The sequence below is a fragment of the Tasmannia lanceolata genome, unplaced genomic scaffold, assembly GCF_043159265.1.
Source record: "Tasmannia lanceolata isolate RefF3 unplaced genomic scaffold, GAP_Taslan_0.1 ptg000008l, whole genome shotgun sequence".
Classification (NCBI taxonomy): domain Eukaryota; kingdom Viridiplantae; phylum Streptophyta; class Magnoliopsida; order Canellales; family Winteraceae; genus Tasmannia; species Tasmannia lanceolata.
The window spans coordinates 18,574,643-18,691,659 of NW_027518685.1; the positions used below are offsets into that span (position 1 = coordinate 18,574,643).

The window sequence follows — 117,017 nt, forward strand, 5'->3', positions numbered from 1 at the left end:
ACCAAGATTAGTTAGAGGTTATGATGATATTAAAAATGTACATACTATTTTATTTCATTTAAAAAAAAATCTGCTGGAAATTTCTATCTTCTTTATTAGAGCACGCTGAGAGTATAAATCTATGGATAAAATGGTTAAGGACACGCTACTGAAATTGTACATAATGAAGATTTTAATAAGGATCCCACAACTGGGGAATAAAAAAATGATAATTAAAGTCAAATAATAATGATTAAAAGTAGGAACATTATCTTAAGAATGATCTTAAAAGATTGAGTTAGTCTCACTAAGTGAAGGGAAAAATAAAAGGATGAGATGAAAGCAGACTAAGTTTATGAAATAATTGTAGTAACAATATTAACATAATGCAATTAATATATTCATGTAATTGTTCTTTCATTTACATAGGTACATCCAAAACTACTTCCAACTATATTTCTCAACAATGACATATCAAGCAAAATATAAGACCAGATGCCTTTTTGATAGACTCCTTGAAGAGAGAATTGATTAATCTTATTTTCATGTTTCAATAGAACATATGCACAAACAAAACAAAAGAGAAAGATTAAAATAGAGTAAATGAACCAAGAATGTTCTAATAAGATAGAATCTTTATTTAGCAAAACAATATCGACTGAAATCTTATGCATTTATAACACCACATCAACATCAGACTTGAAGACCTGAACATGCTTCTCTTATCCAAGACAGAATAATCAATATTCCAAGTGTTCCAACATTACTATTTCACAAGTTTCAACAAGTAGTAATCCAGACGCACATAAATTTACACACACCTACTCACACACACACAAATCACAGATTATTTAGCCATAAATAGAGACTATAGCAATTTGCAGCCGCAACCATAGACATTATACATAAACTCCTGGTTCTTTCATTTCACACAATTCCATCTGGATTCATGAGGACAAATAAGGCTATATGATACACACATCAAATTTTTAAGTTACCATTGAAAAGAGACAGGGCAAGATTGAGCATTTATCATGATATGGCTGAGTTATTATCAAGGGGATGGTTGCCAAAACAAGAACATAAGGGCTGCTATTACGAAAGATAACATTGTCCATTCCAATTCACCACAAGAGCAACTTATCCAAGGATTGAGATCTCAGTAGGGAACAACAACAATACAACATTATTTCCTATTCTCAACACAGAGAATAATATAAACAAGGTATAATTAGGAAAGATATCAAACGAAATGAATCAAATTGAACAAAAAAAAAATAAAAATAAAAAATAAAAAAATAAGAACGTCCAAAGGCATATTACTACTTAATAATGCCATAATCAAATGTAATTTGATCTTATCAGAACATAGGTAACAAAAACTCTAGATTAAAAATAATGTTGCAAACAGGTTCAGGACGCAAACAGATTTTACCAGCAAATATTCTTAAACGCAAAATTCAAATCATTTTGCTACTCAGAATTTCAAAAGAAAATAAACATTCTTGAATATTCAATTAGGTTAAAATCATTTCATAAAACTAATTATCTTTAAAATGATTGATCCTTTACAATGATTATAAATTCATCTACACTATCTCTAAACATCTGATAATAAATGATCTGTTAAATAAGACTTTGGATGAAATAATCAAAGCAAATGAAGAGATTGATCGGAGAAGTATTTAAGATAAACCAGAGAATCTAGAAGTATTCCAAAGCTTCAATTAAAATACCTGAGAGGAAGAAATCGATTTCCTTTTATTCTTCCTCTTCTTCTTCAACAAGGTTAAACTGAGGATCGTTGAGAAGAAGGAGATTGTCTTGAGTTCACCAAGGCTCAAACGGAGCTTGTCGGAGAAGAAGAGTTGCCGGAACGGAAAAGATCAATCGGAGAAGATGAAGCTTGGATCGGCCGGTGGGAATGATCTCGCCGGAGCAGATTCTGGTAGGCTTTCACCGGAGAAGATGATCGGAGACGGCGAGAAAAAGAATTCGCCTCGATTCTCTTTTGCAGATCTGAGCTTCTGGATGAACAGATCTACGATCTTTAGAATCTGAGATCTCTAAAGTAAAAAGGATCGGAAAATCTTGTTGATGAAGGAATGAGACCGTAGAATGATCAGAGATGAGGTAGTGCGGTAGCTAGCAAGTGATGAAGTGAAGAAGGAATGAAGAATATGATCGGAGGTTACAGATCTAGCCAGAGCACCGGTGGATTGGCCGGAGATCTGCCGGAGAAGACGATCGGGAAAAAGATGGTTAGGGTAAAACGAGATCTGAAGGATCCGCGATCTGTGATCTATGATCTGGTAGAGAAAATGATGGAGGTTGAAAGAGATGGATGACTTCTGGCAAGGATTCGCCGGAGAAGAATAGGTTGATCGGAGAAGATCGGAAGAAAAGGGTTTGGGTTTCTCTCGCTAATCTCTCTCTCTGCGATTTTTTTTTCTTTTTTTTTTTAAAACAAAGCTTAAGTTGGTATTTAAAGGCAATTTGGGGTGATGATATCGGCACTCCCATTTGATAAGCGCACACATGCGCGATCCTGACTAGCTAAATCACCCTCCCCACGCTTGATAACTGCACTAACTCCACTTGTCTTTTTCAAATTTTTTCGTCGGATCTTTTTGGAATTTTGCAGGGATTTTTCTGGGGTCTTAAGGCTTCTAAAAATGTATTCATGGGCACTTAGGATCTTTGGATGACTAGAATTTTCTTTCAAATACATGGATTTTGGGGTAAAATGAAAAACCTAGTGGGCCACCCCCTCATTTGCACTACACACACTATTTCGGTCCATTTACTGGGCAAACGAGCTCCGATCTCAATGAAATTTTGCAAGGGGGTAGAAGAGACCCTCATCCAGCCTAGGGTGAAGTTTGGGACCCTAATGCTGAGATTCAGATGGATTTGGCACGAGCCGGGAAGGTTTAGGGCATAGTCAAAATGGGGTGTCTACAGCCACCACCACCACTCCTTCGTCTTCTCCGGCTAGCTCCTCGGAGCTCTGGCCATTAACCCCTTTCCTCCATTTTTGCCCACTGCCACTCTCCAAAACCCATTCCCAATATTTCCGACCCCCATTTGCAAGCACCGCAGATTTTGGGCGAAATTTCGTGGCGTTTTCACGGATCTCGGGAGGTGCAGAAGCGACCCCCGCTCGGCTCTTGATCCCTACAATCAGGTAACATATCTCCCTTCTATTCATTCCATGTGATTGCTAATTGTCTTGCTTGGTTGTGTGTTTTCCATCTAATGCCTTGATCCTCTGTTCTTCCTGCTTGATTGCTTCATGGGTGCTAATCTTTGCTAGTGGTGATATTTTTCTTACCCCAGCATAGTCCCTACTTTATCAAAATTTTCATGATGCTCGTTCAGTCTGTCGAATTTTGAGGCTAGGCGCAATTGTCTTCCTTGGCTAGGTAGTTCTGAGTATGTGAAATGATTGTATGTTCACTCCGTTCATGTAAAATTCGAGCCCGTGTGCACCATTTCCTTGGCTCTGTGAACTTGAAGATGGGATGGGGAAAGATCTAAATATGGTGTACTGATATCAATTTCCAAAGATGATTATAGGGGCTGATGTATGCACTCTGCCATTTTAATGAAGGTGTTCCTACCATGACTATTGTTTACTCTCTTCAATCATTTCGAAAACCTCTACCCTATTTAAAAAATGTTTAAATTAAAGTGTATGAGGAGAAAGGGAGAGGCAAATAGAGTGGCCAGATCTTGTTGATTTACATGCTGTTCCATTTCCTTTGCTTTGTGAAAACCATCTTAGTGGTTCTCTATGTGGTTTTGGAATGTTAAATGAAAGATTCCATGTCAGTAGCTCACTGCTTGTCCCCTCACTTAATTCTTTTCAATGTAGAGGAAATGGATGAGCATGGTTGATTACCCTTGCAGATTCATTGTGTGATAGGTACTCTTGCTTGTCATTCTATAAACCGTGTTCTGTAAACCATTTTTTTTTTTTAGACTCAGGATTGGAATTGAGTAATTTGAAATGGTATTGACATTAGGTTTTGAATATATGAAAAGATAGTAGCGCCTTTATAAGGATGCTAGAGTGTGGATGTCGGCCTTTATTTGTTGATACTGGCAGTATTCGATTTCGATGTTTGCACGAAGTTGTCTTGTCTCTTCGGCCTATGATCCTAGTGTGATCATCGAAATGGGGTAATACTCATATCATTATCTCCTAATTTGCATCCTCTTGTCATTCGTGTTTTCGTTAGAGTTCAGGATTTTCATACGTATATGATCTTTCCATCGATTTTTGAGAACTTCCTCTTAGGTCGGGGCGATGATAGGGATACTTGGAGCCCACCTTTGTGTATAGGAGACTTGCTCAGTCTCGTTAGAGCCCTTAATAGTGAGTCTTTGACTTATTTACTGCTCTCATTTTGGTAATGATTTTAGAGAGTCTATGACTCATTTGTACTCCTTCTCTAGTGTTATTAGTTAAGAGTTTTTCCACTAGAGACTAACTCAGTCTTATTAGAGCTTACCTGCTTGGGATTTTAGATCGTTTTCACTGTTCTTGGAACACATGTTTGCTTATTGTGGATCGTCTCTTTGAGACATTTGTTGCTTGTTCGGGGTTTCCCCTTTTGCTTTAGGGCTTTGCCCTAGTTTATGGTTATGTTTGTTGGTTTCCTGTAAGAGTGAAAGCATTTAAAGGCCCAAAAATATTGAAGAATTTTAAAATACAAAAACATTAGAAATTTGATACTAAAAAATATTTGAAAACTTTAAAAATATCAAAAACACTTGAAAAACATTAAAACCCTTAAATCATTTGGAGTGTTAGGTTTTAGTTAGGAGAGTTCGATTTCGAATTACATTGGCTTGATCCTCTTCCACGAGGTACGTAGTGCAGCTTGGGATCTTCATCCCAAGTCCAGCCAAACTTTGTAAATAAATGTGTAGACACCCCATTTTGACCGTGCCCTGCAGCTCCATGTTTTGTGCTTAGCCTTTTCAAATCGGTGCGTTAGGACCCCAAATTACACCTTAGGCTAGCTTAGGGTCCCACCAGGGTCCCTGTGAAATTTCGTCAAGATCTGAGCTGATTCGCCTAGTGAACAAGCCTCGATAGTGTCGCGGTGCAAGTTCAGAGGGGCGGAGGTGAAATATATCATTTTCCGTATACAAGAGGGCATTCTTGGAAATTCCTATTGCTTCCTCTACAAGCAATGAGTGAGGGCCATTAGATCAAATTAGAGGGTTAGGATCATGTAGAGAAAGGGGAATCTTTGCCCCTATTTTCTACTTGCCTCTCCCTTTATTGTGCAAAAAGTTGCCAGAAGTTACACTAGAAGGGGCTGTCCAGGGGAGAAGTAGAGGGGTCAAATACATTATTTTTCGCTTGGGTTTGTCTTACCCGAGGCCCCCCTTTTTGGCTGTGCAAAGAGTAGTAGTGAATACACTATAGGGCTGTCCAAGGAGGAAGGGGGGGGTCTGCATATACCATTTCCCATTTTCCTTTAAAACCCAAACGAATTAGGGTTTTTAGAGGAGGAGACTCATTTTCTGGATTACACAGAGAGAGAGAGAGAGAGAGAGAGAGAGAGAGAGAGAGAGAGAGAGAGGGAGAGAGAGCATCGCCTCCACCTCCGGCAAGCCAGCCACCAGCCAGCCCAATACCTCCACCATTTCCACCATTTCTAACCTCTAACCCATCTCAAACCCCATTCTCCTTCCATCTCCACCACCACCGCTACCCTCCACCACTACCACAGCCACCTCCAAAACCCATTTTCCTCCATCCCCATCATCTCCTCCCATCGGCCTTTTCTTTTTTTTTTAGCAAAAGGGTTTGCAGAGAGAGGGATAACAGAGAGAGAGAGGGATAGCAGAGAAGGGGAAGAAGAAGAAGAGAAGCTTCTTCTCCGACCACCTCCTACCGGAATCCGGCAACCCCCATCCCTCTACCTCCATCTAAACCACCAGTATCAATCTACAAACCCACCTCAACCACCCATACCAGCCACCACCATCTACTCTAACCGAGCCACTACCCCTGCCCGTTTCTAACCCAAAACCCACATCATCCACCTCCATTACCCACCGAAGCTCTCACCCAACCCCATTTTCTCCGACCCATCTTCGCCTCCACCACCAGCCATTTTCTACACCTATATTCCCAAACCCCATCAAACCCAAATCAACCACCATCTACCCCACCTTCTTCTATTTCCCACCTCCATCACTTCCGACCACCCAAAATCCCACCACCACCAACCACCTTCTCTATCTCAACCTTCTTCATCACCATTAGCCTTTCCATTTTTTCTGTTTTCAAGAATCAAACCCATTTTCTTCATCTCCAATCGTCTCCCACCTACTCCGGCCACTCCCTCTGCAAATCACCGCCACCTCCACCCACCGCTATTAACTCCGACTGTGCCCGGTCAACCTCCAAGACCTCTCCACCATTTCTGCTACCCCATCGCCAGAGAAAAAAGGAGAGCAGAGGAGAGGATTTACAGGAGGAGGGTTTGTGAGAAAGAGACAGAGTGAGACAAAGAGAGAGAAGGGTTTACCAGATCCGTCAGATCTCCGGTCCAGCTCCACCTTCTCCGGCAAAATTGTGCCGGAATCCGGCCTCCTTCCTCTTCCATCTCACCACCTCTACCTCCATTTCTTCCAACCCATGTTATCCTAAGACCTATTGAAACCCATTTCATTTCTCCACTTCCCACCGACCATCCCCTCAACCTCTCATCCATCTCTTCTCCATCTCCCACCAAACCTCCCGCCATTTCCATTCCAAAACCCCATTTCCACCATTATCCTCGCAGCCCATCTTCACCGTCAACAATCCCACACGAGCTACACCACCTCCATGATTTTCAGATTTCAACATACACCAAACCCACCTCATTTCTACCCCTAAATCCAGCCGGAATCCGACATCCTCCCCTAAAGCCACTACTACCTTCGATCATTTCTACCTCAAACATCACCAGAGGTATGTCACTCATAACCTAGCAATATTTAGGTGGCACCTCTTCCATTTATTTTTTTGTGTGCTTCTTATTTTTATTCTCAGGAAATGCATGCTTAGATAGACGACTCCTGATGATTGTTCCCATTTCACATGATTTTTGCCCAAAACTCTTCGAGGTTAATAATAAATGGCATAAGAGACCAAGTGTTCGCACTCGGGTGAATTGGGGGCGCTCTTCAGACCTTCTTCTTTCGTCATCAGGCACGGACCTTTTGTATCTCTGGTTATCCATTGCAAACAGAGCATTTGTTTTGGTTCCATGGCGCATCCATGGATGGCGACTCTGAGTTATTTCTAGATATATCTTGGTTTCGAGCCCTGGCTCCGGATCAGGATGTATCTCTTTCCTTTTATATCGCCACTCATGCTATGCTGTGAGGGTGGCAACAGTTTCGAGAGTTCCTTGGTAGAGCTCTCCACCACGTTGTGGATGATCCAGAGGGTGTTAGAGACCCGTTCCCTCACTGTCCTCGGATCGGGGTCCACAAAATGCTTTAACCCTTTTTCTTCAAAACCTTGTTTTCAACAAGATCTTCCTCTAGAGTTAGGATTTGTCCTAGATAGAGAGTTTTAGAGTTACGAAGTTTGTCTTTGATTTGTTGTGTGCTTGTTTGTGTTTGTTTTAGAGTTAGAGGTTTGTCCTAGAGTTATAGGAGCGCTCCGTCCGGTCAGTTGGCGATCCACATCGCCGACTGATGACTAGAATAAGATGCGTTAGTGATCCCATTGTTTTCCTTAGGAAACACGGCCTAGTTACACATAGGTTGTAGGAACCACCTGCATTAGCTTAAGGCTAACTTGCATTTATTTAGGGCATATAGGGTGTCCTAAAATCTACAATTCACTGAAATCTAAATGATCGTTCAAGAAGCTTTAAGAACTAGTCCAGTCTTTTAGGTCGAGTATAGGATAGAGGTTTAGGTGTCTTAGGCATCCTAGCTTAGAATAGGCGCGAAGAACTACGTTGCTCTGATTCTCGTGGAGGCAGGGATACGTAGGCTTCCTTGGATGAACATCAGACCATCCGAGGACTCGGGCTAAATCGTTTAGAGTCTTAGGATTTGTTGTATTATTGTATATTTTGTTTTGTTTTCTTACTTTCTTGTACAGACCCTATACCTTTAGTTGTAGCATGCATGTGTTTGCACATCAGAACTTAGACACCCATTAGGAGGCATGTCACTCATAACCTAGCTATGCCTAGGTGACACATCTTTCATTTTATTTTGTATGTGCTTATTATTTCATCCCCGAGTCATGTATGATTAGGTAGACGTTCACTTGGGGATATTTCGTTCCCATTTCATATGATTTTCGCCCGAAACTCTTTGAGGTTAATAATAAATGGCATAAGAGACCAAGTGCTTGCACTCGGACGAATTGGGGGTGCTCTTCGGACCTTCCCAATTCGTAATCAGGCACGAGCTCATATATATTTCTGGTTATCCATTGCACAGAGGATTTAATTTTGTGGTTCCATGGCCTATCCATGGATGGCGACTCTCAGTTTATTTCAGGTACGTCTAGGTTTGGGGATTTATCCTTGGATCAGGAGGTATCTAGTTTGTATCGCCACTCGTGCTTTGCTATGAGGGTGGCAACCGTTTCGAGAGTTCCTTGGTAGAACTCTCCTTCACACGTGGATGATCCTAGAGGCCGTTGGGGGCTCGTCCCTCACCTCGTCCTCGGATCGGGGTCCACATAGAGGACTCGAGGAGCCGAAGTGAAGGAGCTGAACCCAGCACAAGAGCAAACGAGGTCAGAAGACCAACCCGGAGTCGTTACACCGGACAGGCCCTTCGACACTCAAGTCAGTATGAGCAGGAGTGCAGAGCCAGTTTTTAAGAGTTGTAGTTCAGAAGTTATTCTCTCCCTTTGCTTTGAGCCTTAAAAGGCCTTTTATAGAGGGAGACCTAGGGTGGTTGGATTACCTACCCCAGGACAGGTGTCGACCTTTTAAGGGTTCAGGATTACCTACTCTTAGGTAATTACCAGACTGCCCCTGGGCCGACGCTGGACTCGTGGTGGACCATCCTGGGGCTACGTGTCGACAGCTAATTAGCTGCTGTTTTTCGTACCCCATCATCAACTAAGGCAATAGACAATAAATAAAAATTGGGTGACAAGCTGCGATTTACACATCACGGTAAGAAAATAACAAAAATCCGAACATTTTGCTTTCGTACGGTGACATGAGTAGATGGGTTCATGAAATGGTCAACTTCACCATTAGGGTCCATCCTCATTATCTTATATATGGGTAAAGAGAATTACGTTACGACTTTTAGTGTGTCTGTGTCACTAAAGATTTAATAATCGACGATTTACATCCTAATAGACATTAAAAAAAAACACGTTTAGGTTGTCCTCAAATTCATGATTTTATGTCATTAAGCGGCACCCTTTTAAAACATTAAGGGGAGAGGATAGCAAGAAGATCTTGAATCTCATTCCAGAGGGGCTGCTAGATGTGATGCTGCCGGCCTCCCCAACATCAGACCTTCCAACAAGATATGCAGAAGAATCCTCTAGGATTTGTGCTCCCTGTAAGTTTCTATGCTTTATCGCCCCTCCCACCCTAGCCCAATTTTGGTTATTTGGTTGCTAGCATTTTCTTCTTGTAATCATCCAGGCTAGTTGGCTCTGCCTCCTTTGTCTTGACTGTCTCTTTTTATATATTCTTGGCGGTCCGCCCCGGGGCTGTTCAATTTCCGGGTTAATAAAAAAAACAAAAAAGTAAAGTTTTAATGATTAATCTTTATGATGAAAGGGTCATCAATGACATAGGATCATCCAATCATAGTTGGCCAAGAGATAATTGGCTTTACTGTGGTGGTCCAGCAGATTAACAGAGTTAATTAACCAAAAATTAAAAATAAAAATGACACGCCATATATTTTTCAAATTGCAAATTAATTTGAAGAACAACAAAAAAGGCGAAATATTTAAAAATAAATACTTTTTTAATTTAACCCAGTTCCTCCAAGCAACCTAATAACACAAATTTCAAAATCACTAATTTTATTTATAATTTATTTTTTTTGAGTTTTTTAATATTTAGAATTAGAATGGTATTGCACCCCTCTCAGCATTTCTAGCCCTTCTATAAAAATTTTCCTTTCTTAGAAATGATTTTATTTTCATGAAACTGAAAAGAAAAGATGGAAATGTAGCCATATTTAATAAAAGACAGCTAAGTGGTGTGGAAATGCTGAGGGATGTAGAAATATTATTTCCCTAATTACAATTGTATATAATTGATATTCTTACCGCCTAAAGAAGTCGAAAATATTTCGGAATAAATGGTCTAAATCCGGCAGAAAGGATTGTTTCAACTTCCATAAATTTCATTATAATTTAGGCAGGAGAGGGATTGTTTCAACTCAAATAACATTAACTTATACAGAAATGTGCCCAAAGACTGTCTCTCTCCTTTGCTGGCCAAATACTAGGATAAAAAATTGATGTTGAGCGTAGTAGTTAACGAATCACGCTTCCTTAAACCATAAACTAACTTGGTATTAACATGACCATTTCCATGAAATCTCATCACCATCAACTCTCTCTCAGCTATATATATGAACCCTCGTTCTGCTTCTTCAGCACCCTCAAAACACTTGAATTTCATCTTCTCCTTTAGATTCATAGACCGGAGATGGCTGCCCCAATCCTTGTATTTGTACTCCTTTCCTTGGTTTCTTCTCTTGCCTTTGCGTTTGATCCTAGTCCTCTACAGGACTTTTGTGTTGCTGACAATGCATCACCTGGTACGCATGCGCTCTCTTACTTCCATATTTACCTTTTATAAATATGTTTATATATAGCTCATAGCCTCATATTCACATATCTCGCCGACAATATGTCGCATGGTATTTATCCAAGCTCTTTCCTACATTCAATTTAGAGTACTCCTATGGAGACCGAGAGTGGAACCAAGAGTGTAACCTAACAAATCCTCACGTGCCATGGGAGGGTACTTTCGCCATTTTCACGGAAAAAAACCAATAATCAAGGGAAAGATTTCTAATGTGTTAAGAGGCTTATTTGTAGGGTTCCACTCTTGGTCCCCAAATCGGTTACTATATCATTATTCTTCAATTTATGTTTCATAAGTAGGGGTGCAACTCCGGCCAGGCTGGATGGGGTAGAGGCTAACCCTAGCCCGACCAAAGGTGGCGTTGCCTCAACCAGAACCAGACCTAACCCAAGCATCGGGTCAAGGAGGGTCAACCCTAACCCAATCTCTCAAGTCTAACCCAACCCGTTTAACTCATCTTTTCCAAATTGGGTTGGGTTGAGTTCGGGTCGGCCCAGGGCAAATTCATAAACAAAACGGCAGACAAAAATAGAAGATAACATAGCCCTAGGATTTCAAATATCACCATATAAAATTAGAGGACACGGCTGGGTTTGTGTCAGCCCCTATTTCCCAATCAGGTTGAGTCGGCTTGGGTTCGAGTCAAACATAAAAACAATACAAAGAGCCAAAGAAAACATAACGCTAAGATTTTGAAAATTTAAAAATTAGAGGATGAGGATGGGTTTGGGTCAGGTTGGGTTGGGTTGCCCAAGACCTCAACCCTAACCCAACGCAAAATCAAATCGTGTTGGCTTTTCCCAACCCTAATCGAAACCAACAAGAGCCGAAATTGGGTCGAATCCATATCGGGTTTGTTTTGAGACCAGTCCAAGTTGCCCCATTTTCATAAGTAACTTTATATTTTATGATCACCTGTTTGTTCTAACTTGGAACTTTTGCTTGGATGTTCTTCTGTCTACATTTTTTTCTTTGCAGTGTTTGTTAATGGCGAGGTTTGCAAGGACCCAAAGCTCGTTCAAGCAGGAGATTTCTTCTTTTCAGGTCTTGACATACCTAGCAACACAACAAACCAACTTGCGTCCAATGCGAACCTAGTGACCGTTGCCCAAATCGCAGGTCTCAACACTCTCGGAATCTCCATAGTTCGCATAGACTATGCTCTAAATGGGCTCATCCCTCCCCACACACACCCAAGGGCCACTGAGATCTTGGTAGTGATAGAAGGCACCCTCTACGTGGGTTTCGTCACCTCCAACCCTGAAAATCGCCTCATTTCCAAGGTTCTTAACAAGGGTGATGTGTTTGTGTCCCCCATAGGCCTCATTCACTTCCAATTCAACGTTGGCCAGACAAATGCCATTGCCATCGCCGGCCTAAGCAGTCAAAATCCAGGTCTTATACCCATAGCAAATTCCGTCTTTGGATCAACACCACCAATCTCCGACGATGTTCTCACCAAGGCCTTCCAACTGGGCAAGAACGTTGTTGATTCTTTGAAGTCCAAGTTCTCCCCCGCCAACTAGGAAAGCTATTATAGTCAACATGTATTTTATTTGCCATGATGTTTATTCAATTTTTTCTAAATATGTACTTTATTTGCCATGATGTGTATTTAAATTTTTCTAAATAAAGCAGGCTAAATGTTGGTATTACTTAAGGAAAATGTACACAGCAGAACCATCTTTTAGTGACTGAAATAACTCATCTTGTCTTTTATTATTTAAAGAGTTGTCAAAGGTTATTACAGTTCCCCAAAGGCTCTCACAACTCACAAGCCAATTAAAAGAGAAAAGACAAGCTGAATTTGTGCATTTATAAAAACATGGTACTGCGAATATTGTAGCCTTTCTTAATGGTAAAATTCAAGGAGCTCCTTCCTAACAGACACTCAATGGGACCTGCTCATGTGACCCCTAATGCGATCGGATCCCATGGTTGGACCGGCAATATCAGTCCAGCCAAATGCGATGATGATAATATATACCTTGATAAGATAATTCTAGGTCCTTGATACGTGAAGCTTCTTCAAGGGTTGGGCAAACAAAGTTGAACCATTGGTTTTGCTTTCATTCTTTATCCTATGAATGGGATGTTTGAGCAGCATTGGACCAAGACCACTCGTGTTTTGTCATGATGTTCTACAAGTCCAGAGGTCTTGATTGCTCAAACATCTCCCCATGTGTAGAATCTGTTAGAGGAATTAGGTCAAGCAAGAGGTTGCTTGAAGCATTACACCCAAGGTATCTAGTTTGGAATACCAAGTTTGTTGCCTCCAGCCCCTATATATAAAGACACACTAGGGTTTGAATAGGTTAATGGGCTCTAGCCCAAATAGGCCCACTACACCGGTCCATTATCTTATTGGGCTTATATTAGAACATAATAAGGTTATATTATATACCCAACAATATCCTCCTATGTTCTACATATAGCACAATCCAATAGATAGATAGTGTGATGTCCAAATAAAATATTGAATCATCCACATCACCATATCATAAAAGATCTGTACTCCAGCTGAAAACACGAATACTTTTATGATTAACCAAGAGTTTTAGATATAATCTAAACTCAACCAAAAAATAGTTTCACATATAAGTGAATCCCCACTGATCTTAGAGGAATTAACTCATGGGGTATGATTCTCATCGAGATCCAAAATAAAGTTTCACAAACAAGTGAACTCTATACATACTGAAATGAAAGCATAGTCTTTATAACTTTACAAGATTTACTCATCAAGTAAGTCATCCTCATTGAAGTCCAAATCAAGACAAGCTCCTCATTTTTCGCCAATCCCTGTGAATTATCAAATATGGATTTCATAAAAATGAATCCAACCAATATTATAAATATGAAAGTATCTAGTTCTACCTAAAGAAGAACTTAGTACAATTCCATAATTCACGAGAGTATCTAGTTCTACCTGAAGAAGAACTTAGTACAATTCTAAAATGGCTGAAAAAGTATCAGTATCACTCTCACCATAAGCATCATTGTCAAGTTTCAATAAAGAACAAGACTTAAATAGCTTCTTTTGCAAAGAACCATTACTAATTGTCAAGTTTCAATAAAGAACATGACCAAATAGTTTCTTTTGCAAAGAACCATTTCATGTTTCTCTTTAGAATGTTATAGTCATTTTATCCATATTTGAGTTAAGATGTATCATCAAGTTTGGAATGTACAACATTTCCCAAAAAAGGACATGTCATCAAATGTGGAATGACATACAACAACTGTAAACATCATCGAAACATATCAAGTGCCTATCTTGGCCAAAAGGGAGATTTGAAAATTCAAAATAACATGAATGTAGGTTAAGTCATGTCTATACAGACTTTAACCCCATCTCCCCCACAGTTTTGAATATTCGATCTTTGTTCAGTCCCTTTGCGAGAGCATCAGCCATATTATCCTTCGATCTCACATCAATCAAAGTGATAATCCCGTGTTCAATGAGATAATTCAGTATGGCATGTTTCAGCCTAAGATGTCTCATCTTACCATTAAAGAGTGAGTTCTTCACAATCGTAATTGTAGCTTGATTATCACAGAACACACTTAAGAAATTAATCCTTAACCGAGTTAGTGGAATGTACATAACCATAATCAGAATCTTATCTCCTCTGCTTTCATTTGCAACTGAAGCTAGAGCATAAAGTTCCAATTCGACTTCCACACAACATCAGTAGATTTGCTGTCCCCTGATTCTGATTCCCATGATTCATCAGAATATTCTTCCACAATAAGTGGATGGCCACCATAGTTTTGAGCATACTCTTGAGTACACGAAAGGTATCTCATCAGCCTCATAAGGGCATCTCTATGCTCATAGCAAGGATTGCTAGTAAAATGACTCAGCATGCCAATTATAAAGGCTATGTCTAGCCTAGTGCAACACAAATCATACATGAAACTACCAATCAGTTTAGAATAATCTAACTGACTCACACTGTCTCTTCCATAGAGATCAGCTTCTTGGTATAATCAAAATGGTGTCTTAATCAGTTTGCACTCACTGCATCCTCAAAAGGAAAGTAGTTTTTCATATAATGGGCTAGGCCAAGGGTGATTCCTTGCTTTTTAAAAACTTACTTTCATACCAAAAATTATGTTAACAACACCCAGGTCTTTCCATGTCGAAGTCTTTACCCAAGGGTAGTTTCACATTACTCATCACAGAGAGAGATTGGAAATAAGAATCAACATCTACATACAAGCAAATAATCATGACCTTATTCGACACAAAACGATAGTAAAGGCATTTATCCGAGTAATTTGTCAGAAACCCAAAGCTCTTTACTACTTTGTCAAATTTCTAATGTCACAATTTAGGTGCTTGATTAAGACCATAACAAACTTTGTATAATCACATACAAATATCTACTTACAGCCCATAGTCTTAGCCCTTTTTTTGCAAATCGACTAGCTGCCAAGTTAGATTTTCTAACAGAGAGCCCATTTCGTCATGAATGGCTTCTGCCCACAACAAAAAGTTCCTAGATCTCATCGCTTCCTTATAGGATGATGGATCATTCTCTAAATGATAGGTCACAAAGTCCTCACCAAAATTTTGGGTACTCTATCTCTTGTAGAAACTCTTACAGGAACTGATTCAGAAATCAGATTGGAACAAGTGTCAGAAGTAACTGGTTCAGACTCAACCGGCAATTCTGTAACCATCTCTATATCGCCTGGTATGGTCAAACCCTGATCTCTGAGAAATTATTCTCAAAGAAAACTGCATCTCGAGATTCTATAACCATATTGGTTGATAGATCCAAAAACCGAGCAGCAACACTTCTTCTATCTTCTGCACCTCCTAAATAAACACAAATGTTTGTTCTAGTTCCCACTTTAGGTCTCTTAGGGTCTGGTATCCTTACATAAGCAATACAACCCCAAGTCTTAAGAGTGTCATATCTACAAGGATGCTTATGCCATAACTCATACGGAGTGGAGGAGCATTTTGAGTTTGGCACTTTATTCAGGATGTGATTTGCAGTTAAAACTGCTTCTCCCCAATAGCTAGTAGACATGCCAGCTGTCAATAACATAGTTTAACATTTCAGTTAACGTCATGTTCTTACGTTAAGCTATGCCATTAGATTGAGGCGAGTAAGAAACAGTAGTTTCAAGGATTACGCCCTGAGAGGCACAGAATTCCTTGAACGATGGAATAATCCAAATCGATTTGGGGAAGAAGTAACCCTTGCCCCAAAAAAAAACTTATGATAAGTTTTATTTTCACTGATTTATTCCAACGATGGAATAATCCCACTTCAGAGACGAATTAAAATTTTGGTTCGGTGGAGGAAAGTCGTATAAGAAAAACCAAAAAAGTGGGAGATGATCCAAAGAGGCAGACGTCCTCTTTATAATGCTTCAAGATTGTTAGAGGAATTAGATCAAGCAAGAGGTTGCTTGAAGCATTACACCCAAGGTATCTAGTTTGGAATACCAAGTTTGTTGCCTCCAGCCCCTATATATAGAGACACACTAGGGTTTTAATAGGTTAATGGGCTCTAGCCCAAATAGGCCCACTACACTGGTCAATTATCTTATTGGGCTTATATTAGAACATAATAAGGTTATATTATATACCCAACAGAATCTACAGCCACGGTTGATCTGATGGCTAGCTCTATGCACGTAGTAGTGGGTTATTGTTGAAGTATAAATGATTAAATAACACCTCTTATAAATATGATAATATGCAATAAATTGGTCATGAGATTTGCAAGTAATATATAAAAAAAATTTGATGAATTACTCAACAAATTTGCCTTCAGTTTGGAATATTCGGCTTTGATTTGGAAAAGGGGGTTGATAAGTTTGCCCCATTTCACCGGTTGGTTGTGGCTTCACAACCGGTCCAACGTTCACTCACTCACTCACTCACTCATTGCAAGTCTTCGAACACAGTAGGCCCGGCCCCTCTACTTATTCTCAAACCACTACTCACTCTCTTCTCTATTTGTGGTAGGGCACAGCAATGAAAGGTTTAGATCTTTGAAAAAGGCAGACACCATAAAAAAGTGTATTTTTAAAATAATCACTCTACCCACGTGGTTCGAAGATCCAAACCGTTCATTTTTCGGGCCTGATGTAAATCGGCCTCGCCCATAAAATCATCTCCATATATAGGATATATGATCCAAACCCTCCAATTAGCCTCTACAGATTGGAGAGTTAGGATCATCATATGGAGATATTTTTGGGAAAATGCCTATTTACATTGTGGCCCGTCAAGTGAATGGTTTGGATATTGGAATAATGTGGGCCACAATGAATTTTCTAATAAATTTATGTTATATGGTGTGTATAACTGTATGTAGGTACGATTTTTTTTTTTAAAATACAGCGGGAACACATTGTTGAAGGATCATCTCCTTTGGATAATCCTAACTCTTCGATCTATAGAGATTTCGATATGTATAGTTTATCTATAGATTAGAGGGTTAGGATCATCCAATGAAGATGTTTTTGTGGCACAATCTAGTAACGTTGGGCCTAACAACTGAATGATTTGGATCTTCAAAAAAAGGTGGGCTTCATTGTATTTTTCAAAATATATGCTCACCTATGAAGAGACTCAATATACACTGGGGCCACTATGATATATCAGCTGTGTGCATACACAAATATAACGCGTATTTTCTAGAAAATTCATTGTGGTCACTTTGTTCGAAGATCCAAAGTGATCACTTGTTGAACCTCAATGTAAGTAGGTTGTGCCCCAAAAATCATCTCCATAGGATGATCCTAATCATCCATCTAAAATGAAGACACCATATATAAATTTCTATGGAACGAAGAGTTAATAGGGAGATAATTTTTGGGGCAAGGCCTATTACATTGGGTCCCAACAAATGAAAGTTTTGTATTTTCGAACAAAGTGAGGCCCAAGTGATTTTTTTTTAAATAATACACTTCTTATTGTGTCCAGCTTCTTCAAAGACCTTCAAAGACCTAAACAGTTCATTTACTGAGGGTTCATGTTCAAAGAGGAAAGACAGAGAGAGTGTGTGTAATACGTATGGGTGGGGTCTAATGGAGAGAGAGAGAGAGAGAACCTTGCGGGGGGGGGGGGGGGGGGGGGGGCGCACAACAGGGGGGAATTTATCCTTGAAGGAGGTGAATTTATCATCCTCTTTTTGAAATTTGACAAAGAAGCAGGTATCTCATATTGGGATGATCCGAGATTTAATATGGTGTAAGCCCTTATAGCCCCGCATTTTTCAAAAAGTATTGTATAGGACCACACTGTAGGATGATCCAAACCGTCCATGTGATGGAACACAAAGTAAATAGGCTGTGCCCCAAAAATATTGGGAAAACTACCAGTGTTTGTATCTAGGGGGTTGCCGTCAAGACGAAGTTGAATTAATCTCTTGCAATTTCTCAAATGTTTCAAGATGGGACCAACGAAGTGGTTGTTATCTGCAGTGAAGTATTTTAGAGTTGCACTTCTACATATCTGTTCTGGTAAATAGCCAGAGAGGCTGTTGTTACTTAAATTGAGGAGGATTTTTTGAACATTTATCTCGCCCAATTAACTTAAAATGTAAGATAATGAGCATTATAACTGCACTCTGAGCTAGACTTGTCTGAAAATCTTAAGAATTTGATTGAGCTAGACTTTCAAGAAGAGGACCTTCTAGATCATTATATGGGTAATCTTAAGAATTTGATTGAGCTAGACTTGTCTGAAAATCTTCTAACAGGTTCCATTTCATCCTCTCTTGGAAACTGACCAAAATTTCCAACTTAAGTGTTCACAAAAATCGAATTTCGGGTTCTATCCCTCATGAAATAGGGAATCTACAAACACTGGTTAAGCTAGACATGTCGGCGAACCTTCTAACAGGTTCCATCCCGCCCTCTCTAGGGAACACGAAGCTTACCAACTTGTCTCTCTATGAGAATAACATTTCTGGAAGTATTCCCCAAGAGATTGGAAGTCTGGAGAATTTGCTTGTGCTAAAATTGGAGACTAACAATCTTTATGGTTCAATCACTCTTTGGGTAATTTGAGTAAACTTACACATCTACGCCTATGTGAAAATCAATTCTTTGGTCCAGTGCCTCAGGAAATTTCGAATCTAACACAATTGCTCCTCCTCAATTTAAGTAACAACAGCCTCTCTGGCTATTTACCAGAACAGATATGTAGAAGTGCAACTCTAAAATACTTCACTGCAGATAACAACCACTTCGTTGGTCCCATCTTGAAACATTTGAGAAATTGCAGGAGATTAATTCAACTTCGTCTTGACGGCAACCCCCTAGATAAAAACTTATCTACAAGAATCCCCTAAACTTTTCTTGATTACCAATAGTAATGTCTTATGCCATAAATAGCCTTTAATTTTTTCCTTTACCCATTTTACCCTTTCTTATATCACCTTAGTTATAAATAGTGTACTAATTTCTAAAATCCCTCTCCATCAACAAAGACAACATTAAAATGAAAATCACTCTTTTTCTACCCTATACGATTCTCAGCTTTTTTTTTGGCAACTCTATCTCACTCTCTTTTAATTGAAAAATCATTTTCATATGATGATCCTAGCCCTCCAATTTATAGAGAAACTACATATTATGGAAACCTCTATAGATAAGGAGGATTGGGATCATCCTATGGAAGCAAATAGACGATTTGGATCATCTATGGTGTAAGCCGTACAATTATCCGATTTAGTGTTACTTTAGTAATGGAGAGAGAGAGAGAGAGATTTCAAACGATTAAAGCTATTTGATAGATGGAGAGATTTTAGGGATTTGTAAGGATAATATAAGAAAGGGTGAAATGGGTAAAAGACAAAATTTGAGCTATTTATGGCCCTATTGCTAATTAAGAAAATTTTGGGATGATTCTTCTAGATACGATCATGGTTTAAAATTTCAGTTTCGGTAACCGTTTCGGACCCCACCGAAAACCAAAATTTCGGTCCGAAATTTGGTAATTTGGTTCGAAATTCAGGGCCGAAATTTCTGCCGAAATTTTGTAACACTTTTTAAAAAATAAAAAAATAATGGCATTTAATTGAAATTTCGGACCGAAATTCGGTAAATGGCGAAAAATGAAATTCGGTAAATTTCGGTTTCGGTGGAAATTTAAAACCATGGATACGATTTTATTAAGAAAATTTTCATAGGATGATCCTAGCCCTCCGATCTATAGTGGTTTCCATAATATGCAGTTTCTCTATAGATCGGAGGGTTGGTAACATCCTATAGAAATGATTCTTTGGCCACAACCTATTTACGTCATGGTCCGTACAATACTTTCTGACAAATAAGGGACTACAAGGGCTTACTAAATACTCGGGAAGATCCAACTATATATGAAAGGATTTTGTCAAATTTTGGGAGTGTCCAAAAGTGATTTTGAAGATCCACTGATTTAGCAAGAAATATGGGAGAGGGATTCATGTCATTCAATTTCTTTCTTAACTTGATTGACGTCTATTTCTCCTTAACACATACACTCTCTATATATGTGTTCCCTTTCTATGCTTCTGCCTTACACCATAATCACTAGACCCCAATATTCTTCCTTAGATTGTTAGAATGGAGATGGCTACTCCCCTCATTGTACTTGTACTCCTCCTTTCCTCGGCTGTGTCTCTAACCTTTGCCTCTGATGCCGATTCTCTACAGGACTTTTGTGTGGCTGACAAAAATTCTGCTGCTACCAACCTTTGCACCATAATCACATGTTTACCTTAAACTCAATTTCATTGCTTGGGTGATCTCTCTCTATGCTTTTCCTTTGCATTGTTCATCAATGGCAAGGTTTGCAAGGACCCAAAACTCGCGACAGCTGATGATTTCTTCTTCGCAGGACTCGACAAACCGGGCAACACATCGAACCCAATTGGGTCCAGCGGTACCCCCGTCAATGTGGACCAGATACCAGGTCTCAACACTCTTGGCGTCTCCATGGTTCGCTTAGACTTTGCACCCAATGGTCTCATCGATCCCCACACGCATCCTCGGGCCACTGAGATGGTTGTAGCTCTGGAGGGCACCCTCCTTGTTGGTTTTGTGACCTCCACCCCTGAGAATCGCTTGATATCCAAGGTCCTTAATAAGGGGGACGTGTTTGTGTTCCCTATTGGCCTTATTCACTTCCTATGGAATACTGGCAAGACGAATGCGGTCGCCTTTGGCGCTTTCAACAGCCAGAACCCAGGTATCATAGTCATAGCAAATTCCATCTTTGGATCGACACCGCCCATCTCCGATGATGTTCTCTCAAAGGCCTTCCAACTTGATAAGAAAGTAATCGATTATCTCCAGGGCCAGTTCGGACCCAAAAACTAGACAACTGCCTGCAGGGAACCCGTACATTAGATACTATGATGTATATGTCAATAAGCATACTTTTGAGTGTAACACCGTGCAACCGATCACCTTTAATCTTGTTATTCATGAAGTCCTTATGTAGGTTCTATCATTTACCACATGTTTCCACTTTTCACTCTGCCAGGCACTTTTTCTGGCTTTGACTTGCTGAAATCAACCATTAGATGCGCCCTTGAAGCTGATTCTTGCGCACCCTTCATTCTATCATTCCTCTTAAAATTATCACAACTTAATAAATTTTGTTGATGTAACAAGTTAGGATTAGGGAGAATACAGGCAACTTCATAGGTAGTTTTGCGATCACAATTATCCTGCCAAGTAAAAATGAAGACTAGTTCAAGCGAAAGAACTTTATAAAATTGTAGGATGACTAATTGATGCAGTCGCATACAACGGAAGTGCGAAAAATAAATCACAAGAATTAGAAATCGTAGCCCTATGATAGCAAAATAGAGAGAAAAGGAAGAAAACTCCAAGAACGGACGTGTCTCTTCAATTTATTAATTTCATAATCATATCAAAAGTCCCCTCACATATTTCATCCACACTTTTTTTAAGATTAGGAGGGATTCTAGAAAAGAAATCTCATGCAAGTAAAATAGAAACTAATCATCACTACGATTTGGACTGCGTCACTAATTAATTATCGTCATTGACCTGGTGGTGCTCAAGATAATGTCAATGCTCTAGGCCTTAATTACAGTATTAATATGTTAAATACATTATTTACTGAAATCTATAGGGATGAAAATAGTGGCATGAAATCATTCTTTTCTAGAAGGAAAGCACTATGGCTGCTTATTTTCGTCATTTTGCTACAAGCAAAGTCGCCAGGACATTGTTATAATATTTAATTTCGTTTTGCTCACTTGTCGCGATTTTGTATATCTTTTTTGGGGAAAACGGGTTCTTATGTTCCAAGCAGCTATTTTTATAAAAAGACAAAGGTGTTAAAACTTTAGTCATAAATACAATAGAGAGGGGTGTACCTAGGAATAAAAGGGGGCAAATATATCACTTCCCAAGTAATAATATATATTATGTAACTTTTTGATGTCATTGGTGTGGATGTGGCTTTTGATTATCCGCATTCAACGACCAAAAATATCTTTTATCCAATATTAATATTATCAGATAGGCATTGACTTAAAGGATCCAAACCTAATGGTGATAGTCAAATGCTGAATTTGAGAGTGGGCTTGTTTTTCCAATGGGTAACCTATAATTGGATTTTAGTTCTACTTGTAGATTCGCTTTTGTTCAAGGGAGAAATTATATGGTGGCCGCCCTTTACATGTAAAGGGCGGAGAGAAAATATCAACCCCCTTGGTTACCTTGATTTTTTATCAAGGGGAAAGTAAAAAAAGGGGGTTTGACCTGAATCAAAATCAAGGGGGAGAGCTTTTCTCTCTCTGCCCTTCGTGTATGACGGTCGGCCACCATATAAATTCTCTGTTCAAGGAGAATTTATGAATATCTTTAGCAGCCTGTTTCACTGCTCAATTCTACTATAAGATATCTCTTTTTGGAGATGAATGCAAATTTAAATTTCCTACCAATTAGATGAAGTAGTTTCCCCTTAAATTTAAAGTAAACTTCTTTGAAAACTTTAATTATAGAAATAAAGATTCAATCCTTAGTTATAATCCAATGGTGATCTTTGATATCCTGACAAAAGTTACATTTCGCAAGGGATATTAGGATCCAACGAGCTTTTACTTTAAGAATTTGATGCAGTCCAAAAATCCAGATGCTATTCGTTGCATAGCAGTGGATGCAAGATTGATAAAATAAAGAATAAAAAGGGATCATTCGATCACCGTCGTAGGGAATAAAATACTTCGATCGCCATCATAGGGGATGTGATTTACTTTAATCCTGTCGAAGTCGAATTTCTCAGAGTGAAACTAGAAAATACTCCTGCAGGTGCTAATCCAAGCCACCAAACGTTTTCAAAAGAACTCAAAAGCCTAAAGGCAAATTTCTTTCAATAATCAAAATCCCTTACAATGGTTACATAACATATATTTATAATAAAAGAAATCCTAAAAACGAACTTAATACCCAAGCAACTAATCATAGCCGTCCATCTAAATAACATATATAAAACCTAAAACTTTTCACGCCAATGAACCGAACTATTCTTGGTGATTTCCGTCCGCATCAGAATTCCTCTAAGAACAAGCCTGAATATACCTCAAACAGAATAGCACACGTGAGACATTGATCCACGCATGTGTGCATATATCCATGAATTCTGATAAACATGCAATACATAGAGCATAACTAAAAACCAACAATCTCATAAATAAATCTAGTAACTACAATAAATAGGAGTCCACTACAGAAACTAATCAACTGTCAAACCTGGACTGCCTTGAATAAAGTAAACAAGAATAATTGAAGTCCGTTCTGTCCTTTAATAAACCACTGGCATGAATTCTAGAATCCGTCCTTCTGACTCCTTGAACCGCGAGATAAATGATCTCCTATTGTTCGCAACCTATAAATATATAATACAGAATGAGTTAACGCCCAGTGGTAGACAATTCTCATATAATAGATAAATCATGCATGAATAAATAAATGTCCTTGCCATTTGAAGAAAATCTCATACATATAAGCAGTTAATCTCAACAATATCATGAATTACTGAATAACGGGCAAATGTAACTAGCATACCATAACTAATGTACTGTATCAAGAAGAAATTCTTTGATTGGGAGTTAGAGTCGGCATCTCGTTTTCAGGAGCTTATTGAGAAGTGCTATATCAAGAGGAGTGGTGTGGATAAAAGAATATGGATCGCGGATTCTTCTGGTGTCTTTTCTGTCAAATCTTTCTATATCAGTCTTGTGCCCTGCAGTGTATCCCCAGATTATGCCAAGGTTTGGAAATTTCACTGTCCGTCTTGAGTTTGTATCTTTGGATGGGCGGTATGTCATGATCGGATTCAAACGATTAACTTTCTAAGAAAACGTGGTATGATGCTTATTGACCACTGCCCTCTATGCCTTGAGAATGGAGAATCTATGGATCATTTATTCATGCACTGCTTGCTCATTCAGACGCCAAATTTGGAGTCTTCTATTCTTGAGGTTTGGTATTTCTTAGGTTCTTTCATTATCTATTCCGGACTTGCTACTCCAATGGAGTTTTGTGCCTTGGCGAAGGAATGGAAAAATCTTGTGGAATATTTGTTTGCTTGCTACATTGTGGGTTATTTGGAAATAGAGGAATTCCAGAATTTTTGAGGGGATTGCTAAATCTCTGCATTGGCTTTATATGAGAGTTATTGCCCTTGCTGTATCTTGGGTGAGATGTCATCCATCGTTCCGCTTTGTATCAGCATTTGTCTTATGGGAGGGTTGGAGGGAAGTTTGCTTTAGCAGTGAGAGGAGGAATCAAATTGTGCAGAGGTGGGAGCTTGTTCTGGTAATCCCGGCCCGGCCGGGGTTGGCAGCTTATGTCGCAATGACCGTTGTGATGTTGAGTGGGCTTACTCTGGGCCTATTGGGTCATGTGATGCTTCGGAGGTTAAAATTCAGAGGTTGTTTTTTTATGGTATTAAAGGATTAAATGGTGAGATGTTGGATAAAACTATTGTGGAGAGTGATTCTTTAAATGTGACTCGGTGGCTCATGGGTGGGGTGTCTCCGCCCTGGAGATTTTCCTCTATATTTGACGAAATTGATGATCTTATCTCGGGATCGTCAATTGTTTTTAAGCATGTGCGGAGATCGGCCAATGGGGAGGCAAATTCGTTGGCTAGGCACGGGGTTAGGTGTTCGGCTCTTGAATGGTTTGATTATCTTCCCCTGTGAGTTGTAATTTTCTTTTCCTTTTCTTTTATGCTCCTTGTTTCCTTGGGTGTGGTCCATCTTGGGCCCCCTGTCTCTCTCTCTTTTATATAATATATTTGCCATTTCAAAAAAAAAAAAAAAAAAACTAATGTACTGTAACGGGTGTACTGTAACCGGCATATTGTAACGAGTATACTGTATCTAGTATATTGTATCTGGTGTATTGTAACTGGTACACTGTATCTGGTTCACTGCCACAATGGAACTAGCAAGCAAGTCCTACACTGTCAAGGTACATCCCCCACTAAACCTGCAGCAAACCAAGTCCCCACTAAACTTGTGGGAGACCAAATCCCCACTAAACCTGTGGGAGATCATGTCCTCATTAAACCTGTGAACGACCACATCCTCACTAACTATTGAGAGATCTCATCCCGCTAAACTTGTGGAAGATAACTAGTAGCTAACCCACGAGAGATCTCATCCTCACAATACTTGCGAGAGACTAAATAATTATGGCTCGTGCCAAGACATATTGTAGACTAGTGAAAGTTTCATACACACTGTGACGTCCACCTGGATACAAACTTGTCTCATAGGGACTTAATTGTTTATAATAAACTTATACATGCACTGTGTCCCACTGTATATCTCTGACTACTCCAACTCAATACTGGCATAAATTGTGCATAAATGTGATTCTACAATCAGAATCTATTAAGAAGCATTGATGGACCATGCTACGTGTCATGATTAATTGTTCGAGTACATTAAAATCTGTGTAGAAGCCCCAAACACTAGTGTCTTATCAATTATACATTATCTAATGCACATCCTTGCATAAAATCATCAATCGATCAAGTGAAACGACCAGTAATTGTAATGCAACACATAATTTTTACATCAAGTACCACCTTAGCACATGTGTAACTTGCATGAAAATTATCTATCAGATGAAGTAACTGATATTAGAAACAATCTCCTCACCTTGGTAGGACAATATTCGTTCCATTTACCTTATCGCTAATCATGTCTTTCATACACATCAAACACGCGGAGATTTACTTTCATTTTGTTCATGAATGGGTTATGCGATGTATACTTGATGTTTGTTGCATAGAGCCTTCCCCGTTTTGTGTGCCTTCATATCGTTTCACCTGCTAGATAATACTGAGATCTAAATGATTTTTCTTGAATTGAACATGTAATTAAATTTATCATAATTTAATGGGATTTGCTACCGTCCATCTCAGAAGGCATTTCACGGATGGGATTGATTTTGTCTTGATTCATGATGCACTTTTCATCAGATTTTGTCTTCATTCATGATGTGGGTGCCCTGATATGCAACAGGCCATCTGCAAAATGCCTTCTACGATGGACACTAGCAAATCCCTAATTTAATCAGCTTTGTTGATTTAACACGTTAAGATTAGGAAGAATATAGGCAACTTCGCAGGGTAGTTTTCCAGGTCACAACTACCACGTCAAGTAAAAGAGCCGACTAGTTCGAGCTAAAGAAATTAATTATAAAAAGCAAGATGACTAATTAGTTACCATTATTGACCTGGTGGTCCTCAAGATAATGCTGATTAACTACGACTCTAATCAAGATGACTAATTAAATATCATTTTTGTCCTGGTTGTCCACAAGATAATCTATCCACTCTACACCTTAAATACATCATTAATCTGTTAAATACATTATTTACTGAAATCCATATGGATGCAAACAAAGTAGGTTTTGCTCACTTGCTGGTACTGTGCCCCCTATTGTGGTATGGCATTACTACAATCCGGTCTCTCTCACAAGTCACAACATCAACGGTTGGGGGGCCCAACAATTAATTTGTTTCAATCTTTGAGCAAGGTAGGCCCCACCCATGGTTTTCAAAATGAACTGTATGGCCCACACCATAGGATGATACAAACTGTTCATTTCATGGGTGGCATCGTAAATAGCTTGTATCCCATAAAGTCATTTCCATAAGATAATCCTAGCCCTCCAATCTAAAGAGAAACTACATATTATGGAAACCTCTATAGATCGGAGGGTTGTGATCATCTTATGGAAATGATTTTTTGGGCCACAACCTATTTACATTGTGGCTCATCAAGTGGACGGCTTGGATTATCCTATGGTGTGGACAGTACACTTCATTTTGAAAAATATGGGCGGGGCGGACAATTGGGCCTAGTGTTACTGGACTCTGACTCCTAACCCTTGGATATATAGATATGATAAACTATGCCATATAGAAATCTCTATAGATTGAAGAGTTAGGACCATCGAATGGAGATGAGTTAAATATTTGAACAAGGTGGAACCCACTCTATTTTTAAACGTATATATTCCAATATAGAGATGATTTTTAGGGAAATGCCTTTTTTACTGGGCCCATCAAAGTATATTTCAAAATGGACTGTACGACCCACACCATAGGATGATCCTAACCATCCCTTTGATGGGCCACAACGTAAATAGTTTGTGCCCCAAAATCATTTCCACTGAATGATCGGAACCCTCCAATCTATAGAGGTTTCCATAATTTGCAGTTTCTCTTTAGATCGAAGGATAGGATCATCCTATGGAAATGATATTTTGGGGCACAGCCTATTTTATCCGTCTAACAGCCCTTGCTGGTGTCATATGCGTTATGACAATTTCTTAATTACTGGACTTCAGCTGAATTTTATTAAAACGACAAACGTACCCCTGTTTTGCTACACTGGCAAAAAAAGAGGGCTACATTTGAGATAAATTACGCAACTAAATTTAATGGATGAGGTCATTTTGGTATACCTAGTCTCGTGATGTTGTACAAGATCAGCGATGATGACTGTCCCTTATCCCTTCTATCATATTCGCTTCTACAGATGGCGGTGTAAGATTTTCTAACTCTATTTAGTCGGATAATATGTGTTATGCCTTTAAGCTAGGAGAGATCCTCACGTTACCATTTACTTTGGTAAAACCAAATATTCACAAAGAGGGCTGCAATCTAAGGACTTAATTACATGTAATTTAGGCAATGACTCCGTCTTTTCATTGCACCCAAAGTCTAGAGATAGAGAATAGTTGGTGGGTGTAGTTGTTACTTGTTAGAGACTGAGAGTTGCTTAAAATATTAAAATGACTAGGTATTAACATGACCATTTCAATGAACTCCTCTCTACCTCTCTCCCTCTCTCCTATATATATGCACCCTTTCTATGCTTCTACCATCAAAACACTTGAATTTCATCCTCACCTCCTCTAGATTCAGAGAACAGAGATGGCTTCACCTATCCTTGTATTTGTACTCCTTTCCTTGGCATCTTTTACCTTTGCCTCCGATCCCAGTCCTCTACAGGACTTCTGTGTTGCTGACAATATGTCACCTGGTATGCATTTACTTCCTTATTTCCAAATTTACCTTTTATAAGTAAGTTAATAGTAAATAACCACATATGTTTGTGCTTGCTTTGCTGATTTTGTGTGTAAATTTCTCCATGGCAGTGTTCGTTAATGGCAAGGTTTGCAAGGACCCAATGCTCGCTCAGGCCTCCGATTTCTTCAAGGCAGGGCTTGACATGCCAGGAAACACAGAAAACCGAGTTGGGTCCAATGTGACCCAAGTGAATGTGGCCCAAATACCAGGTCTCAACACTCTTGGCATCTCCATGGCTCGCATTGACTTCGCACCCTATGGACTAAACCCTCCCCACACGCACCCGAGGGCCACTGAGATGATTGTAGTCCAGGAGGGCACCCTTTACGTTGGGTTCGTCACCTCCAACCTTGCAAATGGACAAAATCGGCTCATATCAAAGGTCCTAAATAAGGGTGATGTGTTTGTGTTTCCCATAGGCCTCATTCACTTCCAATTCAACGTGGGTAAGACAAATGCGGTCGCCATTGCTGCTCTGAGCAGCCAGAACCCAGGTGTCATAACCATAGCCAATGCTGTCTTTGGCTCCAACCCCTCCATTTCAGATGATGTTCTAGCAAAGGCATTTCAAGTGGACAGGAGTTTAGTTGATCATCTCCAGGCTCTGTTCAAGATGAACAACTAGATAACTCACGAAAGTCAGACAAAATTAATTTATCAACTATATTGGTTGTTTCTATTTAAATAAACAAACTACAAGTTTGTATTTTGTATTCCCTATACAATTAATTACAATAAAGGAGAAAATAATTTAGTACTCTCTCTCTCTCTCTCTCTCTCTCTCTCTCTCTCTCTCTCTCTCTCTCTCTCTCTCACGACCAATTACACTAAAACCGTAAGTTGTTGGAGTAATTGGTTCTTTCACATGGTATGAGTCTACCATAGCAAAGGTCCTGAGTTCAAAACTCCTTGATATTAAGGAGTAATTGGTTCTTTCACATGGTATGGGTCTACCATAGCAAAGGTCTCGAGTTCAAAACTCCTTGATATTAAAAATCCACATGTAATGGCCAACCCAAAAGAGGGGCCATATGTGCCACATGTATGCTAACCCTAAAAGAAGGGGCCACACTTGAGGGGGAGTGAAGTATAAAAGATCAAAGGAAAACACTTTGAAAACAGAATCCCGTCTAGAAAATAAAGGCAACAGTGGAAATCACTGTTAATTTGTGTTTACTTACCAACTTCTTCAGAAGCTTAAGCTATTGGAGAAAGGCGTTATTTATCTTTTATACTTTAACCGAAAGGCGTTATTTATCTTTTATACTGTAACACTCCCCCGCAAGTGTGGCTCACTTGGCAAACACATGACATATGTGGTCCCACTTTGGGCCGACCATCGCATGTGGATTTTTGCTATCCGGGAGATTTGAACTCGAGAACTTTAGCTCTGATACCATGTTAACTTACCAACTTCTCCAGAAGCTTAAGCTGTTGGACAAAGGCATTATTTATCTTTTATACTTTAACAATTTGGTCATTCCCACTGTATTAATTGTGTTTCATCAGGATTCGAGCTCTCTTTATTGCCTTTTTTGTGAACGTGGCACCAATAATTGATCCCGGATTTCTTTTTAACAAAACAGATTCCCGTTTTGCTAGTAGTGCTCAAGATCAAATAACGCCTTTTGCAATAGCTTAAACTTTTGGAGTAGTTGACTCTCTCTCTCAACGGTAAGCTAACCCAGGGTTATATCAGATTAGATTTTGCGTATCCTGACCCAAGTGAAGGCCAACCCAACCTAAGTAAAATTGAGTTAAACTTGTCAGGTTTGGGTTGGGCTAGTTACACCACTAGATAAGGACGCCTTCATATTGTGTCGGCTTTCTAGATAGTGCTAATTAAGATAAAAATAGAATTTTATTTTCTCCATGTCCTAGCAAGAGCACGACTTTATGGAATCGGTCTCTTGTGGCCACTATTTGGGTTCTTTGGAAAGAGAAATGCTGGTGAAGTGGGTTTTGCAGTAGAAGTAATTGTAGCAAGTGGTTGCAGAAGCTTCAAACAAAGATGATCAACTAGTTGAATAAAGGTCTGAAATTATGTCACTAAGTCAATCCCTGGAAAGCAAACTAAAAGCTTCCTAGAATTTATGAGTATTCTTTCACTTTCATTAGTCAAGAAGCCTAATTGGATTATGAGAAGAATGTACTCAATGCTGAACAACTCAGAGCTTGTAGCTGGAATCCTCAAAAGAAATCACAACCACATTCATAAGCAGGATGCTTCATATTCCTTAGAAGCCCTCTGTTACTCAAAATTTTCAAAGAAAAATTCATAAAATGGCATATCTCAACGGTCAATTCTCAGCATTAGTTTCATCCAGAAATCGGCACAACATGATATCAATCTCCAAGCTCAATGATGAACTAATCAAATTTCAAATTCAACGAACACATTTCAAGTTTCTGTTGATTTGAGTTTTTCTCAGACCCATGAAACCTCTTGATGATTTTTTGTAATTTGATCTGAAGTTCCCCATGCAGCACAAAATAATGCCATGAATTAAAGCTTCTCGATCATGAAACTCTTACCAGTTAAAGCTGAAAGGAATCTTGGTAGAAACTTCAAAACCTTAGAAATCACACGGCTGAAAACAAACAAGGAAGAAGCAGAACTTAGATTCCAGCTCAAACGCTCCTTTTCTTGGACGAACTCGAGAGAAAATTTCTCCGAATTCGAGTTTCCCTCCAAGGGCAAGAGTGATAGAACCCCAAATTTCAAAACAAAAGACAATCTAGAGTTCTCCCTGGAAAATGAATCGAAATGGGCTTTTATAGCCACTTGCAAATGAAAATTTATTTTTAGAAAATCCCCACGACGATAGCCCAATTGCCCCTTTTAAGCCACTAAGCTGTCTTATTCTCCAATACAATGCAAAGTAGTTTGCCAAACTAGCCATGGCCCACACGCTAGAGATGAGAAGGAAAATGATGCCAAGCCTTGCATCAAATGCACACTTTCAAGAATGCGGTCAAAAGTACTGTCTCTTCTTTCTTTGAGATCAAATCCTTAGTCGTTTCTTGGGCTGAAGTTCTCTGTTCTTTCAATCTATTTTCGACCTCAGACATCAATTGGTGTCGGAAGGATATACGCCATTTGAAGGGTCCGTGAGGAGATCGTTGCGCAACTCACCTGACTTAGCGTGGTTGGAGGTTAGTTTTAACGGTTCTAACTTAGGAAACCAGGAGCCCTCAGGCATAGGAGGCATTCTTGGAGATGAGAATGGCCTTACTAGATGGGCCTTCTCCAGTTTGATTAGAATCAAAGATTCAAATAAGGTGGAAGTGAGGGCAATTTTACTGGAGATAAGACTTTTGGTGAGAAGAGAGGTGGATAATCTCTTAGTCGAGGGTGATTAATGTTATCTGGTGGTTAAATGGTAGTTCTCCTCATCCATGGGGATTTTTAGAGTTCTTTGATAAGATCTTGGACCGGATGGAGAGTTACTTGGTTTGTTTCCAAGATATCAAGAGGTCGGCAAATGAAGAGGCTGATCGTTTAGCTCAAACATGAGTGTCCAGATCGACGATAGAAGTCTTTGATATTCTCCCTCATTGAGAAGGGCTAGTGTCCTTGTATCATTATTTTATTGGTCTTGTTTCTATGTTCCCATGACTACATCAGTTGTGGTTTGTTTTTATCAATAAAATTTAACTATTTAAAAAAAAGATTAAAATATTTTTCTTTTACTGACCATGTCTTTAACATTATTAGGGATTTGCTAGGGACCATCGCAGAAGGCATTTTGCGGACGGACTCTAGCATTAGAGAGCAGCCACATAGGCTCAGATTTTGTCTTTTTCATTTAATTCATACGCGTGGTTGCGTTCTCAAGCAACAGCCTGTCCGCGAAATGCCTTCTGTGATGGTCCCTAGCAAATCCCAAATTATCATAATTTAATTAGTTTTGTTGATGTGACACTTTAGTATTAGGGATAACATAGGCAACTTCGCAAGATAGTTTTCCAGGTCACATCGACAACGTCAAGTAAACAATGCGACTAGTTCGAGCAAAAGAACATTATAAAATAAGAAGATGACTAATTAGTTATCATTATTGACCTGGTGGTCCTAAGACAATATTGATACAGTCTACTAATTAAATTACGGCTTAAATATATCATTGATCTGTTAAATGCATTATTTACTGAAATCCATTCTCATATCAGATGTCGGAAAACACAAAACACAAAGTCCCATTATTTTCGTCATTTTGCTACAAGCAAAGTAGGGGAAAACGGGTTCAAGTCTTCATATGCATTACAACAATTACTTAATGGCCGCACTTGAGCTCCATTTTCAATAAAAAGACAAATGTACCCCCATTTTTGTTCACGTTGCAATAAAAAGGATGGCTGTTTTGGGATAAATAGCGGGGAATGATATTATCCCCCATCCGACAGATAAAATCCCCCCCATCCCCCCGTTTAACATCCCCACCCCCCCGTTTAACGTTATTCGTTAAGTTCTAAAGGCAATGAAAAACGTTGAAGATGGTGAATTTATCCTCAAGAAGTGAACCAATCTCACAGAAACCTTAAAGGGGGGATTTTATCCATTTAAAGTGGGGGATATCATTTCCCTAAATTGGGCACTTAAGGCAATTAATCTAATGGATGAGGTAATTTTGGTACTACTAGCGTCGTGACGATCTACAAGACCAGCGATGATGACCGCCCACTTAGCCCTCATCTGTGAGAGATTTTCAACATCTATTGTGAGAGATTTTCAACATCTATTTAGGCCCTGTTCGTTTAAGATTATGTTAAATAATTGCCGGTCCAAAACCAATTACTGGCTCAAAATTAAATGCAATTTTGAGCCCAATAATTGGTTTTAGAGTCACAATCAGCTGCAATAATCTTAAACGAACAGCTTGCCTGACATTTGAAAGTTAACAGATAATGTTAAAGCGGGGGATTTTATCTGTGAAAGGGGGGTGGGGCAGGAATATCATTTCCCTATTTTTTTTACTTCTTTTTCAAAACTTAATCGACGAAGTTCTATTTGCTCAATGAGTAACTCCCCTAGCACAGCCTGAGGTAGCATTCCCTAACCCCAACCCGACCTAATCCGAGCCTCATATCGGGGAGGGTCAGCTCTAACCCAACCCATCTCTAAACCTCTCGATTCTAACCGAACCCGTCTAATTCATCTTTTCCAAACTGGGTCGGGTTGAGTCGGCTTGGCTTCGGGTCAAACATAGAAGCAATACAAAGAACCCAAGAAAACATAACCCTGAGATTTTGAAATTTTAAAATTAGAGGACGAGGATGGGTTCGGGTCAGGTTGGGTTGCCCAAGACCTCAACCCTAACCCAATGCAAAATGAAATTGTGTTGGCTTTTCCCAACCCTAATTGAAACCAACCAGAGCCGAAATTTGGTCGAACCCATATCGTGCTTGTGTTGAGACGGGTCCAAGTTGCCCCATATTCATAAGTAACTTTATATTTTATGATCACCCGTTTGTTCTAATTTGGTACTTTTGCTTGGATGTTCTTCTGTCTACATTTTTTTCTTTGCAGTGTTTGTTAATGGCAAGGTTTGCAAGGACCCAAAGCTCGCTCAAGCAGGAGATTTCTTCTTTTCATCAGGTCTTGACATGCCTAGCAACACAACAAACCAACTTGGGTCCAATGCGAACCTAGTGACCGTTGCCCAAATAGCAGGTCTCAACACTCTCGGAATCTCCATAGTTCGCATAGACTATGCTCTAAATGGGCTCATCCCTCCCCACACACACCCATGGACCAGTGAGATCTTGGTAGTCATAGAGGGCACCCTCTACGCTGGTTTCGTCACCTCCGACCCTGAAAATCGCCTCATTTCCAAGGTCCTTAACAAGGGTGATGTGTTTGTGTCCCCCATAGGCCTCATTCACTTCCAATTCAACGTTGGCCAGACAAATGCCATTGCCATCGCCGGCCTAAGCAGTCAGAACCCCGGTATTGTACCCATAGCAAATTCCGTCTTCGGATCAACACCGCCAATCTCCAATGATGTTCTCGCCAAGGCCTTCCAACTGGGCAAGAACGTTGTTGATTCTTTAAAGTCCAAGTTCTCCACCAGCAGCTAGGAAAGCTATTATAGGCAAGTTCATTGTTTGTATTACTCAAGGAAAATGTCAACAGCACAAGGAAGTTCATTGTTTGTATTTAAAATTTTCTAAATAAGCAAGTTCATTGTTTGTATTACTCAAGGAAAATGTTAACAGCACAACTATGTTTTAATAACTGCACTAACTCATCTTGTCTTTTATTATTTAAAGAGCTGTCAAAGGTTATTACAGTTCCTCAAAGGCTCTCACAAGCCAATTAAAAGTGCAAAGATAAGCTGAGCTTGTGCATATATTAAAACATGGCAGTGCGAATATCGTAGCCATTCTTAATGGTAAAATTCAAGGAGCTCCTTCCTGAGTCCTGACAGACACTCGATGGGACCCGCTCATGAGACTACTAATGCGATTAGATCCCATGTGTGGACCCCATGGTTGGACCGGCAACATCAGTCCAGCCAAATGCCATGTGGATAATACCTTGATAAGATAATTCTAGGTCCTTGATCCATCAAGCTTCTTTAAGGGGATAATTCTAGGTCCTTGATCCATCAAGCTTCTTTAAGGGTTCGGCAAACAAAGTTGAACCATTGGTTTTGCTTTCATACTTTGTCTTATGAATGAATGGGATGTTTGAGCGGCATTGGACCAAGACCACTCGTGTTGTCTCATGACGTTCTACAAGTTCAGAGCTCTTGATTGCTCAAACATCTTCCCATGTGTAGAATCTATAGCCACGGTTGATCTAACTGCTCTATGCACCTAGTGGTTATTGTTGAAGTATATATGGTTAAATAGCACCTCTTCTATATATAATAATATGCAATAAATTGGTCATGAGATTTACAAGTAATACATAAAAAATTGGTGAATTACTCAACAAATTTGCATTCAATTTGGAATATTCGGCTTTGATTTGGAAAAGCCCACAACCGGTACAACACTCATTGGCAGTCTTCGAGCAAGGTAGCCGCCCCCCACGAAGAATTTTGGAGATTCTCACTAATCTTGGATGATTTACAATAGAGCTCAAGGTGTGCTTATATTGAGCACATACATGATAAACATAGAAAGAGATTAGAATAATGATGGAATATTCTAATCTAATATACTTACTAATTAAATCTAGCTCCCTATTCTAGTGGATTGCCTCATTAACCAACTTGCCTAATCTCCCACAAGAAGATCTAACGGTGAGATCTACATCTAATCCAACGGTGGATCTGACATATTCTAACACCCCACCCCCTCTCTTCTATTTATTAAAGCACTACTCCCTCTCTTCTCTATTTGTGGTAGGGCACAGCAATGAATGGTTTAAGTCTTTAAAAAAGGCGGACACCATAAAAAGTGTATTTTTAAAAAGAAATCACTTCAGCCGACCTGGTTCGAAGATCCTAACTGTTCATTTTTTGGGCCCCGATGTAAATCGGCCTTGCCCATAAAATCATCTCCATATATAGGATGATCCAAAACCTCCAATCAGCCTCTACAGATTGGAGAGTTAGGATCATCATATGGAGATATTCATATGATATTTTTGGGAAAAAGCCTATTTACTTTGTGCATGGCTCGTCAAGTGAACGGTTTGGATATTTGAATAACATGGTCCACAATGAATTTTCTAATAAATTTACGTTATATGGTGTCTGTATGTAGGTGTGAATATTTTTTATTAAAAATGCATTGGGGACACATTGTTCAACGATCTAAACCATTCAGTTGTTAGGCCCAAACGTAAAAACATCGTACTAAGAAAATCATGTCCTTTGGATAATCCTAACTCTTCGATCTATAGACATTTCTTTATGTATAGTTTATTATCTATAGATTAGAGGGTTAGGATCATCCAATGAAGATGATTTTTGTGGCACAATCTAGTAACATTGGGCCCAACAACTGAATGGTTTGGATCTTCAAAAAAAGTGGGTTTTATTGTATTTTTCAAAATATATGCTCACCTATGAACAGACTCAATATACACCAGTACCACTATGATATGGCGGCGATGTGAATGCATCAATGTAACGCGTATTTTCTAGAAAATTCATTGTCGACACTTTGTTCGAAGATCCAAAGTGATCACTTGTTGAGCCTCAATGTAAATAGGTTGTGCCCAAAAAGCATCTCCATAGGATGATCCTAATCATCAATCTAAAATGAAGAAACCATATATAAATCTCTATGGATCGAAAAGTTAGTAATTTAGTATCATCCTAGGGAGATAATTTTTGGGCAAGGCCTATTTACATTGGGTCCCAACAAATGGACGTTTGGTATTTTCGATCAAAGTGAGACCCAAGTTTTTTTTTTTAAATAATACACTTTTTTACTGTGTCCAACTTCTTCAAAGACCTAAACAATTCATTTACTAAAGGTTCGTGTTCAAAGAGAGAAGACAGAGAGTGTAATAAGTATGGGTGGGGCTTACCTTGTTCAACGATCTAAAGAATTTACTTTTCATGGAGTGAGAGGCCAAACCAGCCACCAGGTGGCGAATTTATCCTTGAAGGAGGTGAATTTACCATCTTCCTTTTGAAAAATTAGTAATAAATTGAAAAAGGCATGCATTTTTAAAAATTATTTGGGCTTTTTTAATGTTTAAAATGGCGCTTCAAAAAATTTGGAATTGTTTGAAGAATAAATATGTGTAGACTTTTTTGGGAAGACCCAATAATACAAGGAAATTTGACAAATATGCAGAAATCTCATATTGGGAAGATCCCAGATTTTATATGGTGTAAGCCCTTAAAGACCCGTATTTTCAAAAAGTATTGTACAGACCACATCAAAGGATTATCCAAACCGTTCATGTGATGGAACACAATGTAAATAGGTTGTGCCCTAAAACTCATTTCCATAGGATGATCCTAGCCCTCCGATCTATAGTGGTTTCCATAATATGAAGTTTCTCTATAGATCGGAGGGTTGGGAACATCCTATAGATATGAGTTTTTGGGCACAACCTATTTAGGTTGCGGCCCATCACATGGACAGTTTGGATCATCCTATAGTGTGGTCCCTATAGTACTTTCTGAAAAATAAGGGACTATAAGGGCTTACACCATATAAAAACTCGGGAAGATCCAACTATATATAAAAAGGATTGTGTCAATTATAGAAGTGTCCAAAAGTGATTTTTGAAGATCCACTGATTTAGCAAGAAATATGGGAGAGGGATTCACGTCATTCAATTTCTTTCTTAACTTGATTGACGTCAATTTCTCCTTAACACATACACCCATTCTCTCTCTATATGTGTTCCCTTTCTATGCCTCTTCCTTCACCATAATCACTAAAGCCCAATACTCTTCTTTAGATTGTTAGAATGGAGATTGTTGTTCCCCTCATTGTACTTGTACTTCTTTCCTCGGTTGCTTCTCTAACCTTTGCCTCTGATCCTGATTCTCTACAGGACTTTTGTGTGGCTGACAAGAATTCTACTGGTACCAACCTTTGCACCATAATCACATGTTTGCCTTGAACTCAATTTGATTGCTTGGGTGATCTTTCTCTATGTTTTTGCTTTACAGTGTTCGTCAATGGCAAGGTTTGCAAGGACCCAAAGCTCGCTACAGCCGACGATTTCTTCTTCGCAGGGCTCGATAAACCAGGCAACACATCAAACCCAATTGGGTCCAGTGGTACCCCCGTCAATGTGGACCAGATACCAGGTCTCAACACTCTTGGCGTCTCCATGGTTCGCTTAGACTTTGCACCCAATGGTCTCATCACACCCCACACGCATCCTCGGGCCACTGAGATGGTTGTAGTTCTGGAGGGCACCCTCCTCGTTGGTTTTGTGACCTCCACCCCTGAGAATCGCTTGATATCCAAGGTCCTTAATAAGGGGGACGTGTTTGTGTTCCCTATTGGCCTTATTCACTTCCTATGGAATACTGGCAAGACAAATGCCGTCGCCTTTGGCGCTTTCAACAGTCAGAACCCAGGTATCATCGTCATAGCAAATTCCATCTTTGGATCGACACCGTCCATCTCCGATGATGTTCTCTCAAAGGCCTTCGAACTTGATAAGAAAGTAATCGATTATCTCCAGGGCCAGTTCGGACCCAAAAACTAGACAACTGCCTGCAGGGAACCCGTACATTTACCTTTAAGCTTGTTATTCATGAAGTCCTTGTGCATGGGCTCTCTCTCTCTCTCTCTCTCTCTCTCTCTCTCTCTCCCCCTCTTCACGTTTTTTTTCATTGTCATTGGTTTTCTTTCCAAGAAATTTTTTTACTGGAAAACCCTTTGCATGGAGAGTTTTTAATGGAATGTTTTCTATGGTTGATCTGTTTACACCCTTGTTTAGATGACTTTTTATATGGTGGCCGACCTTCCACCAACAAGGGCAGAGAGAGAAAAAACACTCCCCCCTGATTTTTGATCCAGGTCAAACCCCTTTTTTTTACTTTTACCTTGATCAAAAATCAACGTGGTTGATATTTTCTCTCTCCGCCCTTTACATATCAAGGGCGGCCACCATATAATTTCTCTGTTTAGATATAGTAGGGTGTGCCATTCAGCAAAACACATGCATATGATGGGACCTACCATTTTGCACTCATGAGTCGGCCTACCATCTCCACCCAAATCCGGGCGTAGGGGGGGCCCATCTATTTACACCATGTTTCGATAGGGCAGGTAAGGATAAATCAACTCCACTCGAACTCATGCAGCATGTAGGTTCTACCATTTACCACATGTTTCTAGGGGTGCAACTTGGGTCGGGTCAACCCGAACCCGACCGGTTCAACCCGATTGTTTGTGCGGGTTGGGTTCAACTTTTCCGGGTTGGGTTCGGGTTTGGGTTGGGAATTGTCAACCCAACCGAGTTGGGGTATCAGGCAACCCGACCCGACCCATAACCCGATTAATATAGTAATATGTATTGATATTTCACGTTTTTTATGAGTTTTGCCGTTTTGGGGGTTTCTTGAATGTTGCTGAGTTGGAAACCACAATCTATAATTGATTCATTAATTCATTTTGTATTGCATATTCAGATTTGATAATTGTATTATGTAAAAAAAGAAAGAGATAATACAAGTATATATAGACTTTGAAAATGAATGATGTATGGTGCCAGTAGAGTGGAACAATGATAGGTTGATTTGCTTTTCTAGGTAACAGGCATCTGCTCAGCGGGTCAACCCAACCCAACCCAAACCGACTTAGGTAATCGGGTTGGGTTGGGTTAACCAAACCGGGTTAAGAGTCGGGTTGGTTAGGGTTGGGAGGTTGAGGTTTCCGGGTTGGGTCGGGTTGGCATCAACCCGACCCAACCGGACCCGAGTTGCACCCCTACATGTTTCCACTTTTCACTCCGCCATGCACTTTTTTCGGCTTTGACTTTGCTGAAATCAACCAAGAGAGGCGCCCTTGAAGCTGATTCTTGCAAGGGCACCCTTCATTCTATCATTCCTCTTAAAATTATCGTAACTTAATAAATTTTGTTGATGTAACAAATTAGGTTTAGGGAGAATACAGGCACCTTCACAGGTAGTTTTTCCAGTCACAATTATCCGGTCAAGTAAAAATGCCGACTAGTTCTAGTGAAAGAACTTTATAAATTAGGAGGATGACTAATTGATGCAGTCGCATACAAGAAGCATGAAAATAAATCACAAGAATTAGAAATCGTAGTCCTACGATAGTAAAATAAAGAGAAAAAGAAGAAAACTCTAAGAACGGACATTTCTCTTCAATTCATTAATTTCATAATCAAATCAAAAGTCCGCTTATTTCATGCACCCGTTTTAAAGATTAGGAGGGATTCTAGAAAAGGAATCTCATGCAAAAAAAAAGAAGGAAACGTCTAAATTGATACTACACAACCTACATAAAATGTAAACTCAATCCTAAATGATCTTAATTAGCTATGCATAGACTAGGCATGTGCCTTATTTGGCCATTCATGAAAATAGAAATGAAAGTCCCCTAATTGGCATGCATGAATATGGAAATAAATCTATCTTAAATGATATGTAGGAAAATAGAAACAAATCAGCTCTACAATTTGAGCTGCATCACTAATTAATTATCATTATTGACCTACTAGTCCTCAAGATAATGTCAATAGTCCCCCTAATCGACATGCATGAAGATGGAAATAAATCTATCTATCCTGAATGACATGCAGGAAAATAGAAACAAATCAGCACTATGATTTGGGCCGCATCACTAATTAACTATCATTATTGACCTGGTGGTCCTGAAGATAATGTCAATAGTCTACAACTATGGGCCTTATTTACATTCTTAATTTGTTAAATGCATTATTTACTGAAATTCATAGGGATGAAAATAGTGGCACGGAATCATTTTTTTCTAGAAGGGAAGCACGAAGGTTGCTTATTTTCATCATTTTGCTACAAGCAAAGTCGCCAGGAGATTATTATAATATTTAATTTCGTTTTGCTCACTTGTAGCGAATTAATGACTGCCCACTTAGCCCTTATCGGTGCAAGATTTTCAACATCTATTTAGTCTTATTGTGTGTTATGCTTTTATGCTTAAGAGATATCCTAAAGTTGGTATTTTCTTTGGTAAAAAAAAAATGTTCATTAAGTGGGCTGAATTATTTACTGCAATGTTTCAACGCAAATAAACGTGTATTTCTTCAAGGACTCCGTCTTTTCATTGCACCCGAAGTCTAGATAGAAAATAGTTGATGGGTCCGTGAAGTTGTTAGAGAATTAGAGTTGCTTAAGCAATTAAATTGACTTGGTATTAAGACGACCATTTCAATAAACTCCTATCGCTCTCTTTCTATCCTATGTATATATATGCACCATTCTATGATTCATTACCACCATCAAAACACTAGAACTTCATCTACTCCACCTTTAATCAGATTGTGAGAACGGAGATGGCTGCTCCCATCCTTGTATTTGTGCTCCTTTCCTTGGCATCTTCTCTTACCTTTGCATCTGATCCCAGTCCTCTACAGGACTTTTGTGTTGCCGACAATAAGTCACCTGGTACTCATGCTCTCTCACTTTAAATTTAAATTTTCATAATTAGCTTTGTAGTTCATAATATCATATGTTTACACCAACTCTATACTTATTGATTCGATGATCTTTTGTCTAAATTTCTCCATGGCAGTGTTGGTTAATGGCAAGGTTTGCAAAGACCCAAAGCTCGTTAAAGCCAACGATTTCTTCAAGAAAGGGCTCAACAAGGCTGGCAACACTAATAACCGAGTTGGGTCCAATGTGACCCAAGTGAACGTGGCCCAGATACCAGGTCTCAACACTCTAGGCATCTCCATGGCTCGCATAGACTTTGCTCCCTATGGACTCAACCCTCCCCACACGCACCCAAGGGCCACTGAGATGATTGTTGTTCAGGAGGGCACACTTTATGTTGGTTTCGTCACCTCCAACCTTGCAAATGGTGAAAATCGCCTCATATCAAAGGTCCTCAATAAGGGTGATGTGTTTGTGTTTCCCATAGGCCTCATTCACTTCCAATTCAATGTGGGCAAGACAAATGCGGTCGCCATTGCCGCTCTGAGCAGCCAGAACCCAGGTGTCATAACCATAGCCAATGCCGTCTTTGGCTCCAACCCCTCCATTTCAGACGATGTCCTAGCAAAGGCCTTTCAAGTGGACAAGAGTCTAGTTGATCATCTCCAGGCTCTGTTCAAGATGAACAACTAGATATGTATAACTCACGAAAGTCAGACATACTTCATTTATTTACTATATTTGTTGTTTCTATTTAAATAAACAAACTACATGTTTGTATTTTGTATTCCCTATACAATTAATTACAATAAAGGAGAAAATGATTTGGTATACACTTTGATCGTTATACTCTCTCTCTCTCTCTCTCTCTCTCTCTCTCTCTCTCTCTCACACACACACACACACACACACACAAACGTGGCTATAAAACCAAAGAGACCCTTAAACAAACGACCAAAAAGGCCCCCAATCCTAAGGCGTGGCGGGTGCCACACACCCAGAAGGGAGAACTTTGAAAGCATGCAAGGCCTTTCTAGTCAAATATCTCATATAACCTGAATAACTCACGATAGGTATGTTAAAGTATAAAAGATAAATAACACATTTTTCCAGCAGCTTAAGCTTTTGGAGAAGCTGGTAAGCTATCATGGTATCAAAGCCAAAGGTCTCGAGTTGAAACCTCCCGGATAGCAAAAAATCCACATGCGATGGTCGGCCCAAAGTGGGACCACATGTGCCACGTGTTTGCCAAGTTAGCCACACCTGTGGGGGAGTGTTAAAGTATAAAAGATAAATAACACCTTTCTCCAGCAGCTTAAGTTTTGGAGAAGTTGGTAAGTTATCAAGGTAGACTTACTATCTAATATATATGGTGTCTCTATTTAATAAACATCCTATAATTAACTTGTTTGCATTCCCTATCCCGTTTCTTCCTCGAGCCACCCCTTTGTGTGAAAACAGTAGTCATAAATAGTAATACACTAGAATGGGGTGTCCCCTGGAAGAAAAGGGGACGAATATAGCACTTCCCTAGTAATATTATTTATTATGTACCGTTTTGTCATTGATGTGGAAGTGGCTTTTGATATCACTTCCCTAGAAATGATATATTCTCCCCTTCTTCCTCGGGCCACACCCTTGTGTGAAAACTTTAGTCATAAGTACACTAGAGAGGGGTGTACCCAGGAATAAAAGGGGGCAAATATATCACTTCCCTAGTAATATTATATCTTATTATTTACCTTTTTGTCATTGGTGTGGATGTGGCTTTTGATTATCCGCATTCAACAACCAAAAATATCTTTTATCCAATATTAATATTATCAGATAGGCATTGACTTAAATGATCCAAACTAAATGGTGATAGTCAAATGCTGAATTGGAGAGTATTGGTGTGTGTGTTTTTCCAATGGGTAACATATGCCAAAGTAGATTTGCTCTTGTTCAAGGAGAATTTACGAATATCTTTAGCAGCGTGTTTCACCACTCAATTATAATGTTAGATATCCCTTTTTGGAGTGATGAATGCAAATTTAAATTTCCTACAAATTAGATGAAGTAGTTTACCTTTAATTTTATGGTAAATTTCTTTCAAAAGTTTTATCATAAAGAAAGAGAGATTCAATCCTTAGGTGTAATCCAATGGTGATCTTTGATATCCTGGCAAAAGTTACCCTTCGCAAGAGTCATTAGGATCCAACAGACTTTTAGTTTTAAGAATTCCTCTGAGAACAAGCTTGAATATACCTCAAAGAGAATAGCACAAGCGAGACATCGATCCGCGCATGTGTGCATATATCATTGAATGCATCCTCTGTCATGCCCCGAACCAAGAATTTATTCCAAGCACAAGACAGCGCCACACATCCACATATGCCAGGCATTCTGATAAAGATGCAATATACAGAGCATAACTAAAAATCAACAATCTCATAAATAAATCTGGTAACTATAATAAATAGGAGTCCACTACAATACTTGCTAGAGACTTAATAACTGTGGCTTGTACCAAGACATATAGTAGACTGGTGAAAGTTTCACACACACTGTGACGTCCATCTGGATCCAAACTTGTCTCATAGAGACTTAATTGTTTATAATAAACTTGGACATACTCGGTGTCCCACTGTATATCTCTGACTATTCCAACTCAATACTGGCATAATTGTGCATAAATGTGATTCTACAATCAGAAGCTATTAAGAAGCATTGATAGACCATCCTATGTGTCATGATTAATTGTGCGAGTACATTAGAATCTGTGTATAAACCCAACACACTAGTGTCTTATCAATTTTACATTATCTAATGCACATCCTTGCATAAAATCATCAATCAGGTGAAACAACCGGTAACTGTAGTGCAACACACAATTTTTACATCAAGTGTTACCTTAACACATGTGTAACTTGCATGAAAATAATCTATCAGATGAAGTAACTGATAATAGAAATAATCTCCTCACCTTGGTGTGACAATATTCGTTCCATTTACCTAATCGCTAATCATGTCTTCCATACACACACCAAACACATGGAGATTGACTATCATTTTCTTCGTGAATAGGTGGTTATGCGATGTCTACTTGATGTTTGTTGCACAGCGAACTCTGTTAAGGTAGCAAAATCCTCACTAAACCGCTTAGTTCGAAGGCATTTTTTTATTTTTTTTTTGAACAAAATCGCCGAGCAGCCTTCCCGGTTTCATGTGTCTTCATTTCGTTTCACCATCTAGATTATACTAAGATCTAAATGATTTTTCTTGAATTGAACATGTTATTAAATTTATCATAATTTAATTTGTTTTGTTGATTTAACACGTTTAGATTAGGAAGAATATCGGCAACTTCGCAGGGTAGTTTTCCAGGTCATAACTACCGTGTCAAGTAAAAGAGGCGACTGGGTCGAGCGAAAGAAATTAATTATAAAAAGCAAGATGACTAATTAGTTATCATTATTGACCTGGTGGTACTCAAGATAATGTTGATAAACTACGACTCTAATCAAGATGACGAATTAATTATCATTTTTGACCTAGTTGTCCACAAGATAATCTATCCACTCTACACCTTAAATACATCATCAATCTGTTAAATTAAATACATTATTTACTGAAATCCATATGAACGCAAACAATGAAACGGATTTTTTATTTCTAGAAGGAAATCACAAAGTTCGTTTATTTTAATCAAGGAAAACCTACAAGCAAAGTAGGTTTTCCTCACTTGCTGCTACTCTGTCCCCCCTCTACCACTTGTGGTATGGCATTATGGAAACCTCTATAGATTGGAGGGTGTTTGAAAAAATAAAACGTTACTTAATTGTCGCAACTTTATATCTTATCTTGTAAGGGAAAACGGTTCCCGTCTTCATAGCCTCGAATCCGGGCTAGTCCCCGAATCGATCTCGGATCAGGGTCCACACATAGCATCTATGTTTACTAGAATATCATAATTTAAGATGGGGGACTAGTGATAAATCGACCCCCATATAGCTTAAATCGACCCCCTATGTCTTTTTCTCTCTCCTCTAATTTGGTATACAATTTAAAATATAATTTAAAATATGGGGAGTGACAAACGTACCCCTATTTTGCGACACTGGCAACAAAAGGAGGGCAGCATTTTAGATAAATCACGCAATTAATTTAATGGATGAGGTCATTTTGGTATACCTAGTCTCGTGATGTTGTACAAGATCAGCGACGATGACTGTCCCTTATCCCTTCTATCATATTCGCTTCTATAGATGGCTGTGTAAGATTTTCTAACTCTATTTAGTCGGATAAAATGTGTTATGCCTTTAAGCTAGGAGAGATCCTCACGTTACCATTTACTTTGGTAAAACCAAATATTCACAAAGAGGGCTGCAATCTAAGGACTTAATTACATGTAATTTAGGCAATGACTCCGTCTTTTCATTGCACCCAAAGTCTAGAGATAGAAAATAGTTGGTGGGTGTAGTTGTTACTTGTTAGAGACTGAGAGTTGCTTAAAATATTAAAATGACTAGGTATTAACATGACCATTTCAATGAACTCCTCCCCTTTATCTACATCCCTCTCTCCTATATATATGCACCCTTTCTATGTTTCTACCATCAAGACACTTGAATTTCATCCTCACCACCTTTAGATTGAAAGAACAGAGATGGCTGCTCCCATTCTTGTATTTGTACTCCTTTCCTTGGCATCTTCTCTTACCTTTGCCTCTGATCCCAGTCCTCTACAGGACTTTTGTGTTGCTGACAATGCATCACCTGGTACGAATGCTCTCTCTTACTTCCAAATTTATCTTCTATAAGAAAGTTTATAGTTATTAACCACATATGTTTGTGCTTGCTTTGCTGATTTTATGTGTGTAAATTTCTCCTTGGCAGTGCTCGTTAATGGCAAGGTTTGCAAGGACCCAATGCTCGCTCAAGCCACTGATTTCTTCAAGGCGGGGCTCAACATGCCCGGCAACACAGAAAACCGAGTTGGGTCCAATGTGACCCAAGTGAACGTGGCCCAGATACCAGGTCTCAACACTCTTGGCATCTCCATGGCTCGCATAGACTTTGCACCTTATGGGCTAAACCCTCCCCACACACACCCGAGGGCAACTGAGATGATTGTAGTACAGGAGGGCACCCTCTACGTTGGGTTCGTCACCTCCAACCTTGCAAATGGACAAAATCGGCTCATATCAAAGGTCCTAAATAAGGGTGATGTGTTTGTGTTTCCCATAGGCCTCATTCACTTCCAATTCAACGTGGGTAAGACAAATGCAGTCGCCATTGCTGCTCTGAGCAGCCAGAACCCAGGTGTCATAACCATAGCCAATGCCGTCTTTGGCTCCAACCCCTCCATTTCAGATGATGTTCTCGCAAAGGCCTTTCAAGTGGACAAGAGTTTAGTTGATCATCTCCAGGCTCTGTTCAAGATGAACAACTAGGTAACTCACGAAAGTCGGACATAATTAATTTATCAACTATATTTGTTGTTTCTATTTAAATAAACAAACTACAAGTTTGTATTTTGTATTCCCTATACAATTAATTACAATAATGAAGAAAATAATTTAGTCTTCTCTCTCTCTCTCTCTCTCTCTCTCTCTCTCTCTCTCTCTCTCTCTCTCTCTCACTGAAACGATCAATTACACTAAAACCTTAAATTGTTGGAGTAATTGGTTCTTTCACATGATATCAGTCTATCATAGCAAAGGTCCTGAGTTCAAAACTCCTTGATATTAAAAATCCACATGTAGCCAACCCAAGAGAGGCCATATGTGCCACATGTATGCTAACCCTAAAAGAAGGGGTCACACTTGAGGGGGAGTGTAGTATAAAAGATCAAAGGAAAACACTTTGAAAACAGAATCCCGCTGCCCGTCTTGAAAATAAAGTCAACAGTAGAAATCACCGTTGATTTGTGTTAACTTACCAACTTCTCCAGAAGCTTAAGCTGTTGGAGAAAGGCGTTATTTATCTTTTATACTTTAACACTCCCCCACACATGTAGCTCACTTGGCAAACACGTGGCATATGTGGTCCCACTTTGGGCCGACCATCACATGTGGATTTTTGCTATCCAGAAGGTTTGAACTCGAGACCTTCGGCTATGATAACATGTTAACTTACCAACTTCTCCAGAAGCTTAAGCTGTTGGAGAAAGGCGTTATTTATCTTTCATACTTTAACAATTTGGTCATTCCCACTGTATTAATTATGTTTCATCGGGATTTGAGCTCTCTTTATTGCCTTTTTTGTGAACATGGCACCAATAATTGATCCCGGATATTTTTTAACAAACAGATTCCCGTTTTGCTAGCAGTGCTCAAGATCAAATGACTCCTTTTGCAATAGCTTAAACTTTTGGAGTAGTTGACTCTCTCTCTCTCTCTCTCTCTCTCTCTCTCTCTCTCTCTCTCAACGATAACCTAACCCAGGGTTATATCAGGTTAGATTTTGTGTATCCTGACCCAAGAGAAGGCCAACCCAACCTGAGCAGAAATTGAGTTAAACTTGTCAGGTTTGGGTTGGGCAAGTTGCACCCCTAAATAAGGACGATATCGTCTCGGCTATCTAGATGGTGCTAATTAAGATAAAAATAGAATTTTATTTTCTCCATGTCCTAGCAAGGCAGACTTTATGGAATCTGTCTCTTCTGACCACTATTTGGGTTCTTTGGGAAGAGAAATGCTAGTGCAGTGTGTTTTGCATTAGAAGTAATTGTGGCAAGTGGTTGCGGAAGCTTCAAACGAAGATGATCAACTAGTTGAATAAAGGACTGAAATTATGTCACTAAGTCAATCCCTGGAAAGCAAACTAAAAGCTTCCTAGAATTTATGAGTATTCTTTCACTTTCATTAATCAAGAAGCCTAATTGGATTATGAGAAGAATGTACTCAATGCTGAACTTAGAGCTTGTAAATGGAATCCTCAAAAGAAATCACAATAATATTCATAAGCTGGCTGCTTCATATTCCTTAGAAGCAATCTCCAAAAAAACGAACAAAGATTATTGGAACGGTCAATTACACATATATTTGACACACAACTTTGTTCCGAAGTTTCTTTAATCAACAAGATAAGAAAATACGTACTCTGGATCTGGATAACAACAGTGTAGAAGTGCACAATTTCTTCACTAGTGTGCAGTATTTTCTTCTCTTTTTCAGCTGAACAGATCTTTAAGAATCAAAGGGTTTAGATCAGGGGAGCTAGACCAATTGATCAAGGAAATTGACTCAAAACATCATATCTATGAAACCTCTTTATGAATTTTCGGAATTTGATCTGAAATTCCCCTTGCAGTACCAAATAATGCCATGAATTAAAGCTTCTCGATCATGAAGCTCTTACCAGTTAAAGATGAAAGGACTCTTGATAAAAACTTCAAAACCTAAGAAATCACACTGCTGAAAACAAACAAGGAAAAAGCATAACTTAGATTCCAGCTCAAACGCTCCTTTTCTTGGACGAGCTTGAGAGAAAATTTCTCCGAATTTGGGTTTCATAGCAAACAAGATCTGTTGTTTCCACCATTTGTATTTAAACCAGTAAGTCGTTCAATTTTGGAAAAATCTGGAACGATGTTGAGAATTCTGTTCACAACAGGGGTGCGAAAAACCGAAGTTGGATTGGAATTCTCACCAGAGATGGGACCAACAGAACTTGGGTTTAGATTTTCAGAAGCCATATGATCAAATATGAAATAGATTCTTAAGTCTGTTGGAATTTTAAGGGGTCTGATCTATGACTTAGTTGAACCCAAAAATAAACAAGTCGAAGCCAAAAACTCTTATTTGAAGCGAAATCTCTTTTCTGTGAGAAATTAGAAATTGAAATAAAACTGTACTTATTTGTTTTGGAGAAAACCTTTCTGAAATCGGATTGAAAGAGAAAGGGCTGAGTCATACCACGGTCACTCTCCTTAAGAATCGTATCCACCCCCTACCGGTGAAACCGGGATTCGCGAACAGACGCTCCAAAATAAAACAACCAAATATAGCTCCAGTCCACGTGCACTTTTATTTTGCCTTTGAAATTTAGAATTCGTGTGTAAAGATGTATGATCCAAACGGTGTTGTTCTCTGCTTTTTATAGATGAGGAAGTGACCGTTGAACGCTTCTCTCCCAATTGTCACAAATATGACTGTTGGATATGAAACGGTCTTGTTGGTAGAGTGTTAAAAATTGATGGATATATATCTACTGGCTCTAGAACGGAAGCGGCCAGACTCTGCGTAGAAATCCGAATTAACGTGCCCCTTCCGAAACGGCTTTGGCTAGGATTCCCTGGGCAAAAAGGCAAATGGCAGAAGGTAATCTATGAAAGAATCCCACACTACTGTAGTTGTTGTCTCAAATTTGGCCACTTACAACCTAATTGTAAGCTCCAACCCCCTAAAAGCCAAGACCCATATGCTAAGCCTTCCCCCCCCCCCCCCCAACTGAGGGGTTGGCAGCTGTTGTGCCCCCAGAAAAATCCCTTCATCCAGACTTGAATAGAGCCACCAAATCCTGGGTGGAATTGGCTTTTCATAAACAAACTCCAGGAGTGGATGCTGCCCCACCTGACCCAATCAACCTTGAAGATGTTCACCCACTATCAGTAGGATCTCCGACCGAAGTAGGCGCCCTCGAACTTGTATCAGTAGGAACTCCAAACCTTATCTTCCCTGCTGAATCACCTAGTATGCAACCAGATACTCAGGTAGCCCTTGACCCAGTCATTACCCAAAATCTGCCACATCTCCAACTGTCAATAACCCAATTGACGCCCTCGGCCTTACCACCTCCCTCCCCCCTCTCTATCCCTCTGTTCTCCCCCCATGGTCTATCCCTCGTTGTGGACTTAACCTGCCCGCCCCTGCTAGAACCCATTACTCCCCCACTACCATCCTCTCCTCATTCAACTGAGCCTCCCCACCATTTACCTCTCTCAGGAAATCTACCAAGCGGCTTCCCCACCCCACATCCCCTGATGGCCTTGCCCTCATCGGAGCCCGCCCCTCTAGCCATCGAAAGGTCAGCTCATTGTGATTCATCACCTGTAGACTTTCACCCTTCCTCTATCACTACTCCCTCTAACCTCTCAATAAGTGAGGATTTTTTTGAGGCTAGAACCTCAGAACTCTCAGAGCTGGTTAGATTAGACAACTCTCGATTAGCCAATCTGACTGGCAGAGACCTTTCTAACCCTCCTCCTTCAGCTCCCTCTCCACTCCATGGCCCCTCTCCACTCCATGGCCCCTCAGCACCTTCCCCAATATCCCCCTCACCTCACCTCCTTACTCTTTCGCCATCCTCCTCACCCCCTTGCCATACTCCTACCCAATGCACAATCCCACCAATCATCTTCTACCTGATCAACCCCCAGCCCAAGAACTCTCTTTCCAACACCCAAATGATCCCATTCTCCAAAAACTCTCACCCCAGCTCCCGATTAAACCCAGCTCCCAACCAAAGAAAAAAGGGAAGCAATATATCTGGGAGGACCCGAAAAATTGTCCCATGATTAACGGTCTTATCTGGAATATTAGGGGGGCCAAAAATAGGCCTTCCAGGAGAAGGCTGAAAGCTTTATCCAAGCTTCACAAGCTCAATTTCATTGTTCTTTTAGAGCCATTCTTAAACGAACTAGATGTTCATAAAGTTGCAGAGCTACTACACTTCACCAACTATATGACAAACCTCAACGAATCATCCAAAATTTGGATTCTATGGGATGGCTCCCTCTCAATGAGTCGGGTTTCTTCTAATAACCAAGCGCTGTCAGTAGAGATTGCTCACTTGCAATCTGGTTCAGATGCCTTTATGACCCTTATTTATGCTAGTTGTTCCATCATAGAAAGGAGAGATCTATGGAGTTACCTCTGGGACTGCAGCCAATCCTTTTCTAAAGCTTGGGCTGTCGGGGGGGACTTCAATGCCCTGTTATCTCCTGATGAGAAATTAGGAGGAAGGCCTCCAGATCCCGCTTCATGCCGAGAGATCCAATCAGCCATAGATGGCGCAGGCCCCTTTGATGCTGGGTTCATTGGTAGCAAATTCACCAGGAATGGCATCAGTAGGAATGGCCAGAGATCTTGGACCAGATTAGACAGGGTTCTCACAAACTCTCAGTGTCTAAGCTCAATCCCCTCCACCTCCATCACCCATCTCTCCCGCACCTGCTCAGATCATTGTCCCCTCCTTTTAAACATCCATCCCACCTTAACCCCCCAAATAAAACCATTCGAATTCCAAGCTATGTGGTCAAAACACCCCCAATTTCAATCCATTGTGAAGTCTGCCTGGTCTATTGAAGCCACTGGTAATCCTCTTGAGATCCTTTCTGCGAAACTAAAAAACACAAAAAATGTCCTGAAAACCTGGAATAGAAGATATATGGTAATGTTTTCCAAAATGTCAGATCCAATGAAGACATGGTTCTCAAAGCCGAGTTGGACCACCAAACTAACCCAAATGCCACCACATCGGAAAGTCTATCAGAAGCCATAGGCAGGTTGAATGAAACCATTCTCCATGAGGAAATTTTCCTTAGACAGAAAACCAAGGAAAAGTGGTTAAAAGAAGGAGACGGAAACAATAAATACTTCCATGCTGCAATGCACCATCAAAGGAACTTGGGAGGGGTCACCAAAATAAGACACAACGGGAACTGGATCACAGACAAGGGCATGATCAAAGACTTGGCTTCCACCTACTTTGAAAAAGCATTAGCTGAGGAGGGGAAAAGGACTCACCACGGCCTTCTAAATCTCATCCCTAAGTTGATTTCTCCTGCAGACAATCAGATGCTTCTAGCAGTCCCATCAGAGGAGGAAATCAAAGAAGCCATATTCAGCAGCCCACTGGAAAGCTCCCATGGGCCAGATGGGTTCGGAGGTATCTTCTACTCTTCTTGTTGGGACTTGATCAAATCTGACCACCTTCTAGCTGCAACTGCTTTCTTCGAAGGTGGTAACTTTTCCAGGTACTACTCTTCCACATTCCTAGCTTTGATTCCCAAAAATGAAAACCCTCTCACATTCTCTGACTTCAGACCCATCAGCCTGTGCAATTTCTGCTACTAAATCTTTTCGAAGGTCATGGTCTCTAGGCTTGCAAAGGTCTTGCCAAAAATTATCTCCCAAGAGCAAGGCGCTTTCGTTAAAGACAGGTCCATCTCCGACAATATTGCCATCGCCCAAGAGATGATTGTCGGTCTCAACAAGAAGGTCAGAGGAGGCAATGTGATCCTCAAAATAGACATGGCAAAAGCGTTCGACAGATTAAACTGGCAATTCTTACTGTATGTGCTCGAAAGGTTTGGCTTCTCTTGGAATGGAGGAATTTGATCATGCAATGCACCCATAGAAGCTGGTTTTCAATAGTTTTAAACGGACAGCCTCACGGGTTCTTTCAATCCTCTCGTGGCCTCTGTCAAGGAGACCCCCTCTCCCCCTGCCTCTTCATTCTAGTGGAAGAAGTTCTAAGCAGAGCCCTGGCCGCCCTATTAAGAGAAGGTGGAGCATCCTACTTCCTTAGAATGAGAAGATATATCCCCATCACCCATTGTCTCTTCGCTAACGACACGATTATCTTTTCGAACGGGAGCAAATCTAGCCTAAAGTGTATCATGTCCTTTCTTTCATCATATGAGCTGATTTCGGGGCAAAAAATCAATAAATCAAAGAGCTGCTTTGCAGTTTCAGCGAAGACCTCTCTAAGCAGGAAGAGGATCATAGCCAATTCTACTAGTTTTTTCCAACAAAACCCCTCCCAACACCTACCTTGGTGTCCCACTTTATGCCGGCCGGATGAAAACTTGCTTCTTCGATGATCTAATTAGAAAAATTAGATCCAAAATTGAAGGATGGAAGGGTAAGTTACTCTCTCAAGCTGGCAGACTTGTTCTCATCAACCATGTTCTATCCAATTCTCCTATCTTCCTCATGTCTGCCATCACTCCTCCTAAAGCTATCCAGCATAAAATCGACAGAATTATGTCAGACTTCAGGTGGGGCAGTGGTGACCACGGGCCTAAAACTCACTGGGTCTCCTGGCACCGCATTTCTAAGCCTAAAGCTAAGGGCGGCTTGGCCACCAAGTCCATGGCAGATCTATGTTTAGCATTCAGACTCAAGGCTCTTCATCATCTCCATGCCAATCCCTCCCTTTGGAGCTCTTTAATGCGATCCATCTACTGCAGCAACCATCACCTAAACCTTATAAAACCTGCCCAGGGTTGCTCTAAAATGTGGAGGGAAATTCTTTCTGTCAAAGAAAATTGGATTGCTAATGCCAGGTGGGTGGTTGGACAACGTTCCATCGCTTTCTGGACTGACCTCTGGATTGGCAGCGCCCCTTTACATACCTTTGCTCTTCACAAAGAATCCATCGATCTCAACGTCTCCATTAAGGATTTGATCCTCCCTTCTGGCACTGGAACCTGCTGATGCTATGTGACCACCTCCCTCCTTCTATCCTCCAAGCATTGATCAATTCCAAGCCGTCTCTCTCTCAATCAGATGACAAATTGATCCGGTGCCCCGCCCCGTCTAGCTCTTTTAACACAAACTCAGCCTGGAACCTGTTCAAATCTAAAGCTCAACCTCAAGTCTGGGCCAGCCCAGTCTGGGAACACCTACCGCCCAAAATCAGTTGCTTCCTATGGAAACTCTTCCAAAGGGCCCTCCCTACAGATGATAGAATCAAATCTCTCCATGTCCAGCTCCCCTCCAAATGCTCCTGCTGCTCGTCCAGCAAGGAAGAAACTCTTAATCACCTATTCGTCGATGGAGACCTAGCCCGTAGTATCTGGTCAGCATTAGCTAGCCTTTGGAACATCACCTTGATTCCTTCCCAAGGGATCTTTGCTAGAATCCTCATGTGGTGGGCGGCTGCCGCTAAAAGGAAATCTTTCTGTTCATTTCTCTCTGGCATCTCAGCTTCTTTCATATCCTGGGAAATTTGGAAAGAACGATGTTCCAGAAAAATGGAAGGTAAGCACAATGATCCAAGTAAGATTATCTGTCTTATTATTGAAGGAATCAAAAGCTTGTGCTTCTGTGATGGCTTCCCTAAAGCTCCCAATCTGCTAGAAGGACTCTCTCTTTACCAAATTGGGATTCCATCGAACCCTCCTTGCTCGTAGAAAGATAGTTGGATTCTTTGGAAAAGACCTCCAAAAGGCTTTTTTAAGCTTAACATCGACGGAGCTTCAAAAGGCAACTCGGGTGAATCCGGGGGTGGAGGAGTAATCAGAGACCATAATGCAAAAATCATCCTCGCATTTTCCCTATACTACGAGATCGGATCCAACATGGTGGCCGAATCTCATGCTCTCTTGGATGGGCTTAGATGCTGCTCGGCATTTAAAGTGCCCAAGATAATAGTTGAATCGGACAGTAAAGTTTTAATTGACCTCATCCTCAGCAAGGCCAAATCCCCTAGGCCATCCAATACCTCTGGAAAGAGATTCAAGATCTTCTTGCTATCCTCTCCCCTAGCTGCCAACACCAATATCGAGAAGGCAATTCTGTAGCTGACTCCCTCGCCAACTTCAGATGCTCCTCCAAGAACAACCTCTTCTACTCCTCCTCGGCAAATTTGCCTCGCCATTCCAGAGGGGCTGCTCGATGCTGCCGAACTCCCTAACATCAGACCTTCCACCAACGTATGCAGAAGAATCCACTAGGATTTGTGCTCCCTGTAATTTGGTGCCTCGGGCTGCTTTTTCGCCCCTCCCCCCTAGCCCAGTTTTGGTTATTTGGTTGCTAGCATTTTCTATTTGTAATCCTCCAGGCTAGTTGGCTCTGCCTCCTTTGTATTGACTGACTCTTTTTATATATTCTTGGCGGTCCGCCCCGGGGCTGTTCAATTTCCGGGTTAAAAAAAAAAAAAAAAAACTAGCATACTATAACTAGTGTACTGTAACTGGTGTGCTGTATACCGTAACTGGTATATTGTATCTAGTATGTTGTATCTGGAATACTGTATCTAGTATACTGTATGGGGTACTGTAACTAGTACAGTACTATATCTGGTTCATTGGCAGGATGAAACTAGACTACTAGTCCTACACCGTCAAGGCACATCCCCGCTAAACCCGTGGTAAGCCAAGTCCCCATTAAACCTGTGGGAGACACAATCCCCACTAAACCTGTGGGAGATGATGTCCCCACTAAACCTATGAGTAAACACATCCTCACTAACCCGTGAAAGATCTCATCCCTGCTAAACCGGCAAAGATAACTTCTCGCTAAACTGGCTTAGTTTATTTCTGGTCTAGTTACACTTTGATTTAAGGATGAGGAATTTAAAAAATAAAAAAATAAAAAAATTTATATATCTGCTCTGTATATTTGGCCAAGATTTTTGTGTTTTTTTAGTATTTGTGAATGTTAGACTTTTATTATGATTAGAGCTCAAATTTCTGTTCAAGTTCCATACGAGTAGATGTGTAGTAGCTTTAGGCAAAATTGAAGGCAATGGACTTAGAAAATATTCTTGTTTTGTTTAACAACTATTGAAATCAGAGTAGCATGCAAAAGCCTAAGTCTTATATTAATAGGTCTTCAGCTTTGTTTAATAGATCTTCAGCTTTGTTTGCTAGATCGACTTATATTAATCTGTCTTCAGTTTTGTTTCTTAGATCTGCTCTTGAAAATCTTATCTTGGACTTTTTCTCACTCTAAAGATCCCAATCTGATTCTCCTCCAGATATTTTAAGCTTACCTGTTTTTGTGCCCATTTTTTTAGGAAAAATTCCTAAGTAAGTTTTTTTTATGTTCTTTTTTTTTTAATGGTTTCTACTGCTTGGTTAATAATTATAGCAAGCAGCTATGTTCTATATACAATTCTGTAATGAATTATTTCCATTCATTGCAATTGTTATAAAAGTTCCTTTGTGAGTCTGTAGACTGTAGAATAAAGGTCTTTAAGAAATTGGTTTGTAAGTAAGAAATTCCAAACCATTTAATGACAAAGTGAGCGAATGCAATGGGACAAGTTTGAACATATTAAGATTGTTTCATGAGGCTAATTACTTATTAAGACACTGAATGTTTGCAATTCTTTATAAATTGAGTGGATGCAACTGTTGGATTCTTTTCGAAAACTTTTATTAGTTACAACAATTGCTTGATTTTTACTTATGGAATGATACAGTATTGCTCAAAACATAGAATTGGTTAGTATTTCCCTTTTAAATAGCATAAACTTGTTCTTAGTGAAAGTTCTATCGGGTTGAGATGCTTGTTGGTTTTACGTCCATTACATAGCATACAATCCTCTATAGTATGACTACTTGAGTTTGTCTAAAAAAAAAAAAAGGATTCAACTTGTTATCCCTCTTCTTAATACATTTGTTCTTCTTGGCTGATTGTTTTTAAAAAACAAAGAGATAGTTGAATAAGCTGTTGGATGTTATTTTTCGTAATCCTTCATTTAGTGGTGTCTATCAAATGTTCACGTATGCATCTTTGAGTAATTAATTAATTCTTCTTTCTAATCAATTCTACACGGTTGGAAATAAATAATACTATCTTATTTGATCATACAGATATTGGGCATGCAGTAGTTTAGACTTTAGAATGAATGACCTTATGTCTTTCTTCTTCTTCTTTTTTTAGTTTTTTATTTAATTGTCACAATTGAAGTGGGCTAAATGAACTATCCCCGCAACAGTGATCTGAGCAATTTAGTTAAGAAAAAAAAGAATAACTTTTATACACTCTTATATCAGACGGATGTTGTGTTATATTTAACTGATTCCTTGTGAAATTGTAATAAGGTTCTATTTAACTGGTTCCTTGTGAATTTGTAATAAGGATGACATGAGCTTCCATCCTTCAAAGGAGCAGCTGGTGGAAGCTGTTGGAAGGCATTTTCTATCTCAGGTATCTATTAACCACTTTAATGCTTATCTTCCACATTACATGTTGAATTGGGAATGCTTAAAACTGAAGTTTGTATTGGTGCTTTTTACCATGGATTGCTCCTTTACTAGTCATTTTGTATTTTCAATTTCTTATTTGGAATCCCAAGCCTTTCTCCTCAGTTCGTCTTTGTCCAATTTTATGCATTATTTGATACCTACTTCCCACCATTCACATTTCATGTTGTTCTCTGCAACGAAGCTTCCTTCATCCTTATTGGATTCCAATAATTTTCTCCATTTATCTTTTATCCTACTTCTATCCCTTTCCAAACAATTGAAACACTTCCAATGCCCTTATGCAAACTACGTAGAAAGCAATAAAACCTTCCCAATACATTCCCAATGCAGAGGTAATTATTAGATAAAGTCGTGTTCTTAGGATCAAGGTTTCTGTGTAGCATTCAAATATCCAGTACTGGACTGTGCTTACCCAACCTCACATCTTCCTTCTTTTTCTTTTAAAGCAATTGGATGAGTTTCAGGTGATAGCTGGTTTTGTGAATTCTGCAAAGCAATTGGATGAGTTTCAGGAAATACAACTAACTTTCATTTCTCAACCAGAAATGGGCCATTATTATTCAAAATCTTCAGAATGTGTACTTGTGATTGCTTGCATCAGTTTGTTCGCCATCATTACAATTGATTTGGTGTTTCAATTCATGCTGTTCATAAAAAAAGGAGATGATTGTGATGAATCTTGTCAGATCCTTTTCACGCTTGTATTGTTGTCCACTACTTGGCCCTCCATCGTAAAAGTCAATACACTGTCAGGTTGGTCTTACCATTCCAAAAAAAACTGTCAGGTTGTTCTTTTTCACAAGTTTGCTTCTTGTGACAATTATTTGATTATACAACTCGAACTCATTGGACCAAGTCAATTTCTCATGTCTTTGTCCATGTTCAGACTCCAGTGTCTCTACTGCTTATATACATCCCTTTCCATTTCTATAGTTGGTTTCTTGAATATATTGTCCCAAGCTCGTTATAGTTTCGTTGTGGATTTTACATTGCCAAACTATTCATGAATTCTAAGTTTCATAGATAGTTAGAAGAGTACAACTGCAGCTCTTTTCCCTTTTGAAGATCGTGCTAGGCTTGAAAAAGCTTTTTTCCCCCCCTTGAATGGTAGGCTTGAAAAATCTGGGTCCGTTCCCTTTCTGTATTACTAGGCTGACATGAGACTCTGATGCGTTATTGTTCTTATCTTTCTCAGGATATGATGAGACTAATGGGAGGCGAGCTGAACACATGAAATCAGTTTTATCTCTGGCAAATCATCATATTCTTGTTCCTCTATTTGTATCTCCATTTGATGGACATATTCAAAATAAAGGGATTTTTTTAAAAAAAAAATTTGTCTATATTTACCGACGGTCAGGACCGTCAGTGATTTCAACAATGAAAGTGCAGCCATATCCTATTCAACGACGTTTTGTGAGTGTCAGTCTTATCACCGACGCTCCAAAAACATCGCTGAATAGCATATTCACAATGGTCAGTAACCGTCGGTGTACTTACCGACACTCCAAAAACGACGGTAAATATACGTATCCAAAGACCACTGGGGATTTAACGACGGTCGTGACCGTCGGTGTAAATTATAAACACCGACGGTTTCTTAAAGCGTCGGTGATTATCTTAACAGCAACGTTTGATTTTTATTTATAACGACGTTCATAAACGCCGGTATAAATAGTATCACCGACGTTTTTCAATAAACGTCGGTATATACATTTAGGCACGGTAGCATCATCGACGTTCAGTAAAAGTGTCGGTGTAAGTTACACCGACATTCATTGGTATATACACCGACGGTCATGACCGTCAGTGAATGTCCTTTTTCTTGTAGTGTGGAGTGAGAGGCCAAACCAGGTGGCGAATTTATCCTTGAAGGAGGTGAATTTACCATCTTCCTTTTGAAAAATTAGTAATAAATTGAAAAAGGCATGCATTTTTAAAAATTATTTGGGCTTTTTTAATGTTTAAAATGGCGCTTCAAAAAATTTGGAATTGTTTGAAAAATAAATATGTGTAGACTTTTTTGGGAAGACCCAATAATACAAGGAAATTTGACAAATATGCAGATATCTCATATTGGGAAGATCCCAGATTTTATATGGTGTAAGCCCTTAAAACCCGTATTTTCAAAAAGTATTGTACAGACCACATCATAGGATTATCCAAACCGTTCATGTGATGGAACACAATGTAAATAGGTTGTGCCCTAAAAATCATTTCCATAGGATGATCCTAGCCCTCCGATCTAAAGTGGTTTCCATAATATGAAGTTTTTCAATAGATCGGAGGGTTGGGAACATCCCATAGATATGAGTTTTTGGGCACAACCTATTTAGGTTGCGGCCCATCACATGGACAGTTTGGATCATCCTATAGTGTGGTCCCTATAGTTGTTTCTGATAAATAAGGGACTATAAGGGCTTACACCATATAAAAACTCGGGAAGATCCAACTATATATAAAAAGGATTGTGTCAATTATAGAAGTGTCCAAAAGTGATTTTTGAAGATCCACTGATTTAGCAAGAAATATGGGAGAGGGATTCACGTCATTCAATTTCTTTCTTAACTTGATTGACGTCAATTTCTCCTTAACACATACACCCATTCTCTCTCTATATGTGTTCCCTTTCTATGCCTCTTCCTTCACCATAATCACTAAAGCCCAATACTCTTCTTTAGATTGTTAGAATGGAGATTGTTGTTCCCCTCATTGTACTTGTACTTCTTTCCTCGGTTGCTTCTCTAACCTTTGCCTCTGATCCTGATTCTCTACAGGACTTTTGTGTGGCTGACAAGAATTCTACTGGTACCAACCTTTGCACCATAATCACATGTTTGCCTTGAACTCAATTTGATTGCTTGGGTGATCTTTCTCTATGTTTTTGCTTTACAGTGTTCGTCAATGGCAAGGTTTGCAAGGACCCAAAGCTCGCTACAGCCGACGATTTCTTCGTCGCAGGGCTCGATAAACCAGGCAACACATCAAACCCAATTGGGTCCAGTGGTACCCCCGTCAATGTGGACCAGATACCAGGTCTCAACACTCTTGGCGTCTCCATGGTTCGCTTAGACTTTGCACCCAATGGTCTCATCACACCCCACACGCATCCTCGGGCCACTGAGATGGTTGTAGTTCTGGAGGGCACCCTCCTCGTTGGTTTTGTGACCTCCACCCCTGAGAATCGCTTGATATCCAAGGTCCTTAATAAGGGGGACGTGTTTGTGTTCCCTATTGGCCTTATTCACTTCCTATGGAATACTGGCAAGACAAATGCCGTCGCCTTTGGCGCTTTCAACAATCAGAACCCAGGTATCATCGTCATAGCAAATTCCATCTTTGGATCGACACCGTCCATCTCCGATGATGTTCTCTCAAAGGCCTTCGAACTTGATAAGAAAATAATCGATTATCTCCAGGGCCAGTTCGGACCCAAAAACTAGACAACTGCCTGCAGGGAACCCGTACATTAGATAGTATGATGTATATTTCAATAAGCATACTTTTGAGTGTAACATCGGATATCATGCAATCGATTACCTTTAAGCTTGTTATTCATGAAGTCCTTGTGCATGGGCTCTCTCTCTCTCTCTCTCTCTCTCTCTCTCTCTCTCTCTCTCTCTTCACGTTTCTTTTCATTGTCATTGGTTTTCTTTCCAAGAAATTTTTTTACTGGAAAACCCTTTGCATGGAGAGTTTTTAATGGAATGTTTTCTATGGTTGATCTGTTTACACCCTTGTTTAGATGACTTTTTATATTGTGGTCGACCTTCCACCAACAAGGGCAGAGAGAGAAAAAACACTCCCCCTTGATTTTTGATCCAGGTCAAACCCTCTTTTTTACTTTTACCTTGATCAAAAATCAACGTGGTTGATATTTTCTCTCTCCGCCCTTTACATATCAAGGGCGGCCACCATATAATTTCTCTGTTTAGATATAGTAGGGTGTGCCATTCAGCAAAACACATGCATATGATGGGACCTACCATTTTGCACTCATGAGTCGGCCTACCATCTCCACCCAAATCCGGGCGTAGGGGGGGCCCATCTATTTACACCATGTTTCGATAGGGCAGGTGAGGATAAATCAACTCCACTCGAACTCATGCAGCATGTAGGTTCTACCATTTACCACATGTTTCTAGGGGTGCAACTTGGGTCGGGTCAACCCAAACCCGACGGGTTCAACCCGATTGTTTGTGCGGGTTGGGTTCAACTTTTCCGGGTTGGGTTCGGGTTTGGGTTGGGAATTGTCAACCCAACCGAGTTGGGGTATTAGGCAACCCGACCCGACCCATAACCCGATTAATATAGTAATATGTATTGATATTTCACGTTTTTTATGAGTTTTGCCGTTTTGGGGGTTTCTTGAATGTTGCTGAGTTGGAAACCACAATCTATAATTGATTCATTAATTCATTTTGTATTGCATATTCAGATTTGATAATTGTATTATGTAAAAAAAGAAAGAGATAATACAAGTATATATAGACTTTGAAAATGAATGATGTATGGTGCCAGTAGAGTGGAACAATGATAGGTTGATTTGCTTTTCTAGGTAACAGGCATCTGCTCAGCGGGTCAACCCAACCCAACCCAAACCGACTTAGGTAATCGTGTTGGGTTGGGTTAACCAAACCGGGTTAAGAGTCGGGTTGGTTAGGGTTGGGAGGTTGAGGTTTCCGGGTTGGGTCGGGTTGGCATCAACCCGACCCAACCGGACCCGAGTTGCACCCCTACATGTTTCCACTTTTCACTCCGCCATGCACTTTTTTCGGCTTTGACTTTGCTGAAATCAACCAAGAGAGGCGCCCTTGAAGCTGATTCTTGCAAGGGCACCCTTCATTCTATCATTCCTCTTAAAATTATCGTAACTTAATAAATTTTGTTGATGTAACAAATTAGGTTTAGGGAGAATACAGGCACCTTCACAGGTAGTTTTTCCAGTCACAATTATCCGGTCAAGTAAAAATGCCGACTAGTTCTAGTGAAAGAACTTTATAAAATAGGAGGATGACTAATTGATGCAGTCGCATACAAGAAGCATGAAAATAAATCACAAGAATTAGAAATAGTAGTCCTACGATAGTAAAATAAAGATAAAAAGAAGAAAATTCTAAGAACGGACATTTCTCTTCAATTCATTAATTTCATAATCAAATCAAAAGTCCGCTTATTTCATGCACCCGTTTTAAAGATTAGGAGTGATTCTAGAAAAGGAATCTCATGCAAAAAAAAAGGAAACGTCTAAATTGATACTACACAACCTACGTAAAATGTAAACTCAATCCTAAATGATCTTAATTAGCTATGCATAGACTAGGCATGTGCCTTATTTGGCCATTCATTAAAATAGAAATGAAAGTCCCCTAATTGGAAATAAATCTATCTTAAATAATATGCAGGAAAATAAAAACAAATCAGCTCTACAATTTGAGCTGCATCACTAATTAATTATCATTATTGACCTACTAGTCCTCAAGATAATGTCAATAGTCCCCCTAATCGACATGCATGAAGATGGAAATAAATCTATCTATCCTGAATGACATGCAGGAAAATAGAAACAAATCAGCACTATGATTTGGGCCGCATCACTAATTAACTATCATTATTGACCTGGTGGGCCTGAAGATAATGTCAATAGTCTACAACTATAGGCCTTAATTACATTATTAATTTGTTAAATGCATTATTTACTGAAATCCATGGGGATGAAAATAGTGGCACGGAATCATTTTTTTCTAGAAGGAAAGCACGAAGGTTGCTTATTTTCATCATTTTGCTACAAGCAAAGTCGCCGGGACATTATTATAATATTTAATTTCGTTTTGCTCACTTGTAGCGAATTAATGACTGCCCACTTAGCCCTTATCGGTGAAGATTTTCAACATCTATTTAGTCTTATTGTGTGTTATGCTTTTATGCTTAAGAGATATCCTAACGTTAGCATTTTCTTTGGTAAAAAAAAAATGTTCATTAAGTGGGCTGAATTATTCCAAGGATTCACATCATAATTTGGGCAATAATGGCAATGTTTCAACGCAAATAAACGTGTATTTCTTCAAGGACTCCGTCTTTTCATTGCACCCGAAGTCTAGATAGAAAATAGTTGGTGGGTCCGTGAAGTTGTTAGAGAATTAGAGTTACTTAAGCAATTAAATTGACTTAGTATTAAGACGACCATTTCAATAAACTCCTATCGCTCTCTTTCTATCCTATATATATATGCACCATTCTATGATTCATTACCACAATCAAAACACTAGAACTTCATCTACTCCACCTTTAATCAGATTGTGAGAACGGAGATGGCTGCTCCCATCCTTGTATTTGTGCTCCTTTCCTTGGCATCTTCTCTTACCTTTGCATCTGATCCCAGTCCTCTACAGGACTTTTGTGTTGCCGACAATAAGTCACCTGGTACTCATGCTCTCTCTCACTTTAAATTTAAATTTTCATAATTAGCTTTGTAGTTCATAATATCATATGTTTACACCAACTCTATACTTATTGATTCGATGATCTTTTGTCTAAATTTCTCCATGGCAGTGTTGGTTAATGGCAAGGTTTGCAAAGACCCAAAGCTCGTTAAAGCCAACGATTTCTTCAAGAAAGGGCTCAACAAGGCTGGCAACACTGATAACCTAGTTGGGTCCAATGTGACCCAAGTGAACGTGGCCCAGATACCAGGTCTCAACACTCTAGGCATCTCCATGGCTCGCATAGACTTTGCTCCCTATGGACTCAACCCTCCCCACACACACCCAAGGGCCACTGAGATGATTGTAGTTCAGGAGGGCACACTTTATGTTGGTTTCGTCACCTCCAACCTTGCAAATGGTGAAAATCGCCTTATATCAAAGGTCCTCAATAAGGGTGATGTGTTTGTGTTTCCCATAGGCCTCATTCACTTCCAATTCAATGTGGGCAAGACAAATGCGGTCGCCATTGCCGCTCTGAGCAGCCAGAACCAAGGTGTCATAACCATAGCCAATGCCGTCTTTGGCTCCAACCCCTCCATTTCAGACGATGTCCTAGCAAAGGCCTTTCAAGTGGACAAGAGCCTAGTTGATCATCTCCAGGCTCTGTTCAAGATGAACAACTAGATATGTATAACTCACGAAAGTCAGACACACTTCATTTATTTACTATATTTGTTGTTTCTATTTAAATAAGCAAACTACATGTTTGTATTTTGTATTCCCTATACAATTAATTACAATAAAGGAGAAAATGATTTGGTATACACTTTGATCGTTATACTCTCTCTCTCTCTCTCTCTCTCTCTCTCTCTCTCTCTCTCTCACACACACACACACAAACGTGGCTATAAAACCAAAGAGACCCTTAAACAAACGACCAAAAAGGCCCCCAATCCTAAGGCGTGGCGGGTGCCACACACCCAGAAGGGAGAACTTTGAAAGCATGCAAGGCCTTTCTAGTCAAATATCTCATATAACCTGAATAACTCACGATAGGTATGTTAAAGTATAAAAGATAAATAACACATTTTTCCAGCAGCTTAAGCTTTTGGAGAAGTTGGTAAGCTATCATGGTATCAAAGCCAAAGGTCTCGAGTTGAAACCTCCCGGATAGCAAAAAATCCACATGCGATGGTCGGCCCAAAGTGGGACCACATGTGCCACGTGTTTGCCAAATTAGCCACACGTGCGGGGGAGTGTTAAAGTATAAAAGATAAATAACACCTTTCTCCAGCCGCTTAAGCTTTTGGAGAAGTTGGTAAGTTATCAAGGTAGACTTACTGTCTAATATATATGGTGTCTCTATTTGAATAAACATCCTATAATTAACTTGTTTGCATTCCCTATCCCATTTCTTCCTCGAGCCACACCCTTGTGTGAAAACTTTAGTCATTGATGTGGAAGTGGCTTTTGATATCACTTCCCTAGAAATGATATATTCTCCCCTTCTTCCTCGGGCCACACCCTTGTGTGAAAACTTTAGTCATAAGTACACTAGAGAGGGGTGTACCCAGGAATAAAGGGGGGCAAATATAACACTTCCGTAGTAATATTATTTCTTATTATGTACCTTTTTGTCATTGTTGTGGATGTGGCTTTTGATTATCCGCATTCAACAACCAAAAATATCTTTTATCCAATATTAATATTATCAGATAGGCATTGACTTAAATGATCCAAACTAAATGGTGATAGTCAAATGCTGAATTGGAGAGTATTGGTGTGTGTGTTTTTCCAATGGGTAACATATAATTAAATTTTAATTCTGCTTGTAGATTTGCTCTTGTTCAAGGAGAATTTACGAATATCTTTAGCAGCGTGTTTCACCACTCAATTATAATGTAAGATATCCCTTTTTGGAGTGATGAATGCAAATTTAAATTTCCTACAAATTAGATGAAGTAGTTTACCTTTAATTTTATGGTAAATTTCTTTCAAAAGTTTTATCATAAAGAAAGGGAGATTCAATCCTTAGGTGTAATCCAATGGTGATCTTTGATATCCTGGCAAAAGTTACCCTTCGCAAGAGTCATTAGGATCCAACAGACTTCTAGTTTTAAGAATTCCTCTGAGAACAAGCTTGAATATACCTCAAAGAGAATAGCACAAGCGAGACATCGATCCGCGCATGTGTGCATATATCATTGAATGCATCCTCTGTCATGCCCCGAACCAAGAATTTATTCCAAGCACAAGACAGCGCCACACATCCACATATGCCAGGCATTCTGATAAAGATGCAATATACAGAGCATAACTAAAAATCAACAATCTCATAAATAAATCTGGTAACTTTAATAAATAGGAGTCCACTACAATACTTGCTAGAGACTAAATAACTGTGGCTTGTACCAAGACATATTGTAGACTAGTGAAAGTTTCATACACACTGTGACGTCCATCTGGATCCAAACTTGTCTCATAGGGACTTAATTGTTTATAATAAACTTGGACATACTCTGTGTCCCACTGTATATCTCTGCTATTCCAACTCAATACTGGCATAATTGTGCATAAATGTGATTCTACAATCAGAAGCTATTAAGAAACATTGATAGATCATCCTATGTGTCATGATTAATTGTGCGAGTACATTAGAATCTGTGTATAAACCCAACACACTAGTGTCTTATCAATTTTACATTATCTAATGCACATCCTTGCATAAAATCATCAATCAGGTGAAACAACCGGTAACTGTAGTGCAACACATAATTTTTACATCAAGTGTTACCTTAACACATGTGTAACTTGCATGAAAATAATCTATCAGATGAAGTAACTGATAATAGAAATAATCTCCTCACCTTGGTGTGACAATATTCGTTCCATTTACCTAATCGCTAATCATGTCTTCCATACACACACCAAACACATGGAGATTGACTATCATTTTCTTCGTGAATAGGTTATGCGATGTCTACTTGATGTTTGTTGCATAGCGAACTCTGTTAAGGTAGCAAAATCCTCACTAAACCGCTTAGTTCGAAGGCATTTTTTATTTTATTTTTGAACAAAATCGCTGAGCAGCCTTCCCGGTTTCGTGTGTCTTCATTTCGTTTCACCATCTAGATTATACTAAGATCAAAATGATTTTTCTTGAATTGAACATGTTATTAAATTTATCATAATTTAATTTGTTTTGTTGATTTAACACGTTTAGATTAGGAAGAATATCGGCAACTTCGCAGGGTAGTTTTCCAGGTCATAACTACCGCGTCAAGTAAAAGAGGCGACTGGTTCGAGCGAAAGAAATTAATTATAAAAAGCAAGATGACTAATTAGTTATCATTATTGACCTGGTGGTACTCAAGATAATGTTGATAAACTACGACTCTAATCAAGATGACGAATTAATTATCATTTTTGACCTAGTTGTCCACAAGATAATCTATCCACTCTACACCTTAAATACATCATCAATCTGTTAAATTAAATACATTATTTACTGAAATCCATATGAACTCACACAATGAAACGGACTTTTTTTTTCTAGAAGGAAATCACAAAGTTCGTTTATTTTAATCAAGGAAAACCTACAAGCAAAGTAGGTTTTCCTCACTTGCTGCTACTTTGTCCCCCGTCTACCGCTTGTGGTATGGCATTATGGAAACCTCTATAGATTGGAGGGTGTTTGAAAAAATAAAACGTTACTTAATTGTCGCAACTTTATACCTTATCTTGTAAGGGAAAACGGTCCCGTCTTCATAGCCTCGAATCCGGGCTAGTCCCCGAATCGATCTCGGATCAGGGTCCACACATAGCATCTATGTTTACTAGAATATCATAATTTAAGATGGGGGGCTAGTGATAAATCGACCCCCATGTATCTTAAATCGACCCCCTATGTCTTTTTCTCTCTCCTCTAATTTGGTATACAATTTAAAATATAATTTAAAATATGGGGAGTGACAAACGTACCCCTATTTTGCGACACTGGCAATAAAAGGAGGGCAGCATTTTAGATAAATCACGCAATTAATTTAATGGATGAGGTCATTTTGGTATACCTAGTCTCGTGATGTTGTACAAGATCAGCGACGATGACTGTCCCTTATCCCTTCTATCATATTCGCTTCTATAGATGGCTGTGTAAGATTTTCTAACTCTATTTAGTCGGATAATATGTGTTATGCCTTTAAGCTAGGAGAGATCCTCACGTTACCATTTACTTTGGTAAAACCAAATATTCACAAAGAGGGCTGCAATCTAAGGACTTAATTACATGTAATTTAGGCAATGACTCCGTCTTTTCATTGCACCCAAAGTCTAGAGATAGAGAATAGTTGGTGGGTGTAGTTGTTACTTGTTAGAGACTGAGAGTTGCTTAAAATATTAAAATGACTAGGTATTAACATGACCATTTCAATGAACTCCTCTCTATCTCTCTCCCTCTCTCCTATATATATGCACCCTTTCTATGCTTCTACCATCAAAACACTTGAATTTCATCCTCACCACCTTTAGATTGAAACAACAGAGATGGCTGCTCCCATTCTTGTATTTGTACTCCTTTCCTTGGCATCTTCTCTTACCTTTGCCTCTGATCCCAGTCCTCTACAGGACTTTTGTGTTGCTGACAATGCATCACCTGGTACGCATGCTCTCTCTTACTTCCAAATTTATCTTCTATAAGAAAGTTTATAGTTATTAACCACATATGTTTGTGCTTGCTTTGCTGATTTTATGTGTGTAAATTTCTCATTGGCAGTGCTCGTTAATGGCAAGGTTTGCAAGGACCCAATGCTCGCTCAAGCCACTGATTTCTTCAAGGCGGGGCTCAACATGCCCGGCAACACAGAAAACCGAGTTGGGTCCAATGTGACCCAAGTGAACGTGGCCCAGATACCAGGTCTCAACACTCTTGGCATCTCCATGGCTCGCATAGACTTTGCACCTTATGGGCTAAACCCTCCCCACACACACCCGAGGGCAACTGAGATGATTGTAGTACAGGAGGGCACCCTCTACGTTGGGTTCGTCACCTCCAACCTTGCAAATGGACAAAATCGGCTCATATCAAAGGTCCTAAATAAGGGTGATGTGTTTGTGTTTCCCATAGGCCTCATTCACTTCCAATTCAACGTGGGTAAGACAAATGGGGTCGCCATTGCTGCTCTGAGCAGCCAGAACCCAGGTGTCATAACCATAGCCAATGCCGTCTTTGGCTCCAACCCCTCCATTTCAGATGATGTTCTCGCAAAGGCCTTTCAAGTGGACAAGAGTTTAGTTGATCATCTCCAGGCTCTGTTCAAGATGAACAACTAGGTAACTCACGAAAGTCGGACATAATTAATTTATCAACTGTATTTGTTGTTTCTATTTAAATAAGCAAACTACAAGTTTGTATTTTGTATTCCCTATACAATTAATTACAATAATGAAGAAAATAATTTAGTCTACTCTCTCTCTCTCTCTCTCTCTCTCTCTCTCTCTCTCTCTCACTGAAACGATCAATTACACTAAAACCTTAAATTGTTGGAGTAATTGGTTCTTTCACATGATATCAGTCTATCATAGCAAAGGTCCTGAGTTCAAAACTCCTTGATATTAAAAATCCACATGTAATGGCCAACCCAAAAGAGAGGCCATATGTGCCACATGTATGCTAACCCTAAAAGAAGGGGTCACACTTGAGGGGGAGTGTAGTATAAAAGATCAAAGGAAAACACTTTGAAAACAGAATCCCGCTGCCCGTCTTGAAAAAAAGACAACAGTAGAAATCACCGTTGATTTGTGTTAACTTACCAACTTCTCCAGAAGCTTAAGCTGTTGGAGAAAGGCGTTATTTATCTTTTATACTTTAACACTCCCCCACACGTGTGGCTCACTTGGCAAACACGTGGCATATGTGGTCCCACTTTGGGCCGACCATCACATGTGGATTTTTGCTATCCAGAAGGTTTGAACTCGAGACCTTCGGCTCTGATAGCATGTTAACTTACCAACTTCTCCAGAAGCTTAAGCTGTTGGAGAAAGGCGTTATTTATCTTTCATACTTTAACAATTTGGTCATTCCCACTGTATTAATTATGTTTCATCGGGATTTGAGCTCTCTTTATTGCCTTTTTTGTGAACATGGCACCAATAATTGATCCCGGATATTTTTTAACGAAACAGATTCCCGTTTTGCTAGCAGTGCTCAAGATCAAATGACGCCTTTTGCAATAGCTTAAACTTTTGGAGTAGTTGACTCTCTCTCTCTCTCTCTCTCTCTCTCTCTCTCTCTCTCTCAACGATAACCTAACCCAGGGTTATATCAGGTTAGATTTTGTGTATCCTGACCCAAGAGAAGGCCAACCCAACCTTAGCAGAAATTGAGTTAAACTTGTCAGGTTTGGGTTGGGCAAGTTGCACCCCTAAATAAGGAAGCCTTCATATCGTGTCGGCTATCTAGATGGTGCTAATTAAGATAAAAATAGAATTTTATTTTCTCAATGTCCTAGCAAGGCAGACTTTATGGAATCTATCTCTTCTGACCACTATTTGGGTTCTTTGGGAAGAGAAATGCTAGTGCAGTGTGTTTTGCATTAGAAGTAATCGTGGCAAGTGGTTGCGGAAGCTTCAAACGAAGATGATCAACTAGTTGAATAAAGGACTGAAATTATGTCACTAAGTCAATCCCTGGAAAGCAAACTAAAAGCTTCCTAGAATTTATGAGTATTCTTTCACTTTCATTAATCAAGAAGCCTAATTGAATTATGAGAAGAATGTACTCAATGCTGAACTTAGAGCTTGTAAATGGAATCCTCAAAAGAAATCACAATAATATTCATAAGCTGGCTGCTTCATATTCCTTAGAAGCAATCTCCAAAAAAACGAACAAAGATTATTGGAACGGTCAATTACACATATATTTGACACACAACTTTGTTCCGAAGTTTCTTTAATCAACAAGATAAGAAAATACGTACTCTGGATCTGGATAACAACAGTGTAGAAGTGCACAATTTCTTCACTAGTGTGCAGTATTTTTTTCTCTTTTTCAGCTGAACAGATCTTTAAGAATCAAAGGGCTTAGATCAGGGGAGCTAGACCAATTGATCAAGGAAATTGAATCAAAACATCATATCTATGAAACCTCTTTATGAATTTTCGGAATTTGATCTGAAATTCCCCTTGCAGTACCAAATAATGCCATGAATTAAAGCTTCTCGATCATGAAGCTCTTACCAGTTAAAGATGAAAGGACTCTTGATAAAAACTTCAAAACCTAAGAAATCACACTGCTGAAAACAAACAAGGAAAAAGCAGAACTTAGATTCCAGCTCAAACGCTCCTTTTCTTGGACGAGCTTGAGAGAAAATTTCTCCGAATTGGGGTTTCATAGCAAACAAGATCTGTTGTTTCTACCATTTGTAATTTAAACCAGTAAGTCGTTCAATTTTGGAAAAATCTGGAACGATGTTGAGAATTCTGTTCACAACAGGGGTGCGAAAAACCGAAGTTGGATTGGAATTCTCACCAGAGATGGGACCAACAGAACTTGGGTTTGGATTTTCAGAAGCCATAGGATCAAATATGAAATAGATTCTTAAGTCTGTTGGAATTTTAAGGGGTCTGATCTATGACTTAGTTGAACCCAAAAATAAACAAGTCGAGGCCAAAAACTCTTATTTGAAGCGAAATCTCTTTTCTGTGAGAAATCAGAAATTGAAATAAAACTGTACTTATTTGTTTTGGAGAAAACCTTTCTGAAATCGGATTGAAAGATAAAGGGCTGAGTCATGCCACGGTCACTCTCCTTAAGAATCGTATCCACCCCCTACCGGTGCAACCGGGATTCGCGAACAGACGTTCCAAAATAAAACAACCAAATATAGCTCCAGTCCACGTGCACTCGTTGACTAGTAAAAAATAGAAGGAAAGTATTTTTATTTTGCCTTTGAAATTTAGAATTCGTGTGTAAAGATGTATGATCCAAACGGTGTTGTTCTCTGCTTTTTATAGATGAGGAAGTGACCGTTGAACGCTTCTCTCCCAACTGTCACAAATATGACTGTTTGATATGAAACGGTCATATTTGTATGCAAAAGAATTCACTGAGATTTGTGCTCCCTGTAATTTTGTGTCTCAGGCTGCCGCCCCCTCCCCCCTACCCCATTTTTGGTTATTTGTTTGCTAGGATTTTCTATTTGTAATCCTCCAGGCTAGTTGGCTCTACCTCCATTGTATTGACTGTCACTTTATATATATTCTTGGCAGTCCACCCTGGGGCTGTTCAATTTCTGGGTTAAAAAAAATGCATTATTTACTGAAATCGACAGGGATGAAAATAGTGGCACGGAATCATTTTTTTCTGGAAGGAAAGCACGAAGGTTGCTTATTTTCATCATTTTGCTACATGCAAAGTCGCCAGGACATTATTATAATATTTAATTTCATTTTGCTCACTTGTAGCGATATTGCACCTTATCTATTTTGGGCGAAAACGGGTTCCTCTGTTCCTAGCAGCTATTTTTACTGGAATATCACAATTTGATACTATTTTCTTGCCAAGAAAACGAACATTGAGATTTTATTAAAAGACAAAGGTATGCATTATAACAATTTCTTAATGTGTAGTTTTATAAAAAAGACAAAGGTACCCCTAATTTGGTACAAGTGGCAATCAAAGGAGGGCTGCTTTGGGATAAATGGGACACTTAAATTAGGTAATTAATATAATGGTTGAGATCATTTTGGTACACGTAGCCTCATGATGTTCTACAAGATCAAATAACGCCTACTACAATCGCTTAAACTTTTGGAGTAGTTGACTCTCTCTCTCTCTCTCTCTCTCTCTCTCTCTCTCTCTCTCTCTCAACGCTAACCTAACCCAGGATTATATCATTTTGGTACAACTAGTCTTAGCCCTTATCTGTGAGAGATTTTCAACATCTATTTAGTCTCACTGTATGTCATGCCTTTAGCATTTTCCTTGGCAAAAAAAAAATTCATGAGTAGAGCTGCATACATGGTCTTAATTACATGATGATTTAGGGAATAATGGGCTAATGGCAATGTTTCAACGCAAATAAACGCGCATTTCTTCAAGGACTCCGTCTTTTAATTGCACCCAAAGTCTAGAGGTAGAAAATAGTCGGTAGATACGTGTAGTTGTTAGAGACTGAGAGTTGCTTAAAATATTTAAATGACTTGGTATTACCATGACCATTTCAATGAACTCCTCTCTATTTCTCTCCCTCTCTCCTATATATACATCCTTTCTATGCTTGAATTTCACCAAAACACTTGAATTTCATCATCTTTTTCTACTTAATTTAGATTGAGAGATATATCAGAGATGGCTGCTTCCATCCTTGTAATTGTACTCATTTCCTTGGCATCTTCACTTACCTTTGCATCCGATCCCAGTCCTCTACAGGACTTTTGTGTTGCCGACAATAAGTCACCTGGTACTCATGCTCTCTCTCACATGAAAATTAACTTTTCATAATTAAGTAGCTTGTAGTTCATAATATCATATGTTTGCAGTTACTCTGTTCTTAATTGATTCGATTATCTTTTGTTTAAATTTCTCCATGGCAGTGCTCGTTAATGGAAAGGTTTGCAAAGACCCAAAGCTCGTTAAAGCCAACGATTTCTTCAAGAAAGGGCTCAACAAGGCTGGCAACACTGATAACCGAGTTGGGTCCAATGTAACCCAAGTGAACGTGGCCCAGATACCAGGTCTCAACACTCTTGGCATCTCCATGGCTCGCATAGACTTTGCTCCCTATGGACTAAACCCTCCCCACACACACCCGAGGGCAACTGAGATGATTGTAGTACAGGAGGGCACCCTCTACGTTGGGTTCGTCACCTCCAACCTTGCAAATGGACAAAATCGGCTCATATCAAAGGTCCTAAATAAGGGTGATGTGTTTGTGTTTCCCATAGGCCTCATTCACTTCCAATTCAACGTGGGTAAGACAAATGCGGTTGCCATTGCAGCTCTGAGCAGCCAGAACCCAGGTGTCATAACCATAGCCAATGCCGTCTTTGGCTCCAACCCCTCCATTTCAGATGATGTTCTCGCAAAGGCCTTTCAAGTGGACAAGAGTTTAGTTGATCATCTCCAGGCTCTGTTCAAGATGAACAAATAGATAACTCACGAAAGTAGGACATAATTAATTTATCAACTATATTTGTTGTTTCTATTTAAATAAACAAACTACAAGTTTGTATTTTGTATTCCCTTTGTTTCTATTTAAATAAACAAACTACAAGTTATTACAATAAAGGAGAAAATGATTTGTTATCCACTTTGTTCGTTATTTTGTACTCTCTCTCTCTCTCTCTCTCTCTCTCTCTCTCTCAAACAAACAAACGTGGCTATAAAACCAAAGAGACCCTTAAACAAACGACCAAAGAGGCCCCCAATCCTACGGTGTGGCACCGGCCACACACCCAGAAGGGAGAACCTTGAAAGCATGCAAGGCATAACTCACGATAGGTAGACGTACTATCTAATATATTTGGTGTGTCTATTTAAATAAACATCCATAAATTTGTTTGCATTCCCTACCCCGTTTCTTCCTCTGGCCACCCACGTGTGTGAAAACAGTAGTCATAAATACACTAGAGTGGGGTGTCCCCAGGAAGAAAAGGGGACTAATATAGCACTTTCCTAAACATATTATTTGTTATGTACCTTTTTGTCATTGATGTGGGATGTGGCTTTTGATATCACTTCCCTAGAAATGATATATTATCCCCCTTCTTCCTCGGGCCACCGCCTTGTGTTAAAACTTTAGTCATAAATACACTAGAGAGGGGTGTACCCAGGAATAAGGGAACATATATATCACCTCGCTAGTAATATTATATATTATGTACCTTCTTGTCATTGGTGTGGATGTAGCTTTTGATTATCCGCATTCAACAACCAAAAATATCTTTTATCCAATATTAAATATTAATATTATCAGATAGGCATTGACTTAAATGATCCAAACCAAATGGTGATAGTCAAATGCTGAATTGGAGAGTGTTGATGTGCGTGTTTCCAATGGGTAACATATAATTAGATTTTAATTCTGCTTGTACATTTGCTCTTGTTCAAGGAGAATTTGCGGATATCTTTAGGAGCTTGTTTCACTACACAATTCTACTATAAGATATCCTTTTTTTTAGAGAGATGAATGCAAATTTAAATTTTCTACAAAGTATAGGAAGTAGGTTCCCTTTAATTTTAAAGTAAATTTCTTTCAAATCTTATATTAAAGAAAGAGAGATTGAATCCTTAGGTTTAATCAAATGGTGATCTTTGATATCTTGACAGAAGTTATCTTTCGCAAGAGATATTAATATCCAATGAGCTTTTACTTTAAGAATTCTTCCGAGATCAAGCATGAATATTCCTCAAAGAGAATAGCACCTACGAGACATCGATCCACGCATGTGCATATGTCCATGAATGCATCCTCTGTCATGCACCGAACCAAGAACTTATTCCAAGCACATGGCAGCGCCGCACATCCACGGACGTAAGTTCACAGACATGCAAGGCATTCTGATAGCCATGCAATATTCAGAGCGGAACTAAAGAGCAACAGAGGTAGACAGGTCTCAAATAATAGATAAATCATACATGAATAAATCAATATCATGGCCCTTCGAGGAATATCTTATGCATTCAAGCAATTAATCTCGATGAAATGAATTACTGCATAACTAGCAAATGTAACTAGCATACTATAACTAGTGTACTGTAACAAGTGTACTGTAACTGGTGTGCTGTATACCGTAACTGGTATTTGTATCTAGTATTATGTTGTATCTGGTATACTATATCTAGTATAGTGTATGGGGTACTGTAACTAGTACACTATATCTAGCTCATTGGCAGGATGAAACTAGCGTACTAGTCCTACACCGTCAAGGCACGTCCCCGCTAAACGTGTGGTAAGCCCAGTCCCCATTAAACCTGTGGGAGACACAATCCCCACTAAACCTGTGGGAGATGATGTCCCCACTAAAGCTATTGTTAGAGGAATTAGGTCAAGCAAGAGGTTGCTTGAAGCATTATACCCAAGGTATCTAGTTTGGAGTACTAAGTTTGTTGCCTCCAGCCCCTATATGTATAAAGATACACTAGGGTTATAAGAGGTTAATGGGCTCCAGCCCATATGGGCCCACTACACCTGATCCATTAGCTATTAGGCTTATATTAGAAAATATACTAGGGTTATACCATACACAGGTATACCCAACAATCTCCTCCTTATGTTTTACGTATAGCACAATCCAATAGATAGATAGTGTGATGTTCAAATAGAATATTGAATCATCAACATCACCATATCATAAAAGATCTGTAATCCAGCTGAAAACATGAATACTTTTATGATTAACCAAGAGTTTAAGATACAATCTAAACTCAACCAAAGGTAGTTTCACATATAAGTGAACTCCACTGATCTTAGATGAATTCATTCATGGGGTACGATTCTCATCGAGATCCAAAATAAAGTTTCACAAATAAGTGAACTCTATGCATACTGAAATGAAAGCACAGTCTCCATGACTTTAGAAGATTTATTCATCAAGTAAGTCATCTTCATCAAAGTCCATATCAGGACAAGCTCCTTTTTTTCGCTAATCTCTGTGAATTACCAAATACTGATTTCATGAAAATGAATCCAACCAATTGTGAAAACATGAAAGTATCTAGTTCTACATGAAGAAGAACTTAGTACAATTCCTTAATTCACGAAAGTATCTAGTTCTACCTGAAGAAGAACTTAGTATAATTTCAAAATGCCTGAAAAAGTATCAGTATCACTCTCACCATAAGCATCATTGTCAAGTTTCAATAAAGAACAAGACCTAAACAGCTTCATTTGCAAAGAACCATTCATTATTGTCAAATTTCAATAAAGAACAAGACCAAACTAGTTTCTTTTGCAAAGAACCATTTCATGTTTCCATTTGGAATGTTACAGTCATCTTATCCAAATTTGAGTTAAGCTGAATCATCTATGTATGGAATGTCCAACCCTTCCTAAAAAGGATAATCAAATTTGAGTTAAGTTGTATCTTAAACTCTTGGTTTTAATCATAAAAGTATTCATATTTTCAGTTGGATTATAGATCTTTTATGATATGGTGATGTGGATGATTCAATATTTTGTTTGAACATCACACTATCTATCTATTGGATTGTGCTATATGTAGAACATAAGGGGGAGATTGTTGGGTGTACATGTGTATGGTATAACCCTAGTATATGTTCTAATATAAGCCCAATAGGTACACCCAAGGAATACCAAGTTTGTTGCCTCCAGCCCCTATATATATATATATATATATATATATATATATATATATATATATATATATATATATATATATATATATATATATACTAGGGTTATAAGAGGTTAATTGGCTCCAGCCTATATGGGCCCACTACACCCGATCCATTACCTATTGGGCTTATATTAGAACATATACTAGGGTTATACCATACACATGTATACCCAACAGCTATGAGTAGCCACATCGCCACTAACCCGTGAGAGATCTCATCCCTGCTAAACTGGCGAAGATAACTGCTCGCTAACCTGCAAGATATCTCGTCCTCGCAATACCTGTAAGAGACTAAATAAATGTGGCTCGTACAAAGACATATAGTAGACTAGTGAAAGTTTCATACACACTATGACGATTCATCCGAATCCAAACTTGTCTCATATGGATTTAACTGTTTATAATAAACTTGGACATTCTCTGTGTCCCACTGTATATCTCTGACTACTCCAAGTCAATAATGGCATAATTGTGCATAACTATAATTCTACAATCAGAATCTAATAAGAAGCATTGATAGACCATGTCGCGTGTCATGATTAATTGTACATTAGAATCTGTGTGTGTAAACCAGACACACTATTGTGTTATCAAATATACATTATCTCATGCCTATCCTTGCATAAAATAATCAATCAAATGAAACAACTACTAAGTGTAATCCGATCTATATAGCTATTACATCAAGGGTAATCTTAACAAATGCACAACTTGCAAGAAAATCATCTATCAGATGAAGTAACTGATAATAGAAACAAGTCTACTCACCTTGGTGTGACAATATTCGTGCCATTTACCTAACCACTAATTTTGTCGTTCATACACGCACCAAACACGTGGGGATTGTGATGCAGTCCAAAAATCTGGACGCTCTTCGTTGCGCAGCAGTGGATGCAAGATTGATAAAATAAATGAAAAAAGGGCCCTTTGAACACCGTCGTAGGGAATAGAATACTTCGATTGCCGTCGAAGGGGATGTAATTTACTTCGATCCCGTCGAAGTCGAGTTTCTCAGAGTGAAATTAGAAAATACTCCTGCAGGTGCTAATCCAAGCAACCAAAAGTTCTCAAAAGAACTCAAAAGCCTGAAGACAAATTTCATTCAATAATCAAAATCCATTACAATGCTTACATAACATATATTTATAAGAAAAGAAACCCTAAAACTAACTTAATACCTAAGCAACTAATCATAACCGTCCATAAAAAATAACATAAATAAAACCTAAAACTTACCTAAAATAGTAATCACGTAATAGACACTTACCATATCCTAAAATTGCCTATAACTTAGCTAAATCAAGTCCAAATCGCGTAATCTTGGGCGCTTTAGTTAGGTAATAAAAAAATCCTTTCTAAAAACACCAAAATCAGGCTAAAAGAATAAGATTTGATGCCCTAAAAAATTACTACAAATAAAATGACGAAAATACAAATCAAAAAATAAGAAACTTGTTCCACGCCAACAAACCGAATTATTTTTGGTGATTTCTGTCCGGATTATAAATGACACAGAATGTGCGGCTTGGATCAAATCTTTTATTTTTTATTTTCTATTTTCATCATTTTATTTTTAGTATTTTTCTGGGGCGTCAAAACTTATCCATTTAGCTTGATTTTGGTATTTTTAGAAAGGTTTTTTTATTACTTATCTAAAGAGCCTAAGATTATGCGATTTGGACTTGATTTGGCTAAGTTATAGGCATTTTACATATATGGTATAGTAGATTACGGGATTACTATTTTAGGAATGTTTTAGTCATGTCTCTACTTTTTTATTTATGTTGCTTTAGTTAGAAGATTGAGAATAATGGTTAGGCAATTATTTAGGGTTGCTATTCTTAGATTTTGATATTTATATAATGTAACGGCATGAGGAAAGAAATAGATTGAATAAAGTTTATTTTTGGGACATCACTTGTGAAGAGTGCATTGCATCTTTCACGTGGGTGAAGAAGCTTCGCTCCTTTCACGTGTTATATTGGAGCTTTTCTCCAAACCGTGGCATGGGTTTTCAAGCCCCCACGAGATTATTTGTCGCTTCTTGTGTTGATATCCATCTTGTGTTGCCGCTCCCACGCTTCCTATGTCAGTTGGTATCAGAGCACAAGGAATCTCCGACAAATGCACGACGGGATGAAGAAGTCGTTGCACCTAACGTCGGCTAGCCTGATCTAACCATGGAGAACGAAGAACTCCAACAACATGTAGAGACTTTCACACAGCTAGCACTACTCGAAGCCCGCAACCATGATAAGACGGCCATGGATCTAAGAGTGCCTTCGAGAGCCCTTTTCATGGCTCAGCGTCATGTAAGGAATCATTATCAAAAAAAAAAGCTTCATGTGAGGTATCAAGAAAAGATGAAAAAAAGAAATGAAGAATAGAAGGTTGGTGCAATGCCGAAAATCAGATTTGAAGGCCGATGGCCTAAACTCGAGATCGAGTTTTCTTCAAGCGGAGTTGAATGATGCAGAACGTGCGGCTTGGATCAAATCTTTTATTTTTTATTTTCTATTTTTGTCATTTTATTTTTAGTATTTTTCCGGGGCGTCAAAACTTGTCTATTTAGCTTTATTTTGGTATTTTTAGAAAGTTTTTTTCTATTACCTATCTAAAGAGCCTAAGATTTTGCGATTTGGACTTGATTTGGCTAAGTTATAGGCAATTTACGGATGTGGTATAGTTAGATTATGGGATTACAATTTTAGGAATGTTTTAGTCATGTTTCTACTTTTTTATTTAGGGAAAATTACATTTACACCCCCTCTAGTTTCTGACACAGCCACTTCTACCCCTATAGTTTAAAACGTGACAACTACACCCCCTGTAGTTTCAATTTGTATAAGGTAGGCCCCCTCAGTTGACGGTTCGTCCATAGATTGAAGGGTTAGGATGATCCGATGGAGTTGATTTTTTGGGCACACCCTATATATGTCAGGGCCCATCAAATGAATGCTTTGGATTATCCAAACAATGTGGGCCCACTGTGTTTTTGGTAGTGTTTGGATTCGGGTATGGGCCCACATTGTTTGGATGATCCAAAGTGTTCATTTGATGGGCCCTGACATAGATAGGGTATGCCCAAAAAATCAACTCCATCGGATCATCCTAACCCATTAATCTATGGACAAACCGTCAACAGAGGGGGCCTACCTTATACAAATTGAAACTACAAGTGGTGTAGTTGTCACATTTTAAACTATTGGGGTAGAAGTGGATGTGTCAGAAACTAGAGGTGGTGTAAATGTAATTTTCCCTATATAATTTTTATAGGCCGGTGATATTCAAACTACCGTGTTTTGATAATGAGAATAACTCAACTTGCCTTTTATAAATCAATTGACTGCCGATGCTTAATTAAAGTGTTAGAACATGTGACATCTCACCGTTGGATGATTTTGAGATTCACCTTTGGATTGTCCCGGTGGTAGATTAGGCATGTGGATTAGAAGAGGTAACCTAGGGTGATTAGGAGAGTAGGTTAGATCGGGAAGATTCTATTTTTATCTCTTGTCATAATTACTTGATCTTTTCATGATTACTTGGTTCGAATCCCAAGTAATCGTGAAAAGATAAATGAACACTTAATTAAAAAAAAGATCAAGTAAAAGTGGCGACTAGTTCTAGCGAAAAAAAATAATTATAAAAGGCAAGATGACTAATTAGTTATCATTATTGACCTGGTGGTCCTCAAGATAATATTGATAAACTACGACTCTAATCAAAAGATGCCTAATTAATTACCTTATTGACCCGGTTGTCCTCAAGATAATCTATCCACTTCACACCTTAAATTCAAATAATTGATTTGTTAAATACATTATTTTATGAAATCAATGGAACGGATTTATTTTTTCTCGAAGAAATCACAAAGTTTGTTCGTTTTCATCATTTTGTTACAAGGAAAGTAGATTTTGCTCACTTGCTGCGATTTTATTTTTCTTTTCTTTTTCTTCTTTTTTTTTTTTTTTTTTTTTTAAGATGAAAGTGAGTGGTGATTGAAAAAGGATACAACATTACTTGTTGCTATTTTTTAACACAGTTTTCTTGCACAGAGAAATAAACATTGAGAATTTTTATTTTTTTTGTTCTTTAAACATTGAGAATATTAAAAGTGTTTCTAATAGCCCTCGCTGGTGTGTCATATCTAGGGGTGAAACTCGGGTTGGATCGGGTTGAGGCCAACCCTAACCCAACTCGCCTCGAAATCTCTCAACCCTAACACAACTCATCTAACCTGAAATCAGGTCGGGTTTAGTCAAGTTGGTTCGAGTTCTCCTTACGCCAAACAGAAAAAATACAGTAACCTAAAGAAAATCATGAAAAATTAGAGGACGGAGATTGGGTCGGGTTGCCAAGGCCTAAACCCTATCCCAACCCGAAATTAAATCAGGTTGGCTTTTCCCAACCATAACCCAACCCAATCCGAGGAAATATGCCAACCCAACCCAAAATCGGGTTGAACGCGCAGGGTTCAGGTGGGCCCGACCCAAGTTGCACCCCTAGTCATATCTCTTATGCAGTATGACAATTTCTTACTTACTGGACTTCATCTGCATTTTAATGAAAAAGACAAACGTTGCCCTATTTAGGTGCACTGACAATAGGAGGAGGTCTGCTTTTAGATAAATGGGGCACTGAAATTACGCAATTAAATTAATGGATGAGATAATTTTGGTTTGCGTAGTCTCGTGAAGTTGTACAAGATCAGCAATGATGGCTGTCCCTTATCCCTTCTGTCATATTTGCTCCTATAGATAGCTGTGCGACATTTTCTACCACTATTTAGTCTGATTATGTGTTATGCCTTTATGCCAGGAGAGATCCCCACGTTACCATTTACTTTGGTAAAACCAAAAGTTCACAATATGGGCTCAATCCAAGGACTTAATTACATGATAATTTAGGCAATAATGGCATTGTTTCAACGCAAATAAACGTGCATTTCTGCAATGACTCCGTCTTTTCATTGCACCCAAAGTCTATAGATTAAAAAAAAGTAGTTGGTGGGTGTAGCCGTGTAGTGGTTAGTGACAGAGAGTTGCTTAAAATATTAAAATGACTAGGTAATTAAAATGACCATGTCAATGAACTCCTCCTCTATCTCTCTCCCACTCTCCTATATATATGCACCCTTTCTATGCTTCTACCATCAAAACATTGGAATTTCATCCTCACCACCTTTAGATTGAAACAACAGAGATGGCTGCTCCCATTCTTGTATTTGTACTCCTTTCCTTGGCATCTTCTCTTACCTTTGCCTCTGATCCCAGTCCTCTACAGGACTTTTGTGTTGCTGACAATGCATCACCTGGTACGCATGCTCTCTCTTACTTCCAAATTTATCTTCTATAAGAAAGTTTATAGTTATTAACCACATGTTTGTGCTTGCTTTGCTGATTTTATGTGTGAAAATTTCTCCTTGGCAGTGCTCGTTAATGGCAAGGTTTGCAAGGACCCAATGCTCGCTCAAGCCACCGATTTCTTCAAGGCGGGGCTCAACATGCCCGGCAACACAGAAAACCGAGTTGGGTCCAATGTGACCCAAGTGAACGTGGCCCAGATACCAGGTCTCAACACTCTTGGCATCTCCATGGCTCGCATAGACTTTGCTCCCTATGGACTAAACCCTCCCCACACGCACCCGAGGGCAACTGAGATGATTGTAGTACAGGAGGGCACCCTCTACGTTGGGTTCGTCACCTCCAACCTTGCAAATGGACAAAATCGGCTCATATCAAAGGTCCTAAATAAGGGTGATGTATTTGTGTTTCCCATAGGCCTCATTCACTTCCAATTCAACGTGGGTAAGACAAATGCGGTTGCCATTGCTGCTCTTAGCAGCCAGAACCCAGGTGTCATAACGATAGCCAATGCCGTCTTTGGCTCCAACCCCTCCATTTCAGATGATGTTCTCGCAAAGGCCTTTCAAGTGGACAAGAGTTTAGTTGATCATCTCCAGGCTCTGTTCAAGATGAACAAATAGATAACTCACGAAAGTCGGACATAATTAATTTATCAACTATATTTGTTGTTTCTATTTAAATAAACAAACTACAAGTTTGTATTTTGTATTCCCTACACAATTAATTACAATAAAGGAGAAAATAATTTAGTATACTCTCTCTCTCTCTCTCTCTCTCTCTCTCAAACAAACGTGGCTATAAAACCAAAGAGACCCTCAAACAAAAGACCAAAAAGGCCCCCAATCCTAAGGCGTGGCCAGTGCCACACACCCAGAAGGGAGAACCTTGAAAGCATGCTAGGCATAACTCACGATAGATAGACGTACTAACGAATATATTTGGTGTGTCTATCTAAATAAACATCCTATAATTTGTTTGCATTCCCTACGGCATTTCTTCCTCGGGCCACCCACTTGTGTGAAAACAGTAGTCATAAATACACTAGAGTGGGGTGTCCCCAAGAAGTGCGCACTATTATAGCGCACTTCCCTCGTCATATTATTTATTGTGTACCTTTTTGTCATAGATGTGGGATGTGGCTTTTGATATCACTTCCCTAGAAATGATATATTATCCCCCTTCTTCCTCGGGCCACCGCTTTGTGTTAAAACTTTAGTCATAAATATACTAGAGAGGGTTGTACCCAGGAATAAGGGGACATATATATCACCTCGCTAGTAATATTATATATTATGTACCTTCTTGTCATTGGTGTGGATGTAGCTTTTGATTATCCGCATTCAACAACCAAAAATATCTTTTATCCAATATTAAATATTAATATTATCAGATAGGCATTGACTTAAATGATCCAAACCAAATGGCAATAGTCAAATGCTGAATTGGAGAGTGTTGATGTGCGTGTTTCCAATGGGTAACATATAATTAGATTTTAATTCTGCTTGTACATTTGCTCTTGTTCAAGGAGAATTTGCGGATATCTTTAGCAGCTTGTTTCACTACACAATTCTACTATAAGATATCCTTTGTTTTAGAGAGATGAATGCAAATTTAAATTTTCTACAAAGTATAGGAAGTAGGTTCCCTTTAATTTTGAAGTAAATTTCTTTCAAATCTTTTATTAAAGAAAGAGAGATTGAATCCTTAGGTTTAATCCAATGGTGATCTTTGATTTCTTGACAGAAGTTATCTTTCACAAGAGATATTAACATCCAATGGGCTTTTACTTTAAGAATTCCTTCGAGATCAAGCATGAATATACCTCAAAGAGAATATCACCTACGAGACATCGATCCACGCATGTGCATATGTCCATGAATGCATCCTCTGTCATGCACCGAACCAAGAACTTATTCCAAGCACATGGCAGCGCCGCACATCCACGGACATAAGTTCACAGACCTGCAAGGCATTCTGATAGCCATGTAATATACAGAGCGGAACTAAAAAGCAACAGAGGTAGACACGTCTCATATAATAGATAAATCACACATGAATATATCAATATTATGGTCCTTTGAGGAAAAGCTTATGCGTTCAAGCAATTTATCTCAATGATATCATGAATTACTGCATAACTAGCAAATGTAACTAGCATACTATAACTGATTCTTAGGGCAAAACCCCTCCCTCCGCCTCCACCATCCTTCCCTTACTGTGTGAATGTTTTCTCTCCTTACCCTCGCCCCTGATTTGACATAGCGACCCTCCCTATGCTTGCAACCGAACCCCCCATTGTGGGGGTTCTTCCCCCATCTGCCCCATCAGATGACCCCACCCTCCCTCGCCCCACCATTCTACCCATTCCCCCTCCCCCAATTGTTTTCCAGAGAGAGAAACCCCCCTCCAAATCATTTGCAGCTTCTGTTACAAGGAGATTATTTCTCCCCAAACTCTGTTTGGGTGTGAAAGCTCCTGGAAAAACTCCCACCAGAGAACCAGCTATCAACTTCACTGGGGACGACATTCTGAAAGGATCGGCACCCTTCCGTTTGGCCTTGATCGTAAAATGCTCCTATGGGAAACCCCCATTCGCTCTGCTCAGAGAATCTCTGAAGAAGAAACACTCCCTCTCAGAGGATCCTATAATAACCTCTCTTGATCAGCGCCATCTCCTAATCCGCTTAGGATCCGACACGGATTTCATGGCTGTATGGCTCTCTGGCAGCATCAAGATTCAGGGTCTTCTACTTAGATTCCTAAGATGGACCCCTGATTTCTCTCCAGGAGAAGAACCCCCCATCGCCCCTGTCTAGATTTCGCTCCCTTGCCTCCCCCTATTCTGCTACAATGACGATTTTCTAGTCTCCGTTGGAGGTCTTGTTGGTAGAGTGTTAAAAATTGATGGATATATATCTACTGGCTCTAGAACGGAAGCGGCCAGACTCTGCGTAGAAATCCGAATTAACGTGCCCCTTCCGGAACGGCTTTGGCTAGGATTCCCTGGGCAAAAAGGCAAATGGCAGAAGGTAATCTATGAAAGAATCCCACACTACTGTAGTTGTTGTCTCAAATTTGGCCACTTACAACCTAACTGTAAGCTCCAACCCCCTAAAAGCCAAGACCCATATGCTAAGCCTCCCCCCCCCAACTGAGGGGTTGGCAGCTGTTGTGCCCCCAGAAAAATCCCTTCATCCAGACTTGAATAGAGCCACCAAATCCTGGGTGGAATTGGCTTTTCATAAACAAACTCCAGGAGTGGATGCTGCCCACCTGACCCAATCAACCTTGAAGATGTTCACCCACTATCAGTAGGATCTCCGACCGAAGTAGGCGCCCTCGAACTTGTATCAGTAGGAACTCCAAACCTTATCTTCCCTGCTGAATCACCTAGTATGCAACCAGATACTCAGGTAGCCCTTGACCCAGTCATTACCCAAAATCTGCCACATCTCCAACTGTCAATAACCCAATTGACGCCCTCGGCCTTACCACCTCCCTCCCCCCTCTCTATCCCTCTGTTCTCCCCCCATGGTCTATCCCTCGTTGTGGACTTAACCTGCCCGCCCCTGCTAGAACCCATTACTCCCCCACTACCATCCTCTCATCATTCAACTGAGCCTCCCCACCATTTACCTCTCTCAGGAAATCTACCAAGCGGCTTCCCCACCCCACATCCCCTGATGGCCTTGCCCTCATCGGAGCCCGCCCCTCTAGCCATCGAAAGGTCAGCTCATTGTGATTCATCACCTGTAGACTTTCACCCTTCCTCTATCACTACTCCCTCTAACCTCTCAATAAGTGAGGATTTTTTTGAGGCTAGAACCTCAGAACTCTCAGAGCTGGTTAGATTAGACAACTCTCGATTAGCCAATCTGACTGGCAGAGACCTTTCTAACCCTCCTCCTTCAGCTCCCTCTCCACTCCATGGCCCCTCATCACCCTCTCCACTCCATGGCCCCTCAGCACCTTCCCCAATATCCCCCTCACCTCACCTCCTTACTCTTTCGCCATCCTCCTCACCCCCTTGCCATACTCCTACCCAATGCACAATCCCACCAATCATCTTCTACCTGATCAACCCCCAGCCCAAGAACTCTCTTTCCAACACCCAAATGATCCCATTCTCCAAAAACTCTCACCCCAGCTCCCGATTAAACCCAGCTCCCAACCAAAGAAAAAAGGGAAGCAATATATCTGGGAGGACCCAAAAAATTGTCCCATGATTAACGGTCTTATCTGGAATATTAGGGGGGCCAAAAATAGGCCTTCTAGGAGAAGGCTGAAAGCTTTATCCAAGCTTCACAAGCTCAATTTCATTGTTCTTTTAGAGCCATTCTTAAACGAACTAGAGGTTCATAAAGTTGCAGAGCTACTACACTTCACCAACTATATGACAAACCTCAACGAATCATCCAAAGTTTGGATTCTATGGGATGGCTCCCTCTCAATGAGTCGGGTTTCTTCTAATAACCAAGCGCTGTCAGTAGAGATTGCTCACTTGCAATCTGGTTCAGATGCCTTTATGACCCTTATTTATGCTAGTTGTTCCATCATAGAAAGGAGAGATCTATGGAGTTACCTCTGGGACTGCAGCCAATCCTTTTCTAAAGCTTGGGCTGTCGGGGGGGACTTCAATGCCCTGTTATTTCCTGATGAGAAATTAGGAGGAAGGCCTCCAGATCCCGCTTCATGCCGAGAGATCCAATCAGCCATAGATGGCGCAGGCCCCTTTGATGCTGGGTTCATTGGTAGCAAATTCACCAGGAATGGCATCAGTAGGAATGGCCAGAGATCTTGGACCAGATTAGACAGGGTTCTCACAAACTCTCAGTGGCTAAGCTCAATCCCCTCCACCTCCATCACCCATCTCTCCCGCACCTGCTTAGATCATTGTCCCCTCCTTTTAAACATCCATCCCACCTTAACCCCCCAAATAAAACCATTCGAATTCCAAGCTATGTGGTCAAAACACCCCCAATTTCAATCCATTGTGAAGTCTGCCTGGTCTATTGAAGCCACTGGTAATCCTCTTGAGATCCTTTCTGCCAAACTAAAAAACACAAAAAATGTCCTGAAAACCTGGAATAGAAGATATATGGTAATGTTTTCCAAAATGTCAGATCCAATGAAGACATGGTTCTCAAAGCCGAGTTTGACCACCAAACTAACCCAAATGCCACCACATCGGAAAGTCTATCAGAAGCCATAGGCAGGTTGAATGAAACCATTCTCCATGAGGAAATTTTCCTTAGACAGAAAACCAAGGAAAAGTGGTTAAAAGAAGGAGACGGAAACAATAAATACTTCCATGCTGCAATGCACCATCAAAGGAACTTAGGAGGGGTCACCAAAATAAGACACAACGGGAACTGGATCACAGACAAGGTCATGATCAAAGACTTGGCTTCCACCTACTTTGAAAAAGCATTAGCTGAGGAGGGGAAAAGGACTCACCACGGCCTTCTAAATCTCATCCCTAAGTTGATTTCTCCTGCAGACAATCAGATGCTTCTAGCACTCCCATCAGAGGAGGAAATCAAAGAAGCCATATTCAGCAGCCCACTGGAAAGCTCCCCTGGGCCAGATGGGTTCGGAGGTATCTTCTACTCTTCTTGTTGGGACTTGATCAAATCTGACCACCTTCTAGCTGCAACTGCTTTCTTCGAAGGTGGTAACCTTTCCAGGCACTACTCTTCCACATTCCTAGCTTTGATTCTCAAAAATGAAAACCCTCTCACATTCTCTGACTTCAGACCCATCAGCCTGTGCAATTTCTGCTACAAAATCTTTTCGAAGGTCATGGTCTCTAGGCTTGCAAAGGTCTTGCCAAAAATTATCTCCCAAGAGCAAGGCGCTTTCGTTAAAGACAGGTCCATCTCCGACAATATTGCCATCGCCCAGGAGATGATTGTCGGTCTCAACAAGAAGGTCAGAGGAGGCAATGTGATCCTCAAAATAGACATGGCAAAAGCGTTCGACAGATTAAACTGGCAATTCTTACTGGATGTGCTCGAAAGGTTTGGCTTCTCCTTTGAATGGAGGAATTTGATCATGCAATGCACTCATAGAAGCTGGTTTTCAATAGTTTTAAACGGAGAGCCTCACGGGTTCTTTCAATCCTCTCGTGGCCTCCGTCAAGGAGACCCCCTCTCCCCCTGCCTCTTCATTCTAGTGGAAGAAGTTCTAAGCAGAGGCCTGCCCGCCCTATTCAGAGAAGGTGGAGCATCCTACTTCCTTAGAATGAGAAGATATATCCCCATCACCCATTGTCTCTTCGCTAACGACACGATTATCTTTTCGAACGGGAGCAAATCTAGCCTAAAGTGTATCATGTCCTTTCTTTCATCATATGAGCTGATTTCGGGGCAAAAAATCAATAAATCAAAGAGCTGCTTTGCAGTTTCAGCGAAGACCTCTCTAAGCAGGAAGAGGAACATAGCCAATTCTACTAGTTTTTCCAACAAAACCCCTCCCAACACCTACCTTGGTGTCCCACTTTATGCCGGCCGGATGAAAACTTGCTTCTTCGATGATCTAATTAGAAAAATTAGATCCAAAATTGAAGGATGGAAGAGTAAGTTATCTCAAGCTGGCAGACTTGTTCTCATCAACCATGTTCTATCCAATTCTCCTATCTTCCTCATGTTTGCCATCACTCCTCCTAAAGCTATCCAGCATAAAATCGACAGAATTATGTCAGACTTCAGGTGGGGCAGTGGTGACCACGGGCCTAAAACTTACTGGGTCTCCTGGCACCGCATTTCTAAGCCTAAAGCTAAGGGCGGCTTGGCCACCAAGTCCATGGCAGATCTATGTTTAGCATTCAGACTCAAGGCTCTTCATCATCTCCATGCCAATCCCTCCCTTTGGAGCTCTTTAATGCGATCCATCTACTGCAGCAACCATCACCTAAACCTTATAAAACCTGCCCAGGGTTACTCTAAAATGTGGAGGGAAATTCTTTCTGTCAGAGAAAATTGGATTGCTAATGCCAGGTGGGTGGTTGGACAACGTTCCATCGCTTTCTGGACTGACCTCTGGATTGGCAGCGCCCCTTTACATACCTTTGCTCTTCACAAAGAATCCATCGATCTCAACGTCTCCATTAAGGATTTGATCCTCCCTTCTGGCACTGGAACCTGCTGATGCTATGTGACCACCTCCCTCCTTCTATCCTCCAAGCATTGATCAATTCCAAGCCGTCTCTCTCTCAATCAGATGACAAATTGATCCGGTGCCCCGCCCCGTCTAGCTCTTTTAACACAAACTCAGCCTGGAACCTGTTCAGATCTAAAGCTCAACCTCAAGTCTGGGCCAGCCCAGTCTGGGAACACCTACCGCCCAAAATCAGTTGCTTCCTATGGAAACTCTTCCAAAGGGCCCTCCCTACAGACGATAGAATCAAATCTCTCCATGTCCAGCTCCCCTCCAAATGCTCCTGCTGCTCGTCCAGCAAGGAAGAAACTCTTAATCACCTATTCGTCGATGGAGACCTAGCCCGTAGTATTTGGTCAGCATTAGCTAGCCTTTGGAACATCACCTTGATTCCTTCCCAAGGGATCTTTGCTAGAATCCTCATGTGGTGGGCGGCTGCCGCTAAAAGGAAATCTTTCTGTTCATTTCTCTCTGGCATCTCAGCTTCTTTCATATCCTAGGAAATTTGGAAAGAACGATGTTCCAGCAAAATGGAAGGTAAGCACAATGATCCAAGTAAGATTATCTGTCTTATTATTGAAGGAATCAAAAGCTTGTGCTTCTGTGATGGCTTCCCTAAAGCTCCCAATCTGCTAGAAGAATTCTCTCTTTACCAAATTGGGATTCCATCGAACCCTCCTTGCTCGTAGAAAGATAGTTGGATTCTTTGGAAAAGACCTCAAAAGGCTTTTTAAGGCTTAACATCGACGGAGCTTCAAAAAGCAACCCGGGTGAATCCGGGGGTGGAGGAGTAATCAGATACCATAATGCAAAAATCATCCTCGCATTTTCCCTATACTACGAGATCGGATCCAACATGGTGGCCGAATCTCATGCTCTCTTGGATGGGCTTAGATGCTGCTCGGCATTTAAAGTGCCCAAGATAATAGTTGAATCGGACAGTAAAGTTTTAATTGACCTCATCCTCAGCAAGGCCAAATCCCCTAGGCCATCCAATACCTCTGGAAAGAGATTCAAGATCTTCTTGCTATCCTCTCCCCTAGCTGCCAACACCAATATCGAGAAGGCAATTCTGTAGCTGACTCCCTCGCCAACTTCAGATGCTCCTCCAAGAACAACCTCTTCTACTCCTCCTCAGCAAATTTGCCTCGCCATTCCAGAGGGGCTGCTCGATGCTGCCGGACTCCCTAACATCAGACCTTCCACCAAGGTATGCAGAAGAATCCACTAGGATTTGTGCTCCCTGTAATTTGGTGCCTCTGGCTGCTTTTTCGCCCCTCCCCCCTAGCCCAGTTTTGGTTATTTGGTTGCTAGCATTTTCTATTTGTAATCCTCCAGGCTAGTTGGCTCTGCCTCCTTTGTATTGACTGACTCTTTTTATATATTCTTGGCGGTCCGCCCCGGGGCTGTTCAATTTCCGGGTTAAAAAAAAAAAAAAAAAAAACTAGCATACTATAACTAGTGTACTGTAACTGGTGTACTGTAACTGGTGTGCTGTATACCGTAACTGGTATATTGTATCTAGTATGTTGTATCTGGAATACTGTATCTAGTATACTGTATGGGGTACTGTAACTAGTACAGTACTATATCTGGTTCATTGGCAGGATGAAACTAGACTACTAGTCCTACACCGTCAAGGCACATCCCCGCTAAACCCGTGGTAAGCCAAGTCCCCATCAAACCTGTGGGAGACACAATCCCCACTAAACCTGTGGGAGATGATGTCCCCACTAAACCTATGAGTAAACACATCCTCACTAACCCGTGAAAGATCTCATCCCTGCTAAACCGGCAAATATAACTTCTCGCTAAACTGCAGGATATCACGTCCTCGCAATACCTGTGAGAGACTAAATAAATGTGGCTCGTACCAAGACATATAGTAGACCAGTAAAAGTTTCATACACACTGACGATTCATCCGAATCCAGACTTGTCTCATATGGACTTAACTGTTTATAATAAACTTGGGCATACTATGTGTCCCACTGTATATCTCTGACTATTCCAAGTCAATAATGGCATAATTGTGCATAACTATGATTCTACAATCAGAATCTATTAAGAAGCATTGATAGACCATGTTGCGTGTCATGATTAATTGTTCGAATACATTAGAATCTGTGTGTGTAAACCCAACACTCTATTGTGTTATCAATTATACATTATCTCATGCATATCCTTGCATAAAATAATCAATCAGATGAAACAACTAGTAAGTGTAATCCGATCTACATAGCTATTACATCAAGGGTAATCTTAACAAATGCACAACTTGCATGAAAATCATCTATCATAAGAAGTAACTGATAATAGAAACAAGTCTACTCACCTTGGTGTGACAATATTCTTGCCATTTACCTAACCACTAATCTTGTCTTTCATACATGCACCAAACACGTGGAGATTGACTATCATTTTTGTTCATGAATGGGTTATGCGACACGCACACGATGTTTGTTGCATACCGAACTCGGATAAGGTTGCAAACATTCTCACTAAACCACTTGGTTCGAAATCCTTTTTTACTTTTCTGAACAAACTGGTTGTGCAGCCTTCCCTGTTTCGTTTGTCCTGGTTTCATTTCACCTTCTAGATAATACTAAGATCTAAATAATTTTTCTTGAATTGAACATTGATGTGTGCAAATTAATCTTGTATTTGGGGCTAGTTATTATCTAGTTATTATGTAGTGGCTATGTGTTTTAGAGTTATGGGGTTAGTTATTGGTGATGTATCTTGTAAGTGGGTAGATGGACTTGTGATGTGGCATTCTCTTTTACTTGTATTTATTTAGTTGTAATTGAATGAAAGAAGAAGAGAAATTTTACAGCACAAACGAAACTTTGTTCTTGGAGAGTCATGGTTCCTCTCGATTTGAACCACTAGGAGGTCCGGTTGCCTCGAATCAACCTCTCTCCTCCTCTTTTTTCTATTTTCTTTTTGTTTATTTCCATTACGGCCGATTAGCAAGTGGTATCGGAGCCGTTGATCTTGCATCATGGCTGCGTCGTCGGAGTTCTGGGAATCCGTACATAAAGATCTACAGGAAATTAAAACATTGGTTTTGAAAATGATTGAAGGACAACGAAGATTTGTGGAAGGTTTGAAAAAAATCAGCATGGTGAAAGAGGAAATGTGCAACGACAAAGAAAAACAAAATCTTGAAAATGTTAATTTTCAAATGGAGAAAAATGTGAGAATTGATGGGAACGGATATACTTTAGTTGAACACCATGCCAAGTTTTTCAATCAATCTGTCGTTTCGATGCACCTCAACGAAAAATTGCATTTCTTTCCAACTTCATTCGCAATGGATTTTGAAGGAGGGATTCAAATGATGGCGGTGGTCATTATGATTTGGGACCCTGGCAGGTTATAAGTATTTTCTCAACAGTTCAACCTTGAGGACAAGGTTGTTTTTAAGGAGGGTGGAATGATATGTGCAAGTTAATCTTGTATATGGGGTTAGTTATTATCTAGTTATTATGTAGTGGCTATGTGTTTTAGAGTTATGAGGTTAATTATTGGTGATGTATCTTGTAAGTGGGTAGATGGACTTGTGATGTGGCATTCTCTTTTACTTGTATTTATTTAGTTGTAATTGAATGAAAGAAGAAGAGAAATTTTATAGCACAAAGGAAACTTTGTTCTTGGAGAGTCATGATTCCTATCGATTTGAACCACTAGGAGGTCCGGTTGCCTCGAATCAACCTCTCTCCCCCTCTCTTTCTATTTTCTTTTTGTTTATTTCCATTACGGCCGATTAGGCACGTAACAAACATATAATTAAATTTATCATAATTTAATTAGCTGTGTTGATTTAACACGTTAAGATTAGGGAGAATATGGGCAACTTCGCAGGGTAATTTTCCAGGTCACAAATACCATGTCAAGTAAAAGTGGCGACTAGTTCTAGCAAAAAAAATTAATTATAAAAAGCAAGATGACTAATTAGTTATCATTATTGACCTGGTGGTCCTCAAGATAATATTGATAAACTACGACTCTAATCAAAAGATGTCTAATTAATTACCTTATTGACTTGGCTGTCCTCAAGATAATCTATCCACTTCACACCTTAAATACATATCATTAATTTGTTAAGGGAAATGTTATCAGCACTACTGTATTTTGATGAGGACATTCCTCACTTTATAAAAAGTACGGTATGGCCCGTACCATAGGATGATCTGAACCGTCCATTAGATGGGCCACAGCCTAAATAGGTTGCGCCCCAAAAATCATTTCCATAGGTTGATCCTAACCCTCTGATCTGAATGTTAGAGGGTTGATCTAACCCTCTATAAAATCATTTCCCACAGCCTAAAAAGTACGTTTTGCTCACTTGCTGCGATTTTATTTTTCTTTTATTTTTCTTCTTCTTCGTTTTTTTAAGATGAACGTGAGTGGGGATTGAAAAAAGATAGAACATTACTTGTTGCCATTTTATACCTTCTTTTTAAGGAAAACGGGTAGTATCTATTTTTAATCGAATATCACAATTTAACTGACTTTTCTTGTACCGAGAAATAAACATTGAGAATATTAAAAGTGTTTCTAATAGCCCTCGCTGGTGTGTCATATCTAGGGGTGAAACTCGGGTTGGGTCGGGTTGGATCGGGTTGAGGTCAACCCTAACCCAACTTGCCTCTAAATCTCTCAACCCTAACCCAACTCATCTAACCCGAAATCAGGTCGGGTTGCGTCACCATAGTCCAAACAGAAAAATATAATAACCTAAAGAAAATCAAGATAAATGGGGCACTTAAATTACGCAATTAATTTAATGGATGAGGTCATTTTGGTTTGCGTAGTCTCGTGAAGTTGTACAAGATCAGCGATGATGGCTGTCCCTTATCCCTTCTATCATATTCGCTCCTATAGATAGCTGTGCGAGATTTTCTACCACTATTTAGTCTGATTATGTGTTATGCCTTTATGCTAGGAGAGATTCCCACGTTACCATTTACTTTCGTAAAACCAAAAGTTCACAAAATTGGCTCAATACAAGGACTTAATTACATGATAATTTAGGCAATAATGGCATTGTTTCAACGCAAATAAACGTGCATTTCTCCAAGGAATCCGTCTTTTCATTGCACCCAAAGTCTATAGATTAAAAAAAAAATAGTTGGTGGGTGTAGCGGTTAGTGACAGAGAGTTGCTTAAAATATTAAAATGACTAGGTAATTAACATGACCATTTCAAAGAACTCCTCTATCTCTCTCCCTCTCTCCTATATATATGCACCCTTTCTATGCTTCTACCATCAAAACATTGGAATTTCATCCTCACCACCTTTAGATTGAAACAACAGAGATGGCTGCTCCCATTCTTGTATTTGTACTCCTTTCCCTTGCATCTTCTCTTACCTTTGCCTCTGATCCCAGTCCTCTACAGGACTTCTGTGTTGCTGACAATGCATCACCTGGTACGCATGCTCTCTCTTACTTCCAAAGTTATCTTCTATAAGAAATTTTATAGTTATTAACCACATATGTTTGTGCTTGCTTTGCTGATTTTATGTGTGTAAATTTCTCCTTGGCAGTGCTCGTTAATGGCAAGGTTTGCAAGGACCCAATGCTCGCTCAAGCCACCGATTTCTTCAAGGCGGGGCTCAACATGCCCGGCAACACAGAAAACCGAGTTGGGTCCAATGTGACCCAAGTGAACGTGGCCCAGATACCAGGTCTCAACACTCTTGGCATCTCCATGGCTCGCATAGACTTTGCACCTTATGGACTAAACCCTCCCCACACACACCCGAGGGCAACTGAGATGATTGTAGTACAGGAGGGCACCCTCTACGTTGGGTTCGTCACCTCCAACCTTGCAAATGGACAAAATCGGCTCATATCAAAGGTCCTAAATAAGGGTGATGTATTTGTGTTTCCCATAGGCCTCATTCACTTCCAATTCAACGTGGGTAAGACAAATGCGGTTGCCATTGCTGCTCTTAGCAGCCAGAACCCAGGTGTCATAACCATAGCCAATGCCGTCTTTGGCTCCAACCCCTCCATTTCAGATGATGTTCTCGCAAAGGCCTTTCAAGTGGACAAGAGTTTAGTTGATCATCTCCAGGCTCTGTTCAAGATGAACAACTAGATAACTCACGAAAGTCGGACATAATTAATTTATCAACTATATTTGTTGTTTCTATTTAAATAAACAAACTACAAGTTTGTATCTTGTCTTCCCTATACAATTAATTAATATAAAGGAGAAAATAATTTAGTATACTCTCTCTCTCTCTCTCTCTCTCTCTCTCTCTCTCTCTCTCTCTCTCTCTCTGAAACTATCAATTACACTAAAACCCTAAGTTGTTGGAGTAATTGGTTCTTTCACCTGGTATCAGTCTATCATAGCAAAGGTCTTGAGTTCCAAACTCCTTGATATTAAAAATCCACATGTAATGGCCAACCCCAAAGAGGGGCCATATGTGCCACATGTATGCTAACCCTAAAAGAAGGGGCCACACTAGAGGGGGAGTGTAGTATAAAAGATCAAAGGAAAACACTTTGAAAACAGAATCCTGTCTACAAAATAAAGACAACACTAGAAATCACCGTTGAATTGTGTTAACTTACCAACTTAACAGTGAAAATCACAGTTGATTTGTGTTAATTAACTTACCAACTTCTCTAGAAGCTTAAGCTGTTGGAGAAAGGCGTTATTTATCTTTTATACTTTAATACTCCCCCGCACGTGTGGCTTGGCAAACACATGGCATATGTGGTCCCACTTTGGGCCGACCATCGCATGTGGATTTTTGCTATCCGGGGAGTTTGAACTCGAGACCTTTGGCTCTAATACCATGTTAACTTTCATTAATCAAGAAGCCTAATTGGATTATGAGAAGAATGTACTCAATGCTGAACAACTCAGAGCTTGTAACTGGAATCCTCAAAAGAAATCACAATAATATTCATAAGCAGGATGCTTCATATTGCTTAGAAGCAATCTCCAAAAAAACAAACAAAGATTATTGGAACGGTCAATTACACTTACATTTGACACACAAATTTGTTCTGAAGTTTCTTTAATCAACAAGATAAGAAAATACGTACACTCTGGATCTGGATAACAACAGTGTAGAAGTGCACAATTTCTTCACTACTGTGCAGTATTTTCTTCTCTTTTTCAGCTGAACAGGTCTTTAAGAATCAAAGGGTTTAGATCAGGGGAGCTAGGCCAATTGATCAAGGAAATTGACTCTAAACATCATATCTATGAAGCCTCTTTATGAATTTTCGGAATTTCATCTGAAATTCCCCTTGCAGTACTAAATAGTGCCATGAATTAAAGCTTCTCGATCATGAAGCTCTTACCAGTTAAAGATGAAAGGACTCTTGATAAAACTTTCAAAACCTTAGAAATCACACGGCTGAAAACAAACAAGGAAGAAGCAGAGCTTAGCCAGCTCAAACGCTCCTTTTCTTGGACGAACTCGAGAGAAAAAATTTCCGAATTGGGGTTTCCCTCCAAGGGCGAGAGTTACACATCCCCAAATTTCAAAACAAATGACAATCTAGTGTTCTCCCTGGAAAATGAATCGAAATGGGCTCTATTAGCCACTTACAAATGAAAATTTATGTCAAGAATACCCCTGTGTTGATGACGATAGCCCAATGGCCCCTTTTAAGCCAAAGTAGTTTGTGTGTCCAGATCGACGATCGAAGTCTTTGATATTCTTCCTCATTGAGAAGGGCTAGCGTCCTTGTATCATTATTTTATTGGTCTTGTTTCTATGTTCCCATGACTACATCAGTTGTGGTTTGTTTTTAGAGAGAGAAAATGACCAAGAAAAAGGGCTTTGATATGACAATGACCTGTCAAGGGGAGAGAGTTGGAAATGACTAATATAAAGTCTTTAGGACGAGAATGCCCCTCACTCTCGTTTTTCTCTTTCCCTCTCTCTCTCTCTTTCCCTCTCTCTCTCCCCCTATCAAATCAAATTACAGGCTATGATGATTACTTTCAGCTGTTAGATTTTTTTAATTTGAGAAACCCAAAGCACTTAACAGTATACACCCACCCACCTCTCTCTCTCTCTCTCTCTCTCTCTCTCTCTCTCTCTCTCTCTCCGGCGGTCTTCTCCGGCACTCTCTCTCTCTCTCCGGCGGTCTTCTCCGGCACTCTCTCTACCTCTCTCGCCGGTCCTCTCTCTCCCCGCCACCGGCACAAAAGAGGTCGGTACCCCTCTCACTGTGACTTAATTGAGAAAGGGGAAAAGAAGAGGAAGGGGAAGGGACAGCTAAAAGATGGAAAAATGAGAGAAAGGGGAAAGGGTTTCAAGAAAAATGATGTGGGTAGAGTTTAGGAGATAAATGTAGGGTTTGCTAAGGAAGAAGAGGATCGAGGATGGAGGGAGGATGGATGGTGGATTTAGAGAAGAAAAAAACAAAAACAAATGAGGTTTTTGAGATGGAGGAGAAAAAAGGAGAAAGAAATTAAAATGAGTTCAACGAGTCGGTCCAGACATTATGCGCGCCTGGGCCGACTCTCGGAATTCCGAAAAAAAAATCAGAATTCTGACACAATTTTTTTTGCGTAATTGGGTTATTGCGGAATTCCGAGAATTCGGCAGAATTCCGCAGTAACATATTCATCTGTTGGGGTTCTGTATATGGCTACTGCGGAATTCCGAAGCTTTTCTCGGAATTCCGAGAAGTTCGTCGGAATTCCGCAGTAGAGTTTGGTCGTTGTTTTTTTTTTTTTTTCATTTTCCCCAACCACGTCTGGGTTCAAAACTGATTATTGGCCACAAATTTACTTTTATAAGTTTGACTGAAGTAATCAACTTTCGGCTTACATTGGATCTCAAAATCTTAAACAAATTTTTAGAGTACAAACCATCATCCATGTATTTGATAAGATCCACATATAGAACAACAGAGATGTTTTCGTGTTGGAATGTGTACCACTTACATATCCATGTAAAGCCTATCTTATTTACAATAGCATTTTCTGGTTGTTGCTACAAAAAGACAAACCAAATACAATGTTGATATGAAAAATGATTTTTGGCATCTTCCCAGCCTTTACCCACATATAAACATTACAATGATATTGTTTCTTACAAGCCTACATTTGAAATGGAATTCAACCTCGCCAAGCCTGCATGTTCATCAACTCCTACAAGTTCAAAACCGTGCCACACCGCCCTTCTAAGAAATCCTCCAACAATTGTCCTCTCATCAGCTCTATATCTGCCTGACTGAACTCTGGCGGAACGTCACGTGCCAGGCAGTCCATCTCCTTAAGCACAAACAACCCGCAATCATTGCTGCAAAACAACAACACATCATCGACCACGCTCTTCCACAATTAATTTAAACTTCCAAACTGAATAATGGAGGGACCTGAAGAATTCGTCAAACTTAGAGGGGCAGCATCTTGACGTAGCATAAGACGCCTGCAAAACAAACCATTATTAGATATATACAACATTTTTAAAAATACAAGGCTTAAAAGAATAACGGAGGCATTACCATGGTTTGATGAGATGATCACTAGGGGGAAAAGATGGAATCAAATCCACTAAATCAGATTTCGACCTGTTGAAACAGAATGTGGTGAAAAAAAAGTTAACAACTGCTTTAAACCAACTGATTTCTCAAATATTAAGGGTTTAAACCAATGATTTCTCATAAATTATTGGTTTAAACCATTGTTTTTCAAAACTTAGGGGCTGATTTCCGAAAAAGGAGTTTAAACAAATGATTTGTCATAAATTATTGATTTAAACCATATATTATTCAAGATTTAGAGTTTAAACCAATAAGGTGTGGGAAATTATTGGTTTAAACCATATATTTTCGATTGTATTGTATCTCAGGGCTTAAACCATAGATTTCTGAAAAATTATTAGGGCTTAAACCATAGATTTCTGAAAAATTATTAGGGCTTAAACCAAACGTTAGGTCATTAAACCATACATTTTAAAAAAATTATGGGTTTAAACCAAACTTCAGAGCTTTAAACCATAGATTTAGTAAACAATTAGGGGTTTAAACCAACCTTTACGGCTTTAAACCAAAGATTTTGTACAAAATTAGGGGTTTAAACCAAACCTTTAGGGCTTTAAACCATAGATTTAGTAAAACATTATGGGTTTAAACCAACCTTTAGGGCTTTAAACCATAGATTTAGTAAAACATTAGGTGTTTAAACCAACCTTTAGGGCTTTAAACCATAGATTTAGTAAAACATTAGGAGTTTAAACCAACCTTTAGGGCTTTAAACCATAGATTTAGTAACACATTAGGGGTTTAAACCAACCTTTAGGGCTTTAAACCATAGATTTAGTACAAAATTAGGGGTTTAAACCAACCTTTAGGGCTTTAAACCATACATTTAGTAAAAAATTAGGGGTTTAAACCAACCTTTAAGGCTTTAAACCATAAATTTAGTAAAACATTAGGGGTTTAAACGAACATTTAGGGGTTTAAACCAAAGATTTAGTACAAAATTAGGGGTTTAAACCAACCTTTAGGGCTTTAAACCATAGATTTAGTAAAACATTATGGGTTTAAACCAACCTTTAGGGCTTTAAACCATAGATTTAGTAAAACATTAGGGGTTTAAACCAACCTTTAGGCCTTTAAACCAAAGATTTAGTAAATAATTAGGGGTTTAAACCAACCTTTAGGGCTTTAAACCATACATTTAGTAAAAACTTAGGGGTTTAAACCAACCTTTAGGACTTTAAACCATAGATTTAGTAACACATTAGGGGTTTAAACCAACATTTAGGGCTTTAAACCATAGATTTAGTAACACATTAGGGGTTTAAACCAACCTTTAGGGCTTTAAACCATAGATTTAGTACAAAATTAGGGGTTTAAACCAACCTTTAGGGCTTTAAACCATAGATTTAGTAACACATTAGGGGTTTAAACCAACCTTTAGGGCTTTAAACCATAGATTTAGTACAAAATTAGGGGTTTAAACCAACCTTTAGGGCTTTAAACCATACATTTAGTAAAAAATTAGGGGTTTAAACCAACCTTTAAGGCTTTAAACCATAAATTTAGTAAAACATTAGGGGTTTAAACGAACATTTAGGGGTTTAAACTAAAGATTTAGTACAAAATTAGGGGTTTAAACCAACCTTTAGGGCTTTAAACCATAGATTTAGTAAAACATTATGGGTTTAAACCAACCTTTAGGGCTTTAAACCATAGATTTAGTAAAACATTAGGGGTTTAAACCAACCTTTAGGCCTTTAAACCAAAGATTTAGTAAATAATTAGGGGTTTAAACCAACCTTTAGGGCTTTAAACCATACATTTAGTAAAAACTTAGGGGTTTAAACCAACCTTTAGGACTTTAAACCATAGATTTAGTAACACATTAGGGGTTTAAACCAACATTTAGGGCTTTAAACCATAGATTTAGTAACACATTAGGGGTTTAAACCAACCTTTAGGGCTTTAAACCATAGATTTAGTACAAAATTAGGGGTTTAAACCAACCTTTAGGCCTTTAAACCAAAGATTTAGTAAATAATTAGGGGTTTAAACCAACCTTTAGGGCTTTAAACCATACATTTAGTAAAAACTTAGGGGTTTAAACCAACCTTTAGGACTTTAAACCATAGATTTAGTAACACATTAGGGGTTTAAACCAACATTTAGGGCTTTAAACCATAGATTTAGTAACACATTAGGGGTTTAAACCAACCTTTGGGACTTTAAACCATAGATTTAGTACAAAATTAGGGGTTTAAACCAACCTTTAGGGCTTTAAACCATAGATTTAGTAACACATTAGGGGTTTAAACCAACCTTTAGGGCTTTAAACCATAGATTTAGTACAAAATTAGGGGTTTAAACCAACCTTTAGGGCTTTAAACCATACATTTAGTAAAAAATTAGGGGTTTAAACCAACCTTTAAGGCTTTAAACCATAAATTTAGTAAAACATTAGGGGTTTAAACGAATATTTAGGGGTTTAAACCAAAGATTTAGTACAAAATTAGGGGTTTAAACCAACCTTTAGGGCTTTAAACCATAGATTTAGTAAAACATTATGGGTTTAAACCAACCTTTAGGGCTTTAAACCATAGATTTAGTAAAACATTAGGGGTTTAAACCAACCTTTAGGGCTTTAAACTATAGATTTAGTAACACATTAGGGGTTTAAACCAACCTTTAGGGCTTTAAACCATACATTTAGTAAAAACTTAGGGGTTTAAACCAACCTTTAGGACTTTAAACCATAGATTTACTAAAAAATTAGGGGTTAAAAATTAGGGGTTTTGAGAAAACTGATTTTCAAACTGATTTTTGTTTTCAAAACCCCTAATTTTTTGTTTCCCTAAAATCCTAAAAATTTGGTTTCCCTAAAATCCTAATTTTTGGTTTCCCTAATTTTTCAAAACCCTAAAATCCCAAAAAACAACTGAGAGGGAGAGAGTACCAACCTATGAGAGAGGGAGAGCGACAGGGTGCCGTTGAGAGAGAGGGCCGTCGAGAGGTCGAGAGAGAGGGTGCCCTGCCGTCGACGAAGAGGGCCGGAGAGAGAGAGGGTACCGTCGAGAGAGAGGGCCGTCGAGAGGTCGAGAGAGAGGGTGCCGTGCCGTCGACGGAGAGTGCCGGAGAGAGAGAGAGTAAAGAGAGAGAAAGGCCGGAGAGAGAGGCCGGCGAGAAAGGCCGGTGATTGCTACAGAGAGAGAGAGAGAGAGAGAGAGAGAGAGAGGTGAAAATATCTTTTTACTCATTCCCAAAGTGAAAAAATAAATTCAACTGAGGGGTACTTTGGTCTTAAAACACCCAAACAAGTCACTATCACTCTATATTAGTCATTTTCAAATCTCCCCTCTGGACACGTCATTATCATAATAAAGACCTTTTTTTTTGTCATTTTCTCTTGTTTTTATCAATAAAATTTAACCATTTAATAAAAAAGATCAAAATATTTTTCTTTTATTGACCATATCTTTAAAATTATCAGGGAATTGCTAGGGACCATCGCAGAAGGCATTTTGTTGACAGACTCTAGCATTAGAGAGCAGCCACATAGGCTCAGATTTTTCTTTTTCATTTAATTCATACGGGTGGCTGCGCTATCAAGCTATATTATTGATATAGTCTACTAATTAAATTACGGCTTAAATATATCATTAATCTGTTAAATGCATTATTTACTGAAATCCATTCTCATATCAAGAGGTCGGAAAACACAAAACACAAAGTTCCATTATTTTCATCATTTTGCTACAAGCAAAGTAGGGGAAAACGGGTTCAAGTCTTCATATGCATTACAACAATTTCTTAATGGCCGCACTTGAGCTCCATTTTCAATAAAAAGACAAATGTACCCCCATTTTTGTTCACGTTGCAATAAAAAGGATGGCTGTTTTAGGATAAATAGTGGGGAATGATATTATCCCCCCTCCGACAGATAAAATCCCCCGTTTAACGTTTTTCGTTAAGTTTTAAAGGCAATAAAAAACATTGAAGGGGTGAATTTATCCTCAAGAAGTGAACCATTCTCACAGAAACCGTTAAAGGGGGGATTTTATCCATTTAAAGAGGGGGATATCATTTCCCTAAAGGGAAATGTTATCAGCACTACTGTATTTTGATGAGGGCACTCCTCACTTTATTAAAAGTACTGTATGGCCCTTCCCATAAGATGATCCAAACCGTCCATTAGATGGGCCACAGCCTGAATGTTTTAATTTTGACCTTTTCTCTGTTTAATGGATGAGGTCATTTTGGTACAACTAGCCTCGTGACCATCTACAAGACCAGCGATGATGACCGCCCACTTAGCCCTCATCTGTGAGAGATTTTCAACATCTATTTAAGCCCTGTTCGTTTAAGATTATGTCAACTGATTGCCAGCCCAAAACCAATTACTGGCTCAAAATTAAATGCAATTTTGAGCCCAATAATTGGTTTTAAACGAACAGGGTCTTAGTCTCATTGTATGCTATGCCTTTACGCTAAGAGATCCTCACGTTAGCATTTTCTTCGGTAAAAATAAAAGGTAAATTCACACCCCCTGGAGGATAATTCGCACTCCTTGAAAAGTCAGAAAGTGTAACAGTCTGCCACATAATTCAATTTAAAGGGGTGCAAGTTATCCTTTAGGGGGTGCGAATTTATCATCGCCCAAATAAAATTTCATGAATAGAGCTGCTATACATGGTCTTGTTTACATGATAATTTATACAATAATGGCAATGTACGTGTCAACACAAATAAATTTGCATTTCTGCAAAGACTCCGTCTTTTCATTGCACCCAAAGTCTAGAGGTAGAAAACAGTTCGTTGAGACGTGTATTTGTTAGAGACTGAGGGTTGCTTAAAATATTAAAATGACTTGGTATTGACATGACCATTTCAATGAACTCCTCTCTCCCTCTCTCGTATATATATACACCCTTTCTATTCTTTACCATCAAAACACTTGAATTTCATCTTCTTCTCCTTAATTTAGATTAAGAGATATCAGAAATGGCTGCTTCCATCCTTGTATTTGTACTCCTTTCCTTGGCATCTTCTCTTACTTATGCCTCTGATCCCAGTCCTCTACAGGACTTTTGCATTGCCGACAATAAGTCACCTGGTACTCATGCCCTCTCTCGCTTTAAAATTAACCTTTCATAATTAGCTTCGTAGTTCATAATATCATATGCTTACAATAACTCTGTTACGTACTTATTGATTCAATGATCTTTGTCTAACTTTCTTCATGGCAGTGTTCGTTAATGGAAAGGTTTGCAAAGACCCAAAGCTCGTTAAAGCCAGCGATTTCTTCAAGAAAGGGCTCAACAAGGCTGGCAACACTGATAACCGAGTTGGGTCCAATGTGACCCAAGTGAACGTGGCCCAGATACCAGGTCTCAACACTCTTGGCATCTCCATGGCTCGCATAGACTTTGCTCCCTATGGACTCAACCCTCCCCACACGCACCCAAGGGCCACTGAGATGATTGTAGTTCAGGAGGGCACCCTTTACGTTGGTTTTGTCACCTCAAACCTTGCAAATGGCGAAAATCGGCTGATATCCAAGGTCCTAAATAAGGGAGACGTGTTTGTGTTTCCCATAGGCCTCATTCACTTCCAATTCAACGTGGGCAAGACAAACGCCGTCGCCATTGCCGCTCTGAGCAGCCAGAACCCAGGTGTCATAACCATAGCTAATGCCGTCTTCGGTTCAAACCCATCCATCTCAGAAGATGTTCTTGCAAAGGCCTTTCAAGTGGACAAGAGTTTAGTTGATCATCTCCAGGCTCTGTTTTAGATGAACAACTAGAAAACTCATGAAAGTCAAGACATACTTCATTTATCTACTATATTTGTTGTTTCTAGTTAAATAAACAAACTACATGTTTTTATTCCCTATACAATTACAATAAAAGAGAAAGTGATTTGTTATATACACTTTGATCGTTATATTTTGCTCTCTCTCTCTCTCTCTCTCTCTCTCTCTCTCTCTCCAAACATAGCTATAAAACCAAGAGACCCTTAAACAAACGACCAAAAAGGCCCCCAATCCCAAGGCGGGGCCGGTGCCACACACCTGGACGGGAGAACCTTGAAAGCAAATAGCAGATGCTCTTGCTAGATCGGGTGTGCCTAGGTTGGGTCTGAAATGGTTCGACTATCTTCCGCCTTTAGTCTTTTTATTTTGTTGGTTATCTATTAATGCAATCATTGAGAACTATCTCAGTTTCTCTTCCTTCAATATATAAATTAAAATTTCAAAAAAAAAAAAAAAAAAAAACCCTTGAAAGCATGCTGGCCTTTCTATTCAAATATCTCATATAACTTCAATAACTCACGATAGGTAAACTTACTACTAATATGGAAAAATTGCCAATGGGGACACCAAAATATGAGAATTGCCAACGATGGACACTATTTTGAAAAATTATAAAGGGGGGTCAAAAAAGGGGTTATCAAGTACGTAAACAGTGAATACCTGACCAAAATGCCCCTAGGGGTTACCAAGTCAAAAGAGGGGTTATCAAGTATGTAAACAGGGATTAACAGGTTCATAAAGACTTGATAACCCCTGCTTAGACTTGATAACCCCTTGTGAGACTCAATAACCCTATTAAGAACTTGATATTCCTAGGTAGGGGTGTTCAATCGATTATAACCGAACCGAAATAACCGAAATTTGATAACCGAAATAATTTCGGTTATCAAATTTGGGAAACCGAAACCGAACAGAATTTTACTAAAATTAACCGAAACCGAACCGATTAAAAATTCGGTTATTCGGTTATAACCAAATAGTGATAGAAAAAGACAAAAAAATATATTTGGACGGTTTGATCGGAGGGCTATGATCAATCTATCGAAACAGTTTGTTAGGCACAATCTATTGAAGTTGTGATCAATCATATGGACGGTTTGGATCATCCTACGGAGTGCCCATACACCATTTTTTGAGAAAATAATGTTTATGTTTTGTTAATTTCGGTTATTCGGTTAGCCGAATTTTTTTCCCGAGATAACCGAATTAACCAAAAATAAAAACCGAAACCGAACCGAATTAGAAAAAAACCGAACCGAACCTACCGAATCAATTCGGTTCGGTTCGGTTATTCGGTTAAAACCGAATAATGAACACCCCTAGGCGAGATTTGATAACCTTGTTTAGGTTAGAGTTGTTAAATCATATAGACCTATTAACCAGTTGATAACCCCATTTTAGACTTGATAACCCTTTTTTTACCCTTGATAACCCCTAGGGGCATTTTGGTCAGGTTTTCCCGCAAATTCCATTTTCGACCCCCATTTATAATTTTTCAAAAGAGTATCCCCCATTGGCAATTCTTGTATTTTGGTGTCCTGCATTTGCAATTTTCTAATATATATGGTGTCTCTATTTAAATAAACAGCCTATAATTTGTTTGCATTCCCTACCCTGTTTCTTCCTCGGGCCACCCCTTGTGTGAAAACAGTAGTCATAAATACACTAGAGTGGGGTGTCCCCAGGAAGAAAAGGGGACGATAGCACTTCCCTATTAATATTATTTATTATGTACCTTTTTGTCATTGATGTGGATGTGGCTTTTGATATCACTTCCCTAGAAATGATATCAAAAGCCAAAAGCAAGAGTAAATGCTAAATTAGAGTTATGGAAAATTACTTTGGAATCTAAAGGTTTTAGATTGAGTAGGACTAAGACAGAATATATGGAATGCAACATTAGTAATGTAAGGAGGCGGGACGAAGATGTAGTAAATATGACTGGACAGGAGGTACCTAAGAGGGATATCTTTCGCTATCTTGGTTCAATTCTACATAAGGAATGAGAGATGGAAGAGGATGTTAATCATAGAATAAGAGCAGGTTGGTTGGAGTGGAAGCTTGCCTCAGGAGTTCTGTGTGACCATAAAATCCCTACCAAGTTGAAGGGAAAGTTTTATACGACAGCTGTGAGGCCAGCCATGCTGTACGGCTCAGAATGTTGAGCACCAAGAAGCAGCATGTGCATAAGATGAGTGTAGCGGAGATGTGAATGCTTAGATGGATGTACGGCCACAGAAGGCTAGATAGAATTAAAAATGAAGACATTCGTAAAAAGGTGGGAGTGGCTCCAATTGAGGAGAAGATGAGAGAGCACCGCTTAAGATGGTTTGGACATAACCAATGTAGGCCTTTGGATGCTCCGGTGAAAAGAGGCGATTCGTGCCAAATTGATGGAGTAAAAAGAGGTAGGGGCAGACCGAAAACAACTTGGGTAGAAACATTGAGGAGAGACTTGCTAGCTAGGAACATAACAGAGAACTTGACCTTGGATAGGATAGAATGGAAGAAAATTATCCACGTAGAAGAACCCAACTAGAACCAGGATTAGAGCCGGGTAGATTCCTTTTACCTTCTTCATGATTTTTTTCTGAAGGATTCATTTAGCCGACCCCAACTAGTGCAAAGGCTTTGTTGAGTTCCCTAGAAATGATATATTCTCCCCCTTCTTCCTCGGGCCACCCCCTTGTGTGAAAACTTTAGTCAATGGGTAACATATAAATAAATTTGAATTCTGCTTGTAGATTTTAATTCGCTACTCAATTCTACTATAAGATATCCTTTTTTAGAGAGATGAATGCAATTTTAAATTTCTTCCTACAAATTATATGAAGTACTTTCCCTTTAATTTTAAAGTAAATTTCCTTCGAATCTTTTATTAAAGAAAGAGAGATTGAATCCTTAGGTATAATACAATATATGGTGACCTTTGATATCCTGACGGAAGTTACCTTTCGCAAGAGATCGATATTAGGATACAACGGGCTTTTACTTTAAGAATTGCTCCTAGATCAAGCTTGAATATACCTCAAAGAGAATAGCACGCGTGAGACATCGATCCACACATATGTGCATATATCCATGAATGCATCCTCTGTCATGCCCTGAACAAAGACTTATTCCAAGCACATGACAGCGCCGCACATCCACAAACATAAGTCCACAGACATGCAAGGCAGTCCAATAACCATGCAATATACAGAGAATAACTAAACATCAACAATCCCATAAATAAAAATAGGAGTCCACTACGGAAACTAATCAACTGTCCAACCTGGACTGATCGAGCTGAATAAAGTAAACAAGAATAACTGAAGCCCGTTACTGTCTTTTAATAAACCACAGGCATGAATCCTAGAATCCGTTCTTCTGACTCCCTAATCCCGTGAGATAAATGATCTCCTACTGTTCACAATCTATTTGTATATAATAAAGAATGAGCTAATGCCTAGTGGTAGATAAGTCTCATATATCACACATCAATAAATCAATATCCTGGTCCTTCGAGGAATACCTCATATATATAAGTAATTAATCTTAACGATATCATGAATTACTGCATAACTGACAAATGTAACTAGCGTACTGTAACTAATGTACTGTAAGGGTGTACTATAACTGGTTTACTGTGACTGGTATATTGTGTATTTGGTTCACTGGCATGATGGAACTAGCAAGTCCTACACCGTCGAGGTACATCCCCTGCTAAACCTGCGGCAACCCAAGTCCCAACTAAACTTGCGGGAGACCCAATCCCCACTAAACCTGTGGGAGATCATGTCCTCATTAAACCTGTGAGCGACCACATCCTCACTATTCCAAGTCAATATTGGCATAATTGTGCATAACTGTGATTCTACAATCAGAATCTAATAATAAGCATTTGATAGACCATGTTGCTTGTCATGATTGATTGTTCGAATACATTAGAATCTGTGTGTAAACCCAACACACTATTGTGTTATCAATTATGCATTTTCTCATGCTGATCCTTGCATAAATTAGTCAATCAGATGAAACAATAACAAATGCACGACTTTCATGAGAATCATCTATCAGATGAAGTAACTGACAATAGAAACAACTCTACCACCTTGGTGTGACAATATATATTTGTGCCATTTACCTAACCACTAATCTTGTATTTCATACGCGCACCAAACACGTGGAGATTGACTATCATTTTCTTCGTGAATGGGTTGTGCGACATTCACTTGATGTTACCTGCATACCGAACTCTGATAAGGTTGCAAGCATTCTCACTAAACCGCTTGGTTCGAAATCTTTTTTTTACTTTTCTGAACAAATTTGCCGCGCAGCCTTCCCCATTTCATTTGTCTTGGTATCATTTCACCTTCTAGATAATACTAAGATCTAAATGATTTTTCTTGAATTGAATATATAATTAAATTTATCATAATTTAATTAGTTTTGTTGATTTAACACGTTAAGATTAGGGAGAATATAGGCAACTTCGTAGGGTAGTTTCCCAGGTCAAAAATACTACGTCAAGTAAAAGTGGCGACTAGTTCTAGCAAAAACAAAATTAATTAGCAAGGTGGCTAATAAATTATCCTTATTGACCTGGTTGTCCCAAAGATAATCTATCCACTCCACACCTTAAATACATATCATTAATTTGTTCAATACATTATTTAATGAAATCCATGTGGATGCAAACAATGGAACAGACTTATTTTTTCTCGAAGGAAATCACAAAGTTTGTTTCTTTTCATCATTTCGCTACAAGCAAAGTAGGTTTTGCTCACTTGCTGCGATTTTATTTTTCTTTTCTTTTCTTTCTTTCTTGTGTTTTTTTTTAAGATGAAAGTGAGTGGTGTTTGAAAAAAGATACAACGTTACTTGTCGCCATTTTATACCTTATCTTTTTAGGGAAAACAAGTCGCATCTATTTTAATCGAATATCACAATTTAACACTGTCTTCTAAGCTTGTACAGAGAAACAAACATTGAAAATATTAAAAGTGTCTCTAATAGCGGGTGTATCATATCTAGGAGTACAACTCAGGTCGCGTTGAGGCCAACCCTAACCCTAACCCAACCCGACCCTAACCCATGCCCAACCTGAGCCTCGGGTTGGGTATGGTCAACCCTAACCCAACCTGCCTGTAAATCTCTCAACCCTAACTCAACTCATCTAATCTGAAATCCAGTCAGGTTGAGTCGGGTTGATTCGGGTTACCCTTAGGCCAAACAGAAAAATACAATAACCTAAAGAAAATCAAGATAAAATTAGAGGACGGAGGTCAGGTCCGGGTCGGGTTGCCAAGGGCTCAACCCTAACCCAACTCAAAATTAAATCGGGTTGGATTTTCCCAACCCAACCCAAGGAAATGCCAACCCAACCCAAGCCAAAATCGGGTTGAACCAGACCCATGTTGCACCCCTAGTCATATCTCTTATGCATTATGACAATTTCTTAATTACTGGACTAGCCTCACCTTCATTGACATTGACAATAGAAGGAGGTCTGCTTTAAGATAAATGGGGCACTTAAATTCCTCAATTAATTTAATGGATGAGGTCATTTTGGTTTGCGTAGTCTCGTGAAGTTGTACAAGATCAGCGATGATGGCTGTCCCTTATCCCTTCTATCATATTTGTGCGAGATTTTCTACCACTATTTAGTCTGATTATGTGTAATGCCTTTATGCTAGGAGAGATCCGCACGTTACCATTTACTTTGGTAAAACCAAAAGTTCACAAAAAGGGCTGCAATCCAACGATTTAATTACATGATAATTTAGGCAATAATGGCATTGTTTCAAAGCAAATAAACATGCATTTCTCTAATGACTGCGTCTTTTCATTGTACCCAAAGTCTAGAGATAGAAAATAGTTGGTGGGTGTAGTTGTTAGAGACTGAGAATTGCTTAAAATATTAAAATGACTAGGTATTAACATGACCATTTCAATGAACTCCTCCCCTCTATGTCCAACCCTCTCTCCTATATATATGCACCCTTTCTATGCTTCTACCATCAGAACACTTGAATTTCATCCTCACCACCTTTAGATTGAGAGAACAGAGATGGCTGCTCCCATTCTTGTATTTGTACTCCTTTCCTTGGCATCTTCACTTACCTTTGCCTCTGATCCCAGTCCTCTACAGGACTTTTGTGTTGCCGACAATGCATCACCTGGTACGCATGCTCTCTCATACTTCCAAATTTACCTTTTATAAGTATGTTTATAATTAATAACCACATATGTTTGTGCTTGCTTTGCTGATTTAGTATGTAAATTTTTCCATGGCAGTGTTCGTTAATGGCGAGGTTTGCAAGGACCCAATGCTCGCTCAAGCCACCGATTTCTTCAAGTCGGGGCTCGACATGCCTGGCAACACAGATAACCGAGTTGGGTCAAATGTGACCGCAGTCAATGTGCTCCAGATACCAGGTCTCAACACTCTTGGCATCTCCATGGCTCGCATAGACTTTGCTCCCTATGGACTTAACCCTCCCCACACGCACCCAAGGGGCACTGAGATGATTGTAGTTCAGGAGGGCACCCTTTACGTTGGTTTCGTCACCTCAAACCTTGCAAATGGCGAAAATCGGCTCATATCAAAGGTCCTAAATAAGGGAGACGTGTTTGTGTTTCCCATAGGCCTCATTCACTTCCAATTCAACGTGGGCAAGACAAATGCTGTCGCCATTGCGGCTCTGAGCAGCCAGAACCCAGGTGTCATAACCATAGCTAATGCCCTCTTCGGTTCAAACCCATCCATCTCAGACGATGTTCTAGCAAAGGCCTTTCAAGTGGACAAGAGTTTAGTTGATCATCTCCAGGCTCTGTTCAAGATGAACAACTAGAAAACTCACGACAGGCAGAAATACTTTATCTACTATATTTGTTGTTTCTATTTAAATAAACAAACTACATGTTTGTATTCCCTATACAATTACATTAAAGGAGAAAATGATTTGCTACACTTTGATCGCTACACTTGGATAGTTATACTCTCTCTCTCTCTCTCTCTCTCTCTCTCTCTCTCTCTCTCTCTCTCTCTCTCTCTCTCTCTCTCTCTCTCTCAAGCAAGCAAGTCAGTGTCCTATTGCATAGCGGTCCCACCTTGGGTTGGCGGGGTTAATTGTATGAATCCATTTGATAGGCCTATCTTAGAACCCCCGTTAGCCTGAAATTGCGCCAAGTGCAATACTAAAATTATATATTTTGTACCTTTTGTCGTTGATATGAATGTGGTTTCGTTATTCATATTCTACAACCAAAACAAAAATTACATTAGATACTAGGATGACAGGCATTGAACTTTATGGCATAAACAAAATGGTGATAGTCAGATGCTAAGGCCTTGTTCTAGTTTAAGATTTTGACAACCGATTGTGAGTCCAAAAACCTATTATTTCACTCAAAATCACGTTTAATTTAGAGTCCGATAATAGGGCAGTTTTGGGCACACAGTCGGTTGTCAAAATCTAAAACAAACAGGGCCCAAGTTATATAATGTTTTGTGTATTTTGTTTCAAATCCATAACATATAAATAGATTTTAATTGTCGGACCAAAATTTGGGATTTCGGTTCGAAATTTAAAACCATGATTCTAGGTCACTATTGCATTGCATGAAGCAGGGCATAACTGTTAATTTTTTTTCACCCAGACAATATGAGCTGCCATGAAATTCCATGTTACGCGGATTATTGATAACAGATTATATGTTATAATCATCGATTCCAGAACAGTTGTACGGTTCACATTGCCAAGAAACCAATTGTGAGTTAATAACCGATTCTTTAAATATAATTAATGAAAAATCCGGCCAATAATCACCAAAATTGGCGATTCTCACTGATTATAAGCTGTTTGATGACGGAAATTTCAGTTATTCCGACTTGTTTACCACTTTTACCCATGGTAAAATTCTAAAATGACAAGGCTACCCACCCACCCCCCCCCCCCCCCCCCACCAAAAATAAATAAATAAACTCTATTCCCCTCTCAACTCAAATGCCTCACAAAACCCTTACCTTTGCTCTCTCTTCTCCCCTCGTTCAAACACCTCAAACCCTCGGTTAAATTTGGTGTCTGCATTGTTGAGTTCATAAGACATAGGGCTGTTTTGGTTATTTGGTGTTTGGATTTTTATTTGACAATCTTTTTGATCCATTTTTATTTGGTTTTTTGTAAATTTACTAAGTTTATATGATATTGTGCTATCTTGGATCATTGAGCTAAGATGATGATTGGATGTTAATGATACCCATTCTCTTTGCTGATTCTTAGTTTTTCCAATTTGAATCTTTGGGCTGGATAATGATTTTATCTTAATAATACCCAGTTTATGTTAAGGAAAATTTTGTTTTCTGTTTGCTAGTATTTTTAAATATGTAGCCTTATTGTTTACATTTTGTGTTTTTCTTGCATATTCCTTCTCTCTTGCCTTTAGTAAGGTAAGAGATTTAGTCTGTTGTTTTGATAGCTTCATGTAGTTGGAATTTGCATTATTTAAATAATGCTTGCACAGTGCATATTTGAGAAAAAGTAAAACGAAGGGTGGAGAAAAAGGTGTATTGACTCTCTGGAATTATAAATGGATTTAAAACTTGTGCCTATAAGACCCACCACTTCAATGAAGAGGTGTCTTGTTCTTTGATCAAATTCTCATATGTATTTTGTCCCGTTAACTGTACAACTCCTCCTTGGATAAAGCTTCTGCAAGAGTATCTTCACTAATTTTGTAAAGGAAATAGGCATAGCCTTCTGCACATCAAGATTTTAACATGCTAGAATACTATTTGATTATGACGGAGTCCTATATTCTTTTGCATTCTCTGTTAAATGTCAACCGTTCATGGATTTCATGTTGTAAAAGCCTTTATAGCCCCACCCCTGTTTTTTCATCATCTTCTTCATATTATTGTTATTATTAGCATTTCTTGGCAAGTATGTCTAAGATAGTGATGCAAGGGATCCTAGGATCTTCCCTTCAAATACATGGTTGTGGGCCAACGCATGGCCAATCTAAGGGAGTCTAGTTTACATGTTAATGATCCATGAGGATTCTAATAAGTGCAATTTCTGCATAAAGTCACCGAGGGGTTGGCTCTTCAGCATAAAGTCATGGGTTTGCTCCCTATTGACGAGTGTTCGAAACCCGCCCCCGACTTACCTGATACCCGTGGTGAGTGGGTCGTTGCGTGTATCCGTAGGGACCAGTCCTACTCCCGAAGAGGGTGGGGACATCCTACGTCATCAAAAAAAAAAAAAAAAAGTGCAATTTCTGCCCAAGCACCAATTTAAATGTCATTTCACTTGGTTAGGAATTTCATTTCATTTGCATTTCATTTGTTAAAGGGGAGGGCATATAAATAGCCTTTTCCTTCACCTGAACTTTAGTTTTTCATTGATTTTGAATTGAGAATAGGGAGAGGGAGTTTTGGGAGAAGAAAATAGTTCTTTCTTGAAGTTGTTGGATCGTCCAAAACAAAGGAGATTTTGGACCTTGGACCTCAGATACTCTGTTCCTAGTATCTGAACTTTGTACTGTGGGAATCGCTTCCGTAAGCTTGGTGAATTCTCCAAGGACTTTTGAAGTTTCCTTCATGGAGTTCCATCGTGTTGGTGTGAAGCTGCTCTCTGATTGAATTCGACCATTATTTGTGCGACCAATTGCTTTTAGGCCTTGTGCTTCAAAGAGTTAGTTTGGTGGTTAAACAGTAACCCAGGCAACTGCACCAAAGTAGATGAAAACACACAATAGCAGAATTCTGTCATCTCCTGCTTCCTTTAATTTTAAAAGTTGTCTTGTTTATTAGGCAACTCAGTAAGGTAGAAGTAAACTTTAACGTGGGTTCGATCCTAAGTCTGAATGTATAAGGACTAAGAATTGGTTTGGCACAGACAACCCATTGCTGTCTGAAATGTGATCTGAGAGCATTTGTTTTCTAAATTGGCTGTTGGCCTTCCACTTACACATTCACAATTTAGAGGAATAGTCTGCCAACAGGTCAGCTGTAAGAGATATTGCACAAGTTGTCTTGTTTACTAAAAAGGGCAGCTCGGTGCACAAGGCTCCCGCCATTGAGGGGTCTGGGGAGGGCTAGATGTACGCAGCCTTACCCCTACTTTGAAAAGAGGCTGTTTCCGTGACTTGAACCCATGACCACCAGTTCACAATGGAGCAACCTATATCCTCTGCTACATGTATAAAAAACTCAGATCTTAAAATGAAATCCCCAGGAACATCTAGTGCTAAGTTGAGTCAATAACCAATTTTGTATTTGATGGAACATCTGTATTTTTGGCTTAGCTCATTTTTGATTTTGAGTTAATAACCAGTTTTTGACTTGAAACCTATACAAAATAAATAGGGTCTATGTGTTTGATCTTGAGTTCAATGATCAGACGTATGAAAGTTTGCCCTCTTAAAAACACAGGTACTTCATCTCAATGTATGAAGGAGAGAAGGAAAGGAATGATGTTGTACTTGAGATTGCCAAATTCGGTTTCAATCTTATGCAAATCTTGGAGAGAGCTGAGGGAAATCACAACGTTAGTTTCATTAGCTAAGTTGTTCATAATATTGCATTAGTTAGTTTAGTTAGCCCTTTGGCTTTATGAATTAGAGCACTAAAATTATCATCTCTATCTTTTCCATATCTTGCAGGTGGTGGAAGGAGATTGACCTTGCAGCAAAGCTACCTTTTATCAGTAAGACTCCTTAAATTGCCAATATGTTGAAGCACCTTTTAGAAGCTGAATTCTCCAAATATTTTCATCTCATTGCATGAGTGGCAGTTGTAATAACATTCGTAAGACTTTCGATATGCTCCTGTTTTATATACAGGACTTGCATAAATGTTTTCAGTATTGTTTTGGGATGATTGTACAAATTTTAATGTGAAATTTAGGTGAACTTGCATCAAAGGGTATTATGGTCTTTTAATCTTTATTAGATGTACCAATAATCACTTGAGAAATGATGCAGGAAGAACGGAATTATGTTATAATAGATTATTGTCATAATAGGTGATTTCCATAATCAGTTGTCATAATAGCATTCACTTGAGAAATAATCCCACATAGACAGGGCCTTAGGAAACGTAGATAAAATCCTAGGTGTCCACCGGAGAAAAGAAAAAAAAAACTGATTTCTGTTTTGCTTTTAAAGCCCATAAATTTAAATAACAATATAGGAGATATTATATGATGCCCGACCATCAAGTCCCGTGAAGGGTGGTTCTTTAAAAGTACCACCCTTGATATTTGATTCAACAGCAGCCTCTTAAAAAGTAGGCAGCTGTAGGATCAAATATCGGGGGGTACTGTTTTGATGGTACCTGACGGTCGGGCACCATATAAAAACTCACAATATAGTGCGTTTGGATCGCCGGAATTAGAAATGAATATTGATATCACATACTAATCCTATTCCAATTCCCCATGTGAACGGAAAGTCAATTCCGATTCTAGTGTTTGGTTAAGCATTCGGAGTTCCGGTGCTACCATCTGAAACCGAACATAAAAAAAAATGAAAAACCAAACCAAACCCAAGATTCTCAGATGATCTCATCACTCTTGCGAGTTTCAAATAGCCGGAAAAATTCCACTTGAGTGGTAAAAGATTTTCTCTCAGTAAATCCTTTCTCCAAAACAACCACGTGCCAAAATCACAATTTCTTCACCTGGACCCATAATTTGGGATTTTTTTTCTGTTTCTTGTTTTGAAGAAAAATATTTAACCTGCAGATTTTTTCAATATCTTTTAGATTGGGAGATGATATTTTCCCCCGTTAACTTTTAAAGGCAAAGAACAACATTAAGGGGAGTGAATTTATCCTCAAGCAGTGAACCATTCTCACAGAAACCATTAAAGGGGGGGATTTTATCCGTTTAGGGGGGATATCATTTCCCTTCAGATTTTATCAGTTTTTTTTGTCAAAATACTTTCTTCACCCAAACCCTCATTTTGCAGATATTTTCTGGATCTTGCAAATATCGTCTGTAAGCCCCCGATCAGTGTTCTTGTTTTTTATGCTGAAAA

General features: G+C 39.3%; 14 protein-coding genes, 1 long non-coding RNA gene and 1 pseudogene across 15 annotated transcripts; all 16 read left to right on the forward strand.

Annotated features, from left to right (window-relative positions):
- The first annotated feature begins 10,655 nt into the window (after positions 1-10,655).
- LOC143883359 (putative germin-like protein 2-2) lies at positions 10,656-12,466 on the forward strand. Its single transcript, XM_077386719.1, has 2 exons — positions 10,656-10,767; positions 11,796-12,466. The coding sequence occupies exons 1-2, from the start codon at positions 10,656-10,658 to the stop codon at positions 12,341-12,343; spliced, it is 660 nt and encodes a 219-aa protein (XP_077242834.1). The 3' UTR covers positions 12,344-12,466.
- Positions 12,467-18,671: 6,205 nt separating this feature from the next.
- LOC143882785 (putative germin-like protein subfamily 1 member 12 pseudogene) lies at positions 18,672-21,155 on the forward strand (annotated as a pseudogene).
- Positions 21,156-28,240: 7,085 nt separating this feature from the next.
- LOC143883361 (germin-like protein 8-2) lies at positions 28,241-29,188 on the forward strand. The gene is made up of 2 exons (XM_077386720.1): positions 28,241-28,384; positions 28,500-29,188. Exons 1-2 carry the CDS (start codon positions 28,276-28,278, stop codon positions 29,054-29,056), a joined length of 666 nt encoding a protein of 221 aa, XP_077242835.1. The 5' UTR covers positions 28,241-28,275; the 3' UTR covers positions 29,057-29,188.
- Positions 29,189-31,332: 2,144 nt separating this feature from the next.
- On the forward strand, positions 31,333-34,512 carry LOC143882786 (putative germin-like protein 2-3). Its single transcript, XM_077386202.1, has 3 exons — positions 31,333-31,412; positions 31,500-31,786; positions 33,962-34,512. Exons 1-3 carry the CDS (start codon positions 31,333-31,335, stop codon positions 34,510-34,512), a joined length of 918 nt encoding a protein of 305 aa, XP_077242317.1.
- Positions 34,513-37,819: 3,307 nt separating this feature from the next.
- LOC143882787 (putative germin-like protein 2-1) lies at positions 37,820-38,572 on the forward strand. The gene is made up of 2 exons (XM_077386203.1): positions 37,820-37,937; positions 38,025-38,572. Exons 1-2 carry the CDS (start codon positions 37,820-37,822, stop codon positions 38,570-38,572), a joined length of 666 nt encoding a protein of 221 aa, XP_077242318.1.
- Positions 38,573-41,317: 2,745 nt separating this feature from the next.
- LOC143883362 (putative germin-like protein 2-1) lies at positions 41,318-42,301 on the forward strand. The gene is made up of 2 exons (XM_077386721.1): positions 41,318-41,477; positions 41,605-42,301. Exons 1-2 carry the CDS (start codon positions 41,366-41,368, stop codon positions 42,159-42,161), a joined length of 669 nt encoding a protein of 222 aa, XP_077242836.1. The 5' UTR covers positions 41,318-41,365; the 3' UTR covers positions 42,162-42,301.
- A 3,814-nt stretch (positions 42,302-46,115) lies between these two features.
- On the forward strand, positions 46,116-47,033 carry LOC143883363 (putative germin-like protein 2-1). The gene is made up of 2 exons (XM_077386722.1): positions 46,116-46,228; positions 46,346-47,033. The coding sequence occupies exons 1-2, from the start codon at positions 46,117-46,119 to the stop codon at positions 46,900-46,902; spliced, it is 669 nt and encodes a 222-aa protein (XP_077242837.1). The 5' UTR covers position 46,116; the 3' UTR covers positions 46,903-47,033.
- An 8,688-nt stretch (positions 47,034-55,721) lies between these two features.
- Positions 55,722-57,944, forward strand: LOC143883364 (uncharacterized). Its single transcript, XR_013252366.1, has 2 exons — positions 55,722-57,339; positions 57,845-57,944. It is a non-coding gene; the product is annotated as an uncharacterized LOC143883364 (long non-coding RNA).
- Positions 57,945-60,088: 2,144 nt separating this feature from the next.
- On the forward strand, positions 60,089-60,841 carry LOC143882790 (putative germin-like protein 2-1). The gene is made up of 2 exons (XM_077386206.1): positions 60,089-60,206; positions 60,294-60,841. Exons 1-2 carry the CDS (start codon positions 60,089-60,091, stop codon positions 60,839-60,841), a joined length of 666 nt encoding a protein of 221 aa, XP_077242321.1.
- Positions 60,842-63,662: 2,821 nt separating this feature from the next.
- On the forward strand, positions 63,663-64,553 carry LOC143883365 (putative germin-like protein 2-1). Its single transcript, XM_077386725.1, has 2 exons — positions 63,663-63,821; positions 63,951-64,553. Exons 1-2 carry the CDS (start codon positions 63,710-63,712, stop codon positions 64,505-64,507), a joined length of 669 nt encoding a protein of 222 aa, XP_077242840.1. The 5' UTR covers positions 63,663-63,709; the 3' UTR covers positions 64,508-64,553.
- A 3,778-nt stretch (positions 64,554-68,331) lies between these two features.
- On the forward strand, positions 68,332-69,236 carry LOC143883367 (putative germin-like protein 2-1). Its single transcript, XM_077386727.1, has 2 exons — positions 68,332-68,477; positions 68,595-69,236. The coding sequence occupies exons 1-2, from the start codon at positions 68,366-68,368 to the stop codon at positions 69,149-69,151; spliced, it is 669 nt and encodes a 222-aa protein (XP_077242842.1). The 5' UTR covers positions 68,332-68,365; the 3' UTR covers positions 69,152-69,236.
- A 3,867-nt stretch (positions 69,237-73,103) lies between these two features.
- On the forward strand, positions 73,104-74,127 carry LOC143883366 (putative germin-like protein 2-1). The gene is made up of 2 exons (XM_077386726.1): positions 73,104-73,281; positions 73,415-74,127. Exons 1-2 carry the CDS (start codon positions 73,170-73,172, stop codon positions 73,969-73,971), a joined length of 669 nt encoding a protein of 222 aa, XP_077242841.1. The 5' UTR covers positions 73,104-73,169; the 3' UTR covers positions 73,972-74,127.
- Positions 74,128-82,308: 8,181 nt separating this feature from the next.
- On the forward strand, positions 82,309-83,300 carry LOC143883368 (putative germin-like protein 2-1). Its single transcript, XM_077386728.1, has 2 exons — positions 82,309-82,496; positions 82,612-83,300. The coding sequence occupies exons 1-2, from the start codon at positions 82,385-82,387 to the stop codon at positions 83,166-83,168; spliced, it is 669 nt and encodes a 222-aa protein (XP_077242843.1). The 5' UTR covers positions 82,309-82,384; the 3' UTR covers positions 83,169-83,300.
- Positions 83,301-94,964: 11,664 nt separating this feature from the next.
- Positions 94,965-95,948, forward strand: LOC143883369 (putative germin-like protein 2-1). The gene is made up of 2 exons (XM_077386729.1): positions 94,965-95,142; positions 95,260-95,948. Exons 1-2 carry the CDS (start codon positions 95,031-95,033, stop codon positions 95,814-95,816), a joined length of 669 nt encoding a protein of 222 aa, XP_077242844.1. The 5' UTR covers positions 94,965-95,030; the 3' UTR covers positions 95,817-95,948.
- Positions 95,949-104,179: 8,231 nt separating this feature from the next.
- On the forward strand, positions 104,180-105,105 carry LOC143883370 (germin-like protein subfamily 1 member 7). Its single transcript, XM_077386730.1, has 2 exons — positions 104,180-104,291; positions 104,425-105,105. The coding sequence occupies exons 1-2, from the start codon at positions 104,180-104,182 to the stop codon at positions 104,967-104,969; spliced, it is 657 nt and encodes a 218-aa protein (XP_077242845.1). The 3' UTR covers positions 104,970-105,105.
- A 5,876-nt stretch (positions 105,106-110,981) lies between these two features.
- LOC143883372 (germin-like protein 8-2) lies at positions 110,982-111,957 on the forward strand. Its single transcript, XM_077386731.1, has 2 exons — positions 110,982-111,154; positions 111,270-111,957. Exons 1-2 carry the CDS (start codon positions 111,043-111,045, stop codon positions 111,824-111,826), a joined length of 669 nt encoding a protein of 222 aa, XP_077242846.1. The 5' UTR covers positions 110,982-111,042; the 3' UTR covers positions 111,827-111,957.
- The last annotated feature ends 5,060 nt before the right edge of the window (positions 111,958-117,017 follow it).

Bases quoted from the DNA above. Each gene is read 5' to 3' on its own strand.
- LOC143883359 (XM_077386719.1), top strand. From the start codon at position 10,656: ATGGCTGCCCCAATCCTTGTATTTGTACTCCTTTCCTTGGTTTCTTCT. The intron at 10,768-11,795 runs GTACGCATGCGC...TTTTCTTTGCAG, and splicing joins TGCTGACAATGCATCACCTG to TGTTTGTTAATGGCGAGGTT.
- LOC143883361 (XM_077386720.1), top strand. From the start codon at position 28,276: ATGGCTTCACCTATCCTTGTATTTGTACTCCTTTCCTTGGCATCTTTT. The intron at 28,385-28,499 runs GTATGCATTTAC...TCTCCATGGCAG, and splicing joins TGCTGACAATATGTCACCTG to TGTTCGTTAATGGCAAGGTT.
- LOC143882786 (XM_077386202.1), top strand. From the start codon at position 31,333: ATGGCCCACACGCTAGAGATGAGAAGGAAAATGATGCCAAGCCTTGCA. The intron at 31,413-31,499 runs GTACTGTCTCTT...TTTCGACCTCAG, and splicing joins TTTCAAGAATGCGGTCAAAA to ACATCAATTGGTGTCGGAAG. The intron at 31,787-33,961 runs GTGATTAATGTT...TTTTCTTTGCAG, and splicing joins GGATAATCTCTTAGTCGAGG to TGTTTGTTAATGGCAAGGTT.
- LOC143882787 (XM_077386203.1), top strand. From the start codon at position 37,820: ATGGAGATTGTTGTTCCCCTCATTGTACTTGTACTTCTTTCCTCGGTT. The intron at 37,938-38,024 runs GTACCAACCTTT...TTTGCTTTACAG, and splicing joins GGCTGACAAGAATTCTACTG to TGTTCGTCAATGGCAAGGTT.
- LOC143883362 (XM_077386721.1), top strand. From the start codon at position 41,366: ATGGCTGCTCCCATCCTTGTATTTGTGCTCCTTTCCTTGGCATCTTCT. The intron at 41,478-41,604 runs GTACTCATGCTC...TCTCCATGGCAG, and splicing joins TGCCGACAATAAGTCACCTG to TGTTGGTTAATGGCAAGGTT.
- LOC143883363 (XM_077386722.1), top strand. From the start codon at position 46,117: ATGGCTGCTCCCATTCTTGTATTTGTACTCCTTTCCTTGGCATCTTCT. The intron at 46,229-46,345 runs GTACGAATGCTC...TCTCCTTGGCAG, and splicing joins TGCTGACAATGCATCACCTG to TGCTCGTTAATGGCAAGGTT.
- LOC143882790 (XM_077386206.1), top strand. From the start codon at position 60,089: ATGGAGATTGTTGTTCCCCTCATTGTACTTGTACTTCTTTCCTCGGTT. The intron at 60,207-60,293 runs GTACCAACCTTT...TTTGCTTTACAG, and splicing joins GGCTGACAAGAATTCTACTG to TGTTCGTCAATGGCAAGGTT.
- LOC143883365 (XM_077386725.1), top strand. From the start codon at position 63,710: ATGGCTGCTCCCATCCTTGTATTTGTGCTCCTTTCCTTGGCATCTTCT. The intron at 63,822-63,950 runs GTACTCATGCTC...TCTCCATGGCAG, and splicing joins TGCCGACAATAAGTCACCTG to TGTTGGTTAATGGCAAGGTT.
- LOC143883367 (XM_077386727.1), top strand. From the start codon at position 68,366: ATGGCTGCTCCCATTCTTGTATTTGTACTCCTTTCCTTGGCATCTTCT. The intron at 68,478-68,594 runs GTACGCATGCTC...TCTCATTGGCAG, and splicing joins TGCTGACAATGCATCACCTG to TGCTCGTTAATGGCAAGGTT.
- LOC143883366 (XM_077386726.1), top strand. From the start codon at position 73,170: ATGGCTGCTTCCATCCTTGTAATTGTACTCATTTCCTTGGCATCTTCA. The intron at 73,282-73,414 runs GTACTCATGCTC...TCTCCATGGCAG, and splicing joins TGCCGACAATAAGTCACCTG to TGCTCGTTAATGGAAAGGTT.
- LOC143883368 (XM_077386728.1), top strand. From the start codon at position 82,385: ATGGCTGCTCCCATTCTTGTATTTGTACTCCTTTCCTTGGCATCTTCT. The intron at 82,497-82,611 runs GTACGCATGCTC...TCTCCTTGGCAG, and splicing joins TGCTGACAATGCATCACCTG to TGCTCGTTAATGGCAAGGTT.
- LOC143883369 (XM_077386729.1), top strand. From the start codon at position 95,031: ATGGCTGCTCCCATTCTTGTATTTGTACTCCTTTCCCTTGCATCTTCT. The intron at 95,143-95,259 runs GTACGCATGCTC...TCTCCTTGGCAG, and splicing joins TGCTGACAATGCATCACCTG to TGCTCGTTAATGGCAAGGTT.
- LOC143883370 (XM_077386730.1), top strand. From the start codon at position 104,180: ATGGCTGCTTCCATCCTTGTATTTGTACTCCTTTCCTTGGCATCTTCT. The intron at 104,292-104,424 runs GTACTCATGCCC...TCTTCATGGCAG, and splicing joins TGCCGACAATAAGTCACCTG to TGTTCGTTAATGGAAAGGTT.
- LOC143883372 (XM_077386731.1), top strand. From the start codon at position 111,043: ATGGCTGCTCCCATTCTTGTATTTGTACTCCTTTCCTTGGCATCTTCA. The intron at 111,155-111,269 runs GTACGCATGCTC...TTTCCATGGCAG, and splicing joins TGCCGACAATGCATCACCTG to TGTTCGTTAATGGCGAGGTT.